The sequence below is a fragment of the Aedes aegypti genome, chromosome 1 (genome assembly GCF_002204515.2).
Source record: "Aedes aegypti strain LVP_AGWG chromosome 1, AaegL5.0 Primary Assembly, whole genome shotgun sequence".
NCBI lineage: Eukaryota > Metazoa > Arthropoda > Insecta > Diptera > Culicidae > Aedes > Aedes aegypti.
The window spans coordinates 285,371,702-285,505,695 of NC_035107.1; the positions used below are offsets into that span (position 1 = coordinate 285,371,702).

At 39.4% G+C, this 133,994-nt stretch overlaps 3 protein-coding genes across 6 annotated transcripts; 1 reads left to right on the forward strand and 2 right to left on the reverse strand.

The window, feature by feature from the left end:
- Positions 1–22,064: 22,064 nt before the first annotated feature.
- On the reverse strand, positions 22,065–76,222 carry LOC5576528 (probable Rho GTPase-activating protein CG5521). Of its 4 annotated transcripts, none has more exons than XR_002498703.1 (9): positions 75,540–76,222; positions 48,982–49,092; positions 44,192–44,209; positions 39,439–40,835; positions 35,305–39,377; positions 35,028–35,245; positions 23,621–24,087; positions 22,380–22,455; positions 22,065–22,223 (listed from the first exon to the last, which is right to left on the reverse strand). XR_002498703.1 is itself a non-coding variant. In XM_021838044.1 (7 exons), exons 1-7 carry the CDS (start codon positions 75,643–75,645, stop codon positions 23,780–23,782), a joined length of 6,231 nt encoding a protein of 2,076 aa, XP_021693736.1. In that variant the 5' UTR covers positions 75,646–76,222; the 3' UTR covers positions 22,489–23,779. The 4 variants fall into 4 exon arrangements, 2 of the variants coding, with proteins under 2 accessions (XP_021693736.1, XP_021693737.1); XR_002498702.1 differs by having other exon boundaries at positions 22,065–22,312; XM_021838044.1 differs by lacking the exons at positions 22,065–22,223; positions 22,380–22,455 and having other exon boundaries at positions 22,489–24,087.
- A 7,574-nt stretch (positions 76,223–83,796) lies between these two features.
- On the forward strand, positions 83,797–101,331 carry LOC5576530 (titin homolog). Its single transcript, XM_001662673.2, has 4 exons — positions 83,797–84,008; positions 84,108–85,081; positions 90,559–92,727; positions 99,676–101,331. Exons 1-4 carry the CDS (start codon positions 83,978–83,980, stop codon positions 101,188–101,190), a joined length of 4,689 nt encoding a protein of 1,562 aa, XP_001662723.2. The 5' UTR covers positions 83,797–83,977; the 3' UTR covers positions 101,191–101,331.
- Positions 101,332–123,538: 22,207 nt separating this feature from the next.
- Positions 123,539–125,815, reverse strand: LOC5576531 (zinc finger protein 62). The gene is made up of 3 exons (XM_001662674.2): positions 125,685–125,815; positions 124,639–125,613; positions 123,539–124,316 (listed from the first exon to the last, which is right to left on the reverse strand). The coding sequence occupies exons 1-3, from the start codon at positions 125,700–125,702 to the stop codon at positions 123,609–123,611; spliced, it is 1,701 nt and encodes a 566-aa protein (XP_001662724.2). The 5' UTR covers positions 125,703–125,815; the 3' UTR covers positions 123,539–123,608.
- Between the last annotated feature and the right edge of the window lie 8,179 nt (positions 125,816–133,994).

Genomic DNA, 133,994 nt, shown 5'->3' on the forward strand with positions numbered 1-133,994 from the left:
GCAACTTCATCTGGCGTCTTGGGGCACACTGGCGACTTGTCGAGTTTGATGCATGGATCCATTGGCGTCGCAACTGCTTTCGCATATGCCATGTTGAATATTCGATGTACGGCTGTTGATCTGGAGAAAGTTTTCCATTTCCGCAGTCTCAGACGAAATTTCGCCTCTCCTAGGTTTTTCATCTTGAATCGGGAATTCAGGTAAGTTTTTTACCTTAACCTCCACGCATATTTCTCAAACGGTCCATAAGGTTACATAAAACGTGAACACCAGGAAATCATCCACATAGATCCTAACAAACACATCTTGCCATTATTTTCGTGGATATGTTGCAAACGGGGATCCACACTGGAACAAATCAGTCCGAACTCTTTCAGAGCTTTGTCCAGCTGAGTGTTCTAATCCCTGCTCGATTGCTTCGGTCCGTATAATGCCTTTTGTGACTTGCATACCTGCCTGAGAACGCCGAAGTGGCCTTCGAGTTGTTCCATGTCTATCTCTTTATCCTTGAATTTTCCTTGCAGAAATGCTGTACCTGCATCAAGCTGCTCGATTTCGAGATCATATTGATCTACCAACGCCATGTGGAAACGGATAGTAGAGTATCGCCCTACCGGGGAATAAACTACATTATAGTTGATGCCGGCTCGTTGAGAATAACCTTTCATAACAATCCGAGCCTTTTACCGCTCGATTCCGAGGCAGGTACCAAGTACCGATTTCTTCCAACGCGCGAAGTTCCTTTTGCATCGCTTCGGTCCAGTAATGATGATCTGCCCGGGGTTCATTGCCTCAGTTTAACTCGTCGGATCTCCTCCGTCGTCATCATGCGCTTCTTCGTTGGTACTATCAAGATCGAACTGTTCGGAAAAATTCTGGACATCAGTTTAACTAAAGCAAACAAAATCAGAATATTTTCCTGGGAATACGCGCTCCTGACCGCTGCGCCTTAACCCTTACTGCTTATCAGTTTGTCTTTTAAGTTGCGGTGGGAGCGCTAGATCAGAACCAAGTTGCCAGGAGAACGATCGGAAATGTTGACCTGATAGGTAACATCTTCGTTGGCTTGATCTGTCGGTACCATCACTTCTAAGTGGACTGTCAGCTCGCAAGTTATAGCCAGTTGTTTCAATCCAAGTGAACAATTCCGTGAATTCAACTAATTCTTGCTTCTTTCGAAACTTTGCTGGGCGTCCTCTATCCACAATGGCTACAAGTCTAGTGATGATCTCGTCGCCAGAATCGGTGGAAATACAAAATTCTTTCGAGTTATCTGCGTACCTGACGAAAATGCCTTCGTTGGACTTCACATCGAATTTTCTATTCTTCTGCTTCGGTACATGGCACATTGCACACGATCCGAATACCTTTAAGTGCTGGGGTTTTTTTTTATTTCCGTACAAAGTGGGCCGAAGGGTCTCAGATTTTCATGAAACTTTTTCCACAGGCAGGGCTCATCAATACATGAATAAAAAAAATTGAGAAAAATCCAGGGTCGCTTATTTTCCCGGAAAACTCAGTTGGATTTTTTGTTTTGTTTTCCTCTGACACTATTTACTTTGAAAATCATAACTCAAGAACGAAGCATCGTAGAAACAAAGTTTTTTTTATAAAAATGAAAGCAGGAATACAAAAAAAAATATTAACTGGAAAAAGTTTTCCACAAAATTTTCCACCGTTGATAAAATTCGTAAAGAAAAGCCGGAAAAACTATGCTCCAACTCATTGAAAATTTTCAAGAAAATATTTTTGAGAAGATAATTTCATAAGCTTCAATCGCTGAAATTTTTGAAATGTATTTTTTTTTTCGTTTTTGAGTTATGGCCAATTTTGTGGAAAATGATCATATAAGCCTTTTCTTTAAAAACCCATATTTCAATCGAAGCATCGGAAAAACAAAGATTTTTTATCAAAGCAATTGCAAATTTTCTAAAACATCTGAAAAAAGATATGGGATTGGTTTTAATGAAGTATAAGTCGGAATGGGTGATATTTTTCATAAAAAATTACACCGCTAAGAAAAACTGAAAAAAACTGTTTCTGCCTCAATTTTTCATTACACTGAAAAGGGATTTTTTCTTTTCCCTGGAACAAATAAGATTATCATTATTTTTATTAATTTTATTTATTCAATTATTCAGTTTATAACTTACATTTTCATCTTAATACTATCTTTTTTTTCAACCGGGTAGATTGTCTTTGGTTGCTAACACCAGAAGATTTTTGTTTCTTTGTATTATTAAGAACAAAGCATGCTGTATTTTCTTGGTTTTCATGTGCATCTGAGAATTCACTAGCAAAAATGCTTCGTTCGTCTTTTGGTATAAATGAATGATATTTTTTTGTTCCGGGAATTGGAACAAGGTTAGAAAATCTTTCCTGAAGAAATTTTTCAGCCTCTGAATAGTCATTTTCAGTTGGATAGATAAATTCCCAATCTTTTTTAAATTGGTCTTTCACCTTTTGGGACACAGCCCAGTCGAAAAATTGTTTGGCGTTATTAATTTCTGCTGACTTTCTAATACTAGCATCTCTAGCCATTCGCTTGTTTTGCCACATTGTTTTTCCGATGCTTCGATTGAAATATGGGTTTTCAAAGAAAAGGCTTATATGGTCATTAGACTGGCCCAGCTTAGTATGGGAGAAAAATAAAGTTGTATGATTCCACGGGGCACTCCCCAGGATTATTTCTTGGGGTTAGAGGAAGCCTTTCTGAAAAATTCAGCTCATTTGGTCGTTCCATGAGCTGGCGCATTTGAATTGAAGTTAATATGGGATTTTCAGCTCAAACATATGAGCAACAGCACATCATCTACTGTTTGGTTCAGGAAAATTGATGATCGCGTTCAATTGGACCCAGAATGTCAGAAATACTACATGGTGTAATATCGAATAATATTGTAGAAGATTGTACCACGATCAAAATTAATAAAGTTGGTGTTTTAACCATCTGAAGTATATCATGCAATACTGCTTGTATTTCTTCAACATAGCTTGAAGGTAGCCATTAAGCGCATCATAGCCACCTATGACGCTGGGTGAGCTGAGGCACATGTCGCATGCATATAAGTGGCTGTACGGGAGTGCTGATCTAAGCCTAACTTTCAACAACTGAAAGAGTAATGAAAATGAGATTAAATCAAGATACAACCTTCTGCAATTATGTTTATTAGGGTATCAACTAGTGTATTTGTCATTCTGGGCTTATTTGAACGCGAACAATTAGTATACGGAACGGAACAGTGACATAGGATCAATTTTCAATATATTTCAGACGAACATCCCATACAAACTTCAAATCGAATGCGCCAGCTGGTGGAGCAACCAATTGAGTTGAAATTTTGAGAGAGCGTTTTTCTTACCCTAAGGCTCATATCTAGGGGGTGCCCCGTTGAGTTTTACAACTTTTTTGTTTTAGGGCCAGTCTAATGGTCATTTTCCACAAAATTGGCCATAACTCAAAAACGAAAAAAAAGTACATTTCAAAAACTTCAGCGATTAAAGCTTATGAAATTACCTTCTCAAAAATATATTTTTGAAAGTTTTCCACTGATTGGAACATAGTTTTTCCGGCTTTTCTTTACGAATTTTCTCAACGGTGGAAAGTTTTGTGGAAAACTGTTTTCAGTTAATTTTTTTTTTATTCCTGAGAAAATTTGCTTTCATTTTCATTCTAAAACTTTAGAGTTATGAATTTTTCAAAGAAAAGGCTCAAAATGGGACATTTGCACATTTTTTACAAAATTGGCCATAACTCAAAAACTAAAAAAAAGTACATTTCAAAAAGTTCAGCGGTTAAAGCTTATGAAATTATCTTCTCAACAATATTTTCTTGAAAATTTTCCACGACAGGGTGTCTACTTGTTTATCGAAATGAAATTCCCTGATATTTCCAGGTTTTTTCCAGGCTTTACAAAAAAAAATCCAGGTTCAAGAAATACTCTAATTTTATATGTCTAAGGGTCGATTTCTTCAACCCCATCTTAGGTTTTAAAATCTAGTTTAATCATTTGGGTAAACGTGGTTTACGGCTTAACAGGTGATCCACTAATTTTCGACGAACGCTAGCTAATCCGAATTGGTACGATAAGCTCAATAATGATTGGAATAAGTTTATGCGCTCGTTTGTCTCATCAAACATCGAAATAAGTAACCTAAGGGTCAAACTATTGAAAAACAATCAGCTAACTATTGAAAAGCAATCAATTTTTTTTTATTGTGATTTTGAATACTTTGCTTATTTGCAACAACTTTTGTTCAAGAATTTTTTTTAGAAAAGCCATTTTGCCACTAAAATTGTCGAACAAAGCTGTGGGAAAGAAAGGGTTAAGCGAAGGTGAAGAAACGGCCTAAAACAAACTAATGACAAATTTTAAAATGTTTTCAATTTAATAGCTATTTATACACTTCTAAAGATTATTTAAAGCATGTTGAAGCTATTCCAATATCTAATATTACAATACGAAGATGCTAACAATACCAAAGCTTATGTTTTATTTAAATGAATTGCATTTGCCAATTATGATGTTTTTTATTTCGTTTGTAAGAGCTTGTGAACTGAACGGAACTCTCAAGTACATCAATGCTTCTTCTTAAAATTATTTTAAGCACATATTATGTACCATTCATTTCCATCGGTCGTTTGGATAGCTAAGACAGCTTCATGGGCGCAAAAGTAAAACTTTATTTGGATTTGTGGCAATATTTTACAATAAACACTAAGTTTATCCATGTGATCATACAGTTCTGACCTGCATAAAAGCTAAATTCTTTAAAATATCTCAATTTGAATCAATCGTGTTAATGGTCTGCTGCATATTTAAGTTCATTATATTTTTTTTAAGATTTTAATTGCAAATTTCTCTGATGATACCTTGAGGAATTACTCCAGAGATTGCTCCTAAGATTTCTTCGGAAATTACTCCATTAATTCTAAAAGATTTCCCAAAGAAATTTTCAGAAGTTTTCTCCAAGGAAATTTGAATGAAATTTTACAGTAAGCTGAGAAATTATTCAGAAAAATTGGTGAAGTATTCCTAAAGCTAAAGCGACCATATATGTCCCGCGAAAGGCGGGACACCCTGTCAGATATCGTTCCCAATTGAATATTATTCGTATTGGATGTGTATTCTACAAACATTTTAGGTCTAAATCATGATCTTATTGCTCAGTTTATTCAAACAATTAGATTTGACGCAGTAATATCATGTTGAAAATTGCGGACGTCTGGTCACCTTACCTAAAGCAAATTTTAGGGTACCTTATGTTACAGTTACTTATGTAATTTCTTAGGTCACCTTTGATGAAACAGGATTTTCAGCAAGACTCACTCTTGAAAAGCTTTCCAAGATTAGGGCTAAATTATTGCTAAGATGATTGAAACATATAAAAAAAAAACATTTCGCAGGATATTGTGAAGGAACTCCTGGAAAAAACAGGACGATATTCCTAAAAGAATGTGTAGGAATCTTATAAAAAATGCTGATGTGGAGCCTTATTGAACTTTTCAATATTCTATGGGGATTTTTTGAGAAATTGATTGGAAAAGGTTTGGATGAACTCCAAATTTCCTTGGACGAAACGCTGGAGACATTCCTAGAATAAATCTAAAGAAACTTAATAATGAAACACAGGTAAAACGAAACGCGAATAACTTTTAAAAATGGCCTATTTTAATATTTTAACAATATTTTTAGCATTAAACTCGATATAATTCGAAAATGGCTGCTTCTAGAAAAATTATTCATATAATCATTATAGCTTAGAATCATTTCAAGATGCTTGCTGTATCATCAGAACGTATTTATTTTGACAAAAAATCAAAATTTAGAAAATCGACCTAAAGTTGTTGCTAGAAAAACTTTTTTATTAAAAATTTCTCCATCATGAAACTTTGTCCTAAACATGGTTTTACTATGAAGATTCTATGGTGAAAATTTAAAAAATATTTAAAATGGGCTTTTCGTGTAATTTAAAATTTAAGTTTTATTTTTGATTTTTCTATGAAAATAAATAAAATATTTTTTCAGTGTATATTTTTTTCTTATAGTCCAAACGGTTCACTACAATTTCTTCATAGAAAATTTTTCTCTAAAATCAACAGTTTCGGAGTTAGAATTTTTCAAATAAGTTGCATGCAAAAATTTATAGGCCATTTTCAAAAGTTACACATGAGTCAAAATGATCAATTTTTCAATTGAAAACACTTATTCTACCATACCAAAAACATGTGCAAAATTTAATCCAAACCGAAGATGGTCGAGTTCTGTGACTGACCGATTTGACATGGAATCCGTCCCCTGAGAAAATTACTAGAGGTAGTAACGTTGAAATGCTCAAGTATTTCCTGAAGCAAATTCTTGAGGAATTCCGGTAAGCATCCTATGAAAAATTGCTGAAAAAATTGGTAGAGCAGTTTCTTGAAGAATTCCTGATAAAATCTCTGGAGCAACCACAATGATAATTCCTGAAACTGTTCTCGAGAAATATGAGAAGAAATTTTGCATTTAAATTATCTGGAAGCAATATAAGGAAAAAAAAAAGACTTTAAAGACTATTTTGATTAAAATAGAGACTTCAGACACCTTCCATCAAAAATAGAGGCTTTTCAGAGACTTGCATGAAAATGGTATCTAAAAAGAAACCTGCTATCAGCCCTAGATATGTTAATCCTTTACTAAATAAATATAGAGACATTAAAAACATCAATCATTTTTTGATAAGCTGATAAAATTTGATACTTGAAAGGATCCTCACTGAACAGCTCATATAGTGTTTTGAGAACGGCGCAGCCGAATTTTTTTTCGAATGAAGAGTGCTTTCTGCTTTCTGGCAAATAATGGTAGCTCTGGGTTATGACGCAAAAATTCTTTGTCGTGAACAGGGACGAAAAAAATCATGCTCACTATACTCAATTTACTGAATTTATGCCACCATCAAAGTAACCGCACCACCACCAATATGATTGTACCAATGAAGATAGCACAAAAGTAGATGGGCAAAACAAACAACGATGCCCGTATGTCGTTGGTGTTTTTGATTGTCAGAAGCAAAAGAGTGTCAGTTTTAGAAAATTGATTATCAATGAGGTTCAAAATAATTAAAAAATATGCTATACGGGTAATGAAGGATCCGATGCACGGAATCGACTATATTGACGCGTCTTTAGTGTGCCTCGTGCAAAAATTACAACTTCCCGAAGCGGAATGTAAAAAAGTCAAGCTGGTTAGAATGAATATCATTTTTTGTCTCCGATTATCAAAAAGCGGTTGAGTAGCAGCAGGTTAAGGGGACACGGGAGACCGTGTTATTTTCCCTATCTTTCGTCTCACTCTAACAATAATCATCAAAACTTTGTGGAAGCAAATTTCGAGTATTAGTGAACCGATGAAGCTGAAAATTTATCGGGTTGTGCACTACATATATAGAATCATAGTGATACATTTTCGCATCGATATATGGAGTGGTTCTTGGGATTTGCTTCTTGAAATGGATAGGGTGATTATGATGACGTCCCGTGCGGCCTTAAAAGGAAACTGACAATCTTGCGCAAGCGCTTTGCCAATCTTTGTTGTGTTGTCAAGGTGAGGATAAAAACAAATAAAAATCAACGAAGATTCTACCCAGCAAGTATCAATGTAGGCGAGGGTAGATTGAGTATTTTCGTCCCTGGTCGTGAACATATTCTATCATGAATTACTACCTCAAAATAATTTCCCTGATTGTTATCGAAATTCCCTAAGAATTCCAGGTTTTTCCAGTGTTGGCAGGGAGCAGAAATGGGGAGCTGGTCACCAGGTTTTCAGCAGCACAAACACTGTTTTGTGTAGTTTGGCGATGCTTTAAACTGCAAATTTTATTTATTAGTTTAGATTACTTTGTCTTGTGTATGCTACTTACACGATCGGTGTTTTAACTACAGAATAACTGTTCTTCTTTGCCTCTAATAATCAATTATAATCGCAATTCAACTGTAATTAATAACGTAATTAGTACTCTAGTGCATGTTGCATGATTAATTATTAAGTACTTTTAATGTAGCTTGTAGGATTTTAACCTCTCTAGCTTTAAGTTTTAGCCTTGTAACTACTTGTGTTCTGTAATAAAAAGTAATTTTAACTGTTTTATAGTTTTAAGTTTTAACATTTCACCTACTGTTTCAAACCACTACTTTTAGTTTTAATTCAAAGAGTTCAGGGAATAACAATCCAACTTTTATAATAATTCTGTTAATATTTCACGGAATGGCAAATTTGCGCACTCATCCACAGTGACTCTGAAATCTATTCATTAGATCTTCTTAGCTAATTGACCGATTGATCTGTCGGAATGACGTTTACTCCGGTGAGGCTAACTCTGCGGAATACATAGCCGTGGAAGTGTTCCCAGCGGCAACATCCTCCCCCCCGTACAACTGGCCACCGGTCCCAGTTTTACCACCATTTTCAATGTTCAATACAGCCAACTTTGCTACCGATCGACGCAGTAATCCCCTCGCGGTTCTTACAACGGCTTGACGGATTCGCCCGTCACTCCCAGAGATGACTTCCGATACTCGTCCCCTTATCCAGTCGTTCCTTCTTCCATCGTTCACAACCAGCACCAAATCTCCAACTTCTACAGGCTTTTCTTCGCGGAACCACTTTGTTCTCTTCGTTAATGTTGGTAACATTTCTCTAATCCATCGTCTCCAGAAACAATCCAGTTGTTGGTTGATCATGTTAAGCGTACTTCTCAGAGCAGCTGCACTATCCGTAGGCTCCGCGACTGGCTGTAGAATTCCCGTTGAGCTTCCCAACAGGAAGTGGTTGGGAGTTAAAGCTTTGCTTTCCGCCGAGTCCAGGGGTAGGTAGGTAAGGGGGCGGCTATTGACGATGCTCTCGGCTTCGGCAACAAACGTTAACAGGGATTCGTCATCCAACTTTCGACCAGAATGATACGCAATATTCATCGCCTGTTTCACCGAGCGTACCATGCGTTCCCAGGCGCCTCCCATGTGTGGGGACGATGGAGGAATGAAAACCCATTTAGTCGTGGTGTTGGTAATTGTTGCCGCTAGGCCCTGTTGGATTTGCTGCATCAATACTCGCTCCGTTCCCTGAAAGTTGGTCCCGTTATCCGAATAAATTTCAGTGGGCGCTCCACGTCGACTCACAAACCGACGAATAGCCTTGATACAGGCATCTGTAGAGAGACTGTTTACCACCTCACAATGTACTGCTCGAATCGTAAGGCAGGTGAAAAGCGCTATCCATCTTTTAGCGCTTCCTCGTCCTATCTTCACCGTCAAAGGGCCAAAGAAGTCCAACCCTACATAGGTGAACGGTCTAGCATACGTCGCCAGACGAGCTGGAGGGAGTGCAGCCATGCGGGGTATACGAGGAGCTGCTCTCCGTATTTTGCATTCTGGGCATCCATTGCTAATCTTCCGAACCAATGTCCGAACCCGAGATACATAATATCGTTGTCTTATTTCGTTGACGACTGTCTCAGCATTGCCATGCTGAAACTGTCGATGATACGAATCCAAAATCAAACTCGTAATTTGGAGATTTTTTGGTAGTATTGCCGGAAACTTTGTATCATTACTCGCATACATTGCAGCGCCAATCCTCCCATCCAGTCGAAGGATTCCAGACTCATCGATGTAGGGCGTCAAGTTGTACAAAGTACTTTTTGTGTCCAATCTGGTCTGCTCGGCTATTGACAAATCACGATTGTGGATAAGGATCGCCATTTCGGATTGAAAAGCTTCTTTCTGAGCCATCTTGATCAAAGTTGTTTCAGCCTGTTGCAGTTCTGCTTGAGTAAGGTAGCCACTAGTTGTTGGTTCACCACCGCGCATTCTTATCAAATTATTCACAAATCTGTGTACATAGGCCATAGCCCTGTGTAGTCGTTCCCACTTGGAAAACCGATTCCAATCGATTACCAGTGGCACATCAATAGTTTCACAATGAACGTTACAAACTCGCAGCTCTTCTACGGTGGACTGTTGTAACAACCTATGTTTTGGCCAACCCGGCTCTGGTTGTTGTAGAAACGCAGGACCCGTAAACCATATTCCTTCAATATCAGCAGTCGGACCATCTCCCCATTTCGTCGCTAGGTCCGCCGGGTTCTGCTTCGAGGGAACCCACTGCCACTCATTCACCTCCGTTACCGACAAGATTTCTCCAACCCTGCAGGCTACATACTGCTTGTACTTGCGAGGATCTGCCTTTAGCCAGGCCAAAACTGTCGACGAGTCGGACCAAAGGTAGCGTTTTACCACGATTACGTTGTGAGACTCAAGAACAAATCGTAGTAGTCTAGATCCAAGCACGGCTGCTTGAAGTTCTAAGCGTGGTATTGACAGTGGTTTAAGCGGGGCAACCTTAGTTTTTCCCGCCACCAAAGCACAGCGTATCACTCCACTTGGGTCAACTATACGGAAATAAGCGACGGCAGCGTATGCACTTTCGCATGCATCCACGAAGACGTGCAATTGTAGTTGCCGGTAGTATTGAACGGTAGCATCCGGGAAATAACATCGTTGAATTTTGACTGTATGTATTTGCTTAAGCAGAGCAGCCCATCTTCGCCAGAACTCCTGGTGCTCTACCTGAATCTCTTCATCCCATTGCGTCCCAACACGCCAAACATCTTGCAGCAAAATCTTGCCATGAACTAGGATGAAGCTTAATATGCCGAGAGGGTCAAAAAAACTCATTAGACAACGCAAGAGCTGTCGCTTCGTTGGGTAACATTCGTTTTCTATTATCTGCTGAACATCTTCTTTAAGTTGCGTAGAAAACCCCAGCTGGTCTTCGTTCGTAAGCCACAGCATACCAAGAACTCGTTCGTATTGAGTGCTTTTGTCCAGAAACAAGTGTTTGTTGATAGCCTTGCTGCTTTCGCCCAAGCTATGGACTACTGCAGAGCTATTAGATTGCCAGTGCCGCAACATAAAACCACCCCTTTCGTGTATTTCCTTAACTTGTTGAGAAACTTCAGTTGCTTCTTCTACGGTTTCAAAACTTGCTAAATAATCATCCACGTAGTGGTTGTCGGTTATTTCTGCAACAGCTTTTGGGTACACGTCGGAGAATTCAGCTGCATTTTGGTTCTTGACATATTGGGCCGACGCTGGCGAACACGTTGACCCAAACGTTGCTACGTCCATTAGAAAAATATCCGGCTCGTTCGATGGATCAGTGCGCCACAGAAAACGCTGGGAATGACGATCTGCTTCCCGAATTCGTATTTGGTGGAACATTTCCTTTATATCAGCTGAGACAGCTATGGCGTACTGTCGAAAACGTACCAAGACAGCAGATAAGGACGTCAATTGATCCGGGCCCTTGAGAAGTAGTGAATTGAGGGATACGCCATCAACCGTAGCAGCTGCATCCCATATAAGACGAATTTTTTCCGGTTTTTTCGAAATCACCACAGCTCCTAATGGTAGATACCAAATTCATTTCATATTGGCAGCTGATAATTCCTCCTCACTGGCCCGATGCGCATATCCCTTTTCTTGATATTCATCTATTTGTCGGACCAGATTCTCCTTTAGGCGAGGATTCCTGTCCATTCGACGCTCTAGGCATTCGAGTCTGCGCAGGGCCATAGCGTAGCTGTCTGGCAACTCGACGTCGTCAAATCTCCACAGCAAAGCAGTCTCGTATCTATTCCCGACTCGCATGGTGGACTGTTGCAATATATGTTGTGCTCTGCGATCATCTGCTGATAGTAGTCCATTCACCGGTTTGGTTCCAACATCCTCCAACGAAAAGTAGTCCTTTACTAAATCATGCAGGTTACGGTCACTAGTACATCCACAGACGTGAAGGTTCAAGGAATTCGCGGGTAGGCTGCTTCTTCCTCCATACACGCTCCAGCCAAGGCGAGTTTTCACCGCTATTGGCTCGTTGATTTTCCCCTCCTTCACACTCAATGGAACGGTGAGATGCAAATTATTGACTCCAATCAGCAAGCGGGGGACGGCGTTTTCATATTCAGCAACCGGCAGACCTTGAAGGTGATGGAACTTGCCTGCCAAGTCCTTGATTCGTAGAGTTTGTCCCGGCAAGGCGAGCTTCTTGACGGTGCGAATATCATCCAGCTTCAGGCGCCGTCGGTCGTCAACACCTGCCACCGTTAATTGTAACTGTTGCGAGTTCATCTCCATACGAGAGACATTGCCCGTCCAGGTCAAGCAGAGGGGCCTCGTTTTGCCACTAACTCCCAGTTCATCAATTAGTCCCTCGTCCATCAGCGTTAGATGTGATCCATCATCAAGGAAGGCGTAAGTTTTCACGTTCTTTTGAGGCCCGTATAGTGTTACAGGCATAATACGAAACAAAAGGGCTTGATTCGGCATTCCGTGCGTGTGGATTCCAGCAGACTCAGCATCTGCTCCTCGTGAGGGTTGATTGCTTCGGTCAGAGTGGAGTAGCGGATGGTGACGGAACGTACATCCGTTAATTCCACATTGATTAGCATATCGACAGCTTCTTCTACCGTGTGCGTATAGACAGCTTCTACAGAGTTCATGGGTCTGTGCGATTTTCCAACGTTCATCGACAGTGAGGTTTTTGAAAGAATCGCAATCACGTACTCGATGCCCTCGGCCATTACATGCATAACACAGTTTTTCGTCACTTTCTGAGAAGTGTGCTTTGATTGAACCTTTGAACTTCATTTTCGCCTTTTCCGACGAGCCGCCTCTATTCATTCCGCCGGTATACAGGGTCACCTTACTAGCTGAGATCACAACGCTGTTCATAAAATCTCCAAAAGTTTTGAGATTTACTAACGGATATCTCTGCATGAAACTAGCCCATTCCATTTTCACATGAGCGGGCAACTTATCCACCAATTCCATTAGTAAATGAGGGTTTGTTAAATGAGCCTGTTGGCCTGCTGCTTCAAGGTGATCACACAAACTCTGAACGGCCATTCCAAACTCGATGAGTGTTTCCAGTTTTTCTGCTCGAGGCGCCGGTGTTGTACGTACCTTTTCTAACAGAACATTTATCAGCAGCTCCGGTCTTCCAAATAAGAGCTGCAACGTGTTCAGCACCTGGGGCACAGATGCGGGTAGTAGTAGTCTACTGCGGACGGCTTCATAGGCTGCACCTCTTAGACACCTTTGCAATCTCGCTAGATTTTCCACGTTTGAATAACCACACGCGGCAGTTGTGTTGGTGAAAGCACTAATAAAGATCGGCCAGTCCGCGGGGTCACCGGTGAAGAGGGGTAGATCGCGAGGCATGATTTGACGTGCGGCTAACTGCGAGGGAGATGGGACATTGTTAGGCACTTCGGGTGCCAAGACAGCGCGAGGGACACTTGACTGCGGATGGTTAGCATTTGTATTGACATTGGCTAAAGGAGCATATTGTTCATCGTTTCCCCCTACTGGGAAAGGTTGGGAAACGTAACGTGAGCTCTGGCCCTCTACTTGGGGCTCAGTGCTAAAGATTCTAGTTGGACTTTCTACATTAGGCGTCAAACTTATTGAGCCTAGCTTTGCAAGCACATCTTGATAATGATCAACTGGCTGAGAAATAACTTGCTTATTATGGTAAGAGTTGGTAGCCAACTTACCTGGTGGCAGTACGGGGGGTACAGAGGGAATTTTGTTACCTTCATTAAACCTTACACTATCAACGATGAGACCTCGAGTTTTCGGATCAGCTTTCGGAATCGCACCAGACGTTGGTTGTTGATTTCTCTCGATCTGCTGCTGGCTAACGTTGGGATTCGGGGACGTCATAGTAGTAATGGGAAAAACCGCCGGTGGTTCATTCCCCGCGATCCGACTAAGCTGACCATTTCCAATCTTCAGAGATGGGTTTTCGTGCACGGTTGCGGTTGTACCGACGGCAACGTCCAACTTTTGGTCGTCCACCCATTGATTCACACGCTGTAATTTGGAGCGTTGGCTCACATGGCTACGATGGCTGCGGTGGCTTCTGTTGTCTCTACTCTCATCTAAGTGTTGCTCCAACAACCGGTACTTCTCCAGAATCGCTTTTCTCTCTTGTTCCAGAGCTCTTTTCTCAGCTTCCCACGCGCGCTGCTGTATCGCGCGTTCTTCCTCTATCTGCTTTAATCGCAGGGCAATTCGGGCCGAGCTGCTGCTGGTTGAAGTATTTACGCTCAACGGTAAACACATTCGACACGTCCATGCTCGATCGGCTATCGATGCGGTCACTCCCGCACAACGCATATGCCACCAGCTGTCGCACTGGTCGCATTGGACTAAGTTGTCATAAGATTTGGGGCGCGAGCAATCAACGCAGCCCCCCTCTTCGTTCTCCTTCGGAGTTCCTGGTGTATTATTCGCACTCATCGCGATCGTTTTAAAGTTGTGTTGGCAGGGAGCAGAAATGGGGAGCTGGTCACCAGGTTTTCAGCAGCACAAACACTGTTTTGTGTAGTTTGGCGATGCTTTAAACTGCAAATTTTATTTATTAGTTTAGATTACTTTGTCTTGTGTATGCTACTTACACGATCGGTGTTTGGAGGGATGGGAGCATTCTGACGGACGAGCGTGAGGTGATCGAAAGGTGGAAGCAGCACTTCGACGAGCACCTGAATGGTGCTGAGAGCACAGGCAATGAAGGACGGGACAACGGAGGAAATGCCTTCGTCAGTACTGCGGAAGATGGAAACCAACCAGCCCCCACTTTGAGGGAGGTTAAGGATGCCATTCACCAGCTCAAGAACAATAAAGCTGCTGGTAAGGATGGTATCGGAGCTGAACTCATAAAGATGGGTCCGGAAAGGCTGGCCATTTGTCTGCACCGGCTGATAGGCACAATCTGGGAAACAGAACAGCTACCGGAGGAGTGGAAGGAAGGGGTAATCTGCCCTATCTACAAGAAAGGCGACAAGTTAGATTGTGAGAACTTTCGAGCGATCACCATTCTAAATGCGGCCTACAAAGTACTATCCCAGATCATCTTCCGTCGTCTGTCACCTGTAGTAAACGAGTTCGTGGGAAGTTATCAAGCCGGCTTCGTTGACGGCCGATCGACAACGGACCAGATCTTTACTGTACGGCAAATCCTCCAAAAATGTCGTGAATACCAGGTCCCAACGCATCACCTTTTCATTGATTTCAAGGCGGCATACGACAGTATCGACCGCGTAGAGCTATGGAAAATCATGGACGAGAACAGCTTTCCCGGGAAGCTCACGAGACTGATAAGAGCAACGATGGAAGGTGTGCAAAATTGTGTGAAGGTTTCAGGCGAACACTCCAGTTCGTTTGGATCCCACCGGGGACTACGACAAGGTGATGGACTTTCGTGCCTGTTGTTCAATATTGCGCTAGAAGGTGTTATGCGGAGAGCCGGGCTTAACAGCCGGGGTACGATTTTTACGAGATCCAGTCAATTTGTTTGCTTCGCGGATGATATGGACATCGTCGGCCGAACATTTGAAAAGGTGGCAGACCTGTACACCCGCCTGAAACGCGAGGCAGCAAAAGTTGGACTGGTGGTGAATGCGGCCAAGACAAAGTACATGCTAGCTGGTGGGGCCGAGCGCGACAGGGCTCGCCTAGGTAGCAGTGTTACGATAGACGGGGATACGTTCGAGGTGGTCGACGAGTTCGTCTACCTTGGATCCTTGCTGACGGCTGACAATAACGTTAGCCGTGAAATACGGAGGCGCATCATCAGTGGAAGTCGGGCCTACTATGGCCTCCAGAAGAAGCTGCGGTCAAAAAAGATTCACGCCCGCACCAAATGTACCATGTACAAAACGCTCATAAGGCCGGTAGTCCTCTACGGGCATGAAACGTGGACGATGCTCGAGGAGGACTTGCAAGCACTTGGAGTTTTCGAACGTCGGGTGCTTAGGACGATCTTCGGCGGTGTGCAGGAGAACGGTGTGTGGCGGCGAAGGATGAACCACGAGCTCGCCCAACTCTACGGCGAACCCAGTATCCAGAAGGCGGCCAAAGCTGGAAGGATACGATGGGCAGGGCATGTTGCAAGAATGCCGGACAGCAACCCTGCAAAGATGGTATTCGCTTCGGATCCGGTTGGTACAAGAAGGCGTGGAGCGCAGCGAGCTAGGTGGGCGGATCAAGTGCGTATCGATTTGGCGAGCGTGGGGCAGAACCGAGGATGGAGAGATGCGGCCACGAACCGAGTATTGTGGCGTGAAATTGTTGATTCAGTGTTATCTGTGTAGATGTTAACTAAATAAATGAATGAACGATCGGTGTTTTAACTACAGAATAACTGTTCTGCTTTGCCTCTAATAATCAATTATAATCGCAATTCAACTGTAATTAATAACGTAATTAGTACTCTAGTGCATGTTGCATGATTAATTATTAAGTACTTTTAATGTAGCTTGTAGGATTTTAACCTCTCTAGCTTTAAGTTTTAGCCTTGTAACTACTTGTGTTCTGTAATAAAAAGTAATTTTAACTGTTTTATAGTTTTAAGTTTTAACATTTCACCTACTGTTTCAAACCACTACTTTTAGTTTTAATTCAAAGAGTTCAGGGAATAACAATCCAACTTTTATAATAATTCTGTTAATATTTCACGGAATGGCAAATCTGCGCACTCATCCACAGTGACTCTGAAATCTATTCATTAGATCTTCTTAGCTAGTTGACAGATTGATCTGTCGGAATGACGTTTACTCCGGTGAGGCTAACTCTGCGGAATACATAGCCGTGGAAGTGTTCCCAGCGGCAACATCCAGGTTAAATAAAATTCCCTGATAATTCCAGGTTTTCCAGGTTTTTCCAGGTAGTAGACACCCTGCACGAGTTGGAGCATAGTTTTTACGGCTTTTCTTTACGAATTTTCTCAACGGTGAAAAATTTTGTGGAAAACTTTTTCCAGTTAATATTTTTTTTATTCCTGAGAAAATTTGCTTTCATTTTCATAAAAAAAAAACTTTGTTTCTATGATGCTTCGTTCTTGAGTTATGATTTTTCAAAGTAAGTAGTGTCAGGGGAAAACAAAAAATTTCCAACTGAGTTTTCCGGGAAAATAGGCGACCTTTAATTTTTCTAATTTTTTTTTTATTTATATATTGATGAGCCCTGCCTGTGGAAAAAGTTTCATGAAAATCTGAGACCCTTCGGCCCAAACCCGTACGGAAATAAAAAAAATCCCCTGCTGTAGATTCGGGTTTCGTTTGGACCATGCTTCTTCTGGTGTAACCATGTCAAATAATCTGGATGCACTGCAATTCACAACATACGTCGCTATGGAAATGGCTTCTGCCCAGAACTTCTTCGGCAATTGAGCGTCGTTCAGCATACATCTTGCCTTCTCCACTAACGTGCGGTTCCTATTTGCTATATCCATCAATTTTCGCGTGTCTTGATTTGTGATTCTAGGGAAGGTGTACCGGTATTCGCCATGTACCAGTTATTCGCCACCCCAGATTTTATACCGTTTTACTTCATATATGGTTGCCAATTGTTTAGTGTTTGCTAAATTGCTTTGAGATGATACGGAAACATTCTTGGAAACCGCAAAATTTTCTCAGAAAATAATAGAAAAAAATCATTTTCCTTAAACTTTTTGCTCCTTTGCACCTATTTTTCGCCACCTGTTCCTGAATTCGCCACCCTCCATAAGAAATCAACGTAAGTGGCGAATTCAGGAACCGAAATTAAAATCGTGGCGAATACTGGTGCAAGTGGTCCAGTATTCGCCACCACCATTTTTAATACAAAAACAAAGTTTCTGATTAGTTTTTATATTTTCCCTGCTGAGCATGGATTGAAAGCTTTCGTTTAATGTCCAGACAGTAACCAAAGGTCTTTTGATTTATAAATAAACAATATTTTTCCTTAGGGTGGCCAAAACTGGTACACTTACCCTACTTGGTATGCACGGCGCCTTCCGGTCTGGAGCTTTTCAACGGCCACTTCACATCTTGAAGTATTTTAGCCTTCACAAGGTCAGCCGTCAGTTCGACGCTCGAAGCTTCCATTCCTATTATCCAGAACCGATTTCCTCCTACCTCAAGCAATCCAAAACGTCGAAGCAGTCCGTTATCCTGGAACGCCTTCTGGAGCTTTTCTCATATGTATTTGTAGTAGGCTTTGGTGTATAGTTCTAGAGCAGTGGTCACCAAACTGCGGCCCGCGGGCATGCGGCCCTCGAGAAGGTTTTGTGCGGCCCGCGAATGGATTTTAAATATTAATGTGATGCGGCCCGTATGTTATATTGTTTTGATATTAATTTTAATAATCCTTTGCTTTTGAAACTTTGTTCTTGAAAAGTCAATCTTCGAAATCACACATTTGATAGTATCTGCGTTCATCCATCTTCATGACATAAAGAGTAACATGAATTTGACTTTTTTTTATCAATTAATTAACAGCTCACAATCATTCAAAAATTCAAAGTTTCTAAAATCCTAAAATTTTCTTGAATTTCTAAAGAAGATCTAGTAAATAGCACCCTGCAAAAAATCTTCAAATCCCCACTATTCTGAACATTCTTTAGTTTAAAAAATTGTGCCATATGTGCTTATTCTGCGAGGCGTGTGAGATGAGACGAGTCGAATGAGGTGACAATTGTTGACATTTGATCAACATAAGTCGTCTCACGTCACTCGAGGTGAGAGCGACTCGTCTCGACTCACACGCCGCGCAGAATTAGCACAATTATCTTAGTCTAGTAGAGATGTCCGCAGAATTATGTTATTCGAAATATTTCAAGATTAAATGCTTTTTGAATGTTTGCAAGTTTTTCGATCTTCCATAAAAAATGGTCAACTTTTATGGGCTGACTGAGTATACTAATGTTGTATATTAATTTTTGTATAGCTTTTTCACACTTAAATAATGGCGCGTACATGGTTGGTTTGAGTTTTCACAGAATTTTCGTGTTCAGGTCAACCCAAACTTTTGCACGATGGCTTGAATGAATGCTCCTTTGATTTTAAATAGTTTTCAGATTTTTAGCTAAAATTTTGTGAGTGCTCTTCAAAAAATATATGATTATGATTTTAATGATACATTGATTCAAAATTTTGGTCAATCCAATGCTGAGAAAATCATCCATGTTTTTGAAATATGTCACAACTTTAAGTAAAAATTTAGTACACAAAATTCAAAATCAATTTTCATGAATTCTGTTACATTACCTAACATAATTAAAATTAAAAACAACTGTTATAATTAATCCTTACAAATCTTGCGGCCCGCGACTCATTTTAAAAGCGGTGAAATGGCCCGTATAGTCGGTTAGGCTAAGGACCACTGTTCTAGAGATAAGTAGGCATTGACTTGGACAGTGACAAATAAGACCATTCTGAAATAAAACGTTGAAAAGATAACATCGCTTTTTATTCTTACAACGTCAGAAGTGGGATCCACCAACGGCTACAGCTGAAAATCTATACAGGAGAATATCGAAACTAGAGATGATGGTGGAGAATGAAAATTTCGCCCGTTTTGAAGTAGCTGGAAGTTCACCTGCGGAATCTATTCTAGGGAATGGAAAATCTGCCAAATTTTCAGAAGCAAGTCAATTCGGACAAGCGGATTTCGATCTGGTGTTTGAAAGCCTCGCCTACGATGAACCAGCTTCTGGAACCAGCTTTGGGAGAAATGCTTTGAGAGATGAAGTTATTATCTACTATGGAGAAGTCTCGGAAGAACATGAGAGTAAAGGAGAAAATCAACTGGATTGTTCCGCAAGATCAAAATCATCTTCTGTGAGAAATCCGGAGAATTTCAGGAATTTATCGGTAAACACAAATTGTAATAGAAAAAAACAATCCGTTGCTGAAGCTGTAGCTGGAAACAAGTCAATTTTAGAATCATCATCAAGAACAAATTTTTCAACTATTTTTTTACAAGCAAATGAAATTTCAACGATGCTACCGACGTTTTCTGGACACGTTCAGGAAGATGTGAATCATTTTTTGAAAATTATATCAAATACGAAAGAAGCACTCAAGCTTGACGATCAAACCATGAAAATTTTACTAATCAAGCAACTGACAGCGAAGGCCAAATATTGGTTACACTCAAATACAGAATCATGTTGAAAAGCTACAATGAAATATTTGAAGGTTTACAAGCTAGATTTGCCATCAACATCAACGTGTTTCAAATGAGAAAACAGCTTGCAAGACGTACTTGGACAGGACATGAACCATTTACCGAATATGATCAGTCGAAACAAATAATAGCTCAAAAACTCAACTTACCGGAAAAAGAATTCGTTCAATATCTTGTGGAAGGAATTGAAAATCAAGTACTTCGTAATCAAGCAAGGATGCAGAACTTTAGTACAGTTAATGAAATTTTACAAGCGTTCCGGTCTGTAAGGATAGGTGAAGAGCCGAGGTGGAGGAATCAGGATGGCCGAGTTGTAGTAGGCTTTGGTGCATAGTTCTAGAGCTAAGTAGGCATTGACTTGGACAGTGACAAATAAGACCATTCTGAAATAAAACGTTGAAAAGATAACATCGCCTTTTATTCTTACAGTATTTCGCCTTTTCAACGATTTTCACCAGGCTTTATATATTCTTCTCTATGCTCAGGCAGATCAGCCAACGCTCGTTCACTCGTCTCCGTATTAACTTCCTGTCCCTTTAATGGCTACACTGCTCGCCAGTATCATTCTTTTATCAGCGTCATTTTCATAGCGAAGACCCATGTTCGAAAGATTCACAGGGTTTTCGTAGGCTTGCACAACACCTCCGGGCCGCCGGGTACCACCACCAGCCGGTGATCCTACGCCACAAAATGATCGCCTCTCGGGATCATTGGCTTCCAAATGAAAAAAAAAATGCACTTCTCGTACTTTTCAAGCTACAGTTGCCTCTCCACATCTCGATATCGAAGGGACCATCGAGATAGGGAGAGATCGAGACAAAGAACAAATTTTTGATGAATACTAGATTAAAAAACACTCCGTTGCCAAGAAAGTAATACACAAACAGACGTCATTTTGCGCTCATAATTTGTTTTGAATCCCAAAACTTTGGTCTAGTAACCTTAGATATTAGTCATATCGACATACGGAGAGAAAACTTAGAACAAACAATCAACAGAAACACATCGAGATATGGAGATATCGAGATAAGGAGGATATCGAGATATGGAGAGTGAAAATATATGCAGACTGAAGGGACTTATGCAATTATCGACATAGGGAGAGATATCGAGATGTAGAACATCGAGATGTGGAGAGTCGACTGTATGACCAACTCTGGGTCCATAACCACTTGTGAATGGAAATAAAACACTTGCGTAGTGGTCAAAGTGTTCAGACAAGGAATGCAAATTTATTGCTTCTATTTATCCACTATTACTAAGGTTCTCCTAGATAGCATGTTACTTGGATCTTCTATAAAAAAGTGAAGGAAATTCCTCTAAGAATCCCTTTTAAAAATTACAGGACAAATTTATGGATGAACTCCTAGGAGGATTGATGAAGGAAACTATAGAGGAATTTCTGGAGTGATCTTTAGAGAAATCCTTGGAAGTATTCCAGAAGAAATCACTGGATAAATCACTTAAAGAAGGAAGCCTTTCCTCGAGAAATTTATGAATAAATGCCGGAAAAACCTGTTCAATAGTAGCATTTTAATCTTAGAAGGTTTGTTACCTCTAGAGTCTGCTGCAATCAGAAAAAGAAAAACAAACTTTAGAGACCATTTTGGTTACAAAAGAGACTTGATTTAGAGACCATCGTTGAAGACTTTTTGAAGACTTGTATAGAAAAAGTGACGTCGTCGACATGAATCGCGACAAACAGCATTTTGCTACCAAATCCGTTATGTAGACCTTAACGACGTCTGTCACATGTTCTCAGAATAGACTGCAATCATGGGACAACGGATTTTTAAAACGCTTGCCTTATCCTGCAGAAAGACGCCGAATCGATCCAAAACTTGTTTTACATTAGACGTTAGTAATGTGTTTGTCACAAAGTACTGGAACTTATCCTTTTTGCTGACTTGTATTTGAGCTGTAGAATTGCATTTTAACTCCATTTTTAGTAGGAGAATATTGGACAGCATTGTTCATCATATCTGGGTAGTCATTTATTCCGTTCTCATTCTTTTGATGCTTCATTACTGTGTCTTCAGTGTTATTCAGATGTTCTTCGTGATGCTACTTCCACCTTTTGATCATCAACTTCCATGTTCCCTGTACTCCATTTTCTCACGTTTAGCTTTGATCAGGTAGCGAAGCGAGCACCGAGGATCTGGATCTTTTAGCACTACGAAAGTATCAAATTATAAAAACGACGTCGGCCACGTCCTTGCCGTCAAGTTGGGAAATGGAAAGAATGGCTTCCGACAGGCTTTTCTATTTTGGAGACATCCTTATATGTGACTAGGTCAACAGGCCGATCATCAGAAAGAGTCCGACTTACCTTCGTCAGTTAGTCACCTTTGCTCCGGACCCAATGGCCTTCCTGTGATACATCACGACGGTCGTTGTCATCGGTTCTGCAAAGAAGCAATAAAGAAAACACCTAGAGCTTCATTCAGCCTGATGATGGGAATCATTTGCCGTAAAGGTTTTATTGAAGTTACGTTTTTTTTTTCTGATTTTGTATTTCCATCACTTTGTGGTGAAATGTTAACAAATTACAAACTGTTGTTGGAATTATCATCGAACGTCATTTTATAACTCTGTAGCAGTAGTAAGTGTAAGGTTATGTTTTAGCTGCTTGATTTTGTATTTGGGTTTTCTCTATCGCAAAAAGTGTAAGAATTTGGTAAAAACGAAAGCCAAAAATACTCTTGTTCAGTTCTATCTTACTTTTTTTCAATCGAGCTCGCGCTTGTTTCAAAGATTCTTATCAAAAATGTCTACGTTTCTCCTTGCTAAATTTCGTTTTCTCATACCTACTAGCAGCGTTATAATAACGGTTGGTATAAATCTTCCAGTCACCACGTTTTCGCTCTCCGTCTACATTTCTCAATTCGAATTAAATAGGGTTTCTGCATTATCTTGTCACTTAAATAGACATATTAATCGTTCTTATCTACGTGTGTTTCGAATTAATTAGAAAGAGATTAACATCAGTTTAGTTGGAGGATTTTTTCACCAATCTCCACGTTTTGTTTGTATTCATAAATAACATTCGGTTTGCGAAAGGACGTATGGAAAAAAAACGAACGGAAAACAGTTGCCTCGAGTAATAAATACAATTCCTTGCTTTGAGGAACAGAAAATGTTTCTTGTAACCACATTAACCTACAATACTTCATTAAAGGGTGGATTTTCTTTTGGAGTGTGCTAGAACTTTTTATTCGCAGAATATTGTGTTTTTCTTCGTTAAAGCTATCAACTAACTTAATGGATGTTATTTGTAACTTGTCAAATAGATTATATAATGGTTTAAATAGAATACAACAAAACTTAAAAGAGTTATAAAATTAAACAAAAAAAAAAACAGGACGACGATAAATCAGTGTCAATAAAGTTACTATAGTTAGGTTTGATTAATAATAAAAGAAAATAAATGGACGCCATCATCTCTCACAATCGTATTTTTGATACTTGATTTTTGATTACTTTACTCTGTAAGTGTATGTGTGTGGATGTGATTTAAAGCTACAACAAGTCCGGAATTCACTTGCCGCAGAAGCAACCGGAAATACCAACCTTTTCCATGGCGCCCCGCACCGGCTGATACTGATGGTGGTGGGGATGGTGCGCCGCCGGCGGATGCGGTTGCCGCTGCTGCAGGTGTTCCGGTGAAGCCGGATCTGTGTGGTACAGGTCTTCCTCGCTGCTGGTACTGGCCAGGAGCTACCACCAGTCTCATTTGAACTTGGTTCGGCCCGGCAGGGTGGGGCTCTCCGGCGGGGTGGCAGCACTCGACGACGGGTAGTGGTGATGGGACAGGGCGGTGGGAAGTCCACCCGCTCCACCGGTGGGTACCGTCGTAATGGCGACCGACGACAGCTTGGGCGGTTGCTTCGCCGTCGAAGTGCTCGGTTTGAACGTGTGGTGCAGTTTACGGAGGGGTCGAGGCGAGGGCTGATCCAGGGAGGATCCGCTTGAGGCCATGACCGTCTGCTGGGTGACCTCCCGGGCGGTTGCTACCATTTCCGGGTGGTGGATCCAGGCTGCGTGAGGGATTGAAGATAAGGTTGGGAATTGATTAGAACAGCTCTACAATGTGGGCCTTCACATGTTATGAGCAGGTATTCGCAGGATATTCGCCAAGAACTTCATGAAATGAAGACCTACAAATCTACAATCTTTACAACTCAGATTTAGATCATTTCACAACACATCATATAACTGAATCTGTTCTCGGAGTATCTTATATACACTCTTAGAAGTAAAAGCATCTTATGAAGTCAGTTAAATACTGAAGTTTCTACTAGTAACAAGGATTCTACGCCAGCGGTGCTCAAACTACGACTCGCAAGTTGCATGTGGCCCACGACAACCATAAATGTGGCCCGTGAAGTCATGTAACTTTTTATGGCGTGGCTAAAAATAATGACATTTTGGGTAGTTTAGAATGTTATGTTTATGTGTGCAAAATTATCGCGATCTGTCAAGCTGTTTTCAAGATGCATTCGAAACAAGAAGAGCTATCATTCTCGTACCAACTAGCAACGCAGCAACAGTGGAAAGTAAAAGCTAAGTCTTGGTTTGCTACCGCGGAAGCGAAATCTGTTGTGAAAAAGTCGAAGTTAAATTTTCAATCTTTTGGATGCCAGTGGTGTTAAGTGTAAATAGCATATAATAAGATCGCGTTTTTTTATTACTCCATTACTTTTAAGTTTCTCCAATTTATTAGCATAAGTGGTGTCGGTTAGGATAATTAGAAATAAGGTGTACATAATTATCAAGAATAAAAACAGTAGTGTAAGTTGTGAATGAATGGTGGTGTGGATAATGGAATAGAAATCGAGAGACTCTCGATTTCCGAAGGTAAGACTATTGAAGAAAGAAAGAAAAGGAAAAGCGACTACAGACAGAAATGGGACGCAAAAAAGAAAATGGTGGAAAATCGACAGGAATTGAAATGATCACAGATGACAACATGACGGGCACCGGAAGTGCAACGCAACAAACACGAACACAGAAACAGACCAAAAACACGACAAAAGATCTTACACAACCACAAACACAACAACCTAAAACGACACACATACAAGCTCAAGACATTCGAGAATCACGTGACACCAGTTCGAAGAGGGAGAGAAATAAAACCGCAAATGACACACTAAATCTAGGTCAATAGTGATTATCACGCCCAATGGTTTGGCTGCCCTGGTGTAGATGTAGTTGTGAACCTTAGAGGAAAACAATATGCACTCTGTCTCGAAAAACACCCAGAATCCGGGTATAAGTTTTTCAAATTAGGTTATATTTCCATATGCATTTTGATGAGTCTGGAAAGCGTGTGCAAGTTTCTTTGAGGAAAACAAAAACAAACTGTGTATGACGAGCGTATGCTAGTCTACGTGTGTTCAAATGTCACTAAGCTCTATGGGAAAAGAATAATGTGCACACAGTTTTCTTTATTGAACGACAAAACAAAGAAGATAAACAGATTACACCCAATGTTGCTCGCTAAGATTCTTCACAATGTCGGGATTAAGCAGTACAAGGAGCTCAAAAGTGCAGGTTTTGGAAGGTTCAGAATTACGTTTAACAAACCTAAGGACGCCGAAGTATTGCTTAATTCGGCATTGTTGAGAGACAATTTCAAAATCAACATCTACATTCCCAACATGCTCAAACAGACAATAGGAGTTGTTCGTAACGTACCACCTACAATATCAGAAGAGGAAATACTTGATAACATTAATGCAGGAAATAAGAGAGTGACCAAGATCGATAGAATAAACAAGATGAAGAAGGTAGAAGGTAATAACGTGCTCGTGCCAACATATTCCATAAAAATTTATGTTGAAGGACAGGTGCTTCCGGAAGAGATTGCGATTTACGGAATGCTTGCTAAGGTTGACTTTTACGTTTTCCCAGTAAAGCTGTGCATCAGATGCTGGAGATTTGGACATAGGATTAGGACATGCAGGAGTTCGAAACCGAGATGTGTTGTATGTGGGTTGGATCACGAAAGTGAAGTTTGCTGGGATGCTCCAACTTGCGTAAATTGTAACGGTAACCATAAAGCTAATGACAGAAATTGTCCAGAAAGAGTAAGACAGGATATGATTCTTCAGGTAATGGCCAGAGAGAAGCTGACGTTTGCTGAGGCAAACATGAAGTTTCCTCGAAACAGATCCGTTCAAGATCGATTGAAACCAGCAATTAATTCAATTCAGGAATTCCCAACATTGCCACCTCGAACCTCAAATCAGGATACGGTACACAAACAACCTCAAAATTTAATTTCAAACGCAAACCCGAATACTAATATTGAAGAAATAGTTAATCGCGTCAAGACAGAACTAATCAACTAAATCTGGACACAATAATGGACAAAATAAAAACTATTCAAGAAACCATTTCTAGCAATAATCAACTAATTAAATCAGGTAAACAATCCAAAGATGCACAAACACTGCTAACAGAAATAATGAATGGAATGAAATCTATTGCAAATCCGGTAATTACAGTAGCACGAGGAACAACACAAGAAAATAATTCAAACCCACAGGCACATCATGGACCAGTACAGAAATCTGAAACTCGTACAACATAACATAACATAACAAGTATAAGACCACTAGAGACTCGTAAAATTTTCGATTGCGCAAGAGGTAAACTACTTTCAAGTTTAATAGACATGACAGTAGAAGCATTAACCTAAGAATGCTAATGTCGCTGCTGTTCGTGTTACCAACATCTAGTTTGCCACGAACTGACAGCCTGAGTACCGGGCATCAAAGTGTCAAATTAATTATAAAAACATAAACAACGACAAGGCATTGAACAAACAATGAAAAACCATAATTAAAGGTAAGAATAATTAAAATCAGTTTTGTGACAACAGCGCTACTAGCGTTCTACTACTAATATTTCTATTGACATGACTAACCTTGTTATTCTAAATGATGAAACACCTACTCTAATAAAATCATCAAACACAACAACCTCGACTGTAGACTTAACCATAGTTACACCAGATATTGAAAGAAAAATAGAATGGAAAGTTATCGATGAAGAAATAGAAAGTAATCATAAAATTATAATATTTGAAATTCAAAATGCAGCAAAACAATACTCTATTAATAAAGAAATTTTAAATAAGAAAAAAGCAATTGAAAACATTAACCAAATAAATCCGGAAGAAATCAATAATCAATATCAACTCATACTAAAAATCAAACAACATATTAACGATGCAAAATTTATTCCTAAAAATAAAAAGCATTTTCCAAAACCATGGTGGAATGATGAAATTGATAGATTATATAAAATTAAAAACAATCACTTGATAGAATACTTCAGAAATCAAACATATGAGAATTTGATGAAATTTAAAAAATCCAAAGCTAAACTTAAACAAACTATACGTAGGGAATCAAGAAAAAATTGGAACAAATTAATAGAAACAATAAACCCGGATATGGATCAAAGAAGCTTATGGAATACAGTCAGAAGAATAAGTGGCGGTTTTCCAAGTAAAAATAACATGCAATTATTAAATGATACAATAATGGCAAATGAATTCATGGAAGAAAATTTTCCAGATGTAGTTACAGAATTAGGTTTCACACCCACAATAACAGACGATAAAATATCTATTACAAGCAATGAAGTAGTACAATTAATTCATTCCAAGAAAGATCACTCCTGTCCAGGAATGGACGAAATTTCATTCATATCCTTAAAAATATCAATCCTGCATTATTAATCAGAATAGTAGAATTACTGAACCTTGTTGTCAACAGCGGGGACATCCCGGACAATTGGAGAGATATAAAAATAGTCTCAATTTTAAAACTATCAAAATATCCAAATAATGTAAGTTCTTACAGACCTCTATCTATGCTTTCTGTAATTCTGAAAATAATTAATTTTATAGTTAAAAAACAATTAAATACTTTTCTGGAATCGAACAATGTCATACCCGCTTATTCTTTTGGTTTTAAAACTAAAACGTCTGCAATTAATTGTGTCAATACACTTATTTCAAATGTCCATAAAGCAAAAAGAGATGGTGAAGTTGTAATTGTCACCTTTTTAGACCTAACAAAAGCCTTTGATAACGTTGATGTTAAAATTTTACTTTCAAGACAATTAGCAATTGAAGTACCAGCACCTATCACTAATTGGATTTATTATTACTTGAAGAGAAGAAATACAAAATTGATTCTTAACGATGGGAATGTTATATCAGCTTCAACGAATAAGGGGCTACCTCAAGGTTACCCCTTATCTCCTATTCTTTTTAATATTCATACCACGGAACTCCATACTTTAGTTAAAGATGATGAAATTTTAATTCAATTTGCTGATGATTTCACCGCGATTGTAATAGCAAAAAATCTACAATTAGCAACTAAAAAGATCTTCCTAGCAGAAATTGTTGAAAAACTTAATAGTCTCGGTATGGTAGTCAATCCAGATAAATGTGCTACACTTGTTTTTACAAATAAGTTTCATCCAAATATACATATTAACATAAATAATAACCCTATCATCATAAATTAAATTATAAAACACATATTAATTCAACAGTAGTTAAAGCTAAAAAGAAAATTAATATTTTAAAAATGATCGGAAAACGTAAAAACGGAGCCCATCCTGAAACTATGTCTAAAGTAGTTAAAGCCATAGTACAGCCACATTTAGATTATGGAATATCAATAATTGCTAAAGCACCAAAAACAATATTTGCCAAACTTGAAACTGTACAACATTTATACATACGAACATGTATGCGTTATTGCGATCGACGCCAAATCACGTAATATTAGCGGAAAGTGTATTGCCTTTAAAGGAAAGAGCAGAATATTTAACATTGAAGGAAATTATTAAAATATTATACTACCAGAATACGCCATTGTCTAAATTTTTACAATTTTTTATTGCATCCGACGAGTTGCCGAATCAATGTTCTTATTTAGAAAAAATTGCTTCGATTAACAACTTTCACTTAATTCAATTAGGGTTTAAAATACCGGTTGAAAACACCATAAAATGAAAAGTATTCACAGAAATAGACAATTTGAGGAAAAAGGAAACATCAACAGCTATACAAAAACAAATGGCAATTGAATTGATTTCACAAAAATACAAAGAAGATTACAAAATTTACACGGATGGTTCGAAAATAGAAGGTAAAACAGGATATGGAATATACGACAGTAAAGAGAAAACTTCGTACAGTGGAAGATTAAAAACGCAATATACAATTATGAACGCAGAAATATTTGCAATTTTGAAAGCGGTAGAATATCTCAAAACTAAAAATATTAAAACGGCAGTAATTTTAACTGACTCTAAAAGTTCAGCACAGCTTATTAATAACAATGCAACAAATGATAACTTTTTGGTAGCAAAATTGAAAAAAGATATACATGAATCACAAATAGAAAGAATAACAATTCAATGGGTACCTTCTCACTCAGGATTAGTAGGAAATGAGAGGGCGGATTTAGCAGCAAAGTTAGGTACAAATAGACAATATGTTGAAAATACACAGTTAACTAAAGATGATTTGATTTTGAACTTGAAAATAGAAACTAAATGTTACTGGAATCAAAGATACAAAACAATATCCGAAGAAAAAGGCATTTACCACTACCAAATTGCACAAGACGTTAACCAAAGACCATGGTTTTCTGAAATAAGACTTCCAACACAGCACACTATTACTATTAATCGACTAAGGACAGGACATTTAGCAACGAAGGATCGACTTAAAAATTGGGGTCTAACTACGAATGATAATTGTGAACACTGCAATGAAAAGGAAGACATCATTCACATATTACACCACTGTCCTAAATTTGATACTATTCGCAATAAATATCCGGTACTAATTAATAGAGAAGATTTGATTATTGTTCTAGCTGGCACAAACATTCATTCATTGGAGAAACTAAAATTAATGTTTGAAGTAGAAACACCGATTCTTGGACAAAACAAAAAATTAACGAAAAATTAATATGATATGACAATTGCACTTTTACCCGGCACTAAAATGAGGGAAAATTATTTTTGACATCGGTCGTTAAGTAACGTTTAAGTGACGATATGTTGTCACAATCACAAGACTTGATTGTTATGGACCAAACAGGTCTGCGCCAAAGCGAGAGAGAAAAAAAAGAAGAGCTATGCCAGCAAATCTTGGACGCGCTGATCGATAATCCTTCTCAGTCGCACAGATGGAAGGCTTGGAATCCACCGTTCCACCGACGTGTCCCGCGTTATGAAAGATGTTCCAGGAGACGAAACCATCGAGCAGCGCGCTGGAAGTGGCCGAAAACCGATAAACGAAATACCCAGAGAAGGCGCGGAAGATAAAGCAGTTACACCCGAGACGAGACCAAAAAGGTCAATTTGTCAAAGTGGTTCGTCCAGCAGACCATGAAGCGGGCTGGAATACGAGTTTTTAAGGTCAGGAAGGTGCCAAACCGGACTGACAAGCAAAACACGCTGGCCAAATTGCGTGCGCGGAAGCTGTACCGTGAGGGGCTGATCAAGCCAAACAGTCTCGTCATGGACGACAAAACATACATCAAGGCGGACACCAAACAAATCCCCGGCCTCGAGTTTTTTGTCGGTACATCCCGCATGGAGATTCTGGAAATGTTTCGGAAGAAAAGATGGACAAATTCGCGAATAAATACCTATTGTGGCAGGCGATCTGCGAGCGCGGACGGTACAGCAGGCCGTTCGATACAACCGGCAGATTTATCGAGAGGAATGCTTGCAGAAGCGCTAGCTGCCTTTCCTCCACTCTCACAGTGATCCCACGCTGTTCTGGCCGGAGCTCGCTTCGTGCCATTACGCCAAGTCTGTAATGGATTAGTACGTTTCGAAGGGCGTTAATGTGGTCCCGAAGGAGGCGAACCCGCCAAATACACCAGAACTTCGCCAGATCAAAAAAAAAAATTGAGCGATAATGAAGAAAAAGTTGAAGCGGAAAAACTTTGCGGAAGCTTTGAAGAAAACTGGGAGAAATTGTGTAAGAAATATAGGGAAAGCCTCGCCCAAAATCTCATGAGCAGAGGGATGAAATTTAATAATTAAATTATGCCAAAACATAGCTAATATATAGTTGTTGAATTCCTAAAAATTAGAGTAGTATCCGATTGAAAATGAATTTTTGGTGATCATTGTTGTGTGTCTAATTTTTTCCGAGTCCAGTCTTTAATTAGGAATTTGCAGGTATCTATCGGAATTGGAAAACTTCTCAACAGGATGAGTAACGATACTGGAATGAACATTTTATTAACATTTTTCCTTCCCGTAGCATAAACGATTGCCAGCGGCACCTGGTAGATATCGGAAGATTCTTATGACTGCTTCTATCTTGGATTGTTGCTATACTGGCTTGTTGCATCTGCCGCGTAGCTGATGTCGGGTTTCGAAACCTGGGATAAGTACATCGAACATCCGATAGCTTCCATGTAGGATACATCCTTCATGTCGTCTTCTTCTTGCTTCATTTTCGGACACATCGACTTGTCCAACCTCAATCCGGATAAAACGGCGTAGCCATGACATAGCAATTCGCCATTTAGAACTTCTCCAGCATCGAATCGATATAATTTTCCCGGTCGAGATACACCCTACCTCCAACTAGATTTCTTCTACTCTACAGGCCCAAGCACTACTTCGCCTCGCCGAGGTCCTTCATACGGAATCGTCCGCACATGAACTTTTTCAAGACCATCTCCAGCTTCTTGTTGTTGCTGAACAGTAAAGAATCGTCCACGTACACAGTCAAGAGCAGCAATTTGCCTCCTCCAATCTTGAAATGAAGGCATCCATCCACTTTCGACCGCTCTAGACGGAATTCTCGGTGGCCGTATCCAGCTGCTGATTGGCACCCGGCTGGATTGCTTCAATCCGTACATGGCCTTCGTCGGTCTACAGACCCTGGTCGGATCAACGGTAAATTCCTTGGGTTGCTCCATGTAAATTTCCTTGTAGAAGGCAGTTACGGCGTCCATCTGATCAATCTCCAAAGGCAAGGCCGCAGTCGCCATCAGGTACCGAATCACCACTGATGCGTAAACGTCCTCGAAATCGATGCCCGATCTCTGAACAATCCCTTCACAACCAAGCGGCCCTTCTACCGCTCGATCTGCCCATCGACACCTCGTTTGGTGGTAAATACCCACTTATTCTGGATGGCTTTCCGGTGCTTCGGTAGCTCTTGAAGCTCCCATGATCCGTTGATCTCGTGGGCTTCGGCCGCTACACTTAAACTCATGCTTTGGATTACCTGGGCCTACAGATTTCGGTGGGAACGCATTTTCGTCACGACGACGACCATGTCTGCGTTTACGAGCTGGTCGAATGAACTACTCACAGATCCATCTGCCATCGTGTTTGCTCTTCCCGAAGCCGATTCCTCGGTTATTACCTCCGACTTGACCGGATTGCGATCAACTCTGGAAATTCAATCTCGACAAATTCGACTGGATCCGGCTGGGCACCGAATTCATTGACAGAGATGAGGTCACGGCTAATGATAATCTTGTCATTCTTCGGACTGTACACCCGGATTGTAGCCCTTCGTATCTTCAGCGTATCCCATGAAAACGCTCTTGATCGACTGCGAAGTCAAACTTCCGTCGCTCCAGTTTTGATTGGTGTACCATTGCCGTTGCTCCGAGTATCTTCGAATATCACAAATTACGTAACGCTCTATGGGGAGGGGGGGAGTAGGCTCAAGCGTTACGGCTCATCTTCTTCTTCTTCTTTCTGGCGTTACGTCCTCACTGGGACAGAGCCTGCTTCTCAGCTTAGTGTTCTTATGCGCACTTCCACAGTTATTAACTGAGAGCTTACTATGCCAATGACCATTTTTGCATGCGTATATCGTGTGGCAGGTACGAAGATACTCTAAGCCCTGGGAAGTCGACAAAATTTCCAACCCGAAAAGATCCTCGACCAGTGGGATTCGATCCCACAACCCTCAGCTTGGTCTTGCTGAATAGCTGCGCGTTTACCGCTACGGCTATCTGGGCTCCCAAAAATTTAAAACTTTTCATACAAAAAGCGTTACGGAGGGGGGGGGGAGGGGGTCAAAAATTTCCAATTTTAGCGTTACGTAATAAATGGACGCCGCCTTTTCGGCTAGTCCCAAGCCTGTTATGCGTCCGCAGCGTCCATCACCAGGCTGTAGTTGATCTTCTCGACACTGAGACTGATGGTGGACCACGCTCTCGGCTTATGTCTTCATCGACGATCTCATTTTCGCGAGGCTCTACCACGCTCCATGTGGCTTCTCGGATAAGGGTAGTTTTCATTGAGAATGTCCACGTCACGTAGTTTTCTCTACTCTTTAGCTTCTCCACCGTCAAGGCAAGACTGCTTCCAGCGGTCCGCACGACTCGTCGATCTAAAGGCGCTTCGCTTGATCCCGATCTTGTTCCGCTTCCAGCTTCTACGGGTCGGAAATTCACTATTACGGAAAGAGCGTCGCTACTTCTTTTAAAGAAAACCTGCTATGTCCCGTTTATTTAGGCTCATAACCTTACTTATATATACTTGATGGGCTACAATCCGCTACGTTGAATCTACGCCGAATGGATAATTCTCCTCCACTGGACTCGGTCCTGAAGCAGTTCCAGTCGCATAATGCATAATGCGACCGCGTGATGATGGTACCGCTTCTTTGCACGCCGGCTCTCCTAATAGCTTCTTTGAAGGCAATGTTGAACAAAAGATTCGAAAGCGCAAATTGCAAAACGCACACTTGATTTCGATCCATCTAACGTTGAACGAATCAGCCTAATCCGTTTCGTCGGACAACCATGTTCTATCATTATGTGCCATATCTCATTTCTCTTCACTGAATCGTACACCGCCTCGAAATCAATAAACACATGGTGAGTCTGCAAGTTGAATTCGCGGAAGCTATCCGTTGTTCATCGGCCCTTACGAAAACCATCTTGGTAGTCACTGACGAAGGACTCCTCTAGCGGCCTTAATTTGTTGAACAGAATACGTGACATTATTTTGCACGCCGAATTGAGAATCGTTATTCCTCGGTAAATGGCGCACTCCAGTCTGTGTCCCAGGGCAAATGAGGCCCTCCAGCCAGCTAGCAGACAGTTCTTTTTCCTCCCATGTCCTCAATAGAATACGGTGCCGTATTTCGTACAGCTGCTCACTACCGTGCTTAAAAATTTGGGTCAGAAGCTCGTTAGCCATATCAGGAGCAGCCGTACTGTTCTTAAACTCTACGATTGCCTTTTAAAACTCATCTTGCGTCGGGGGCTCCACAGCTTGTTCATCGTCGCTAACGAATAATCTGTTTTCAGACGCGCTAATGTTATCTCTGTTCAGCAAATTCTTCAAAGTGCTCTTTCCACCTGGTAGCCACTATAGACTCCCTCAGATTGTTGAGGTTGATAGGTTGAGTAACGATAGTAAAATGAAAATTTTATTAAATGTACAAATATTATGACATACTATACTTGGTTATTTCTATAATGGATTACTTCGATTCCAACAGTATCAACAAAATCTAACTGAAAATTCCTCAACGTAAATGTAATCTCGCAATAATCTTTGAAAATACCTAATTTGAGAAAAATTTACAGGAAACCTACAATTTCACTGGAATAAATCTCGTACTTTTCAGAAGTCCACAAAATCCGACACAGATTACAAAAAAACATCTGCTGGAAATTATCGCAATTCTCATAGAAATTCCCAAATTCCGTAAGAATTCCATTGAAAATGCTCAAATCACAATACGGCAAAATGTTCATGAAGCTGTTAGGAATCGCACTAGCAATTCTCAATTCCATTGTTACAACAATTGTATGATATTTATGCGATCCACAGCCCAGATGGATGACCTTAATTATTCCCGCATGAGCACCACTGATCTACGCAATCTTCAAGGTTGTTCCCAGTTCCCAGTCCTCACCACCTCAATACTCACTTTTCGACGACGTCCGGCTGTGGTGATCGATCAGTGCCGCCGCCAGTGGAGCATTCAACGCCGCCGATCCTCCAGCGCCACCCAACGCCATACCGCCGCCGGTAACCGTGCCCTGTGGAGGTATCGGACTGAATATCCGCGCCGTAAAGTCCTCGAATGTGTTGTTCTCCTTGTGGCGCATCGCCACCGTGTCCAGCGAACGATTCCGTTCCTCATAACTGAAATAAGACGAATTACCTTAGTAATGATTCAACAACTTGAACTTCATGAAACTTACTACTGCTGGTACAGCGACAGGGAAGTCCTCTTGGCGCGACTCGCGTTGATCGCCGATGCCCGAACCAAACTGGCCAAACAGGAGCCACCCACCACGACCTCGTCGGACAGCGGACCGAACCACGGAACGTCCGGCTTCTTGTTGACCGTCACCCTGAACAGGCCGCTCTTCAGCGGATAGATCACGATCAGCACGTCGCAGAACTCCGTCGGCAGAATATCCCTTCGGTAGTCCCGGTTGTGTTCACTCCACACGATGTGCACCTCATCGTTGCCCAGGTGCCGAGTCTTGTTCAGAATCGCTTCCGGAGTGTCCGTGGGCATTCGAGTCGACACATGGTAGATCACCTCCAGGAAGGGCGTCGCATAGTACGGTGCCGTTTGGCCGCATCCCTGTCGGGGAAGTCCTCCCAAGAACCCATTGTGAGACTCCAACTCAACCTCCCATCCCAGCGCAGACACGAACATCTCGTAAGTGCTACTTCCACAGGAATTGCGCAGAATACTGTTCTTGTCTTCCTGCCCGTTGGCCACATAGATCACAGCCATTTTGTGCGTTTCGCGGCACTTCTGATTGTCCAGATTGCGCAGTTCCCGAAGCAGCTTGTCCGTTCGCTGCAGCAGATGGGTCCGCTTGCGACGTTCCCAGCCGGCAAGTCCGAGCTGACTGAACAGGATTCGTCCGAATTGGAATGGTTTCGTATCGAGGTTGCTACTACTCGTCGTTGTCCGATCGCTTCCGGTCTGTGAAGTGTTGAACCGGCTTGCTGCCAGTGTTCCGCTGGATCCGATCGCAGTTGGAGCGGCGCTGTCATCGATAAAGGAAGTGTAGCCAACGGATCCGCCAAAGCTGTACGCCGGAGATTCCCCGAGAAGGCCGACGGCAGCGTTCTGCCGGGCGATGTACTCGGTTTCGATCGCTCGCTGGTTCAGGATGATGGAAATGGTTTGACCTTCTAGGGGTGGTCCCAGAGGTGACGGGCCAGCCGTATTCAAGGGAGAACCATTCGCATCCAGACACTCGGGACTGGTATACCCGATGTACTGCAGCAGATCGTCTAGTTGGTCCAGATCAGGTGCCAAGTCCTTGGCAACTGGTAACTGATGGACGGGTCGATGTCGAAGCGTGTGCCGAAGAGGAGCCATTGGAAGTCCTACGGTAGAAGTCATGGGATCGATAGATGCGGCAACACCCGGGAACATTCGCGATGACCCATGGCCGCCTCGTAGTTGGAATGTAGAATTGTGTTTTTCAACAGATGGCGAATTGTCTTTCATAAGTCGGCTGTTGTCTTCGCCGGCAGGACTTGGTTCTTTGTACAGTATCGATGCATCCCAACAAGCTTTACCATTCAAGTCCCGGAGCAGCAACCGGACTTGCCTGTTGGCCGTGATCAATCCGGCAGTCGCTCCTCCTCCAGGTAACTTCAACGCCGGTAACTCAATGAAGCTGGCCACCAGTTCAGAGCTCAGCATCAACAGCTGCAAATTCGGCGAAGCCAGCACCTGGTTCGCCCCCAAATCCATAGAGTCCCTATTGCTCAGTACGGAGTTCTCCCGCTGTAGCGTAGTTGTGCTTCCACTTGTCAGATCATCCTGCTCGTCAACAAGCGAACTCAGTCTCGTTGCCCCGATTCCCATCGGGAAGTGGCCCAAGTTGGTGATTAAATGCATTGCCACAGTTTTGGCACAGAGGCGTATCGCCGACTGGCAGCTGGCGACGGACTCGGACGTTTGGTATGAGGGTTCCATCGAGGAACTCTGTTCCCGCACGTCGTCTACAGTGATCGTCATATCGAAGTCTTCGTCCGTTGTGAACAGCTTGATCCGTTCGCCGTTGTGGATGCCCATGGCGATCTTGTACAGCACTTTGAACACCACCTGAATCAGAGGTTCGTCCGATTCGGGAGCCTTCGGTCGCTGCAGGGTTTGCACGGAGAACGACATACAGAATTCGCCGAGCGTTAGGAGCAGGGACGTCAATACGGTTTTGTCGGACTCCTTGGGATGCGGAACGTTCTGGATTTCAAGGGACAGGCAGAGGGTGTCGATGATGAGCTGCGGTAGACGATCTATCCGTTCGATTCGGCGGCCTTGTTCGGCGCAGAGCTTCAGCGTTTCGGATGCAAGTCGTGCGATGGTGCGGTGTTTGAACTGTAGCGCTTGGAGGATCACCTGGAAGGCCTCTCGTATACGGGGGTTTACGGCAACGTCTTCGCGGGATTGGTTTGGAGAGCTGGAGTGGTGTTGTGGGAATCGCTGTTTGAAGGAGGACTCGGCGGTGGATGTTTGAGCGTTGGACTGATTGGACGGATTTGTAAGGTTTTGGAGGATCCACTGACCGAGAGATGCAATGGCGATGGAGCGTGCTTTGGCTGTAGGTTCCCGACGAGCACAACGCAGAACTATGTTAAGTACGTGCTCTTGGAGATCGGGACATTCCATGAGGTCGATGTTAGGCTCGGAAGGTTGTAGGACAGGGCCTGGAAGGGATGTTTTGGGGAAACACAGGAGGGAACCGAGAAGACCAGCCACTTGTGCCCTAGGAGCATGGGAACCCGTTTCGGAAGATGTGAGGACAATTGTAGATGCGTGTACTAGATCTAGGAGAAGAAGGGTATGCCCGGGAAGAAGTAGGCTAAGAAATCTGGGCCCACCAAGGTACCGTAACGCAGTGTAGGCCATTGCACGGTCCTCTCCGGAGAGGGCTTGATGGAGGGCATGGTAGAACAATGGGAACTGGTTGTTGCCCAAGCACGCTCCACTTTTGACGATTGTACATAACAGCTGCATAGCGTACAGCTTTCCATGACTGTACTGCCCATCTAGGGTGAGTGCTCCGTAGCACCAGGGAGCTACCAAGGCGACCGGCGGAACCAGATTCTGCGGGACAGGAATCGGTTGACCGTCGAGAGATATGCCTTGATTCATCCGAATCTTGATCAAACTCTCTGTCATGTTTACAAGGTACTGAAACACCTGGGCGTGGAGCTTTGGGTTCAGAATTTTGTTGACGTCACCCAAAGCTCCCAGCATTCTCCGCCACATCACCGCTGCTACATCTGGAAGCCAACCCCGAGCTGTCCCTCCCGCCAGAATAGACCTCCTGTCAGCCGAGACGGCACTATTCTCATCTTGTGTGTCGATGCTGGAGTTATCTGCCGTCAGTACGTCGATCTGCATCGGAGAATCCTTGATCGAACCACTTTCAATTCCACTGGATGCCGTCGGAGATGGACTTCGGGATCCACAGCGGTAGCTGTCCGTATCGTTGCCTACATTTCCCCGGTTCTTGTTCGCCATAGGCCGAATCGAATCCAGAGACAGAGCTCTCCGCAGCGTCGGAACGCCCATTACCAGTGATTCGTCACACTGCGAAAACCTGGAGATGTCCAGGTTTTCATTGCTGATACTTAGACCGCCCCCTGCGTGCGACAGCATGCGGTTCAAGGAGTGTTCAACATTCATCGGAAGCGCCGCCACGTGCTGTTGTGAATTCTGCCCCTGATGCTTGTTGCGAATTCTCCGCCGAGCTCTCGACTTCCTGAAGGGTGCCAAACTACCTTCGCTGTAACTTCGGTTCAGCGAAGGCGTCCCTGGAATCGACCTCACCGAATGGCCCTGTCCGGGAACTCGACCATCATCACCGGACACCTCTTCAGCGGACGTTTTCCCATTGTTGATACACTGAGCGATGATGTTGTCCGGCTTGTCATTCTGACTCACCGTGGAGCTCTGGGTCCAGTTGGAAGGCGTTCCACGCTTTCGCTTACCCTTCTGCTCGGCAAGGCGATCCAGCGGCAGATCCGACAGGTTTATGTTGTACACCTGGCGAGCCAGAACCCGCGTCAGCGTCTGCATGGTTTTGTCCCACTCGACGATCAGCTCCTCCCGGTGGGTTAGCGATGACAACACCTTGAGGAACTTGTCCCACAGACCCGGATTTACGACGACGTTGGTGTGAGCCCGGATCCAAGTCACGATCAGAGTTTGGAAGATGGGTTGCGCTAGGCGACCGCCTAGGTTGTTCTTTTTGGCGTTTGGTGGGGAGTTCTGCAGGATCACGGAAGTAACCTAAAATGAAAAGAAGGGGAGATGAGGAACCTACAATTGACGAAGTCAAGATCAGTCTCACCTGTAGCAAAACGAGCAGCAGCTGTTCCCAAGTCCTGGCCTCCATGCGAGTCTTCATGACCATCGTCCGGTAGATGTTCAGCACCCGTTTGCAGATGTCGGTCTGTTCGTCCAGCGGCGTTGCGAAACCATCGCTGTTGGTCTTGGACTGGAAGTGGATGTTCAAGTGGGCAGTGTTGATCATGAACACGTTCACCGCATTGGTCACGAAAACCTGCAAGACGTTCTGCAGACCGGCCCGAATGATGACGTTTTCTTTGGAGATTGCCCCCAGATAGGAGTCCGTTCGAAGTCGTTGGTTGGTTGGTCTGGCGCCGGGTTGTTGAACGTCTACTGAACTACCGGAGAGTGACGCTTCGCTGGTGTCTGGCTCCAAGAGGAACGGTGGCGGAGGAATCGTACTCATCCAATCCCGGTAGACGGAGATCGCGATCCGCATGGCTTCGATCTGACTCTTGGAGGTGAAGGACATCAGGAAAGCTTGCCGATAGATCTCGTGAACGAAGTTGATGGTTTCCCGACTGGAGTAGAGCACGTCTCGAACCAGCTGGGTTTGTGTGTAACCCATGTGGCGCAGATTGGACAAGAGTGATGCACTCTCTCCAACGACCTCCTCGTCGATCTGGAGGTTGTCCAGCTTGGAGCTAACGTGTCGTTCGTGGGTGTATTTAGCGATCCAGATCACCAACACTACAATGCAGGAGCTCATCACCTCTTCACGCTTGGAGATGTTTCGCATGGCAGGCAGGTCCAGCTTGGGTTCGTAGATGGAGGTGGAGTAGTCAAAGCTGGGGCAGAATACGGGAAGGTATTGTTCCCGAAACTTCGTCAACAAAAAGTTTAGGGTTCGGATGTGTTTCTGGGGATTGTTGTCCCGCCATTTGAGACAACCACTGGACTGGACCATGCAGTCCAGAAGGATTTCTAGGCCATCCCTCGGGTCGGGTGCCGCCGTCCGTTCGCTGGAGCTGGGAGGGATCAAAGGTTGAATCTCCGGTGACTTTACCGGATGTGCACCGGTATCGTGGAATACCGATCCGCCAAGTTCGCCCTTCATGTTCGGATGGTTCAGAATGTCCGTGGTGGCGATGTACTCCGAATCGGACGACAGAGGGCCCGTTTTGCCCTTTTGCGGCACGGTCAGCCCGGGGACCAACTCTGTGAACATGCCATCAACAAAGGGCGGTGCATTGTCCCCGAGAGCTTGGTACCATAGCAGGAAATACCGGACACCTTCCCGTCGCAGTTTGACGCTGTTTCCATAATGGAGCAGTTTTGCCAGAATACGACCTAACGAGTGCACCTGCCAACGCCGGGCGATCAATTCCGGCAACAGGGTCAGGATCTTGCTCAACAACCACAAGGAACCGTCCAGTTCTTCCCGGTGGGTTTTGTGAACTGTGTGTTTAAGGGGTGAGAGAAAGAGATAGACATTTGCATGAGATGTTGTTGGCGATGGGATTTCGGATTGCTGCAGGCAGCGAAACGCACAACGAACATTCGATTAGTTATTCAAAGCAAACGGTTAGATTTTCATGCAGGATTAAATCCTATTAGATGAGTAAGCTATTTCATAAAAAAAACTATATGTAAAACTGTATGTATTTTATAATATCAATAATCCAAGACATTCTTCAGATTCATAGAATATTGTTAGAATTTTCCGGTTCTTTTCAATTCCGCTAGAGATTACCCCAACAATTTGTGTAGGGATTCCTCTAAAGATTACTTCAAAAGTTTTCCAATGGGTTGAAAGTGAGTCAAGAGGAAGATGAAGTGTGATGAGAACCGGTCGAGAATGAGTCGAAAACGAGTCGAATGTGAATTGAGTTAACAAAGTATGAAGAGTGGGTCAATAATATATCAAGATTGAGCCAATAGTTAGCCAATAGTGAGTCGCTTAGGAATGAGGAGAATCTAGATAACAATAAGTTGACAGATGAAAACGAGTAAAGATTGATATGAAAGTGCAACAAGAGCAAATCGGATGTGAGTTGAAAATGATTTTCGAGAGAGTTTAGAATGAATCACGATTGAGTGAAAAGTGATTACAAATTGAGTCGATTGAAAGTCACAATTCAGTCTACAATGAGACACGAGAGTCGAAGATTAGTCAAGATATTTTGGGTATTGAGCCAAGAGCTTGTTTTTAAAGTAACAAGAATGAGCTGAAAGTAAGATGTGCATAGGTCGAGAGTGCGTTAATAAGGCTGATATGGTTTCAGATTAAATTGAGAGTATATCGAGCCAAGTTATAAGCGTCGAAAGACCGAATGAAATGAAAGGCGTGAGAAAACTCATGAGCCAATTTTACAGATGAGTCCAAAATTAAATGAGAAGGAGAGATTGAGTTGAGAGTGAAATGAAAGCGAGTCGAAAATTAAATAAAACTGTATTGGAAATTAGCTAATGGCGAGTTGAGTCAAGCCGAGAATAAGTTGAGAAATAGTGTAAAATGAGTTAAAAGTATATCGAAGTCGAAAATGATTCAGTGATAATTCTGAGTGGTGAGTTAGTTCGAAAATAAGCTGCGAGTGTAGGGATCGTTTACAGGACGTGCTCCAGCATGAAGCATCCAGTACTTTCAGAGATTCCACTAGGAATTTCACAGAAGATTTTCCCACGAATTTTTAAAGATTCCGCCCTTAAGAGCTCCTTTAGGTATTCTTTCTGGAATTTTCTGAGGATTCTACTTATGATTGAACTCCGAACTCCAGAGGCTTCAATGAATATGAAAGAATATCATGCGACTTCCTGGAAGATGTTTCAGGAAAAGCCCCAGATCGAATTTTTTATTAGGGAATTATTAGGGAATTTTCTGAAAATATAAAAAGAAAGTATTGCTCAACAATACAGAGTGAAGTTGAAGTTGATACGACGTATATTGTGGCCACTGCCAAAGTGAATCAAGAAAAAAATCCAGCTGCCTATGTAAGGATCTCACTGTAGTTTTAAATAAATCATCTTCTATGACGATTATATTCCTTCAAAGTCCTTCCTCCTGAAAGCTCAGAAATTTATTCAGAACACCACCATTGAACAGTCTCCTGTAATTCCTACAAGGTTTTCAAGGATTTGCCTAAAAGCTTATTACGATTGTTTTCATCGCCATAAATGGTAATTGTTGAATGTGTGTTTATTAAATATATGTCCGTAAAATGCATAAAGCTCTAGCTGAAAATAAACCAGAACCTTACAAATGTACAGGTAATTGATTCTCGGAAATCACAAGATTGATGGTCAAGGCCAATTAGCCTGAAAATATGCAATCAATTTAAGCCCTAAATAATTTGTGTCAACATATGTTTCCGGCCTCAAACATCATATTGATGATTAAAAGGGGTCGATTCAGTAAAAAGTGCCCTGTAGGAGTTGCAATTCTAAGCCAAAATTCAGTTAATGAATACAGAAATTGTGCCACTGTCAACTACAAGTTGTAGTTGTAGTACAACACATTGCTTAGTAAAATACAAATATTTACCGCAATGACTTGAGGGAACAAACAATTTCATTCGAATTTTGTCATTTCGTAGGGCGCAAAAAGTGACGTTCCCCACACAAATATTGAGAAGAACGTTACAAATGTGAGTATGTGTTTTGTGAATTGTGTGCTTGTGTATTTGTTTTTAAATTTATTACTAATTAATTGCGACAGGCTTCCAGGATTCTTCAAGAAGTTTCTTCAAAGAATTACTCCATAACATTTTCCATCTATTCCTTGAGCGTTTCTCACAAAAGTTCTTCCAATGATTCCTTCAGGACTTTCTCTGGGATTTTCCTTTCTCTTTCGTTTTTTTTCAGGAAATTAATCAAAGCTTCCTACAGGAATTTCTTTGAGTACATAACCTGCAGTCCTTTGCGAATTCCATCATATATTCTTCGAGTAAATTCAATACTTTTTCCAACACTTTCTTCTTTAAAAAGTTACAGGAATTTGTCACAGATTCCATAAATATTTATGGACAACTTTTACTAATTCCTCCTATGATTGTTCCAGAAACTCTGTCAGAAAATTCTACATAAATTCCCTACGAAATCCTACAGGATCTTCTTCTTCTTCTTGGCATTACGTCCCCACTAGGACAGAATATGTTTCTCAGATTAGTGGCTTTGCTTTGAAGCCGCGGACTCTAACCAATAGACTAAGGAAGGCCCTAGTGTGGTATACTGTGTAGTATATATGAGATGAAGGGAGATGGGTTATGAGAAGGGTCTGCGTGTACTGTTGGAATTTAAATTCGAAATTTGTAACCTTCTGAGTTATTGGGACACCAAGTAGCTCGGTAGCTTAGTTGATAAATTACTCGTCTAGCATACAAGAGTTGTGAGTTTGAATCCCACCTGAGCAAATGGATTTTTTTTTTCATTATTTCACTTTTTTCCATTATATTACCATTTTTGGAACCGTGAATCACGATCCCTAATAGACTAGGAAAATTCGACGTCTTTCTCTGAATAGAGAAAGCAACATTAGCAAATGTGAAACAGAATGGTAAAATTTGGGGCGTATGAGACAATTTGAAAAGATAGCTAACCAAAAGCATCAAGTGAAGTAAGGAGCAGTGCGTGAATTGTATGATACAAAAACAGGTGCCAATGACGAATACGCGAATTATGAGACGGAGTGATGAGTTTCAATGCACATAAATGGTAAGTAATATTTACAAAATGAAAATAAACATTTGACACCCAAGCGTGATTTCAAACACTAGAAACAGCATCCCTCGCAACAGAAACAGCCTCAGCACACTTACCAATGTGGAACGATAGTTCTAGTGACGAGTTATATTCGAACCGAAAGGTGTGAATCAAATTTTGCACCACACATCCATTCCATTCCATTCAATTCCATTCCGTCACCGAAGTTAATACACACGTTTAAGGAAGCGTAGCCCAGCAATTTGTGCGAGTAGGAGAAAAAACAGAGAAAGAGAAACACGCACCACATAGAGGCATGTTCTTTATTACTACTATCGACTGATCGAAACCCCGTCACCTGAAGCCGATGTGGGAAGTGTATTTAGAGGGAATACAGTCAACTCTCTATAACTCGATGTTGAACGGAGCATATAGAACACAAAATCAGTGCAACCATGATTCAAGGGACCATCGAAGTAGCCATGAAAACCAACTTTTACTATGGCTCTATAACCACGGTGCTCCCTAGATCGTTATTACTAGAAAAAAAAATCCATCATATCTCGAAAACTTATTCATACAGACTCAAGTAAAAAAAGTATACAAACTTACTTTATCGATCCTACGTGTTAAGCAGGCGGAATTCTACACGTACCGCTCTGTACCAACTCAACTTTTCACTTTTAGAACGTTTAATTTCCGGATTTACAAAACGACGAAAGTAACATTTTCAACTTTCGCAACCTAACCACTACTTTCGCCGCCCCGCTGTATGGAGAGACAAAGTGACTTAACCACGAATCAAAACAAAACACTACTTGAGCCGATTTTACACTGGTAGAAAAACGTCGAAAGTAACTGAATGAAACGGCTTATCATTTTCTTATAATTATTTTTGTGGGAAATAATAGAAACTACCTAGTTTTTGAACGTGAGCTGAGTGTATGCAAAATTTGAGCGAAGTACACGGCAAAAAAATGTTAAAAAGATGATTCATTTTAAAACAGTTTTAGAAGATAGATTGTGATTTTTCCTAATTAATTTTCTCAAAACCGTTTAAAAGTTACTTACGTCGATTTGAAAAAGTAATCGAGATATCATCATCAGCAGCAGCAGATTTCTTTATCTTAACTACATAATATGAATTCACTCTAACCTCTTTTTTTATGACTGTTCGTTTTACGACGGCTCTTTTTACTACCACTTTTTTACGACCAAAATTCAGATTAACTACCGTTTTTTATGAATGATCAAAAATGAAATGCGGAATTCTACCAACAGGCGGCGCTAGTGAGCATCGTAATTTTGTTTTTCAAATATCTCAGGATCCTGGCTTAGAAAGATGACATCTTCTGCAAATATGTTCAGTAGCTCAAAAGCTATCATCATAAAAGCCATAAGATTAGAAATTTTGCCGCTAGGTGGCTCTAGTGAGCATGAAGCTTTTGTTTTGCGGTTATATCAGGATCCTGACCACTCAGGAAGATGGCGTCTTCGGCAAAGTTGTTCAGTAGTCCAAGCACTATTACTATTTGGAGTGAATTCATGGCTCAAATAATGATAGTCCTTGAGCTAGTTTGAGCCATCTTTCCAAGGGAGTCAGGATCCCAAGATAGCCGCAAAACAAAAGTTGAATGCTCACTAGCGCCGCCTACTGGCAAAATTTCGAATCGCATGGCTATTCTAATGATAGCGCTTGAGCTACTGAACAACTTTGCCGAAGACGTCATCTTTCTAAGTGGTCAGGATCCTGAGATAATCACAAGACAAAAATTTCATGCTCACTAGCGCCGCCTAGTGGCAAAATTTCGAATCTATTGACTAGACTAATGATAGTCCTTGAGCTACTGAACAACTTCGCCGAAGACACCAAGATCTTGAGATATTCGCTAAACAAAAGTTATTTTTTTTTGAACAGTGTTGCCAGCCACGTGTATATTTGTGTTTAAGTCGACTGTATGGATGCAACACTTCTTTCAACTTTGGTGAGCATTCGGTATCATTAACTTTAAAATTTATTGATACCTGCGTTTGACACCCCCATAAAATTGGCTCTTTTGATAACAATCGAGCAGTGTTGCCATCTATTATCAGAATATTAAATTTTAAATGGCAATTTTGGAAAGTTCTCAATTAATGCTTCAACTTTGTCGAATATCTCAGTAGGATCAGTATTTCAACATCTAGATAACCCTGATTTTAAACGACCCCCCGATAACGGTCGTAAAAAAAGGTTGGGGTGTATGTACAAAGTTTTTCATGTAATAAAATAACTAGAGGGTAATTTTGCGTATTTTTTACAGGAATCAGGAGAAAAAAAAAGTGATCAGATCAGACATTTCTCTGAGAATATTTTGAAAACTTTTTTTGAAAATTTCTCGTGACATAACGAAAAATAATTTCTTCGTGTTAGATGGATGGCTAGATATCCCTCTAATACATAACCCCGCCTTTAGACGGGGTACACTTTGGAATTTTGTGTATTTGTTCGTAGCTCGGAAATCAAAATTATTTTATTTTTGGCATTAACCTTGACTCATAACACGCATATAAGAAAAGTTTATGACTTTTGAAACTTTTTTGTATTTTTGAAAATTGTTTGAAAAATTGTATGCTTGTAAAATTTTAATTGTATACAAATGTCCATTTTACGTGTAATATAAAAAATCGTACCTTTTATAGTTTTGTACGATCAACCTACCACAGAAGAAGAGCTTGGTGGTATAAAAATAATTTTAAACCTGTTTTTCCGTCAACTACACGGAAAAAAAATCCAGATAAAAATTCTGGGACTTTCTTAATAAATTGCTAAGCTAACTGAAAAAAAAAACATTCGAAACTCTGAATAATGTCCTACAATACTTTTTGAAGCAACAATCACCGAAGAAATTGATGTATGAATGATTTGACTGTAACAATTGTTGAAATATTGACTAGTGTGCAACCTTGAATGGAGATGTGGAAATTTTATTTTAAAAAATGATAGCAATAATATTTTGATAAAATGCCGAGAGAAATTTCTGGAGAAACTTGATGAGGAATACCAGGATGAATTTGTTGAAAATTGTTTGGAAAAGTTTATAAAATAGATTTCATCGAACATTGTCGAAAGAAGTTTTTGGAGCAATTAATACGATTCACAGTAATCGTAAATAAGTTTTCAAAATAACCCTTATAAAAATGCCTGGAATAAAAGAAAAAATATGCGTAGTAGTACGATTTTTTTCATAATTCTGGAATAAACCATTGTGGAAAAACTCCTCTAGAATCCGTGGAAATTCTCCTAGAAGTAACAACTGGAAAACCAGTGAAAGAACCAGTAAAACAACATGTAGAGGAAATCCTGGGATAATTGCTATGATTTTTTAAAAAAGAATCTCTGTGAAAATTACTGGAGGTAATAGCGTTTCAGCGCTCTAGAATTTTCTGGATCAAATTCTGAAGAAAATCCTCTAAGCATCAATTGAAAAATCTATGCGGGTTATCTTGAAAGAAATTCTGTTGAAATCTTTGGAAGATCTCTTAGAGTCACAACCGGATAACTCGGTTGAAAAGTAAGTGAAAAAATATCTGGAGGAAGTCCTAGGATGATAGTCTTTGGAAAATTGTTCAAATCTCTGAGAATAAATACCGGAGGTAGTAACGTTGAAGTGCTCAAGGATTTCCTGAAGCAATTCTGGAGAAATTCATGTAAGCATTCTTTGAAAAATTGCTGAAAGAATTGGTGGTCGAATTTATTGAAGGATTTCCTGGAATAATTCTGGAGAAATTTCTGTAGGCATCCTTGGAAAAATTGCTGAAATAATTGGTAGATGAATTCATTAAAGAACTCCTATATTAGTTCGTGATAGTATTCCAAATGAAACCTCTGGAGAAACAGCTAGGATAATTCCTGAAGCTGTTTTCGAGAAATGTGGGAAGGCATTTTGCAGCATAATTATCCGCAATTAAGATAAAGAAGAAAGATACTTTAGAGACCATTTCGATTAAAATAGAGACTTACATTAAAATGATCTCAAAAAAGAAACCTGCCACCAGCCCTAGATATGTCCGTTCATCCTTTACTGATTAAATATAGAGATATTAAAAACATCAATCATATTTGTGTAAGTCGAACAGCTCAAATAGCGGCACAGCGATTTTTTTCCGATTGAATAGTTTTGTGGCAAATAATGGTAGCTCTGGGTTTTGACGCAAAAATCCTTTGTCGTGAACATATTATATCATTATTTACTCCCTCAAAATAATTTCCCTGATTGTGATCAAAATTGCCTGAGAATTCCAGGGTTTTGCCAGGTTGAATAAAATTCCCTGATACTTCCAGGTTTCCCAGGTAGTAGACACCCTGAATTTATTAACGAAGTTTGTGACAGATTGAATGTTTTCAGTTAACGTATTAACGAACACTGATTACTCAATTATGGGTGACTTAGTCATGACTCCTAGTCACTCTATTCTGCATGCAATTCAAATGTCCCATAATAGTGGGTGACCCGTAATAGTATGACCACTGTACTGTTTTGTTCTTTGAATTTGTGGGCTTCTACCATCAAAAAGGCGTAAATTTAAAATGGGCCTTACCTTTTTTTAAATTTTGCCCAAACATGCAGTTAACCTGATAGCAATTGACTGGTAAATACAGATTTGACGTAGATTTTCTATGATTATAAAGGGCTGTGGAGCACCGTGATAACTCAATTTCGAACTACTATCAAAGTTTTTAAGAAAATAATATAAAGCTATGGAGAATTGACTGTATGAACTGAGAAGTCGTCGAACATCGACAGCGAGTGGGTTAAACATCGAGTGGGCGCTTGCTTTTTAGACGACACGTATTTGGATTTGGACTTGACATTGAAAGCAGGCCGGATTTCTATATGGATGGTATGATGGTTTAATCGCTTACCTCGCTGCCGAAGATTGGCCTCGGCCTGGACGAACGTGTCGTAAAGGATATAATAGACATGGCTGTAGTTCGCTTCGAACAGATTCTTCGCCTCTTCGCTGTCGACGTGCTCTGAAATGAAGAGAAAAAGATACGTTGAATTAGACCTATAGTAATTATAATTTCAAACGAGAGTTGATTTCCAATTTCTAATTGTTGTATTCAAACCCTGCTTACCACGTTTATCAATCGATACTTCACTCAAGCTGCTCAAATATTAGCCTTTCAGCTAATTCATATCGCCCTCGCGTACAACCAAACACTTTCTGGATGTTTGTTTAACTTTGCTATCTATCGTCAATCAATTAAACTACAACGGTGAAAACGCTTTTATAAATCGAGGGGACCTGTGCGACAAAATTTCGTTCCATTTCGATTGAGAAGGTAGGTACTTGCAGTGAATTTTAAATGCCTTCAACAGGTATGAAGCATCATCTCAACCTAGATACGTACACAACACACACACCTTGTCGCTTCAGTTCCTCATATGCTTTTTGCATTGCTAGACGCATTACGCACGACGATGTGAGGAAGGTAGGCCAAGTACCTTTTTCCCCCACGAAGCTTTGATAGCGCCACGATCCATTATTACCGTTTAAAACGCTTGCTCGCGGTTTCATGGATTTGTTTGAACATCGCGATGGGTAGCGTCGAAGCCGGATCCAAATAACTGTAAAACATATGGTTCTCACTGTAATAAGGGTTCTGTTGCTGTAATAGGCCTACATCTTGTTCTCCTTCTTCTTCTTTCTGGCGTTACGTCCCAACTGGGACAGAGTCTGCTTCTCATCTTATGAGCACTTCCACAGTTATTAACTGAAAGCTTTCTTTGCCAATTGACTATTTTTGCATGTGTATATCGTGTAGCAGGTACGAAGATACTCTATGCCCAGAGTAGCCGAGGAAATTTCCTTTACTAAAAGATCCTCGGCCGGCGGGATTCGAAGCCACAACTCTCAGCTTGGTCTTGCTGAATAGTTGTGCGTTTACCGCTACGACTATCTGGGCCCCTAGGCCTACATATAAGGCCAATTATAGCGTGCACACAATTCTACATGTGCCGACTGTATCGAAAGGTTGTACATTACACCAAAAACGAATTCGTTAGGCTAGTAGGGTCAGTTCATGTATACCAGTAGATTAGCTCGAAACGTCTACCTGATGTATGTCTGTATGTCTGTGCTTATGTTAACAAAATGAAGACTGCATTCATGGAATCTGAGTTTGGAAAGACAGTGAGAAGCAAGGATTGACTCCCATCAATAGCGTCTAGCGATTAGTTGAGCAGATCAGCGAGTTGATCCTGTGTGCTCCCCAGTTCTATACACTACCCGTCATAAATACGGACTCACTAAAATAAGTATTGCAACACTCAGCTGAATATTGAATCACCCGCAAAAAGTTTAGCATCACCTCAAAACAGGTAAATTTACATTGCTATATCTCGACATCCTTACGACTTGTAAAGGAGCGATCTTCAGCAAAGTTGTTCAGGGGATCAAGGAGATCCGGAAAACAAATAGTTTGGTTCACGATTTTGCCGCTAGGTAACGCTAGTGAGCATGTAAAATTGAGCATTTCAAACTAGTTCTAGTTTGTGATTCACAAGAGATAGAAAGTTCGGGTCTTCGGCAAGTAAAGAACAGAAAGAAAGTAAAGGACATCCGAATAGCAAATTGTTTAATTCCTAATTTTGTCACTAGGTTGCACTAGTACGCATATTTAATTAAATATATGAAACAAATTCTATCTTTTGAGCCAGATGAGATAGAAAGTTTGAGTCTCGGAAAAGTTGTTCGGAAAGTCAAGGGTATCCAGGAAACAGTTTACTCTGGAGGGATGACTGTAAATAAACATTATGAATTTCATAAGATATAATCTCCAGAATGCTGTTCAGAAAGCCTTTGGCATTTGGAAGTTGAAGTGATTGGGGACGGAATCATATCAAATTAAAGTGATTCAGGTCTGATCAATTGTATATTCAAGTGTATCATATCTGATTCATATTCTAGTGATTCTGGTATGACTTACTCCATGTGCGAGTGACTCAGTCAGGACTCATATTCATCATATTCAAATTATTCAAGTCAGAATCTTTTCATATACAAGTGGTTCAAGTTTGATTGACTTCATATCCAAGTGATTGATGTCTGATTTTCTTTATATTCATGTCTTTCGGGTTTGATTCACTCTATATTCAAGTAGTTCAGATTTGATTTTTATGGGGTAAAAAAATCATATCGAATTCACTCCATGTTCAAGTGACTCAGGATTGATTCATTTTATATTCCAAAGATTCAAGTTTTATTCTCTCAATACCCGCAAGTGTTTCACGTCAGATTCACTTTATTATTAAGTGATTCAGAATTGATTCATTTCATATTCATGTGATTCAGTTCGCTCCATATCCTAGTGATTCTTATCTGAATCACTCATATTCGACTGTTTCAGGTTTGATTCACTTAATGTTCAAATAATTTCAAGTGATTCATGCTTGATTCACTTCATTTTCAAATGTTTCAAGTTCGATTCACTTTATGTACAAGTGATTCAGGTCTGATTGATTTCATATTCAAGAGATTTAGGATTTATTTCCAGTGATTTATGTTTGATTCGCTTCATATCCAAGTGGTTCATGTCGGATTCGCTCCATATTCAAGTGATTCAAGTTTGATTCACTTAATATTCAAGTGATGCAGGTCTGAATCACGCCACATTCACCTGTTTTAAGTACGAATTACTTGATATTCAAGTGGTTCAGGTTTGATACATCTAGAATTTTCCACTTTTTCGGGTATGACTTCATGTTCAAGCAGGTTAGGGCTGATTCACTTCATTTTCAAGTGATTCATGCTTGAATCACTTTATGTGCGTGTTTCAGGTTTGATTAGTTCAATATCCAAGTGATTGATGTTTGATTTTTGAAGTAAATTTAAGGCATTCAGGTCTGATTTACTTTATATTCAAGTATTTCAGATTTGATTAGCTCCATATCCAAGAGTCTCATGTCCAATTCACTTAATATTCAAGTGCTTCAGGTGAGAATCACTTCATCTGATTCACTTCATAGTCAAGTGTTTAAGGTAATATTCACTTCATATACAAGTAATTCAGGACCGATTAGCTTATTGTTCAATTTATTCAGATATGATTCGTTTTATATCCAAATGATTCATGTCATGTGACACTTCATTTTTGAAGAATGCAGTATTGATTAATTTTATATTCAAATGATTCAGCTCCGATTCACTTCATTTTCAAATATTTCAGTTTTGATAAGCTCATATTCAAGTGATTCACATCTATCAATTCATTCATATTCAAGGGTTTTTGATCTAGTTTACTTCATATTCAAATGTTTCAGAGATAATTAGTTCCATATCGATTCATATGATATCAAAATTCATCTTCATATTCAAGTGAATCGTGTCTGAGGTACTTCATATTCAATTGATTCAGGTGTCACACACCCAGACTACAGTTATTCCGGTTTGTTTCGTCTCGTTATTCAATTATTAATGTTTATTTTAATTCACGTCTCAGTACTTCAGAGCTCATTTACTCATTTTAAAGTGGTTCATGTCTGATTCACTTCATATTCAAGTGTTTCAGGTTTGCTTCACTTAAGATTCAAGTGATTCAGGTCTGATTCACTTAATGTTGAACTAGTTGAAATGCTCACTAGCCACCTAGCGGCAAAATTGCGAATCAAACTGTTTGTCTTCCGGATGTCCTTGACCTTCTGAATAACTTTGCCGAAGACCCGAACTTTCTATCTCTTGTGGATCACAAACTAGAACTAGTTTGAAATGCTCAATTTTACATGCTCACTAGCGCTACCTAGCGGCAAAATCGTGAACCAAACTATTTGCTTTCCGGATGTCCTTGATCCCTTGAACAACAACGCTTCCTTACAAGTCGTAAGGATCTCGAGATATAGCAATGTAAATTTACCTGTTTTTAAGTTATGCTAAACTTTTCAGGGTGGTTCAATATTCAGCTGAGTGTTGCAATACTTATTTTAGTGAGTCTGTATTTCGTCCCATTGATGCTACAACTAGATAACTCGAAATTTGAAATTTTTGACTTCAATATGCCAAAACATTTTTCTTAATTAGATCTGTAAAATACCTACAGCTCATAAGCGTGTGATTCAAAATACACAAATTAAAGTTTATTTTTGAACCATATCCTCTGCGATTAACCGTCACCTTGTAAAAAGGTCTTATTTTCAAAGTTGCACATCCCAAAATTTTGATTTTCGAGTTATCTAGTTGTAGCATTAAGGGGACGATTTATGACGGGTAGTGTATATTGCAGGACGACAAGGTTTTCGAACTTACATAAAAATAAATAATGAAATTTTTGTTTTCATGTTAGTTATTGAAATTGTTGTGTCTGTTCTTCTAAATTTGCGCTCCATGAGTGTGAAATCGTAAATAAAAATGCGGGATATCGTCGCATTTTTTTTTTTCATATTATGCCAAATAATTGCGGTGAAGACAACATATCGATTCGACGTAATCCCGCTCTTTTATTCGAAATCAGGCACATCAAACCCTACATGCAATGTGCGCAATGCAAAATTTATGAGTGAATTAGTTAATGCACAACATTTGTATCATATTGAGCATGAAACCATCAAGACTACGTAAGCCATTCACTATTAAGTATGTTACGGCAAACTCTCTTTCAAGCCCTTAGCGTATAAGCACGTAAATAAAGCCTATAATGCCATATGTAGCCTATATGTATCCATTTCTGGGATTTCCTTTTGTGATTAAATCAATATAAAAGCACTAGCTTGTTTTAGCTTTTGTGATTAATTATGTAGGTATGGAAACCATTCATAATTTGAAAACGTTATGCTCTCTATATCTATCAATATTTATCGCAATAAATGATTTATTCAATTCGTTGCTCCTTTCAAGCTTTTTCTTTTCGTTATCCTTAGAACTATTTTTCTTGTAAAATACAGCAAATGAAAGGTTTCCTAAATTAACAGAATTACAAGCCATTATTTCAGTAAAGAAATCGTCAAAATAGTTCAAACGATATTCTGAATAAAGCGGTTTCACAGAAAATGACGACTTTTTTTCCCAAATTTCATTTTTATATTTTTTGATATTTGGATGAAATTTTGCACATGCTTTCTTTATGCCCAAAAATGCCTTTTTGCATCATCGGTTCGCCATTTTGACTCTAGCCTTACTTTTGAGAAAGGCCTAAGAAAAAAATCCTTAATAATTTTCAAAAATATATAACTTAGAAACGGTTTGTCCGATCAGTTTGGTGTCTTCCGCAAACACGGTGCTCCCCTGACCGTTATTATCAGAAAAAATCTCCATATAAGTGCAATGTGTCATTGAAAACATTTGAATATGTTCAAAGATATAAGAATGTCTAATTAATCTATTGGAAATTAGTGTTGTTAATGGTTACGCTTCCAAAAGGACGTAACTCCAAATTTCGTCTATCTTCTCGTTCACAATTCTTCCCAGAAGTTACAAATAACTATATAAACCAACTTTGATTCATAATATAATATTATATCTATTCTGATAATCACGGCCAATGATAACTCGTTTAAATATCTCAGATTTCCTTTGAATTAGTGGACTTACACATTCAAAAGGGCGTAACTTCAAAACGGGCCCTACCATTTTTTTTTTTTAATTTTTCCCAGACATGCAGCTAAGCTATAGAAATCGACTGGTGAGCAGTTGAGCAAGGATTTGATGGAGATTTAAATCTGATAATAACGGTCAGAGGAGCACCGTGGCAAAGTTTTAGGTTATTGTTGGGACTATCTGGAAAAATATACACTGTAAAAATATATGTTGTAATTTCTTATATTTCTGGCCACTTTCTTCAAATGGGCGCAATTGACATTCTGGTAAAACCGAGAAATCGACCATTGAAAATTCTCAACCTAAAATCTATTAGCTATTTCCTATGAACATATTTTTTGACCTGTATTTCTATCTAACACATTCCATATGAGTTACTTCACAATTTCACCAAATCCTATAATTTCTATTCAAATTCTACATCTTTTATTTAACAAAAACATCGCTGCGTCCTTTTTGGAACATCGCATTGATTACGCCCTTTATGATTACCGCCTTTTGACAAACCATGATTCCTATTAAGCCCGCTAGTCGATTCCAATTGGAATATCAGCTGTCAATGTCGCCCCTTTGTTTTGCCTTCATGCTATCAACAATGTTAAGTGCGCCCTTCTGCGCAAAGTTAGTTTTTCGCGTTTTTGGTGGTTATTAGCCTAGGAAAAGTTCCGAAAAAGAAATCCGTGCTCATTTCCTGCGAAGGTCAAACCGTGGAGCAATTAAGGAGAAGGAAAAAAACGTCTGCACCTCCAAGAGCAACGATTGAACGTCTGTATCTTGGTGGTACACTAGAAAAGTCCGCTCTGATAGTTCTGCTGCTGTTGAGGATAAGCTTTGGGTTCCGGCTGATGACCAAGAGAATAGCATTCCAGACTCCTACATTATATAGTAGGTTGGATGATATAGGTATGTTGTTATATGAAAACCAAAATGCAGTGCAGTGTCCGTAAAACCCTCCCAATCACTCCCACACCATCCAGCACATTCTTATCGAACAGTCGATTATTGATGTCGATGCACCAAAATTTTGGTATTGATAATCATTCCTCATTTATCGGATAAATCCGTATTCTTGCTGTGTGGCATTCTGGGACGATTGATCAATACATAATTACTATGTTACGTACGGTGAGGTGTGGGAGGTAATAACAAGTGCAGCACAGACGTACCTCATGATGTTATTCACAAAAACGAAATTATGGGGGGGGGGGGAGTTACCAATCCAATTGAAACAGTGGTCTTTACTATCATTAATACAGTTTATGGATCAATTATTGAATATGTTTGGTGCAAATAGACACACAAAAAGCCAAGTGCCCAAAAATGAACTGGTTTCCCAGATTAGCCCTTTTGCTGCTGTTGGTTTGGTATGCAAAACAAAGGGCGAAACATCACTCTAAGACATTTTCACTCAAAGTTCAATTGCGCCCATCTGTTTTTTATGTTTTATTAATGAAACATTATATAGATTTGAAATTGCGTGGTATTTTCAAAAACTACGTAACAAGCAGATTGCATTTCTGCTGCTAACTCATTTTGTTTATTTTTGTCAGTTACGCCCCTTTGAAAAAAGCGCACAGATTTCAAAAATAAAGCTTAAAAATCAATTTTCTCAAAAATCGTATTTTTGTTTTTTTTTTTATATGTTAAAGTAGACAAAAAATTAAGTCTTTTGCACATTGGGTCATGATGGAGAAATCATGGACAAAAAAGTTATGATTTTTAAAAAAGGGGAATTTTTGAAAATGGTCATAATAAACTTTTTAAATGTTTTTCAATCCGATTTTATGAAAGTACGCAAAATTTACAACAAAAAAGGTATACGAGAAGATCAGGCTAACTTTTACCGTTTTAAAGATACAGCGATTTTAATACAAAAATAAGATATAATTTTCAATTTTCGGTCATTTTCGAATGTTTTTCGAAGCTCATAAGCCTAAAAATGTGTTCATTGTCTGAAAGAGCAGATAATTTTTGACTAAAATGTTTGAAAAAATATGGATTTGGTAAATTTTCATGGTATGCGGCGAAATAAAAAATGTGCCCTGTAAAAATGTTTTTTTTTACGAAACACAACTTTAACATTTAACATTGTGATATTTTGATATGTAACACTGCGGAACACGTTTTTGTCTCCAGCACCAAAATACCGCTATTCACTTAATTAAGGGTTGCTGAATCCATTGCCGTTTTCAGAAATATCATAGCACGTCTAGTTTGTGAGATATCGACTGTTGAAAATGCAAAAAATGACTATTTCAGCCAACTTGCATGCAAGTTTACCAGCTTGTAAGGTAATATATTGGCTTAATTTGCCACAGAATTCAAACTTTATGTGTATAACAATACTTATCATTGAAGTTTGTAATACTTTCGATATGGAAAAGTTATTTTTTGGTGGTTTAGAGAATTGTTGTATTTTGCCATATAGAAGAAACGAAGAATTTTGTATGGAGACTGCAAGCATGTTGAAAATATCGGTTTAATCGAAATTTAATCGCGCAATTTCAATAAAATTATGTCTGAAATGAATGTTCAAGTTCTATTTTGCATGTTTGGTGGATTAGATTACAAAAAAGTTTGATAAATTGTACTTTAAATTTTATGTAAACATCAATAAAACCAGTGTTTTATACAACTTTGGCGACCTGTAGCTAAAAATTGTGACGTGCTGGAACATTTCTGAGAATGGCATCAGATTCAGCAACCCCAAATCTACTAGAGACACATAATTTGATCCTTGAGACACGCAAAAATGTCATTTTTGTTACGCTGTGTAATTATCAAGAAAATATGGAACAAAATGTTAAAAGTTAAAAAATAACAAATAACGAATATAAAGCAATCATTACGTGAAATGCATTTATATCGATTTAAGATAATGAAATATTTCCATTCGAAAACAAAAGCTTTATGAGTAGAGGAGTAACGTGCCCAGTTGTCTCACACAAATATACCCGATGTTTTCTTAAAGTGGAATAAAAAGAGCTGATGCAGCAAAGACACAAGCAAGTGATAATCAAGGAAGTTATAATCAAGTGAAATTTATTTTACGTCCGATGGAGCTGCATCACAATATAAAAATAGAAAGAACTTTTCTAGTCTTTGCCAATTTAAGAAAAACTATGATATAGATGTTGAAAGGAATTTTTTCGCAACATCGCATGGCAAAGGGCCCTGCGATGCTTTAGGGGGAACATTAAAACGCATGGCTACAAGGACTAGTCTAGCTAAAGAACGTGAACATCCCATCAAAAATGCCAAGGAATTATTTGATTGGGCTCAAAAGCGAAAGGAGGAGCAAGTAACACAAATTTTCTTTTCTTATGCAACTACAACACAGTATGAACATATCAAGGAGCAGCTTAATGAACAATATTCGAAAGCAATAACATAAAAATACCATTCATTTATTTCAGTTTCCGTAGATAAAATAGAAGTTAGGCAATTTTCAAACTGTAATGATAGTAAAAAAAATTGTAAACATTATGAAAAAGTAAGAAATCTGTATCAAAATAGGACGTTCCATCATTGTATAAGAATATGAAATAAAATGCTTTCAGAAAAAAAAATTCTTTATTTTATCAACTCGAAAAACATCCGAAAACAATCAAAAGTTGTGAATTTTCAGTAAATTTTAATTTTAAAATCGCTGTATCTCGGAAACGGTAGCAATTAGCAAAATGTTCTCTTTTACCTTTTTTGTTGCAAATTTTGCGTACTTTCATAAAATTGGGTCGAAAAGTATTCAAAAAGTTTATTTAGACCATATTGAAAAATCAACCTTTTTTTAAAAAAATCATAATTTTTTGTCCATGATTTCTCCATCTTGACCCACTGTGCAAAAGACACCATTCTTTGTCTACTTTAAAATATATAAAAAACATAAAAAAAACGATTTTTCAGAAAATGGATTAAGCTTTATTATCGAAATAATAAAAAAAATTATAACATTTTTTTACAGTGTATATTTTTTCCAGATAGTTCCAACAATAACCTAAAGCTTTGCGGAAGACACCAAACCGATCAGACAAATAGTTTCTGAGTTTTATTTTTTTGAAAATTGTTAAGGCTTTTTTTCTTGGGCCCTTCTCAAAAGTAACGCTAGGGTAAAAATGGCGACCCGGCGATGCAAATAGGCATTTTTGGGTATAAAGAAAGCATATGCCAAATTTCAGCCAAATAAAAAAATACAAAAGTAAACCAACATTCGAATTCAAATGGAACCGCTCAATAACAATGGCAATGCTCATGGAACACTAAGCTGAGATACAGTCTCTATCCCAGTTGGAACGTACAAAATGCGGCATACTAACATGGACTGGTCATATTGTATAAATGTACGACGAAAATTATGTTCAATTTGAAGCATCTGATAATTCAATCGTGTTGAAGATATGTCAAATTGGTCTGTAAGCCATTGACAATACGTGTGTTCCAGCACACCGTGAAAAAGGTTCAGCAAAATGTGAATGTGAATCTTTTTTTTAAGATTTTTCTGGATATCTCATTTTTAGATTCTTCTGGATCAAAGTATCCTTCAAGGTTTCATTCGGAAATCCCTCGGAAATTCTTCCAGATATTTTTCTGAAATTATCATAACAATCACTTTGATTTTTTTTATAGAAATCCTTCTGTAATACTTCGGTGAATATAATCGGTACTCTTCTGGAGATCCCCCTCAAATTCTCCCGGAAATCTCTCTGAAACTATAATGTTTAAAAATGTACTATTAATTCTTTGAGATTCTTTCGGAAATCCTTTTGACAATTCATATGGAATACTTTCGGAAATCCTGTTGAAATTCTTCAAAATCGGTCTGAAGTTTTTCCAAAAATCCCCTTAGAATTGTTTAGAAATCGTTTTGTTACTCTTCCAAAAAGCCCATTTAAATTATCCCAGAAATTGTGCTGGAATCATTCCAGACATCCGTTTGCTATTGCTTAAAATATTCGTCTAGAGTTTTTTTTTCGGAAATCTCTCTGGAATTCTTGAAACAATCCTTCTGGGATTCATTTGAAAATTCATCGGTGAGTTTTCCGGATTTCTGTTTTGCTTACGGGAATGTTTTAGGAAATCTTCCAGAAAGCCCTCTGGGGTTCTTAAGGAAATTCCTCATATATTCTCCTGTATATCCTGATATTCTCTCAGATTTTTTTCTATGACTCTTTTAAAAATTGCTGTGGAATATTATCGGATATTAATTTTGAAATTCACCGGAAATTGTTCTGGATATCTCTCCTGAATTCTTCCGATATATCCTCATCCTTTTGAACTTATTTCGACAATCTTTCAGCAATTCTCCCGGATATCTTCGATTTTTGGAATATTCCCAGCTAGTTTTACCGGAAAACACCAGAATTTTAGAGAAGTCAGATAATCCCAAAAAAAAATTGAAAGAGTCCCAGAAGGGGTTTAAAGCATTTCGGAAAGATTTTTTACAGAATCCTAGAAACATTTTCAGCAAAGCTATTTCTTGAGGGAAATCCGCTAGAATCCTATGAAAATTTTCGGACGGATCCTTAAATTATATCCGGAAAATGACAGAGCAATTTTCGGAAGAATACCCGAGGCTTCCCTTGAAGAATCCTAGAAAAATTTTCGGAAGCTTTGAATGATATCCGGCAGAATCTTCGATTGTTGTAGAATTCCGAGAGACATCTCGAAGAATTCCAGCAGGATTTTCGGAAGAACTCCAGAGAAAAAAATACTTAAAGGATAATAAATCTTCCATCTGTTTAGTGAAATACCTATTAGTAGATGAAAAACCGAATTACCATACCATTCAATTCCACTAGAGTTTAAATTACACCTACACATTCTCACAGACATGCAAAACGCATTTTAACTTTTTTTTTTTATTAAAATCAGATAAGCCGTTTCGAACATTTTTTTTTCAGTTCAGTCGAATTTCATTCGTTGCAATATCTTTAGGTGGGCTTCGTTTAAATCGGGCTCCCGTTAGGTGAGCAACCCAACTAACAATTCAGAGCCACAAACAAGCATGCATGTTCAATTATTGTTCAATAATGGTAATGGCAGCTGAATAAAAAATTTGCTCTATAAAGAGCTGAGAAAGTGCTTTTTTAACACAAACTAAGATCAATGTTCAACGTTATGCATTAGAATGAACAAAAGTTGAATCGCCACTTATTAAACGTTTCCAAAGATTCTCATTCGACTAGTTAAGATTGTTCTACAAATGAGCTGAACAAGACATGTTTCTCCCAATTAAAAAACCAATATTCCACTAAACAAATGTATATGTATAAAAGGATATTCAGAAGACGAACTAACGTTTTACTTGCGTCACACTTCAGCTATTCCCACATGTTTAACATAAACATGAATAAGAGCTGAATAAGTATCTTATAAAATCCTAATTCAGCTTCAGTATATTATAAGAACAGTTGATCCAATAGAGGCCAAAATGACGATTTACAAACACATTGTTCAGCAATAAATAAGCCTTGTAAAAGCGATCACACTATAGCTAAATTTTATAAAATGGACAAAATATCCGAAATTCGTGTTGATTTCCGAATGCATTTCATAGCTCATAAATTATGCTTTCTTAAAACTTTTGAAATAGCTGTTCAGAAAATAAACATGGTCAGTCTCCAGAAATACAGAATTATTGTAAAAAAACAAAAATAAACATTTAAGCTAAGTATTCCGAGTAGGAGCAAAGTACTGACAAACAAAGCGTGATATTGACTTGATTGACATAAGAGATAAAATATCTGAAGACAATATCAAAATTTTGTTCCTGGAACTTCTAAACCTATGAAAAATTTGATGTACGCTCACAGCTATTGGTAAAATATTGCCGAATCTAAATATCACATGCCAATTTTGTTCTAGTAGTTTATTTTAGGTATCATTTCCAGATATTTTAAATCATATATCTATCAAGTTAACATCACTTTTAGCTATCCATATTATATTTTCTATTGCTCAGCTTTTTTCGCCTGCTCGGGATGTTTTTCCGTACAAGAAAAATGGAAATTTCTTTGACAGAATTGATTAAATAAATTTCTATAGCCAGCTACCTTTGAAATGACATTTCTTCACAACTGAATAAATACTGCGCTCTAAGAAAAATGATTTACTTGGCCATTTCCGAAAATAAAAATCGCATCAAGATATTCGCATATTTTTCTATTCAGGTGTGTTCTGAGGACTAACCCTTCAAATGATTCAAATATATTCATATAGAGAACTTTTACTTCAATTCATATGTAATAGGTTTATGAAAAATACAAATAAAAAAATAATCAAATTATAATTTATAAAATTATTTGAGTTAATTAATCAGTTTTAAACAAACTAAAACTTATTATGAAATTAGATTAATCATTTCAAACTGTTTTTACTTTGTGTAAATAAAAATTATTTTGACCAACATCGACATAAATTTTCTCACTGTGCGCTAAAAATAGCCAACTGAACTCAGCTTGGATCAGCACTAAACAGCAGCTGAATAATATGCTTGTTCAGTTGTAGATTAGCGTACCATGTGTTGATTAGACGTTGTCGAATAGAAGCTCGAACATGGTCAATATTCAGCTATGATAAGTTTATATTTTGCACTGGAGAGTATAATCATCAATTCTAGGATGGCGCAGATGGCTAGGCATACCGCTGACGATTGGAAGGTCTCGAGTTTGAATCCAGTATACAGGCGATTTTTAAATAAGATTGTTATACTATCATAATAATAGTGCACTCTACATTTATAAAGTGCCTAGAAAAATATTTTTTTGTTTTTATTAGTCTTTAATTATTTTTAGACCAGCCGTATAAAAGCTAAACTAAATGCTTGTAAAACGCTTTTAAAGCTGAAAAATAAAGTTGGTATTCAACGACATGCTTTAAAGTTTCTCCAAATTTGTGTGAACAATGCTTTAACAAAGGTTGGCCATGGAAATTATTAAAATGTTATAAAACATGATGCTGGATAAAACTGCCATAATGGTGTTTGTTAAATGAGTGAATGTTAGTTGGGAATAGCCCACTTAAAACGAAGACAAACGTCATTTTTTGACATAAAGCTCAATTTGTCGATGTTGGCAGCCCTGAATTTCTATTGTATTTGATATTTTGACAGCTGAAAACTCAGCCTGATTAGTGAAAGTCTTTCACTAGCTGGTAGTCTTGCTATCAAGTAGGTTATTGAAGAATGGCATGAAATCACCCATACAAAATGATAGATTTTTTTCCCCGTTTTTTTCCACTCTGCCGGAGACTCACGAACGCGTCGCAACCTTTAGCGAAGATATTAGTGAAAGTGTTGTGTATCTGTTGACCCGTTTTTACGCAATTTTTTTATTTATATAGATTATGCAAATCAAATTAACAAATTACCAAAGGGTCTAACTGGAACTATGTTTAAGCAAAGGACCAGACTGGAGTGACCTAACTGAAAACATGTTCAATCAAAGTATCAAACTGAAAGGGCCTACCTGGTTTGAAGACTCTAAAAGGGCCAATCTGCCGATCACATTTGAATTCAACCATCTTCACGAGTTGTAGTGATATTTGAGATTTAAGACGTTATGGGTCACTTAGGAGACTATAATTCTCGTTTACTTTTTCAAATCGAAGTAAGTAACTTTCATATGGTTTGGAGAAAGTTAATTAAGATGAATCACAACCTGCCTTCAAAAACTGTATTAAAATGAATCAACTATTCAACATTTTTTCACTGTGTACATCGTTTTCATTTTGTATGCAATCAGCTCGCGTTAAAAAAACTAGATATTTTCTATTATTTCCCACAAAATGATAAGCCGTTTCATTCAGTTACTTACGACGTTTTTGAACCAGTGTAAAATCGACTCAAGTAGTGTTTTGTTTTGATTTGTGGTATGTCCAGGGCTGGTAGCAAGAATTGGTACCGAAAAAAGTTATTTTAGTGACCAAATTTGAGAAATAAGTGACTAAAAAGTGACTTTCTATTCTCGAAAAAGTGACTAAAAGTGACTTGAAAAGCAACCCGTGATTTCAATTTTATTTCAATTCTAGTATACTGTTTTACGATCAATATCAATCATGATAGGGAATATTCCAAATGATCTTCTGCAGGTAGTAGGTCTAGTTGAGTACTATATTTTGACATTTTTATTGTGCTTCCAAATTTACAAGATATCGCCTAGAATTTTTTTTAAACAGGGTAGTTTATATTTACGTAAATAATCCTTTTTAGTAGATTTTCAATATTTTCAAAATGTTGTGTCTTTTATATTACCAAAGTATTTTATATTGTAAATTTTAATAAGAATTTGGAACTTTTGTAAAATTAAAATTTTTGTCATTTCACATTTCCATTTAAACTCCAGCTCTTCTACCTAATAAGGTCAATATTTTTATGCATTAATCGATATTTCAAATAAAAAATGATGACAGAAGATCAAATTTGATTGGAATACTGCTTAAATCGCGTCCTTTAAGGTGATTATAAAAAGAAGCCAAACTTTGAATTTTCAAGTGCACAAGACGAGAGTATCTGACAACAGTTCACGTTGAAAATCAATCAAATTGGTTGCTTGCTGGTGGTGACCAATGGGATAGATTTTCAACGCGGAGCGCTGTTCGGTTCTTAAGTCTTGTGCTCTTGAAAATTTGAAGTAAGGCTTCGTTCTATAATCACCTTAAACGCCGACTAAGGAAGAAATTTGCCATTAGTAAGTTTAATGGAAGATATTCACATTCTAAGACTTCCTCGTAAAATTACGACAAGTAAATTTTCGTTTTGCCGTAAATTATATACCTTCATGTATTCAATCTGTTTTTTTTAAGAAAAACCACGAACGAAAAAATAATAAAATTAAAAACAATCATATTTTTATGAGAAATTTTGAAAAATTTACGAGGAATTTCTAAAAAAAATCCTAGTGTAATTTCTAATGAAACTTGTGTGAGTTATAATGATGAATACCTACAAGGATAACTGAAAGATCTCTCGAATTCTTGATGAATATATTTCTTGATAAATTGCTATGATAATAATAGCATATTATTTCATCAATGGTCGGAGCAATAACTGTAATAATTGCTGTAGTATTAACTAGTGTGGAACCTTGATGAAATTTTAAAGAATCTATGCAGGTCTTGTATTTGAAAAAATATCAGTGAAGTGTTTGAGCCGCAGTAATAATATTTTGAAGAAATGCTGGACAAATTTCTAGAGGAATCTAATGAGGAATCCCAGACGCAATTCATCGAGCAATTCTTGGAAAAGATTTTATCCAATAATACCTTAAGTAAGTTTTGAGAAATTCCGAAGAGTAATTATATATGAAGTTTTGAGAGAATTCTTATAAAAAGGCCTGGAATAAATGAAAAATGCGTAGGAATTATTGTAGGGTTTCTTGTAAAAATGTCGATTTTTTCGAAAACTCTACAATAAACCTTTGGGTAAAAACTTCTGTAGGGCATGCGGGAAGAATCCTAGAAGTAGCGATTGAAGAAATCTGTGAAAGAATCAGTGATCTGGAGGAAATACTGAGATTTTTTCTTCAGAGTAATCTCTGTGAAAATTACTACAGGTAGTAGCGTGGGAATGCTCTAAAATTTTTAGTATAAAATTGAGAATAAATTCCTCTGAGCTTCTATTGAAAAATTGCTGGTGGCATTCCTGGTGGAATTCTTGAAAGTATTCCAGAAGGAATCTCTGGATAAATAGTTACGTAATAGTCTCTGAAGGTTTCTCTGGAGCGAGCCTCTAGAATGTTGCACCAGAATTCATTGCAAGCAGATTAACCATCTATTTCCGACGACTTTAATCGACAGTTTCTTTATGAAAAAGCTTTTTTATAAAAGGTAATTCAAAAAACAATATTTCAAGGGGTCTACTTTTTTTAAAATCAGTTTAAAATTTGTTGGTTGTTTTACAATAGTAAACTGATTGCTTACCAATAGTTTTACTATTCAAAAAGTTAGTTGACTTTTGGATTAATTTGATAAGTATAGAATCATAATCTACTGTTAACTCTCCCTTACTCAATATTCCGTATCTCGATATCGAGTTAGAGAACCACAGTAAAAGTTGGTTTTCATGGCTACTGCGATGGTCCCTCGGATCGCATTTGCACTGGTTTTGTGTTCCATAATTCGATACCTCCCTTACTCGATGGCCCCTTCAATATCGAGTTATGGAGAGTTGACTGTAGACTGTTCGGTTTGCCTCAAGTTCGTCAAAAATAATTGAGCTCTGGAACTACCATGGGAAAGAAAGGGTTATGGCAAAAAAGTGACTTTAGATACCATATTGATTATAATGTCTTTAGAAGACGGGGTTGGTAGTCTAATGGCTATCGCTTCTGCTTCTCAAGCAGGAGGTCGTGGGTTCAATCCCAGGCCCGTCCCTTTCTCATCTTTGTAACGTTCTACCTAATAGCTATCTTTCTCTATCTCTCTGCGCCGTTATGACGCAAACATTATCGGTTCTATCTATCGCTAGAACTGAATAAATCGACTTAACCGCTTACCACAGTGGTATCCATACGGTCGAATACCCCCATCCATCACTAACAAAACACTCCTACTTCCAAGGTAGCTGTGGGAAATGCAGGAGATTCTCCGGTTTTCTAGTAACAACGACTATCTAATTAACATTCCTTCCTATCCCCGATGGGCATAAGGACGTGGCCGGCGCCGTTATCAATCTAGAAATATGAAGGATAGTGTAATTGCACATTGAAGATGGTAAAAAGCTAAAAAACCCAAGCTCCCATCTGAGTGGTTCTCTGTGCAAATACCACTATCCTGATTGATCACGGAGTAGCAACTACGAAGTGTATGTTCCATCAGTTGATCGTTGATTGATCGTTGATTGATTATAATGTCTTTAGAGACCTTAACTAAAAATAAACACTTTTTAGAGATATGCATTGGAATACTATCCAAGCAATTAAAAAAGATCTGCTTACCTGAGAATATACTATTTTTACTAGCTTTCATCGTTTCCTACAAATATGATTTATTTCATATGCTCATGAAAGATACCCAACTAGAACTGGGAATCGTATTTGCCTTTCCAATTTTAGCAATTCTAATTCGGCACCTTGCTAACTTAAAACTTAGCCTAAATTAAGAAGGCCGATTCAAAATTTTCTCCCGAAAAATTAGCTCAAAATAGTTGAGAAAAGTGACTTCTTGACGAAAAAAGTGACTTTAGTTGAAATGGCTTCAAAAAAGAGACTTTAAAGTGACTGGCCACAAAAAAGTGACCAAGTCACTAAAAAGTGACTCGCTACCAGCCTTGCAATGATTTATTTTTATTGGCAAATTTGCAATTTTTGATTATAAATGTTTATTTTTGAGCATCCCTATCCACTTTCATTTTTTCTCAAAGCCTTTTATGGTTACTGAATTTTGGCAACAATAAAAATTTAATTTTTTACGGTACTTTTGAAAATATTTAATTTTTAATTATTTTCTGGAACATACAGTTAACTCTCCCTACTCGATATTGAAGGGACCATCGAGTTAGGGAGGAATCGAGATACAGAACACATATTTTTTAAATTTTAAACATTTAATTATTTTGACAAAACACATTCAAAATAGTAATTTAAATGTCAAATATGATACAATTTTTCCACATTTACCTATGTGAAACTTTTTTACCGGTCGGCAAAAATTAAAAATTTTATCACCCAGAAATAGGCAGTAAACCTCAATTTTACTATCAATTTAGTCATAATATTCAAATTATTTGTTTTTTTTTAACATTTGGAGGACATTTGGAACTTTTCATGAAAATATTGAGTTAGAGAGGTAAATTCACTTGGGAAACTGGAACAGATAGCATCGAGTTAGGGAACATCGAGTTAGAGAGGTATCGACTTACAGAGGTATCAAAGCATGCTAAATTGAAGGGACCGCGCATTCCATCGAGTTAGGGGAAATATCGAGATACAGAATATCGAGTAAGGGAGAGATGACTGTATTTTGTTTTCCGTGTAATTAACGTTAACAGGTTAAAAATTATTTCAATACTACCAGAATCTCCTTCTGTGATAGATTGTATAACAAATATAAAAGGTGCGATTTTTTTGTATTACACGTTAAATGAACGCCAGGCATTTGTAAGTTATAAAAACAACCTTTTTTTTTTAATTAAAAAATAAACAAAAATGTTTTAAAAATCATAAAAAAAAATTCTCACATGCGTATTATAAGCCAAGGTTTATGACAAAAATAAAATCATTTTGATTTCCGAAAAAATACACAAAATTTCAAAGTGTACCCTAAAGGCGGGGTTGGGTATTAGAGGGTTAAATATTACGACTTCGAGTTTGCAATCGAGAATTCGAGACAAGTGGTTGTTGGGTTTCCGGGGTACCTCGAAGGTCCTCTGAACCGCAGATGCAATGATTTGGTGTTTCATAATTCGATGGTCTCTTCAGTATCCAGTTATGGAGAGTTTGCTGTATTTTTTCGATGAAATTTTTAGTAAAGTTCTTATGTTTATGGGTATGACACGCTTATGGTATACGTACAATGCGATACAATTGATTTGAAATGAGTTCCATACTGATTCTTAATTGTTTTAACTCAAGACAGCCTTAGAATATACAGTTAACTCTCCCTTACTCGATATTGGAGGGACCATCGAGTTAGGGAGGTAACGAGATACAGAACACATATTTTTCAAATATTAAACTTTTCTCTATTTTGACTAAATACATTCAAAATAATAATTTCAACGTGAAAATAATACATTTTTACCCCATTTACCAGTGTGACACTTTTTTACCGGTCTGCAAAAATTAAAAATTTTGTCACCCAGAAATGGGCAGTAAACCTATATTTTATTATCAATTTAATCATAATATTCAAATTTATGAAATTTATTAACATTTGCAGGACATTTGCAAATTTTCATGAAAATATCGAGTTAGAGAGGTAAACTCACTTGGGAAACGGAAACAGATAGCATCGAGTTAGGGAACATCGAGTTAGAGGGGTATCGACTTACAGAGGTATCAAAGCATGCTAGATTGAAGGGACTGCGCATTCCATCGAGTTAGGGGAAATATCGAGATACAGAATATCGAGTAAGGGAGAGATGACTGTATATCAGGCATTCATTGGAGTTTATCGATTTGAGCTCTTCTTCTATTGCATTACTTTTATGGACTTTTGAGGACAAACTATTGCACTGCACACTGGTGTAAGTAACACTTCAAACAATTATTGAACGTCCAAGATGGAAATGTATCGAGAAGAAAAGTCAGCGTAGATGATAACCAGACTCCCAAAACTTTCAATTATGTAGAAGACCCAAAATAAATTCCGAGTGTATAATTTCCAAATCTACCATCTGTTTTTTTTTTTTGTTTTAAAGGTTTCGTACGACTCAGTGAAAATAAATTTGCTGTGGCAGCTTATGTCCAAACCGAACATGGTTTCCCGACGAAACTAATAACTTTCGCGAGGAGACCCGATTCTTGCAGTGCCTGAACGTTTCGTGATAGAAAGGTGGAACAGCATTTTCGCGGACACTTGAATGGCGCTGAGACCACATTTATCAAGCCGGTTTTGTAGATAGTGACTCGACAACGGATCATAAAATAACTTTTCTGGGAAGCTTTTCAATCAGCTCAAACAGTCAATCAACCAAAAGCTGATCTTGTCCATTAACCTGCATATGAAAAATCAGAAAGCTTACAATAAAATGGACCACTTTCTGGCCCATAAACAAAGAGTCAAATATGGAAGAGAGCGTACTGCAGATATCAAATAAATCATCTAAGGTTCTAAGGCAGCTACTACTCTCAGAGTGTCTGCATGTGGTCAGATCCATCTTATAATCACCATATCGATCACAATTTCAATAATAAAACAGATTGAATTCGTATTTCGACGTATACAATAGCGCGATTTGCATATATCCCCGCAAGCGAACATTTCCGAAACCAGTTCAATAGCCCATGATGCATGAAATAATACAAGAAACACCGTTAAAAACAAAGCTGCGTCATGATGCTGATGCTGAGCTATGCTTCGGTATGCTGTGCATTGTGCAACCATACTGTTGTTTACGTTTTTTCCTCTCTGCTTCTCGAAAACGGAAAGAAGTACGCAAACTCCATAACCCATGATGGCCAGCCTACACCAACACTTCAATCATCATCATCATCATCTCGCGACCCCCAGCGAGTGCAAATCCAAATTCCAGTATTTTGATCTCGCATGCTTTTTGTGGGTTTAGCGTATCAAGAATTTCATCTCTCGCTGATGCATCACGGTTTGATGGAGCAAAATGTATAATCGACATAACATCCTTCGAAATGCTTGGGACGGTTCCAACCGAAGTCACGATTCCTGGAAATGGTTCTGTAGAGAATTCCTCATGAAGTTTGAGATCCATGAATTCCTCCAAAAATTACAACAGCAACTCCAAAAAAGAACACATTAGAATTCTAGAGAAGATTACATCTAAACTCTGAAGAAATTTACATTTACAGTTTGCAAACAAACCTTCCTCATTCTTTTGAGAATTGCATTCAAATTCTTTCGAGGATTCCATCCTCATTTTGTACTATCAACGCTGGTGGCGACTGGGCATCCAAAACTTGGAACTCTGGCGACCACATTCCTAAAAAAGACCAAACAGGCAGCCATTTTCACATTTGTAAATCGTGTGGCAGGTACCAAAATGCTGCCTTGAGGAACACCAGCTCTTACAGGAAGTCTTTCAGATCTGAAGTTCTGATAACTAACCTGAAGTGTACGATTTGACAGATAACTTTGAATTATTCTAACAATGTATGTTAGAAAATTAAAGTTTTTTAATTTCACGATCAAGCCTTCATGCCAAACACTGTCAAGTGATTTTTCTATGTCTAGAAGAGCAAGACCAGTAGAGTAGCCTTCAGTTTTGTTGGAACGGATCAAATTTGGCGGAATCCGAACTGTTCATTGGCAAAAATTGAATTTTCGTTGATGTGGGCCATCATTCTGTTCAGAATGACCTTTTCAAAAAGTTTACTTATGGAGGAAAGCAAACTGATTGGACGATAGCTAGAAGCTTCTGCAGGATTTTCGTCTTGTTTTAAAACTGGAACAACCTTAGCATTTTTCCATTTGTCAGGAAAGTATGCTAATTGAAAACTTTTGTTAAATATATCAACTAAGAGTGATAAGCCACTTTCTGGAAGTATCTTGACCCTCCCCCAAATGATGGACCTCATTTTTGGATGACCCCTTAGAATACCTAATTATTCTTTTTTAAAATTAGATTTTTTAATGGTTTCACTTCCAAAAGGGCGTATTTTCATTTTTTTTTATCTTTTCATTCAAAACTCCACTCAGAAGTTACAAATAACTATGAAAAACAACTTTTATTCAAGTTTTAAATAGTATCTTCTGATAACCACGGCCAACGAAAACCCATTGAAATATCTCAAATTTTCTTTGAATTTAAGAACGTATACAGTTGCAAGAGCAGGGGCCTTCCTTAGCCGAGTGATTAGAGTCCGCGGCTACGAAGCAAAGCTATGATGAAGGTGTCTGGGTTCGATTCCCGGTCGGTCCAGGATCTTTTTTCGTAATGAAAATTTTCTTGACTTCCCTGGGCAATGAGTATCATCGTACAAAGAATCCACACGAGATACGAATGCGAAAATGGCAACTTTGGCAAAGAAAGCTCTCAGTTAATAACTGTGGAAGTGCTTATAAGAACACTAAGCTGAGAAGCTCTATCCCAGTGAGGACGTTTGCCACGAAGAAGAAGACAGGATTTTTTAAAAAAGTGCCTCACGGATTCATTTTTCAGAAAAAAAAAAAAAAATTCTTGGCGTTTCCCTGGAGATTTCTAGAAAAAAAAAACTTTCAAGAGAGAAAAGCTCAAAGTATTACAGCAGTAATTTCTGCAGAAACATTAGAAGAAATCTCTGGACCAATTGCTGAAGGTATTTTTAGAGAAATCTCTAGTTGAAATCTTATATGAATTCTCAACGACAGTTTCATAGAAAATCCCTAGAAATTATTGACATTTCTGGTGAAGTCGTTGATTGAATTTTAGAACATGTTTTTACCGGAAACCTTGCAGTATGTCCCAGGAAAATCAATGGGTTAATAAGTGAAAAAAAAAACTTAGAGAAGTAGGGACTTTTTGGAGGAGTTCTGAAGATTATTTAGATAAATTCCATTTTTGTGGTTTTCCTTGGGAAAATCCAGGTCAAATTCTTGAGGTCAACCAAGATATTCCAAATAGGTACAGTGGGATTCCGTTTTTGGCATGCTCCGATTTTGGCACCCCCCGATTTTGGCACCCCCCGATTTTGGCAACAAAATGGATCCGTTTTTGGCAACATTTTTCAATACCATTAAAATTTGTATTTTTTTGTAAATATTATCGTGTCTGTTGCTTTAGTCACTTGAAAAGCATGTCAGCTCCACACCGATTACATTCCAGATCTCCATTTTCGTCGATATTTCTCCAAATCTCACCAACTACTAAGGACTCGCGTTCGCGCTTATTTACTTCAGAATGGTCATTGGTCATACATAGGCAACGTTTCATGACACCAATAATCTCCACCATTATCTCAGCTTAAGACCAACCTCTTTTCATAGGCATTCATTTTAAGTGACCAGCCCACTTGAGTCTGCCAGTAGGTGATACAATAAAAAAAAGACTGTTCTTCAGATTTGGAACAGCTTGTTCGAACAAAGCACCAGCACTGACATAAGAGCAACGAAAAATCTATGACTCACACAAAGTTACAATCATAAATTTTGTCTCGCTGTCTTTATTATTATGGATTTACATACATTGCGTATGTTAAAACACACTGCAATAATAGATACAAATATGTACAGCAAAATGTCGTGTATCATAACTTTTTTTAAATTTTATTAAATAACATGACAAATGTGAATACAGTCCAAACTACAATTTATTTTCAATAATACCATTGAAGCGTGCGATAAATACGACTGAGAGTGTTATTACTTTTTGTCTGTGGTATTGGTGTGTATATTGGTCTTTCTGCGTCAACTATTTAAAGCTACGTTCTCTCTTTTCTATAGACTCTATAAGGCGTTAGATTTGTTAAGAGACTATCCAGAATTCTGTACAAGATTGTTAATCAAGGATACGGGTCTCAACATCATCAAAATGTTCCTTACGAGCTGAGTCTATGAGTTTCCTAACTGTACCCTGGAGAATCCTTAAGGGATTCTTCGTTCTTGTGGGACTTTTCAGAAATTTTAACGAATTTATGAGGATATCTGCAGATTCCAAGTGGACACTGAGAGCTTCTTGAGGGATCTTTAGAGTGTATAACTGGTTATGGAGGATTATGTCCAAAATCTGGTGATTCCTTATAAACTCTAGGGCGTCCTGTAAATTTTAAGCGAGATTATGTGAATTTCTAGTAGTGTTTTTAATATTTTCGGCGAAAGCTTGAGGATTTTGAAAAGGTTCCCAGAGGAATTTGAGGTGTGCTAGTGGTAGCCTAATAATAATAAACTTTTAAATTTTTTCATCGGAGACTTGAGAATTTTCGGCAACATCGCAGCGGAATTCTAAGATGTTAACTCATAGAAAAATCCTTAGCAAGATCCTGAGAACGCTCTGCGAGATCCTACGGATGTTTGGCAAGATGCTTCAGAGCTCAAGCGTTTTTTCTGTAGATTTCTTATGAGAACCTGAAGATTCCTATAAGGTTCTTGAGGTTTCATAACAGGATCCTGTAAATTTCAGTTGATTTCATAAGGCAGGTGTAAAACATATATCTAGCTGAATTCAAAATTATTTCAAGTAAAAATAAAGGTGAAGATGAAGCCAAAGCTGAAAACTTAATCGATTGATCACTAGCTGGTGGTAAGCATTCGATTAGGTTTTCAGCCCAAACGGATGTTTGCTTCTCCAGATCCATGCTCTTGAAAATTTGAACTTTGGCTTCGATTCATCTTCACCTTAAATTCTACACAATTACAAGACATTTATGCATCTTCTCATGTGTTTGTTTGCTCTTTTGATACTGTCAACCATTCATTATAAAATGCTTCACTTTATTAAAAACATAAATTGAAGGAGCAATTCTAAACTCACTGAATTTTTCAAATTTTACGTTAAAGTCTAAAAGTTTAACTGATTTTAAATGTTCATTTAATTAGGAAAAAAAGGTCATGCCGTTTTGCAATACCCAGCGCTTTTGATTCGCAAACACGTCTTTAAAAGAAAACATTTTTTTTTCGTTTTCTCTCATAGTGTTAAGAAAATGTCCAGTTTTTCAATAAAAGTCACTTATGCGATTATTGGTTTTACAAGGCCCTCTTATACAAAAATTATGCATAAAGCTTCTAAAAAAATTGAAGACGTTGAGGCGTAAAAACGTGACCAGAAAATCGTTTACCAGATTTAATATTACGGAGTTATAGATTCAAAGCATAGTATAACCCTCCGGGAAAATGCTTCGAAGTGAAAATTTTCGAAGTTTCAACGCCTTATGATTCCATAAAAATGATGTACTAACATTGTAATGATGCTTTCAAAACCAATATTTGAAAAATAAAATTTGAAATATGGGTTCCGATTTAGGCACGGTTCCGTTTTTGGCAACTGAAAATTTCAACTTTGTTGCCAAAAACGGAATCCCACTGTATTAGATATTGCAATGTCTGCTAAGAAGAATCAAACTCCTATTTTCTGGCTCCTATTGGGGTTCGTTTTGTTATCTTGGTTTCTGTTGGGTCTCTTTGCGGCCTTTTCTGATTTCTTTTAGGTCTCTTTTTTCATACAAGAGGTCTCTAACTTCCTATTTTCAAAGCACTCAGCTACTACCAGTCCTGTAAAAAGGGGCTAAGACGTTCCATGTGGTACCGACTGGCATGAAAATGAGGGGGTAAGGAGCAAAAGGGTGTCAGTGAAAATACCTAGTTTTAAGAAAATCAACTTTGAAAGCCCAAAAACAAGCCAGTCTTCTGAAAATTATGTTATTTCTTCTGTTGAGCGGAAAAGTCACCTGAAAATATCATTAGAACGCTTGGAAACAGTAGAATTTCCTCAACTATAAACGGACACATCCCTTTGCGTTTGATCCCCTTAAATATACTAACTTTAAATTTCCAACATAAAATTCAATAGGGTTAAAACTTTTCTTAGCTTCATTGTGCACAAAATATTTGCCGACGTTTGTCCTACCCATGGTTTCGAACGTGGACGCGCCTCTGGCCAGCCTGATTTGTTAAATTCAGAAACTCTCCACTAGAACTTCAGCCTTTCAAATCATGAACAGGATTCTTTTCAAATCTTGACCAGGATTCTTTTTGAATCCTGAAGAGGATTTTTTTACGTATTTGAAAAAGGATTTCTTTCGGATCCTAAAAGGAGGACTTCTTTCGAATTCTTAAGCTAGATTCCTTTTAAATTCTGAAGAGGATTCTATTCAAATCTCGAAGGGGATTTGTTTAGAGTTCCTAAAAGGTTTCGAATGCTAGAGCGAATTCCTCTCGAATCCTTAAGAAGTTTTACTCAGAATCCTGCAGAGGATTCCATTCAAATCCCGAAATAGTCCTACAGATAATTCCTTGTTACTTCAGTCAGATCCAAATCAGAGCATCCAGAGGCCCCCACAGAGCAACTGGTTTGTGGTCAATACTCTGGCAGCCCTGTCCGACTGTTTGACAATTCGCACAGCCTTGTAGGTATTAGTGAGCATTTGGCCCCAAACAGTCCCCACAACACATTAGAAAATCATCGTCATCATCATCGGAACTTGTGTTGATGGATTACGGTGAAAGGGTTGAGGGGACGAACGAATCGTCGACAATATGTAAATTTGTGTCCACATTTGCCAAATACGCTTCTCCCCGCACCCTCCCGAAATGTGGACATTTCGCGTTTTCTCTAATAGAAGAAGGACTTACCGAGTATCGTTTTCAGGTGGCGCAACCTGGCCGTGGAATCTTTCTTGCTGTCCTGGATTTTGGCCGTCGACTTCTTCAGATCGATGTTGGACTTTTTGGTAAACATTTTGCACTGTTTTTCTTTACTCTCTCCCCCTCAATCTTCCGCTGGGGCTTCCGTCCGGATCAGTTTCCGAAGAAGCTTCCCACACTGTTGGCCGGAATTCCGAAAATCGACCTAAAACTGGAAGGGCTTCCCTACATCTTCGAGGAACACTAAACCCAAAGAGAGCTCTCTTGCGCAAAACTCCACTCTGGAAGCGGGGCTAAGGAGGGCGCGGAGGCAAACAAGTCGACGTTTCACACCAAAAATATTACGGGATTTTCACTCTTTGGCTGCTCCCCACACCTTAAAAAAAAGAGTCGGACACGCACTTTTCTTCGGGCGATTTTTCCGTCCAAATCGCGTCCACCTAGCTCCGGAAGGTGGATTTTCGGGACATTTCGATCGCTCCGCACACGGAATCGCACGAATTCACCAGTAAAGAGCACCTAAAACACCATTTCCAGCAGGAAAAAGTTTCACTTTGCCGTTTTTCTCCTCTCTGCACTTTTGGCTGATGACGAACGCGAAGACCGTTTTCTTGGTGGTCGTGGCTACGATTGCGACTGGCTGCTCGATCGCGAAAAAACTGACTGACTTTTCCACGGGTTCGCCTTTGGTCGCTCTTTCGCTTTGCGCTGACAGCGGTCCGTCAGGTGGAAAAAAACGGTGCCGGTTTCGGATGGTCGAATCGGAATTGGTCGAAAAGCTTTGGCCATCAGTTAAAAGGGTTAAAAGACTTGACAGGTGAAAATCGAGGGGAACGACATTGAGCTCTCGCCGAGCAGTGCCCCGAACACGTGCGCAAATTTGCTGGTTGAAAATACTGCCATTTGATTTTGCTGGGAACAGCTAATCTTTGTTTATATTTTCAACCATCAATCTTTAAGTAGTGTTGGTGACATGTAACGTGTAGGTACACGAGCGTAGAAACCACTATTAGGATTCATTTAAATATAACGTAACGCCAGGCTTGATAATTCTCCTCAACATCATCAGAGTTCGGTGCAGGGATTGAATCCTGAGAAAATTGAGAGAATCTCTCACGTATCGCTCTCTGTAACTATCATAACATGCTGCACATTATGAGAGACTGTTTATCGTATACTGCTACAAGTTTGATCAGATTGGGGGGATAGTAGTGTATGATAAAACCCCTCTAAACATGCTCCAAGCCTGGGGGACACTGTTGTTATTGGAAGTTCGTGGATTGTTTATTGTGCCAGTAAAGAAAAACACCTATCCCCAACGGTAAACAAGCGAGAAAAATGGATTTTATCATCGCTCTCTCGTTGGGGCTCTCGCTCGCTGCTTCCATTTATCAGACTTGTTACACCTTGCGATACAATGACGATCGTGGACCGCAACAGATGGGATGTTTTTCTTTGCTTGCTTTGATCGTGCTTCATTCTCAAATGAGAGCGAATTCTGCAACGCTTGGTTCGGTGACATACTCTAGAGCAGCGTGCTGCCTTTGCCTCTTTGCGAGGGAGCGAAAAAATGCTAAGCAGAGAGGCAACGAAAAATGAGCGAGGAAGATGCAGCACAAAAAAAAACGAGTAAAATTCCATCAAATAAGGGTGCTCTCACAACTCCCCGAGGACTGTCTGTTCGGGCGGCAGACTCGAGAGTTCGTTTGAAGTGTGAGTGATGGTGAGCATCGCAACGAGAGAGAGAGAGTGGCTGAAAAAATCCTCGCATTTTTCTGCACTCTCACTCGAATCGCTTGAGGATCTTTTGAGAGTTTATTTTTTTCTCCTCAGAAAAACGGCAAAATCGCCTCCTCTTAGCATCGCAGAGGAGTTTCTATCAAGCCTGCGTAACGCAAAATTTGTCAATTTTGGATCCCCTCCCACCCCCATGTAACAGCTTTTGTATGGAAAATTTTAAATTTTTGTATGGACCGTAACACTCTGTAAGACCCCCTCCCTCCCCCTGTTGCGTTACGTACACTGAGAACAGCGTAGCAGTTGAAATTACTATATTAGAGGGTTAAATCTAATACACAACGCCACTTGACTTGTGCAGACTAAATTTGCATTTATTTCACATATATTATGTATCCGGTAGAAATCAAGACCAACATTTATTTATTTATTATTGTTTTCTCGGGCCCCGTGCGTCGCAGCTAATATGTGAATAGTGCGCTGTGTTCATAAAAATCGTAAGAATGCAGCGCCACACTAAAAAACTGTTTTCAAAATCGCGCGAGTTGAGTCGCGTCGCGAGTCTCACTGGCGCGATCCGGTTTGGTGGCGGTGCGACAATATTGTGCATTCAATTTTACCATGGCACCATTTCGACAGTAAAAATTACTATATCACGGTTAAAAACTTGCAGCAGGCCAGAATCGAACCGAGGATCTTGCGATTGTCAAGCGCGAACGTTTACCGCTCGGCTATCGATGCGGTTGGATTAAGTGGGAACAAAACGCAAATAAAAAGCGTTTTTGATAGCTCAATCGTGATTGGAATAGTAAATTTAAAAGCTTGTTCATGGTTCCCATTACATCAATGCTTGTTTCAGTGTAGTATTTGAACGATCTCTTAATCAATTCTAGCGCAACATTTGAAAAGGGCCTAACTGCAAAATGTAAACAAACTTGATTATTCATTATTCGTATCATTTTTTACGTAAATTACTCCTACATACTCTTACGGGCATGCAAAATGCATTATTAATGGTAATTTTATTCAAATTTAAAAGGGCCTATCTGAAAATGATAAAACTAAGAGGGCCTAAATGGTCATAAAAGGGCTTAACTGAAAATTTCCATCAAAATCAGATTGGCCCTTCCGTGCATTTTTAATTTTTCTTCATATTTTTCAATATTTAGCCCTTGTATAGTGATCAGCATAACGTAAAAATTGAGAAATGCTCGATTGAAGATTCTGTAACATATTGATTGTTACTATTTTAAACTCATTGCTATCTAATAGTTTTAAACTTTTGTTCAACACTTATAGTCTATTACTGGGCCACGTAACGTTTTAAATCTAACATAACATAAAAACTAGTAAAAAATGTTGAATTCAAACATCATCGGCAGATAGGCCCTTTTACGAGTCTTCAAACCAGTTAGGCCCTTTCAATTAGGCCCTTTAATTGAACATGGTTTCAGTTAGGCCCTTTTATTCAACATAGTTCCAGTTAGGCCCTTTTGGAATTTGTTAATTTTATTGATTATTGAATAGATTTTCAAAGTTTTAGAACAAAATCAATCGATTATGTGAGAAAATCAACATTGAATATTGAAAATTCTTTATTGAAGATTCAATACTATATTGATTATTCATATTTCAAACCCTTTCTCCTATTTACTAGTTTTATACTTGTGTTCGACACTCATAATAGTCTACTAGGTGGCCCATAACGTTTTAAATCCTAAATAACAAAACAACTCGTGAAAATGGTTGAATTCAAACATCATCGGCAGATAGGCCCTTTTACGAGTCTGCAAACCAGTTAGGCCCTTTCAGTTAGGCCCTTTGATTGAACATGGTTTCAGTTAGGCCCCTCCAGTTAGGCCTTTTTATTAAACTTAGTTCCAGTTAGGCCCTTTTGTAATTTGTTAATTTTATTGATTATTGAAGTGATTTTCAAAGTTTTAGATCAAAATCAATCGATTAGGCACAGACAAACAGACGTCACACTCTCATCATTGCCCATCGACCACCTTTTTAACGATCGATTCAAAAATATGGTACGTGGCCAATTCGCCACCCGCAGCGCTCGCATCGTTTTTGTTCGTGTTTGACGATTACACACTACCGCCATCTGTTGGCCTGTCGGCCAAACACACAGATTTTAGCATTGGGCGCACATGTTCTCGTGACTATGATTTTGATCGAAATTTGTTCTAAGTGTTACGTCTGTTTGTCTGTGGATTAGGTATGTGAGAAAATCAACATTGATTAATAAAAATTCTTTATTGAAGATTCAGTACTATATTGATTCCTATTTCAAGCCCATTCTCTTTTTTACTAGTTTTATCATAATCTTAATGCGAAGTTAGTTGAAAAACTGATTTTTTATCCTGAAAAAAAAATCAATTACATTAAAAATTTTGAATAATTTTTATTTGTTGCCTCTAGTTGTGGATCGAGTTCCAAAAGTCGCGATTTTCACAAAAACAAATTCGTTTGTTTTTGTAACAGCCCTGCAAGAATTCTTCTTATACTTCTTCTTAGCATTACGTCCTCACTGGGACAGAGCCTGCTTCTAAGCTTTGTGTTCAATGAGTACTTCCAAGTTATAAACTGAGAGCTTTCTTTGACAAGTTGCCATTTTCGCATTCATATATCGTGTGACAAGTACGAAGGTACTCTATATTCAGGAAAGTAAAGGAAATTTCCATTACGAAAAAAACCTGGACCGACCGGGAATGGAACTCAGATACCTTCAGAATGGCTTTGCTTTGTAGCCGCGGACTTAAACTGCTCGGCTAAGGAAGGCCCTCAAGTATAAAACAAGTAAAAAAGTGAATGGGTTTGAAATAGATATAATCAATAAGGTACTGAACCTTCAATCGAGAATATCCAACATTTAGCTATTACATTGTTTTTCTCTCGCTTTATTTTATTTAAAAACTATGAAAATCACTTCAATAAGCAATAAAATCAACAAATTCCAAAAGGGCCTAACTGGAACTATGTTTAATAAGAGGGCCTAACTGGAGGGGCCTAACTGAAACCATGTTTAATCGAAGGGCCTAACTGAAAGGGCCTAACTGGTTTGAAGATTCATTGAAGGGCCTAACTGCTGATGATATTTGAATGCAACCATTTTCACGAGTCGTTATGCTATTTGAGATTACTAACGTTCTGGGCCACGTAATAAACCATAATGAGTGTCTAACACAAGTATAAAACTAGTAAAAAAAAAGTGAATGGGTTTGAAAAATCAATAATCAATATGTTGCTGATTTTGTATAGAATAGTTTCCAATATTTAGCTTGTATGATATTGTGTTGTTTTCTCACATAATCATTAAATGTTGTCGAAGAATTATGCAAATCACTTCAATAATCAATAAAATTAGCAAATTCAAAAAGGGCCTAACTGGTTTAAAAATTCGTTAAAGGGCCTATCTGCGGATGATGTTTGAATTGAACTATTTTTACAAGTTGTTGTGCTATTTCAAATTCAAATCGTTGTGAGCCACGTAATAGACCATTATAAGTGTCGAACACAAGGGGTTATCCGAAAATGACGTCTATCAATTGGGGCCTTCTCCAATGGGGGGATGTACGAAAATGTGACAGTGCATGGATTGGGTATTAGAAAAAGCGTGACAGAGGTGGTAGAAGGGTTCTAGAAATCCCGAAAAACGATGGACGTCATTTTTGGATCTTCCCCAAGTATGAAACTAGTAAAAATCGAATGGGTTTGAAATAGGAATAATCAATATGGTACTGAATCTTCAACCGAAAATTTCCAATATTTAGCTATTATATAGTGTTTTTTCACATAATCGCTAAATTTTGTTCAAGATTTATGCAAACCAATTCAAAAATCAATAAAATTAGCAAATTATTAAAGGGCCTAACTGAAACCATGTTCAATCAAAGGGCCTAACTGAAAGGGCCTAACTGGTTTGAAGATTCATAATAGGGCCTATCTGCCGATGATGTTTGAATTCAACAATTTTTACGAGTTGTTGTGTTATTTGAGATTAGAAACATAATGGGCCACGCAACAGACTTTAATGGGTGTCGAACACAGGTATCAAACTAGTAAAAATGCGAATGGATTTAAAATAGGAATTATAAATATGGTACGGAATCTTCAATTGGGTCCTAAAATTTTTAATGAAATCTTGTTTTTATTTAACAACACGAAAAAGCATGTAACTGTAACTACTTTAGCAATTTTTCCCGCTCAAATAATGGCTATATCATGTTGAAACTTTAATTTAAAAAGTTGGTCCATAAATGAACCTTGACACTTAAGATCATGTTTGACGTTCGCTTAGTCGACAAAAACACCACAGGGGTTTTAGTTCGACCACTGGGGTTGTTCCTATCTGACATTTCGTAAGGGACACGGAAAACAAAATACACCCAAAATTTGAGTTCAAGCCAAAGGATGTGACAAAATCTAAAAAATATGTTTTTGGGCTTAAACCAACGGAAAACATTATAAAATTGAGTAAACATGTGTTTTTGGCCTAAACTTAAGCGTTTGGCACTAAAATTGGGACAGGGCTTTAGGACCCTATTGAGAATTTCTCAATGTTTACGTTTTGCAGATAGGCCCTTTTCAAATGTTACGCTAGAATTTCGTTTTAATTTTCGTGCGATTCGACCCTACTTTTGGGAAGTACGGACCTGAAACGTAAATCACTCAAGTAAAATTTCTTCTTTTTACCAAAGTAATTTTGACAGCTGATTCAGTTTGAGCGAAATGTCACTTTTACTTGCGGAATAATTGAGCGCCACATTTTTCCGTTCGGAAAAGTGACAGCTCCCTTTGATTTGTATGGCAGGCGTTACCGACGTTATGAAATCAGCTCTACTTCTCAGCTGCGTACAGCTAAAGTAATTTCGGTAGCGGAATCATTCCTTGACCGTTTCTTGTCCTATCCTTTTGCACAGTACTTATGATCAGCGTACCGGCCATTTTCATTTGAGTTTCCATTTTATCCTTTTCAAGGTTTTTAAAAGCTTTTACTGATTTTGTTAATTACAGTCGCCTCTCCACATCTCGATACCGGGTACCCCCGTTGGTTTGACCCAGGGGGGGTATACGCAACGAGATGCGCCTACCGTTCATGTTTTGTGGGTGTATTCGTTTGGCTCACAACGCTGCTAGGCAACCCGCTGTTTGAGTGTTGAAATGCATCAGCATTTGCTGCCTGGCATGGCCCGCGTTCGACCTGTGCTGTTTGGGGTCGGCCCGCGTGAGAGATGATGCTGTTTGGGACGGCCCGCCCGAAAGATGATCGTTAGGCGAGCTTTGTTTGTAGTTGACAGCCGTACACCCACCCTGGTTTGACCACATTTAATCTGAACACTTTTTAATCTGTACCCCGCTAATTTGCACATCGTTCAGATTAAAAATGGTTTAAACACAGACAAACAGACGTCACACTCTCATCATTGTCCATCGACCACCGTTAAAAAGGTCGATTCAAAAAAAATATTGTATTTTTTGGTAAAATCCAGAATGCGATCGCAGTTCTGTTTACACAGTCAATTCAGATTACCGACCCCAGTAAAATTTTACTGGGTTTTGGAACTACGGTTTTTTTCGGTAATTTTTACGATTACCGAAAAAACCCAGTAAATCAAAATATGTTTTGATTGATGGAAATTACTGACTTAGTCAGTAAAATTGTAAAGCGTTTTTACTGGCTTTCCAGTTTCCCATGCTCCGATTTGCTTTTCCGGATACTGTTTTTTTCAGAAATCAATACAAATTAACACCCAATCGACATGAACATGGACATCGACATGCATTTTTCGTACGAATAAACATCTACGGTATGCTCATATCTCAGTGGAAGTAATCGAAAAATGTGTGACAAAATCATTATTTGGATGGTTTGCATACAAGAGGCAAACTCAATGATGCAGATGACTTCACCTCTTGTATGGAAACCATCCGAATTTACCAACGTAAGCAGTCCTGAGCCTTTTTGGTTGCTTAAAATGGTTGAGTTTCTCACTAAATTTCGATTACTTACCACGAGAAGGGCAAAATAGGTGCAGGAAAAGCTTGGTTGCCAAAGCCGTGACTCCCGGCGCCGGACGATTTTACAGCAGGAGATTCTCATTTGACACTTTCCCGCATGCGCATCAGTTTGTTTTGATTTGATTTTGACGACAAGTCAGTAAAAAACATCAACTACTGAATAGTCGGTAATTGTTTTTACTGACTTTTCGGCCTGTTCGGTAATGTTGCAAAATTGGGTCTGACAGCTACCGTAGTTCAGTAAAAAGTAAAATTTATTACTGAACCTCAGAAGTTTTCAATTAAAAAGCTGAAAGTTCGGTATTTTTTATGATTTACAATTCGTACCCAGTATAAAAAATTACCGAATAAGCAAATCGTGATTGAGTGTGTATATCTCAAACTATTCCTCTGATACGAAGAATGAAACGCTTTGTAACTCATTTTCAAAAAAATCTCGTTCGGTGCCCTCACGCACACCAGCACGCACATCACGCAACTGACAGAAGTTTCAGTCAGATTTCGAACGACCGGCCGAGCGCATTGTTTTGCGTGCTTGTTTTGTGCCAAGAAAAACGTGTTTCATCCCGGGAGAGGACGAATTTCTCCGGGTAGTTTTCGGTTAATTTCGCAATCGGGTTGCGTGAAATTTGTTATAAAGTGTCTGAAATTCCCAGTTCACAATGAGTAAAGAGGAGGAAGTCCCCGCTAGAGGTAAGAAAGTGGCGCAAAAGAAGAACATGCGGGGGGCAATTTTCGGCTCAGTCAGTAGTGACGCAATGGCGGTTTAAATTCATGTTGTTTTATTTGTAGTGACCCGTGGAGCCCTCCGGCGGATGTCGGTGGAACAGGAACCGACTCCTTCGGCACCCGGAACGCCGAAAAAGACAACAGTTACTGGAGGCGGTGCCACAGCCGCAAAGAAACTAGCCGTGCTCGATGCCATTCAGGAAGGAAGCAGCAATGGACCATCCGATGCCGAGCTGGAGGAAGATTCCGGTGGTCGTGGGGCGAAGGGCAAGAAGGACACATCACTGGTAGGGAATCGCTCCGTTCACAAGGTGAAGGAGCAGGACAAGAAGGGACCCCCAAATCGTCAACTGGTGTCCTCGTTGACCGAGGAGAACGTAAGTCTTCTGGACAGTTTTGGCCTTGAGGTCCGCAGAACTCCGCGGAGGCGTCCGTCGCAGGATCTGACCCTCACGCCGCAGACACTTCCCAAGCGAGTAACCCGCCGGAACAGTGTCACCTCGGACGATGGCAATTTGGCGGCGGCCACTCCAAAGGCCTCCAGAACCCGCCACAGTATTGCGGCTCCGCCCATAATCGTGGAGGACGACGAGAAGGAAGAGCATCCTCCGAATGCCACGGAAACGGCAGAGGCGGACCTGTCCGATCTGGATATCCGGAAGCTAAGGAATAGATCGATTTCCAATTCTCCCATTCCGAGGGCTTCGCCTTCCGGGAAGAATGCCTCTATGACGTCCGGGACGAGCCCGGTCAAAGCCGGAAACGAAACAGCGAGTCCCCAGAAGACGGAACTGCAGGAGAGCGAATCCTTTGTCGATGTGGTGTCGATCACTCCGGTGAAGAGCGGACAGAATCAGGAAGAGGACAAGCAGGAGCAGGAGAAACCATTGAAGAAGGATGTGCACTTTGACGAGGGGACGCCGGATCAGCTGAACAAGAGCAAGTACCCGAAGACGCCGGTTGCCGCCTCCGGGGAGAAGCGGCGCAAGCTGAGCGAGAAGTTGGCAGTTGAAGACGACGATGAATCGGTTTCGACGGTGAGTACATTAAATTCGGAGCGTATATTGAAGAAATGGGATTATTTCCCTTTATTCTGGGAATTACTAACTAATTATATTAGGCAATTCAGTATATAGTTTAACAATTCTGTTGGAGAATTACTTAATGGATCCTTTGCAGGCTTCCTTTTTGGATGAATCCATGCAAAAATTAGTTATTTAGTTCTCATATATCTGGGATAATCAGTTATAAAACCTAGAGACTATTACGCGACTATTTCACAGACTTCAGACATTACTTCTAAGATTCTTAGAGAAAATGCTTCAGGAATTCTTATATTCCTCCCGAAGTTGCTTTAGTGATTTCTCCTCCAAGTCTTCTAGAAATTCTACCAACGATGCGGCAAGGGATGCTTAAAGGAATTTCTTCCGAATTTGCTCCAGGAAATCTTTGAGCACTCCAACGTCCAGACTTCTCTATCTTTGCTACAACGCTAATTTCTACAATCTCAGAGACTATCCCAGGGTTTGCTCCAGATATTTTTTGACTTATCTCCCCAGTATGTAAACTAGAAGATCCTCCAAATATCCCAACAAGAATTTTTCCAAGATAATCCACAAAGGTGTCAAGAACGAAAAACCAATCGTAGTAGTAGGACTACAAATCTGCAGAACCAGACATACATTCGTGCTGAAAATTCAACTCACTCGTCATCATCAACGAGTGACCAGTGAGTTCAATTTTCAGCACAAACGGTTGTCTGATTCTCTAGATTTGTGTTCATGAAAATCCGCGGTTTGGCTTCGATGTATCTTCAGCTTAAGAATTTTTCTGATTTCTAAAAATTCCTTGAGGGTTTATTCGAAGAAATACTCTTCCAGAAATTCTTCAATGAATTCGACCTGAGATTGCTCCAAAAATGTCTTCAACATTTCATCTGAGAATTCCTCCTGCAGTTAGTTTAAGCTAATTCTTGAATAATTTCTCTAAGTCAAATTTTTATGATTTCTTTAAACGATCATTTAAGGTTGCAACTAGCTTATAGGACAGTAATTCCTCTGATCATTCCTCCGCAAATCTCTTCCGGGATGCCGTCTGATAATTTTCGATGAATTTATGCAGGATATTTATAGAGATTCGACTCTTTTTTTTAATTTTCTTAGCAATATGTCTACAAAATCCTTCAAGGTTCCCTCAAGAACCCATCAGTTTTTTTCTGAGAATCTGGTGGGAGTTCGAGGGTTGCTTTAGAACTTAATCAAGTATACTTAAAGGTGTTCTTCTGTAATACCTTTTATGAGATAGGTTTTTTTTTTTAAATGATCCGATAATTTCTAAAAAAACGTTCAAAACGACAGCAAACATCTTTAAAGTAGATTGGAATAACTTCAGCAATCTTAAATCTGCAGTAGAAGGAATTGTTTTAGGTATTTAGTTCTCTAAGAGTTCCAATGTCGATTTTTCCTGTTATTCTTTCTCCCATTTTCATGTGAATTCCTTCAATTCATACTCTGTTTATACCAGGAATTTCATCGAAAATTCCTACAGGAATAATTCCAGGAAATCTATCAAGTACTCATCCAGAAAATCTACAAGCCTTCTGAGGGAATCTTTTTAGTAATTTTTGAAAATATCCTTATAGATTCCTGAACGACAATCTTAGAGGAAATCCTAAGAAGTTCTGGAGAAGGTACTGGCACTGCTTGAATTCTTGAAGATGTCCTAAACGGATTTTTTACGAAATTGAAGGAAGAATTGTAGAATAAATTCCTTGAGCAGTTATGACTTTCTTGAGAAATTCGGGGAAGAATCTGCAGGAATTCACAAATACATAGTTTAATCTCTGTAGCAATTTCTTGGGTTATCCATAGAAAAAAAAATCAGACCGAATTTTTAAAGGTATTTTTAACAGAATTCCATGAAATCATGAAAAACTTCATACAGTAATATTTGTCGTAGTTCGCTAAAAAACAACTTAGAAATATCCTTCGAGAAATGTCTGGCCGGATTCTCTGAAAAATCCTCTCATCCTAACTCTTATCTCCTGATTTCCATTTAGATTTTTTTTTTGTTTTCTTGGCTTGTTTGGTTTCGTTCATGAATATGAGGATTCTAAAATTGCTTTTGTTAACACTCAGTCGCTACCAGCTGTGGAATACAGTTGAACAATCCTGTTTTAGATTTTCTAGATGAATTCTTTCCCTTTTGAATAAATCCATTCAGGATTTGATCACCCTTGGATCTTTGGGATAATCAGTGAACAATCCTTGCAGAAATTCCTGGAAATATATGTTTTGGTTTCTTGGGGAAATCTCCAAAAGAATCCCTGAGGTAAAGCCTAAACAAATTGTTGGTAAAATCCACGAATAATCCCTGAAGAACGGACATGACAAAATTTCTGGAAAAATTACTAGAGACATCTGAAGTATTCGCTAGAGGGAGCCCTGGAGTAGAACTTGAATAAATTCCTGGAGGAATCCTTAGAAAAGAATCCTACAGAAATCTCGGAAATCATACTTGCAACACGCAGACAAAATTCTGTAAAAAATTAGGTATTCCTAGAAATCTATTGGAACTTTTCCAGCTCTTCCAGAAAATATCTAGAATTTGTTTAACACTTCCGTCGTCGCGCTGTTGTATTTTGTACAACACTGTTGAAAAAACCTTGCTTTTCGTGCACAATAGCAGCGAAGTGGTTCTGACGGTGACAAACCGCGTGACGACTGGAAGGTTAACTCTCATCCACGAATTACTACTGTAGTTCTTCAAAAAAAATTTCGAGTAATTTTTCCATGGAAATTTGCAATGAATTCTTTAAAAATAATCGTTTGAGGTTTTACACTAGCAAATACTACAGCAATTATTACGAGCATTTCTATACAAGTTTCTTCAGGAATTCTGTTCAATGTTTTTCAAGGAATGTCGCCATCCAGGAATCCAATTGTCCCAGTGTTTTCCATTTCCTCATTGCAGAGAATCTTGGTGCAAAATTCTAGCGGCTCCAGAGGTATATCCACGAATTCTTACATGATCATTCCACCGGACATTCAAAAATTCTTCCAGTGTCTATCTCCGGAAATTTCTCCTGATAAGCTTTCAGGGACTGCTCCAGTCCTCCGAAGAATCCTCTCTCAATTCTACCACGAACCCGTCCAGAAATGTTTACAACGTCAAGCATCAAGGGATGCTTAGAAGAGTTTCTACATAATTTTCATTACGAAATGCGTTAGCATCTCAACGTTTCTACCGTCAGTCATTTCTACAGGGAACATCTGGAATCTCATCCAGAGATTTTTACGGCAATTCTTCCTTAGAATCATCCAGCTGTTATTCTACGAGATCTTTTAAAGATTTCCATAGAAGTGCTTCCTAGAAAATCCCTACAACATTTCCTCTAGGGAGAGTCCTTTCCATAAGCATTCATTCAAGAATTCATCCACGGTTTCTACCAAAAATTGATTTAAAAATTCCCCCGTGAAATTACTATATAAATTTATGCAGCAGTTTGTTTCTTACAAAGATTTCTCAATTTTCTTAATTATCCACGGAGTTTATTTTAATGTGCAATGATTCCAGTAATTATTTAAATTATTCCCACCAAATATTTTTTCCAGTCAGATACTTTTTAGGAATTCCTTCAGAAAACGTTGCAGGATGTTTCTTTGAAAACCCTTGAACGCAAATTTCAGAGGAAGTCTTATCAAATTCTTGGAGGGAATTAGCGAAAATCCTAAGGAAATCAAACTTTGGAGGGATTTCTGAAGAAATTCCTAGTAAAATCTGTAGTTATTTCTGGAGGTATCCCGAGAAAAATCCTGTTTGAATTCTGGAAGATACCAAGAAGAAAAACATGAATTGTAAAAGAATTTAAACTTCACAAGAAATCTTCTAAGTAACCTAAATATAACCTTTAACAAATACCTACACAAATATCTAAAGCCGGATGCTATTCTTGGCACTTTGTGACAATTAGAAAACCATGCCAATATGAAACATGGAAATGCCCAAGTACTTCTTTACCCTACAATAATACTAGGCTTAATGTCACGAGAAAATCACGAAAAAAAAACGGTCTGTCTGGTCGGATTCTTTGAGATATCCTTATAAAAAAGGTTCAAACAGATACATTTTTTTCTTTTGCTTTCTTTATTATTGTGTGGTCTCTTTTTATTCTGCATTACTAGACATGTTGTCTCTAAAATCACAATCTTTAAATACTTTGAGCCAAGCCTGAAATATCTTATGGAATTTCTTGAGAAACCCATACAGGAATCATTTGAGGAATGATCGTAGACAACCTTGAAGGATTTCAAGAAGAAATCCTAGGAGAAACTGGATAATTTTGTGTGGAAATTTCTGGATGAATTCTGGGAGAGATTCCTTATGAAACATATGGAGAACTACACAGAGCATTCATGTAGAATCCCTAAATGCAATTCATGAGAAGTAATTCTTTGAGGTATCCACAAAAGAATGCCTGGATTGATTCTCAAAAGAATTCTGGACAGCATTCCGTAAAAAATATTGGAGAGAACCTTCAAAAAATCCTCGCACGAATTTGCAAAGAAATTATTAGAAGAATTGCTCGACCCTTTATGGTAATGGTAGCTCCTAAAAATGTGGAAATTCCCAAGCGATTACCTCTTGCAAATCCTGGAGAAATCCCTAGACGAATACTTCTTGAAAGAATTCTCAAAACATTTTTTGTAGTTATTCCACTGGAAATTTCTAGAAGAATCATCGAACAAACTTTTACGAGAATCCCTTTTGCGAGTGCTACAGAAATCCCAGGCGGAATTCATTGAAAATTCCTCGGATAACAGGCAAACCTGGAAGACTCCTTACTGAAATTCTTAATATTGGACAGCTGATCTTGAAGGACACAATTGGACAAAAGTCGTGTAAGGATATTTGAAGGATAATCTGGAGTATTCCTTGAAAGTAAATCCGAAAGAATTCCTGTAGGAAAAAATCCTAGTAATGCATTTTGATGAAATCTCTACAGATAATTCGAGAAAAATTCCGTGACTACTTAGCGCGAAATGGTACACCGCGAAGTGGATTACCGCGAAATGTTATACAATCTCATGTGTTACATTTAAATAATAAGATTTCTGGAGAAACTAGTGCCCACATTTCTGAATAAATTTTTGATATAATTGTGGAAGCAATCTGAAAACTTTTTTGAGTGAACTCTTGGAGGAAAATTCTTGAATGAATCCCAGGAACATTTAATGATTAATATCCTAATTGACTTTCAAGAAATTAGTTTTTAGAATTGCAGACATAGGCATATATCGAAAATTCTGAAGGAGTGCAGTATACGTTCTACTTCTTCTTCTTCTTGACATTATGTACCCACTGGGACAAAGCGAGTTCAAGAAGCATTTTAAGAGGTCTTATTGAGTCGCAACAATATCTCCGCATTTCCATATTTATTCTTATACTTTCGAATAGCCTCACTTTTTTTTTCAATTCATCACTATTTTTCATATCGTTCCCAATCTCATTTCAGACCTCCGATGTCATCATCGTTGATGAAACCATCAAGGAATCGCCGAAAGAGGCCAACCAGCCGCCAGCAACGCCCAAGACCCCCACGAAGGCAAGCGAATCGCCCAAAAAAGTTCAGAAAATAACCGTAGTCGATGAAACAATCAAGGAGTCCCCCGTCAAAGCTACTCCGGTTAAAGCGTCGCCGAAAACTCCCTCCAAAGCAAGTGGAACGCCCAAAAAAGCCAGCGAAACGCCCAAAAAAGCCGCGGACGAACCCTCGGAAGAAGTGGAAGAATCCCTGAACGAATCCATCGACGCCTCGATAGCGGGCATCGTCGATCAGGTCCGCGAGGACATGAACCGGACGGATCTGTCGATGTCGATCCTGGGAACGCCGAAGCCCACCAAGGGCAAGTCCCACTTCTCCCATCTGCGCGAGGGTTCCTCGTCGACACCGATCGCTGCCAAACAGGCACCTCTGGACGAGATTCCGGAGGAGGAACAGAAGGATGGGGAGGAGGTGACACCACCGGCTTCGAAATCGTGGAGCCAAGCCGTGAAGGGATCCGGCAAGGGCAAGGGCATCGATGTGTTCAGCGTGAGGAAGCAGGAAGAGGAAGAGAAGCGGGAGGAAGAGGTGAAGACGCTGAACGAGTCGCTGAAGAGGAAGTCGTTGGAGAAGAAGCTGTCTTTGAGGGTGAACGAGGAGGATGAAGAGGAGGACGAGGAAGATGAAATCGACGCTTCGCAGAAGAGGAGCAGCTTTGTGGACGACGAAGCAATGGAGGTGGATGAGTATGAGTCGGGCGACTCAATGGACAGTGAAACTCGAGCGGAGATTGAGAATAATAAGGCCGATGAGTTCGGAGAGAGCATCGGTAGCCAGGATACGGACGAGGAGGATGAGGAAGATGAGGATGACGATTCGTTCATCGCGTCGGATGGCGAAGAGGTGGGCGAACTGCTGGATGGCACCGGTGACGATCTGCACTCGGAAGAGGAAGCTGACCGATCGAGCAAGAAGAAGGAGAAAAAGCGAAAGCGCATCGTGCAACAGTTGGATTCTAGTGAGGATGAGAAGGAAACGTCCAAGGCGGAGAAATCGACGGCGAATGAGAGAAATGTGTCGTTAGCTAAATCTCCTAAGAAGGGCGATACTTCCAAGCGCTCGGACGTTTCGAAGACTGATTCAGTTAATGAGAGTAAAGTCTCGGTAACTAAATCGCCGAAAAAGGGTGATACCTCCAAACTTTTGGGCGTTTCGAAGATTGATTCGCCCAAGAAGACTCCGGCGAAAACCGTTGATGTGAAATCGCCGAAAAAGACCCCTGCTATGAAGTCTTTGGATAAGGAAGAAGTCCAGGAGACATCAACTGAGGATTTGAATGCCTCTACAACAGTTGAAGAAACAACAACAGCATCTCCGAAGAAGAATACATCGCTTCAGCAAGGTCCAGAATCGCCCGCAAAGGTCACCTCTTCAAGCGACGTCGTCGAATCACCCAAGTCACCGAAGAAGACTCCCGCAAAAGCATCGCCCCAGGCCGAAACAAAGGAAGCCAAGAGCGCCGAAAAGCGTCGCTCGTCAAATGCTATGGAAGACACGTCGGACACGGTCAAGTCGCGCAAGTCACTCCCAACACCGGCCCTCATTTCGGCCGATTTCTACTCTTCGTCGGCGAAGAAAGCCAAGCGCAACACAATGGACGTTACGACGAATGGCAACGGCGAGCAGATGGCGACAGAGGAACAATCGAAGCCATCGACCAAGGAAGAGTTGGGCAACTTGGTAACGAATCCAGCGGCGTTGGCTCTTGCCAAGAAGAACAAGCGACTCTCGCAGGGACTGTCCCCCGCAAGCAAGCAGGACAAACGGGCTTCCCTGCCGGGTAAGTTGCCACTCGAGAAGGAGCTGGACACTCCGCTGAAGAAGAAGAAGTCAGGCAAAAGCAAGGAAAATTCAGGAGAGGAGACGAACGAAGATTCAGTCGAGCCGATGGAGGTGGATGAGGAAGAGATGGAACCGGAGGAGACGCAGCCATCGCCCAAGAAGCCGATAGTCCAGAAGAAGAAACCGAAGGATTTGAGTGAGTTCGACACGGAAGCCATTCTGTCGCGGTGCAACGAGATCGTACGGGTGGATAGAGAGAAGCGCAAGGAGAGTGCCACGCTGAGACAGAAGAAGAAGGTGAGTGAGTAGTTTGTAGTCCGACAGAGCTGGTAAACCAGTAAGTTTTTAGCGATTTCATCACTTTGTCAAGGCTGGTTGCAGGTCTCTTTTTAGAAACTCGGTCTCTATTCTAATGCAAGTCTGAAAAGTATTTATTTTTAATGGAACTTTCCTTAAAGTATCTTTTTTTAACATAAATGGTTCCTATAGGAATATATTTTTTCCTTCGTTTGAAAGAATACTGGTGCACTATTATAGAGGTTTCAGAGACTCTTAGGCGACTATTCCTTAGGTTCTTCAGCAATTTCGTTACGGATTTCTCGGCGAAATACTTCAGAAATTCTTCAAGTGATTTCTCTAGAGGTTGCTTCTAGAATACTTTGAACTCCTTCAGGGATCTCTCAAGCAATACTTCTAAAAATTTCTCCACCGATTCCACCAGAATTTTCTTCAGGAAAGTCTTTAACACTCTTGTTACTACCTCTAGCAGGGATGGTAGCGGGTATCAATTTAGAAACTGTCTCTAAAAAATCTCTATAACGGAAGGTCTCTAAAGCAGGCCTGCCCAACCTTTTTGGCTCTTTTTCGACATAAATTGTTGGTGCGTTCGCAAGAATAGACCGATATGAACAAAATTAGTCTCAAATAAAAGCTTGGTAGTAGGGGTGATCGGGGCAATATGGGCCGCCTAAGGAAAACATCATGGAATGCTTAGAAAAACAGCAAAAAATATGGTTTAAATGCAAGTGACTTGTACTATAAAATGTTATCTTCCATGTTACGTCGATAAATAAAGTTAACATCAACTTGCAAATTATTTCAGGAACTTTTTGAAAAACCATGTTTTTCTACGTGGTCACCAACCATATGGGGCATTATGAGCCACCCTACGGGGCAGTATGAGCCACCTCATTCAATCGAATGATTTTTATTTAAAACAGTATAGAGAAGAGTTAGTGGTGAAGAGTACATCATTGGAAAGGAAATTGTATTAGCTTTGCTTGAAATTATTGATTCTAGCGGCTTATTTTTTAAAGATACATAATACATAGTAAACAGACCATGTTGTACTAGTACTAAATTGCGCTACTTGGTTCAACGTATTTTCTAGCAAAGTGTTCCACTTGTAATGGTGCATAAAGATGACTATGCAGTAAAAAAATAATCTGGTATATTTAGGCAATGCATTTTTATGCTCAAAACATCGTTTGTTTTGCTTAAATCTAGGTGGCTCATTTTGCCCCGCCCCTTCATCTTGAAAATAATATATTGTTTTTCAATAATTTTGTTTACGAACAAATCTAATTTCGCTCACGAACTGTTCATTATGATCAGAAGTTTCAATGGATTGGTAAAATTTACCAGAATTATAAATATAATTGTCTTATAGACTTAATTAAAAATTGCCAAAATTATAAGCTTTTCATGACGAAGGACAAATTTGTACATTTTGGTAAATATCTTGAGTGTTTAAACGAATATTCTTACGGTTTTTATTGTGGTGGCTATTTGAGGCATCCTTTAGCAGATCGTAACGACACTAGACATTAAAACACTGTTTTTGAGGTCAAAACCGGGGTGGCTCATATTGCCCCGTATGTTCATATTGCGCCCATTGCCCCTATATCTGTCTAATCCATGCTGAAAATTTTAAATTTATTTCATACTCTTCGCTAGCCATGCAAGCAAAAGTAAAAATCAGTCCGGCCCGCGGGCCGGATCATTTTTGGACTGAATTGCATCGGTAGCAAAGAGGTTGATATAAATTACAATTTTTCAGCATGGATTAGACAAATAGATTACCAAGCTTTCATTTGAGACTAATTTTGTTCATATTGGTCTATTCTTGCGAACGCAGCAACCATTTATGTCGAAAAAGAGACAAAAAGGTTGGGCAGGCCTGCTCTAAAGTCTTTACTTCAACCGAAATGATCCTAACGTCACTTTTCCTTATTCTGCTTGCAGTAAATCTTGCTGCCAAAATCTAGAGGTTCCAGAGAAACTTTAAAAGACAGTATGAGATTATTTCACAGATTCAGCAGGAATTTTCCTCAGATTTCTTGAGGAAGCATCGGGAATTCTTCAAACATTTCGTATTGCATAATTTGAAGGACTCCTCCAGAGATCGCTTCAAAAATTTATCTCATGATTCCTCCATCAAGTCTCTCATAAATTCTTCCAACGATTATTGCAATACGAACACTTTATGTATCGTTTTAGCATCACTCCACATCAAGGCGTCGATAGGCGCGTAGTGTACTCTCGGGCCTATCGATAGCAAGGTTCTTGGTTCGATTCCAGGTTGCCGCGTAAACGTTTTTGGTTTTCAAATTTATGAATTTCAACCCGATTTCTTGTGGCGAATTTTCATAAGGGGTTTCTATGTTTATCGATAGTCCATTTGCCTGAGTGTAGAATATCTTCTTCCAAATATTCCTACAAAAATTGTCCCAGGGGAAATGCACAAAGTTTTGATCCGGGGTTGCAGAACGTCGTTTAGGAAGAACTCCTCCATGGATTAACCCAGAAAGTGTTCCATCAATTCCCCCAGAGGTTGTTTTTTTTTTTATTCACGAAATCTATTAGGAACTCTTTCACGAAGTCCTTGATGATTTTGTTCATAAATTTTCTTCAGAGGCTAACATTTCGTCCAGGCATTACTCCTACAGTTTTTTTTTCCAATGTTTTTCCAAAACGTGGGTAACTTCTCAAGTTAATACTCCATGGATTTCTCAAAAATTTTTTTAGGGTTTCCTGTGGGCTTCCCCGACCAACCAGTCTTCATAATTCTTCATAGATCTTTGACCAACGATGGCGATCCTTAACGGTTCAAAACGAATCTATATCGATCGCTATCGAAAATCACTGACTGGTAGGCCGGGTCGTGGCCTTGCGGTTAGTGTTACCAAGCATTTAACCGCATCGTGCCAAGGAGTGTGGGTTCGATTCCCGCTTCAGTCCGGAAAAACTTTTTGTCAGGAACGTATTTCGACTGTGCCACTGGGCGTTGCATGCTAGTCCGTTGTCAGGTGTGGTGCTTCCGTCAAAGGACAATCGTTCACTGGAAGCATTGACGTGTCGGTGTCTGTACACCTTCTATTTATAAATTTTTCTAACGATTTCCCCCAGATTTTTCAAGGATCCTATTAGAGAATCTTACTGGATAAGACTTGCTCAAAGGTCTAGAAGCTTTTTCAAAGATACTTGCAGGTGTTCTTTCCTGCAAGAGTTTATCATTCATTTCATCAGGAGTTTCGTCAGTGATAACTATAATAGGACTTTCTTTAGAAACACCCTTGAAATTTCTGGAAGAATTTATTGAGACACCCTTCAAGGAATCTCTGGAGTAATTCTGATTCAAATTTTAAAGAAATCTGAACAAAGTTTGTAGAAGCAATCCCCGGGAAAATCTTAGGAGTAGATTTCTGAGATATCCTTAGACAAGTTTCTCGCTAAATTCTTGAAGAATAAGAAAATTTAAGGGAGGACTGAGAACTTCCTTGAAATATCTGGGAGAATCTAAAAGCACTTCTCGTCTACGACTTCATTCAATGTGTTGAATGGCAGGTAATGCTTAATACAAAAATTGCTGGCACAAAATTTATTGAATTTTTTGCTAAAATTATCGAAATTGTTAAAAAAAAATTGTTGTCAATCAAAAATGAATTGATTAGTTATTGTTGCCCTATTGATCCAACAAGTAGGCTCTTTGAATAAACAAATAAGCTCTTAAAATCATTCCAATAACAAGTTTACAATATTGAACATTGGTTGAATTCGTCGAAAAGTGACGGTGCTCTACAGATACCATTAGCATTCACTCGTTAAAATCAAACTGCTTTTAAAGTTTCGATGATGACGATGATTACGATGACGGATCCTTGAACGTTAAAGGGTTGAAGAAATTCCTGGATTCCGAATCTCTAGAGGAATATCTGTAGTAATTTCTAAAAGTATCATTGTTAAAAAAACTTGTACAATTCGTGAAAGTGTTCTGTATCGAAGTATTGGAAAAACTCAGGAGTACTTTCTGGACGTATCCTTAGAGAAATGGTTGAATTCATAGAGAAAAAGACAGTCTTGGAAGAAAACCTAAGTTGCATTCCAGGAGTGCTGATGACTTCCTTCACAAATATCCCGAATAATCTTTAATGGAATTCCTGGATCCCTAATCTCTTGAGGAATCTCTGTAGTAATTTTTAGAAGTTCCCTTCAAAAAACCTGGTTGCTTGATTTCTTAAAAATATTCTGAACCAACATCTTGGTAAAAATCTCACAAGTAATTTTTGAAGATATTCTTAGATAAATTCTTGGTTGATTTCTTGAAGAAGAAGAAAATGTTGGAAAAGAAGCCTAGGTAAAATTTCGAGAGGTCTGAGGACTTCCTCGAGAAATATTTTGAAGAATCTTTAAAAGAATTCCTGGATTCTGAACCTTTGGATGAATCTCTGTAGTAATTTCTAAACGTATCCAAGGAAAAATCCTGGTTGAATTCTTAATAGTGTTCTGAACCAAAATCTTGGAAAAAATCTCAGAGGTACTTTTTAAATATATCCTTTGAAAAATTACTGGTTGAATTCATGAAGAAGAGGCCAATCTTGAAAGTTGCATTCTAGGAGGGCTGATGACTTCCTTGAGAAATGTATGGAAGAATATTCGAAGGAATTCTTGGATTCTAAATTTTTGGAGGAATCTCTGGTGTCTTTGGAAAAAATCCTGGTTGAATTCTTAAAAGCGTTCCGAAACGAAATCTTGAAAAAAAAATCGCAGGAGTGATTTCTAAAGATATACTCAAATAAATTACTAATTGAATTCCTGAAGAAGGAGAAAATCTTGGAAGAAACCCTAGGTTGACTTCCGGCAGGGCTGAGGTCCTTCTGGATAAATGAAGTCTCTGTATTAATTTTAAAGGTACAGGTATGTTCCGTTTTTATCAACACAATTGGCAATTTTCAGTTGACAAAAACGGAACCGTGACAAAAACGGAATAATTTTCTTAGACAAAATATTTAACGAATTTGAAAATTAAATTGCAGTTTCGTCAGTATAATACACATTTTCATCATATAAATGCACAGTATTGATGTTTAGGAGCTTTGAGGAGCATTCAGATTGTTCATTCGTATAGGTTCGTAATGAAAGTTGATTGTAAGCTCCAATCAATCAAAATGATTCTGTGACAAATCATTAATTGTTTTAATTTTCTTGGTTAGAATTTCTTCTTCATTTTCTTCTCTTTATCTTAATCCTTCTTCTTTCTTATGACATTACACCCCAACTGAGAAAGAGCCTTCTTCTCAGCTTAGTGGTCTTATAAACACTTCCGTTGTTATCAACTGAGTGCATTTTTGCCAAGTAAATTTTTTTGCATCTTTGCCACACCCGATTGGCGATTAAATGTGGGTTTCTGTTGTGAAAGTTTTGCAAACTCAAATTAATATTTACGGTTTCCCGTGCTTTTAAAACTAATCAGTGAATTGATTGTGGGGATTTTCCTTTTAAACATATCACTACCATCTTCGATTGGGATTGCACCAAATGTCATTCTAGAACAGTGCCACCTTCGCTTTTTAGCTTTGCGTTAGATCACGAACAGGCTGGCAACTAAAATTCTAAATTTTTGTTAAGTAACACTAATATTAAAAAAGTTCATCAAAATCATAAAAGTGTATGTGGGAACGTCCAGTATCAAAAGTTTCTCGAATTGTCGAATCTTCTATCTTCCTCGATGCAAACTTATATTATGGAGTTTGCTCCCCTACCTCTTGGGCCAGGACCTAATCAATGGCCGTTTGCTATAATTTGTATAATGCTATCGAGTTTGAGAGATAAAAGATAATATTCCCTATTCTTGCTTACGTTCGAATGAGCTTTGGATCGAAAACCGTTATGTATTCCTGTTTACACAGATGATGGATTCGAACGAATAGGATTCGTTCGAAAGTTGGATCCACCGTAAACAAAAATGAGGACGAATGTCCAAAATATTATGGGGTCGACATTCTTACCGTTGCTCAAATATTCTTGAGTTCATTCCTAGGTACATCCCATATAACAAAGAACTTAACAAATATGTCTATCACATTCGATGATGTCATGTGATATAAGAAAAAGGAGAGGTCTCTGCAACGCCCTTAAGTACGTCACATATTCCAGTTGTTGCTAGGACGTGGCCAGAGCAACTCTCGACTGTTTAAGCAAACTAGGGTTTGTCCAACAGTCAATGATATGTTTGAAAACTCTAAATGATTAGCGGCTAGGAAGGTGTCAAACCTTATTGAATCGTATATGACTTGGCACCTACCATGTATCGTAGGTGCTCAACACTAACATAATGTCAAAAATTCAACCCTGAGGCTATTGAAATATATTTAAATTGCATCGGAATAATTTTTAAGTTTATAATCTAAGCTTTTTAAAAAAAAAATTGTTTGTTGATAAAAACGGAATAATTTGTTGACGAAATCGGAACGTGACAAAATCGGAGCGTGACAAAATCGGAACGTGATAAAAACGGAACATACCTGTAGTAATTTCTAAAGGTGAAAAAAAACTGTGGTCGAATTCTGAACCAAAATCTTGGAAAAAATCTATACGAAGTTCGTGAATGAGTCACGCGACTAACTCCTGGTTTAAAGTAATACCCTAGGCAAACTTTTATCAAATATTCGAATTGAATGACGAAATGAATTTCTGCAGAAAATCTTATATGAAAAATATATAGAGTAATACTTTGCGTAATGTCTCGAGAAATACCCAAAGAATTCTTAGAAGTAATTCTTGAGAAATGTCTGGTCATAATCTCCGAGAAATCATTATTATATTTTATCAGTATTTCGTGGTCCCTGTTTAGTCTCTTTTTTAAGTGATAAGGTCTCTAAAGTTGCTATATTTAGACATTTGATCGCTACCAGTCCTAGAAGAAGGACTCCATACAGTTTTTAATCGCTGATTTCCCAATTTCAGGACGAGAAACGCCGCCAGCGGGAGCAGGAGAAACAAGAAGAAGGTGCCGAGGGAGAAGCAGACGAATCCACGGAACAACAGAAGAAGAAGAAAAAGAAGAAGAAGAAACAGGTGAACTATCTGCTGGAGGAGCTGGGCGAAACCAAGGAGGATCAGCTGGCTCGGGCGCTGCAGCGCAAGATGGCCCAACTGGAGGCAAAGAGGGAGCGCAAGAAAGCGAAGAAGGCTGCCAAACTGCGCGAGCAGCTGAACAAGGAGAATCAACAGGAGGACGGCAAACCAATCGAAGGAATCGCTGCCAAGTTGGAGAAGAAGGCGAAGAAAGCCAAGAAGGCGGAGAAGGAGAAAGAAGCGAAACTTGTCGTCTTGAAGCAACCGGTACCGGTGGTGAAACGAGCTATTTCCGCGTTTGCCATGTACAGCGAGCAGATCGACGAACTGAAGAAGGCCAAAGCGGAGAAGAAGAAGCCAAAGAGCAAACAGCTCAAGGAGAAGAATCAACAGCCGGCGGCTCCGACAGCCGTAGAAGAAGTTCAAGCAGCACTTCAGGTTAAACAGAAGAAGGACAAAAAGCACAAACACGTGGAAGTTTCTTCGCTGGAAGTGATGTCATCACCGGAAGAACATTCCAAACTGGACAAGAAAAGGGATGTCTCCGACACGGTTGTGGAAGAACCTGTCAAGGAACTTGTCTCCGTGAAACATAAGAAGAAAGACAAATCAGATGACGCAGCTCCCAAAAAGAAGGAACTCGAAAAGGTCAACACTGCCCCCCTCAAATCGGTACTGTCCCTCGACGATGAGCTGGCCCAGTTTAAGAAATCCCTATCCGAACCGATCGCCAAAGTTGTCAAGAAGCAAAAACTATCTCACACAGAATCGAGCATTGCCACTGTCACGGCCCCACGAGAAGTCACTCCACCACGCAAGACCACCACCGGTAAGTTGAAGGCCCTCTCCCGGTTGGAGGCGGGCTTCCACGAGGAACCCGTAACGCCGGATCACAAACTGCTCAAACGGAACCACGGCTTCAAGGAGGAACCCGTCACGCCCAAGACGATCGGATTCAAGGTTTCCAGTGTGCTGCCTGCCGGACAGGAAGCCCTCAAACAGGAAGCCATCGTTGCCAAGAAGAAGAAAACCTACCACAACACGAACCGCATTCGGCCGGAGGATGTGAAGGAACCTGCGAAGGGACTGCCCCTGCCCATCTGGACGCGATCCGGAACGTTCGAAGTGGAGGAACTGTCGGAAGGAAAGTCGAAGAAATCCTCTAAGGGGTCGAGCGATTACGTGCCACTGAGCGTCAACGGAGGCGCTCACAGTAGTGCGACGGAGTTCCTGGTGAAACCACTCGGCGGTAAGAGCGCCAAGAGGGAGGACAAAACGAGCGGAGGCGTATCGAAGGTGCACCGGATCGATACGGCCACCGTGGACGACTCGGTGATCAACTTCAAGAAACAGGCCATTTTCGGTAAGAATGCACATCTGAGGGAGAAGAAGTCGAAACATTGAGGCCGGGGCGGCGCGTTTCAGTTCTATCTTTCGCTTTCTTTTCTTACTACTGAATGTTTTGTATCGTTTGTATCGTTAAGCCTTTGAAAATGAATATCTTTTAGTTCGTTTTTAAGGAATACATAGTTGTTCATACTTCAACGGGGTTCCTGGTGGTAATGATTAGCTTCGAAATGTCCTGGGAAGGTATTAATTCTCAACGGTGCAAGTGAACAATCTTCATAAACAGAGGGCATCTTGGCGTAGTTGGCTTCACGTTCGCTTTATATGGAGATGATCATTAGTTCGATTTCCAATTTTTCAACAAAATACTTTTCGCAGGGTTGATAGCAGGTCTCATTTTAGAGACGATCACTATTTTGAAGCAAGTTCCATAAAGTCTCAATTTTAATAGAAAGTAGTGCACCGGAAGGTGACCAATCTGATCAGAAGTCATTGATATATGTTTAAATGAATTTGTTCTGCAAAACCATGAGGTAAGTTGTGTAGCGATGAAGGTCTCAGAATCATTCCAAAAATGTCCACCTTCTTGAGCGCACCAGATTCCCGGAATATGCCAGGAAGTGGTCAATGTGGCTAGGATGTCATTGATGTGCAATGAACTTGTTTTGCAAAACCTCGAAGTTTGCTGTGTCGCAAAGGTTTCAGAAGCATTCCATAAGTTGTCGTCACGTTCATGGCTCCCTGAATATGCCTGAAGGAGGCCAACGTGAGCAAATGCCACTGATATGTGTTTCAATGAATTTGTTTTGCAAATCCAAGAAGTTTGACGTATCACAAACCATTTGTCACAATTCTTTGGGAAGTGGCCATACTTCAGGACTTGATTCCAATCGGCTTATGAGTTACTCATGAAAAACTATAATTTTTGTTATTATGTATACGAATGAATGTGACAGTGCTTCGTGAAGCCCAAGCAGGACAGTTCGGTTTAGCGTCGTCCGATAGATTTTGCTCACGGTTTCGCGCGTGTTTTCGTCGAAAAATGTTCTGTCCATTTTAATTGAGCTTGAGCTTGAGCTTGAGCTTGATTGGCCACCCGTGGATGCTACTCCAGTATCGCCAGATCAGCTGCACTTACACAAGGAACCAACCGAATGACTGCTTGGGACTAACAGGCATCCTCAGTGTATAAGTGCTGGTGATCTTCTATTTTTAGGCAACAATGGCACCTGCCACGTCAGAATGCAGACCAATGTGGGGAAGGGGGAGGAATTTGATGATGCATTATACTGGCTCCCACGTAGACCGTATATACCACTGCATCTAAGCCAGTACATGCGGGAGTGTATGGATTGGGGGAAAGGCATGGCAGAGAGGTTTGCTTTTGTGGTTAGCAGACTGCCTATATATCAGGCTTACGCCTGGAAGAATGCACGTGGAAGAATGGAAGCGTTAGGGAAACGGTTTCTTGTCCGTCTCGGGTTCTAGCGATTGCTATGAACGAATAGTTTGAATGTGATAGATTTAGAATGGAAGATAGAAGCAAGTGAGAGATATACAACTACAAAGTACGAGGAAAGAGACGGGCCTGGGATTGAACCCATGACCTTCTGCTTAGGAAGCAGAAGCGGTAGCCATCAAACCACCAACCCCGTCATTCGAAAAATGTTCTGTCCATTTTAATATACAGTTATATAAGAATACAATTTTACATTCAGAAATGGAATAGTGAAAAGTGAAAAATGAAAAAGTGATTTGTTTGATTTGTGTCCTCAGTACTGTGGGTTTTTGGCTGCCCCAAGTTCACCGAACATCCGGAAGTGACAGGCAGCACATGAATTTAGAGAATCAATCCGGTGAGTTTGTTCCAGTATGATACTTTTTCTTTTGTGAGCCTTCTGGGTCGTTTTTACCCGCGTTGTGGAACTTCTGGTCGTTTCTTGAACGGAGTTTGATAATTATGTTCAGATTGCGCATTCTGTCCGGGCGGGTGTTACGCAACTAACAATCGGTTGTGGATGCTTTTTAACCGTTCGATGTCCCTGGAGGGATCGATTCTGCTTTTCGTAGAATTTTGAGCAGAAAAACTGACTGTGTTATCCTAGGCCCTAGGGTGTTTAGTTCTGTTATGATCGGTGGGAATGAAAAGACTCGGAGTAACTGCTAATTACGTCTATTCTTGTCAAAAGCTAATACAGGACAACTGAAACATTTTTCTCCTCCTAGCGACGCCGTCTTCCAAGGCTTGCTTGGTTGCAAATCGGTGCCAGCAAAAGTCGTTATTCAGTAAGCGATACGACTGCCTGCAGCTCATCAAGAGTGAAGCCGATGATTTCGTCACGTACGCTGGGGTCGTCAACCGGCAGTGCGAGGAGTTTGAACTACAGAAGCTTTCCTTCAATCAATTCAAAAGCCTTGTGTTCATTTGCGGATTGAAGTCAGCGAAGGACTCTGATGTCAGGACTCGACTTTTGTCAAAACTCGAGTCTGATGCAGCCGACACCAACATTGAAGGCCTAGTGACCGAATGCCAGCGTCTATCAAACTTGAAACATGATACGGCGTTGGTCGAGAAGAAGCATTCACCTTCAGCAGTTCAAGCGGTCCGACAATCGAAGACAAAGTCAAGCAGCCACTCAAAATCGTCAACAGCAGACAGTAAAGCTCCACCATCTCCATGCTGGCAGTGTGGATCCATGCATTTTGTGAAAGATTGCCTGTTCTCTCAACACACCTGCAAGCAATGTGGAAAAATGGGCCATAAGGAAGGATACTGCAGCTGTTCGTCGAAGTCTTCTGCACCAACGTCCGCAAGCGACAAGAAGGTCAGCAAGAAAGGCAAGAAAACTCAAATGAAAACTATTCAAACCGTTAAGCATATCCAGAGCCGAAGGAGGTACGTAACCGTCACATTCAACGGAACTCAAGCAAGGTTGCAGCTAGACTGCGGCTCCGACATCACGGTGGTCTCACAAGAAACCTGGGAGAAGATTGGTCATCCGACGTCAAACCGACTCAAATGGAGGCAACAACTGCATCCGGAGAATCCCTGGAGTTGGTGGGTGAGTTCACTGCAATAGTCACAATCAGCAACGTCACTCGGGAAAATCGCTGCTACATCACTTCGGTCAAGGATCTCAATGTGATTGGCCTAGACTGGATGGACGCTTTCGATCTGTGGTCGAAACCGCTTGCTGCACATTGCAAAAAAATGAAACTTTCAAACCTACCTCGTGATGAACAGTATTTCCCAGCTCGATATCCTGAAGTCTTCCAGGAAGGATTAGGTCTCTGCACCAAAACTCAAATTAGTCTGAATTTGAAGCCAGATGCGCAGCCAGTTTACCGGCCCAGGCGGCCAGTTCCATTCCATGCCACTGAAAAGGTCGAAGAGGAATTGGACCGACTTCAACGTTTGGACATCATAACACCCACCGATTTTTCGGACTGGGCAGCTCCGATAGTTGTCGTCAAGAAGCCAGGCGGAAAGGTCCGCATTTGCGCCGACTACTCCACCGGACTCAATGCAGCTCTAGAAGCGAACCAGTACTTGCTACCAACGCCAGATGAAATCTTCGCCAAGCTCGCCGGCAAACGCGTGTTCAGCATCATTGATCTTTCCGACGCGTACCTTCAAGTAGAAGTGGACGATGAAGCGAAAAAGATGCTGACAATCAACACTCATCGTGGCTTGTTCCGATTCAACCGTTTGGCACCAGGAGTGAAATCAGCACCAGGCGCATTCCAGCAGCTAATGGCGAAGATGACAGCAGGCCTGGAGGGAATCGACGTTTTCCTTGATGACATCATCGTTCACAACGAGAACGAAGAGAAACATTTTGCAGCTCTCAACGCACTCTTCAAGCGACTACGTGAGTATGGTTTTCGTTTACGCTTAGAAAAATGCCGATTCAACCAGAAGGAGATCAAGTGCCTCGGACACATTGTTGACGCAAATGGAATCCGACCCGATCCAGCGAAGGTTTCAACGATAGTCCAGATGCCAGCTCCGACGGACGTTGCAACCCTGCGATCGTTTCTGGGCGCCGTAAACTTCTACGGGAAATTTGTACGAGAGATGCACCAACTACGCCATCCTCTGGACAACTTATTGAAGAAGGACGTCAAATTCATCTGGAGCCAGGAATGTCAACATGCGTTTTCGGATATCAAGTGTGTTCTGCAATCGAATCTGCTCCTCACCCATTACAATCCGGAGCACGAAATCATTGTAGCTGGTGACGCATCCAAGACGGGTATTGGAGCCGTTATAATGCATCGCTTACCCAACGGAAGCATCAAAGCGGTTTCTCATGCAGCCAAATCGCTCAATCAAGCCGAACAAAATTACAGCCAGATTGAGAAGGAGGCCCTTGCGCTAGTATTTGCCTGTAAAAAATTCCATCGTATGCTCTGGGGTAGACGATTCACGCTTCAAACTGACCATCAACCGCTCCTGAAAGTATTCGGATCGAAGAAAGGGATTCCGGTACACACCGCAAACCGTCTTCAGCGATGGGCGCTCACACTCTTGGGATACGATTTTGCGATCGAGTACGTTTCAACACAGAATTTTGGGTACGCAGATGTCTTGTCGCGTCTCATCAACAACCACGAGAAGCCAGATGAGGAAGCAGTAATCGCAATGGTTCGAGTCGAAGATGATGTCAGTTCCAGTTTGCAAGATACTCTACAAAACCTCCCTGTCACTTCCAAGATGGTTCAAGACGCTACAGCTAAAGATCCACTACTGCAGAAGGTGTCATCCTACATCAAGAATGGGTGGCCAGCGCGAGCTGAAGCTGTTCCAGACGAGGTAAAACCTTATTTTGGTCATCGAGAGTCCTATTCATTGATCGGAGGCTGCGTGATGATGGTGGATCGAGTCGTTATTCCCAAGTGCTTACAAAAACGTATCTTGAAGAGAATTCACGATGGTCATCCCGGAATCGAACGCTCGAAGGCGAGTGCTCGAGGAATTGTTTTCTGGCCACGAATCGACAACGATATTGCTGACTACGTCCGCCGATGCTCAAGCTGCGCCAGTGCTGCCAAGTCCCCTCCACAAGCCAACCCACAACCGTGGCCGGATGCGGATGGTCCATGGCAACGGCTACATTTGGATTTCGCTGGTCCATTGGATGGATTCTACTATCTGGTCGTTGTGGACTCAAGTACGAAATGGCCAAAAATTCTGCAGACGCGATCTCCGACAAGCTCAACTACAATCTTTTTCCTCCGCGAATGTTTCGCCGATTCGGCATACCAACGGTAATCGTGACAGATAACGGAAGTCAATTCGTCAGTGCCGAGTTCCGGAAATTCTGCGAGGAGTTAGGAATCGTTCATTTCCGCACCAGGCCGTTTCACCCGCAATCAAATGGCCAAGCGGAACGATTTGTTGACACTCTCAAGCGCTCTTTGAAGAAAATCATTGGGGGAGGAGAGACTTCAACAGCAACAGCACTCCAAACGTTCCTGCACATCTACAGATCCACACCATCCGCTGTTCTGGGAGGAGAATCACCGGACAAGAAGATGCTCGGACGTTCCATGAGGACCACATTGGACCTTCTACGTCCCACGTACCAGCCCGTCAGAGAAACCCCGAAACCCAACCGAAAGTTTGAAGCTGGAACCGCAGTCTACGCCAAAGTACATTCTTCCAACGAAGTCTGGAAGTGGATGCCAGGTGTTGTCATCGAAAGAATTGGCAATGTCAACTACAACATCCTCCTTGATCACCAAATTGGCCGACGAAAGGTGCTACGATCCCACATTGACCAGTTGAAGATCCGTTGCGGCGAGGACATTGAAACAAAGCGACCAGTTCCATTGAACATTCTAATCCAGGATTTCGGTCTTCACCAACAAGCAGAACCCGAACAGCAATCCCAGTCGTACATTGGTAATGATGCGACCATCGTTCCCGTTCAACAACCTCATGCTTCCGGCGATCAAAGAGGCCACGTTACCGAACAACATTTAGAATCCGTGGTGAATGATTCGCTACCAGCTGAGGATCCAAGTGAGGATGAAGAATTTGATGAAACGCTCCTGGAAGATTTGCAGCGAGAACCACCGTCGTATTCAACACCTTTGCAGCAGCAACTGCTAACTCAACGCCCTCAGCGATCCGTGCGTCCACCGAAGAAGTTTGATGAGTACATCCGGTACTAACCAAAAGGGGGAGATGCTACCAAGGCACCGATTTGCAACCAAGCAAGCCTTGGAAGACGGCGTCGTTAGGAGGAGAAAAATGTTTCAGTTGTCCTGTATTAGCTTTTGACTTCTCCACAACTTGATCGAAGGTAAAATCGCGTGGGTGACTTGGCAGGAGATAATTCAAAAACTTCTCGTGAACTGGAACGCTAAGGCTGCGCAGCAATAGCCGCACTTTCGCCGGGTCGTCCAGGTTTCTGCCGTCCTGCCTGAAGAGATCTTCGTATTTTGAAAACCAGCGGTCGAATGTTAGTCCGTTTTCCGGGTCGAAATGAAATTCTTTGGGGCCTATTTTATAAGTTGAGTCGATCAAAATGACTCGACCGGAGTCACTGTCGACCGAAAAATTTGCTCGACTCAGCTCTGTCACTCGAGTTTTTCGACAGTTGTCACTCTATGTGACTGGATTACTATGGCAGTCGACGGGTGACATCTGAAATATGCATGCTTGCTTTGATCGACAATGAAAACAGACGAGTCACATGAATCTGCTCGATTTACAAAATAGGCCCCTTTGATTGCGGATGACAGGGTTTCAATGATGTGCTGTTCCAAGAGGGCCATCAGACGGGTGTTCTGGATTCCCATCTGACGCATCACTTCCGACAACGAACCTGTTGGCACGACATCTCCTCCTCCGCCAGAATTTCCATCTTGAGTACCGTCCGGATTTTCGCTTCGAGACATCGATTTTCGCTTGCAAAATCTTCAGGACTTCAAAACTCGTCGCCAAAAATTGTTATGATCGGTGGGAATGAAAAGACTCGGAGTAACTGCTAATTACGTCTATTCTTGTCAAAAGCTAATACAGGACAACTGAAACATTTTTCTCCTCCTAGCGACGCCGTCTTCCAAGGCTTGCTTGGTTGCAAATCGGTGCCTTGGTAGCAAGTTCTAACGCGCTTCCTTTCGTTTTTCGATTATCTAAAAATACAGTACCGTCAAACGGGGTGACTTGCAACACTTTTCAACTTCAATCAACCAAAACCATGATCTAAACGTAATCTAAAAATCTAAATTCCTTGTAAAACTTTGAATGGCCGACTCGCCTACAGAATGAGATGATAGAAAATTGAATCGAATTATTTTGTCATATCAAAAGTCATCAAAAAGGTGAATTTTTTTGAATGTCCTTGTGCGGGGTGACTTGCAACACTCAATGCTAATTTAGTTTTTTTCCAAAAAAATGTTGATATTTTTATAAGTCACACTTGTTAAGTATTGTTATTCATGTATTTAAAGCATTCGAACCAGTACAAGAGCATTTAGAATACATTTTTGTAAGAAAATAATTGAGCTATTTTTGTATGGAAAAAAAAGCGTTAAATCATCAAGGTCCAATATCTTAACTGAACAATATTTTTAACGAGTGTTTGTAGTTGATTGATGAGTTATTACTCTTTTGATTATAAAGTAGATCTAACACAAAAGTTTTTAACTTTTATAAAACTCTAAATTGCTTAGAAATAAAGTGTTGCAAGTCACCCCGCATAGGTACATGTATATAAAAAATATTGTTATTAAAAAGTTGTTGCTACAATTTCGTAAAATAAAGTTCGTCATATTATCACTTATTAGTTATAGAAACAAGATGTAGAGTATTACTTTTGTACATTAAATCTAGCTCATGTTTTCAGGTCACGATTTTGAACTTCCATCAAGTATCAGTTTTCAAGACATTTAAAAGAATTATGTTTATTGTATGAAAATATTTATAATAACAGCTTTAATCGTGGCCCCTACTTGAATTGTGAGTCACACGTATTGAAGCACCGATTTAAAATGAATTTTCTATTGAAAATTATGTTTTATGGTGAAATTTAGTTGTAAATTACAATGTGTTGCAAGTCACCCCGTTTGACGGTACCACTTTTTTTTTACGCGTATCGTTATTTTATACAATCCGATGACCCTGGAGGACCTGGAACCTCCAACTCCGTAGCACTTATGAGGATGTCGCTGAGTCGGTGGCCTCTCATTAAGTAAGTGCTACATCAACATTTCCTTCCCCTATCCCAAGTTACGGTAAAGATGGGCGTGGCCGGGAATAGTGATATTCATGCTTTTAGTATTCTTGTTTATGATTTGAACAAGGTATACTCCCCTGCCTTGTTACTGAAAGTAGTCAGGATGAGATTATTAAAAAGAAACATGAAGCTTCACTTGGGATGAAAATGTAAGAAAAATATGTTTTATTATTGTGTATTTCTTTCACTGCGAAAGTGTGGATAAAAGTGCGGGATTGCATTGAATCCTGTTGGTGTCTTCAGAGCACTTAACGCTTTGATTTACGAATAATAAGTCCCCCGAAGACACCTACCCGATTTGAAGCAATTGCGCGCTTTTATTAGCGTTTCCGCACTTGTAAAAACATCTGCGATAGTCCAGTGGTGAAATAAATGCGCAATATAATCTTTGCAAATTTTACATCATTTAGGCGACAGTAAGGCAGAATATCAGACAGAATTTGATTCGGCAATTGTCATATAAGTCGAGTCGATCAAAATGACTCGACTGGAGTCACTGTCGACCAAAAATTTCGCTCGACTCGGCTCTATCACTCGAGTTTATAGACAGTTGTCACTCTATGTGACTGGTTTACTATGGTAGTCGACGGGTGATATCTGAATTATGCATGCTTACTTTAATCGACAATGACTGCAGGCGAGTCACATGAATCCACTCGATTTACAAAATAGACCCCTTAGATCTAAAACAAAAATTGGGATATTAGAGCGTTAAGCAGATTGAAATTTTCTTAATTAATTTATGAGAACAAGCCATTCAAAGCTATCAACTCTTGTCCCGAACCGGATCTACCCCGTTCAGCATAATGTCACATGACATAATGCCGTTCGGCATACAGTCTTTTGACATAATACCATTTGACATAACAGTCGTTTGGCATAATAGCCGTTCGGTATAATTACGAACAAACGTTGAATTTGATCAAATTCCTTCCATTTAGCAAAAGGGTGCTGATAATCTGCTCGCGATCGTACATTTCTTTTTGCAATTTCTCATCGTAATAGGCTGTTTTTCATCACGCCAATCTGTCATTCAAGGGCTATAATGCAACTGAATTCAGTTGTGTAATACGCCACTGTTTTGTGTTGGGTAACGGATCATAACAAAACAATTTTCAGAAATTGTGAAATAATGGTGAATGCATACCGATGTTATTCCTTATACTCTCAAGTGGTCTTCTACGAAATTGCAAAAAATGTTGTACGCACCTCGTTGCAGAACTCGAATTTTACAGCACTCGTCGTAACTATCCAACTCGGCAAGCCTCTACAACTTAAAATCAAGATGGCGTCGAAATCCAAGAGGGTCGCCAGATTTTTTCACTACCTAAAATAAATATTTGTATTGTTCACTCGACTCGAAGAAAACATTTATGTTTGAAAACTTGTTTCTTTGTAGTACAACAAATAATGTTTGCATTAATTGCACTCGTCATATACGTCAAAATCGTAAAAAATGCTCACCTAGTTTTTTAGCCTATCTTACTAAGTTTTTTCTCAGCTTTCGTATGGTGATCTCAGAACGAGCGGTGCGCTAATAGTGAAAAAAAAAACGGTTTTCTAACTTTGGAATACTGTATTAATGAAACTACAAAAAATCTTGCTCCAGTATTCCAGGAATATTTTAATATAAGTTCTTACTATGAAGGGGGTCTGTAGCCTTGAGGTTACGCTTTCGCTTCATAAGCGGAAGGTCATGCGTTCGATTCCCAGCCCCTCCACAAAAAACCCGTCCAGCCACCAGAAGACGCCTTACGGAGGACCGTGCTTTGGGGAGCACATCCATCCTCCGTCAGTATCAGATAGATGGTGACTGAGACAAACTGACCCTCTTCGCAGGCAGCTAGCCTCACTAACAGCAGAGCTCTCTCCTACCTGCTCGGTGTGAGAGTAAAAGAGTAGGAGAGAGTGTAGATGCAAATATAGATAAGTGAAAAATAGATCTGTATCGGTTAAGAAGCAGATCAACTGATTCCGGCACAGTAGTGGCCACAAGCACAGAGTGCCTTAAAAAAAAAAAAACTTTTCAAACATAAAAAAAAGTTCTTACTATGGAATGATGTACACTAAGAACCTCTCAGAACAATTCATTTTCGATTATTGGCCAACTAATCGCTCATAGTAGTGCAGAGGCTCCAGAGAAACCATGAGAGACTGTTATGCGATTATCCTAAAGGATCTTCAGGAACTTCTGCTCCTATTTCTCAAGGAAAAGCTGAAATGCATCCAGTGCATTCCCCCGGGATTTATTCTACCATATTTTTAGAGACTTCCTGGCATCCTTTCCGAAATTCCCCTAGGAATTCTCAACCAATTCTCCCAAAAGTTCGTCCAGAAACTCTTCCTGAGATTTTTCAAGAGCTTAGAAGATGTTTTTTTTTTCAAAGTGGCTCCAAGGAACTATTCCAAGATTTCTTCCAGACATCCTTGCACTAGTTCTTTCACCGATTTTTCCAGCAAATACTCCAGTAGATCTTCCAAAGAATCGTTCAGGAGTTCTTCTAACAAAATCCTTAAAGGTTCTCGATTACTTTTCATTCCTACATAAATTTCTTCGGGTTTCCGTCCGATGTTTTTCAAGGTTGCAAGTTTTTTTTTCTCGGAAAGTCCTACTACATGTTATCCTACAATTCCATTGATTCTGCTTCCAATCTTAGAAATTTCTCTAGAAAATCATCCAAGAGTTCCTCATGAGTTCAGGAGTTCTTTCTAGTTTCACAAAAAATATTAAAGGATTTTCTTAAGAATATCTCATTCAGATTTTTTTTCTGGAATTCTTCTTATAATTGAACATTATATCCCTGGATGCATTCCTGAAAAAAATCTTTGAGAACTTCCTTAGATAATTTCTCGAATCATTTTTGGAGGATTTTATGGAGCAATGTCTGCAGTAATTCCTAAAGAAATCCTAACAGAAATTCCTGAATGATAATTTGAAAGAAAACCTAAGCAATCAGTAAAGCCATCGCTAATGAAATTACTGCTTGAGATCATGCTGAGAAATTTAAGACTGAATCTTTGGAGGAATACCCGGTGGTATTCCTTGTGACACCTCTTTACAGGGTGGCCACCGAACCGGGAAAAACGGGAAAAGCGGGAAAAAGACGGGAATTTGAATCCATCGGGAAAAACCGGGAATTTGAGATGGTCACCGGGAAAATAATTTTGAACGGACATCTTCAAGCCCTAAATCTACAAACCACCAAAAATAAGTTGTTGAAAGTATGATATTTCCATTAAGCATCTGTAACTTTGGACAAATTACATTTAAATATTAATGATTCAACTACTTGTAGAAATAGTTTACTTTGTTGTTGAAGTTTATTCTTAGAAATGTTTCAAATTAGTTGGTAATGTTTCGAAATATTTTACGATTTTTTTCTCTTACTGTTTCTGTTTTTTCTCTTACTGCTTTCTGTTCTCTGGCTTATCTGACTCGAAGTTTTGAATCAGAGTTTTAAAATTTATTGCAAAAGTTTTAAGCACACAAACATATTGGATTCATAATACCGTACACCCCCGTTAATTTGAACGATACCTCATGCAAACCATCGGGGTTCATTTTTAATTTGAACATCTAGTCACCCTAGAAACGTGTTTCTGGTCACCTCTTTCACTGTTTTGTTTTGATTCTGCGTTCCGTTCTACAGCGTTCCATTCCACTTTACTTCGTTCCATGAGCTAAATGACGTTTGAACCATTTTTAATCTGAACGATTTGCAAATTAGCGGGGTACAAATTAAACAGTGTTCAGATTAAATGTGGTCAAACCAACGGGGGTACCCGGTATTCTTTAGTTACTGAATAATACATCGAAAAATCTGAATATTTTTGACAACAATGCTTTATTTACAAGAGCTTCTAATGTATCAATCATTATCTAATCGGCTAAAAATTAAATAATTAAGGTAAGACACATGCTTCAACATGTGAAGCTTTGTTTCATCATTAGCTTAAACTTATTTACCTAAGTGAACACTTCATTTTTATGAAAAAAAACCTGACTTAATCCACCGATGGTGAGACTGAACCCTTCTTACATTTCCATACAGGTATGAGATAATTATTATTCATCATTCATTTGGAACCTTGTACCAGTACAGTGGGGATTCGCTCGTTGGGGTTCCGCTACATGGAATGACTCGATGGTTGGATGTTCGCTGGTTGGAAAATATTCCAACTAAAAGCACTCAAATGTCAACAGAAAATGTCAAACTGACTTTGACGTCTGAGTTTCGTCGCTTTGAAGTCTCCATATATAGAACAAATGCGTATGTATATGTGCGTTTTGTGGCGATTTGCTGTCCAGATGCGTTCGTGTGGAGCATTTCCACCAGCTGTCAGTCTTTCCTACTAACGGGTCGGATTCGCTAGATGGAAGGCAGTCGTGTTCCAACCAGCGAATCCCCGGTGTATAACTAAACTTTAGGATGTTGTGACTACACTGAAACAAGCGTTGCAGTAATGAGAACCATGAACATGTTTTTAAATTTACTATTCCAACCACGATTGAGCTATCATGAACGCTTTTTATTTGCGTTTTGTTCCCTCTCAATCCAACCGCGTCGATAGCCGAGCGGCTAGCGTTCGCGCTTGATAATCGCCAGATCCTCGGTTCGATTCTAGTCTGCTGCAAGTTTTTAACCATGATATAGTAATTTTTACTATACAAATGGTGCCATGGTAAAATTGAACGCACAAAATATTCTAAATAAATGCGAATTTAGTCTGCACAAATCAAGTGGCGTTGTGTATTTAATTTAACCCTCTGATATAGTATTTTCAACCGCAACGCTGTTCTCAGTGTATGTTCTATCTGCCCTAATAGTTTAATGGTTTGCGAAAAAGTCCAGGAAACTGCACGTCAAAAGGCGGATATCGAACTTTATTAGTTTTCATACGCTTATTATCATAGTTTAAGAGGGTCTACAAACCCATGTTGCCATCCTGTAAAATAATATCGAGAAATGAAAAATTGATGTCCTAAAATGATTTTGCCAGTGATTTTTTTAAGATTAATGTGCAGGTTTAAATTAAAAAAAGGGGAATTTTAGAGATTTTTGAAAATAATGATTTTTATCTCTGTAATTTATAATTCGATTGCAATATGGTTGTGAATGATATCCGAGCTTTCAATCGACGAAAAAAGAGCTTAAATTGGATTAAAAATAGCTGAGAAATTGATCAAAATGTAAAAAAATGAATATTTCAGAGAATTTTTTTTTCCCAGTACTTTAGAAAATTCTTCCAATGATATCTCTGAAACTAGTAATCCGATTTCAATAAAAATTTTAAGGCTTATGATTGAATGTCAGAGCTTTCATTAGCCGATAAAAGAACTTAAATCGGTTCAAAAATGGCTGAGATATCGATCAAAATGCAGACAGTTGAAAATATTAGAATATGCTTTTTCTAGTACTTCACGATACTGTTTGAATCATAACTCTGTAACGAAATGTCCGATCGCAATGAAATTCAATAGCGTTCTATGGGAATGTTGTAGCTTTCTTTTAGAGCTAAAAGTGTTTAAATCGGTTGACAAACGGCTGAGATAATTGAGTGACATTTTTTGTAACACACACACACATACACACACACATACGCACACACATACACACACACATACACAGTTGAACCGTACGTTTAGGCTGATGGCGATGCGTGTAGCGAGTGCGTATCGAACGATATCATCGCACGCCGTGCACGTAATAGCCGGAATGATTCCTATCTGCCTTCTACTGGAGGAGGATAGCGAGTGCTACAGGGATCGAGCCACAGGGAGAGGCCGGAACAGAGCGAGAGCCAACACGCTTAGTAAATGGCAGCAGCAATGGAGCAACGCAGAGAAGGGCAGGTGGACTTACCGACTGATTCCAAACGTGTCGATATGGACCACTAGAGCGCACGGCGAGATTAATTTTCAACTGACGCAATTCCTGTCTGGTCATGGCTGCTTTAAGCAGTACTTGCACAGGTTCGGCCACGCAAGGTCACCGTTGTGCCCTGAATGCCGAGACATAGAAGAAACACCAGAGCACGTAGTCTTTACTTGCCCACGGTTTGCACAGCAGCGAAGCGAAATGACTGCCATCGTCGGAGACGACGTGAACGTGGAAAATATCGTCCTAAAGATGTGTAGTAATGAAGATAAGTGGAACGCGGTGAACCGATCTGTTGTTCAGATTATGTCAACACTACAGCGGACATGGCGAGAGGAGCAGCGTCAGATGACGTAGGCAGCCCTGCCGAACGAAGAAGGGCGCCGGACTGTTTTCGACACTCTAAAAGAGCGGACGAAGGGAAAGTGATACTGCTCGGTTCCGGGAGATATTCCTCTGCCGGGGAACTCTCCGCCGGAGTAGGCTAGATCCACCGCCGGGGACTAGCTGAGTAGACGCGACGTAGCACCGGTCCCGGGTCGTAGGAGCACCAGTGAACCGGAAGTTAGCCTCCACCGGAATCGCTGGACTGACTCCGGCACCCTACCGGTCGGCCCGTAAAAAATTGAAGAGCAGCAGTAGCAGCAGCAGAAGAAGAATCGGTCTCGGAAGAACTTCCATCGCCGGGGAATTCTTCGTCGGTGTAGGCTAGGTTCACCGCCGGGGACTAGTTGAGTAGACGTGTCATAGCGACGGTTGAGGGTCGTCGGGGCACCAGTGAACCGGAAGCTAGGCTCCACCGGAATCGCTGGACTGACTTCGGCACCCCTCCGGTCGGCTCGTATCGTAGAAGTAGAAGAATCGGTGTCGGGAGAAATTCCACCGCCGGGGAACTCTCCGTCGGTGTAGATTAGGTCCACCGTCGGGGACTGGTCGAGTAGAATACGTCGGAACGCTGGTATTGAATAGTCGGGGCGCCTACGAACCGGAAGTTATGCTCAACCGGAATCGTTGGACCGACCTCGGCATCTTACCAGCTGAACTATGGAAAGGAGATGGTCGCCGTAACCGTACGAGTGCGGGCTTTGTATGAGCTCAGAGTGGTGCACAAACTGGAGCCGAAGGGCTCAGAATGTTGCATGTAGGTACTAACAAATTGACGGATCGCCAAAGGGCGAAAATAGGTATTAACAAATTACTAACGAGTGGAGCCGAAGGGCTCAGCATGAGGCACGTCGTTGAACGGTTTTAAAACTGCTAACAGGAGCCGAAGGGCTCAGGAGCCAAAGGGCTCAGGAGCCGAAGGGCTCAGGAGCCGAAGGGCTCAGGAGCCGAAGGGCTCAGCATGTAGAATAACAAATTGAAGTGGTGCGCTCAGCACGTTGTCCTCCCCTTCGAAGTAATACCGGAAGGTAGTTCCGGAGGGTGATGGTGATGGTACTAAACCTAGGAGAGTGTTTTTAGTGGGGAAGGCACTAAGTGGATCCCACACCGCGCCAAAAATTACACTGGCATGAGCATGAACATATACAGGCCAGTCTATGAAGATTTTTAAACTCCTAGTTGCATGAAAAAAAAAAAAAAAAAAAACACACATACACACACATACGCACACACATACACACACACACATACACACACACGGACATGTGCTCAGTTCGTCGAGCTCTATCGATTGGTATATGAGACTTGGCCCTCCGGGCCTCGGATCAAAAGTCGGTTTTTCAAGCGATCTTTATACCCTTCTTATGGTTGTAAGAAGGGTAAAAATCGAAAGATTAGGAATTGAAATAGTTTTAAATAGGCTGGTAATAAAATGTACAAAAGAGGCATATCTATATAAACTAAATCGGAATGGTGTTTGTATGCCACGAGTTGGCTTGAGAACGTGACGATCGATGTGAACAATGCTTTCACTTTTTTTCATCAAGGACTCCAACGTGTGTTTCACACTTAAATTATTTCACCGACCTCAGTAAAATTTTTCGCCGAGAACCCAACAGCTGAGAGCTCGGTAAATTTTAACGCCGAATCTCGGTACTTATTTTACCGAGATTTCGGCAATTCGATTTTTTTGCCGAGATCTCGGCGAACGTTACCGAGATTCGGTAAACGTTTACCGAGATCTCGGTAAAATTTTTACCGAGAATCGTCAAATTATTACCGAGATATCAGCTGTTGGGTTCTCGGCGAAACCGTTTAAGTGTGTTGAAGAATAATATTTTTATAAATCCCTGGCCTCGATCACAGGGTTTGACGGTGCCAAAGTAGAAGGTGCACCATAATAATACCCGTCTGTGAAACATATCACCTTCCCAATACTTTGGCACACCTCCAACGGTTCATGATTTATCATGAAACGGCTGCATTCAGGCGGAGGATCTGTTAATATGTTTCGGCATATTATCAGGTCCTCTTCGAACCGAGGGACCGCCAGGGCTCATTAGTTACTTATAAACCAGTGCTGGTTGTTGATGTTTCAGTTCGTTTACACGAGCTGTAGCATCCTTTGTACTAATCAGCAATGGTGGTTAAGTTTCGAAGCCAACGTGTGATCAATCGTTTTATAATGCAACATAAGAATGGGTGTTTGGTGGAACTGTGCGTTGCACTCGTCGTTATTAAATTTAGTGATTGTGAAGGTGCTAATAGTGATTTTATAATAAAATCTATGGTGATGAAAATTTGAAAATGAAAGTGGAAGTGGTTCTGGTAGTTTTGTTAAAAATATAATAATAATGATGTGAACTCTACTAATTTAACAATGGCCATAATACATTGTGCATTTGTGCAATCATTTCTCTGAATATAAACTTTATTGCCTAGCTCTTCAAACGTGCATGATAAAAGTGTTAATAATGACAGCGAGTGCAGAAGAATGGATCGAAGTGATTTTTTTACGGTAAATTTCTTGATCATAGTGCTAAATCGTAGTTTGAATAGTAATGACTCTACAGCAACCATATAATGATACATTTAAATTGAATATCTTTTAATTACTTAGTAATGGTAACAGATGGTAAATGGTAATAACAATGAATTTATATGAAAATGGTGTGATGTGAAAAGTGATATAATGGAAAGTATATCAGAAGTGTATTACGAAAGTTGATGAGTGATAATCGGTGATATATGTGATAGTGTCGAAAATAAAAGTGACGATAGTGAGTGATGAAATGAAATGGGGAATGAGGACCTTTTAATAAAACTATTTCGTTCTTCACTTTAACCACTCTAGTAGCATTTCAGGCCTTATCATAGTTTGATAGTAGTCTGAACTAGTAGACTGCAAAACTACGGCAAGGGCTGATTGCTGCTAGTGTACACAGTGACCATTTGAGCAACATTGCTTAGGAACGTCTGTGTGATGAACGCAATAGAGGCTTATAAAAGCAAATGCTGGGAAAAAGCTTAGGGCAGATTAAGAGTGCCAGTACTACCCCTATCGCTACCGATAAAAAAAAAAGAAAAAAAATATTTTTATAAATCCTCTGAGAATGTTGAAAAAACGGGAAATGCAAATTGGACATAAACTTCGGGATTTTTGTCAAAACCACTACGACCTACTCTTCCCATAAAGGAACTGTCCCATATGAAATTAGTATGCATTGAGAAAACAACGCTCAAAGTTTTAAGTTTGCCATCTCATACAAATCTTTATAATTTTCTAGATATTTTCTGGATGACATTTTCATTCAACACCAATACACAGATTACTCATTTTGCTTCTATTGATCAACAAAAAATATATTTTAGACATAAATCCAAATTCGCAGTGATTTTGGGCTTGAAAGTTCATATAGCGATTGTTATGCCTTTATTTTTCAATATGGGACTACACCAACTTCATATTTTTCCACTACATTTTCAAACAAAATGTGTTAAGTTGTATATGTTTAGTATAGTATATAGTATAACATGAATGTTGCGATGTAAAAAGGTGTTGGTTCGAAAATCAATATGGGACAGTTATGCTTTTATGGGCAGTACTGGTCATTATAACGTTTGCCAGGACAGCTGACAGTTGATAAATATGGACTTGGTAGCTTTTAAATAAACCCATGTCAAAATGAATCAAAAGTACCAAGAGCAGAAACCGTCCTATTCGCACAATTGGAGGGATTAAAAACTCAGTTTTGAGAAAATCGACTTATTTTTTTTTCCATACTAATTTTACGGGAGCCAAAAAAAAAACCAATCTTTTACGAATAATATAGTTTTTTTTTTATTGGATGAAAAAATCAGTTAATTTTTTAGTATATTCAATTAAAAACCGGCCAAAGGGTCACCCTTTTGCGTTTGGGCCCCTCAATTAAAAACCGGGAAAATTAGGAAAATTATACCAGGAAAACCGGGAAAAAAGCGGGAATTTCAAAATTGATATTTGGGGGCCACCCTGTCTTTAGTAATTCGTGAGGTTCTTCTTCTTCTTTCTGGCGTTACGTCCCCACTGGGACAGAGCCTGCTTCTCAGATTAGTGTTCTTATGAGCACTTCCACAGTTATTAACTGAGAGCTTTCTTTGCCGATTGACCAATTTTAGGGTTACCAGACGTACTCTTTTAAGAGTACATGTACTCTTTTTAGCCTTGAAAATTTGTGAACTGTTCTTTTTTGCTAAACAGGCTCATGTGTACTCTTTTTTAGATGCTACCGAGAAGCATTACTAATAAAATTATTTGTTAAATAAACCAGATTAATATTCTTTTCTTTCTTCTGCCGATTTTCGGCAAGTACTAGTTGAATCGAATAAGTGCTATAAGTAGATGCTAATTTATCTAACTTAAAATTTACATAAATGAACTGATGGTAAAATTGATGATTTTCAGCTAAAAATTGTAAGTGATTTTGAATAATTTCGCAAAAACTTATGTTCAAGTACTTTTATTGGAAACGTCGCTTTGCCAACCCAGTTATTGAACAAAGATGTGTGAATGCAATGTAAAATATATGGCATCCAGAGTTGTGAAATGCTATTAATATCACATGACTTTGACAATTGAATATTGCTAATATCATCCTTCCCCGCGACAAAAGACACCGGCATTTTTTTTCCCATTGCGAGGGTGTTATAAGCATTTGAAATTTTAAAACAATTTGATATTTAACAGCATCACATGTATGCTTTCCTTTACTATTGTGTTTGAACACAGTTTTGCTAAATACTGAAAATAGATTTTATGAGCAAACTTTATTTTACAACAAGAAGTCGAATTTTTTTGTAATGTACATTAATATACAAAATATGGAATAAATTATTTTTTTTTCCCATAGCAAATGTCCAGTTAAGAAACAAGCATATAACAGAATTGGAGAATGAAACCATGTTTAAATTTCAAGAAATCTATAACTCAAAGTTGAAATTATTGTCTCCCTAAAAAGAACTGCGATGAAACTGTAGGAAAAGTGGCTGTGATGTCGAATCTGATAATTGTTTGCATAATGTAGGCGAGAAAAAGTCGTAATTAGTAAACGTGTTATTATTTTTTAAAATCTAACTTTTAGATGCTAATAAGATTAATGCGACAAACGACTTCAGATGAAATATCTCGGGATTCATAGATGGCCGACTTGTTTTTCTAGTCACGTATTCAAAAGTACAAATCTGAAGAAACAGTAGACCAACGTTTCTGGATTCTAGGTTGTTTCACCTTAAGAATAAGAAAACAAAACCTAGTCAGGACAAGAAAATTAAACCAATCGCATTAGTAAAAAGCACATTTTCAATTTCCCAGGATAGGCTAGGTGTACTCTTAAGTACTCTTTCACAAAATTGAAAAAATGTACTCTTTCCGATGAAAACATATATGGTAACCCTAACCATTTTTGCATGTGTATATCGTGCGGCAGGTACGAAGATACTCTATGCCCTGGTAATCGAGAAAATTTCCTTTACGAAAAGATCCTCGACCAGCGGGGTTCGAACCCACGACTTTCAACATGGTCTTGCTGAATAGCTGCGCGTTTACCGCTACGGCTATCTGGGCCGTGAGGTTATCGTCTTCAAAAGAATCAATAAATGAACTCCTAGAGTATTACTTTAAGATAACTTTGTAGGCAAATCTATATAAATAAAAATGGAAAGGTGTTTGTATGTCACGAAATGGCTTACGAACGGGTCCACGGATTTGAATGATTCTTCCTACGATTTGTTCGTCAGGGGTTCCGACGTGTTTGTGTGTATAAAAATTCCAGAATATTCGCCAGGAATGTTGTAAAAAAAAGTGAACGGAAATGCCGTTTTGTATGGGACGATCCATAGCGTTTTCCAACAGCCTACTTGATGGCAAGACGAAGTTTGCCGGGACCACTAGTAAATTATATAATTAGTTTTCAATTCAATTACATGCTAGTCAATTGCAATTGCATGCTAGTCCGTTGTCTAGTGTGGTGCTTCCTTCAAAGGGCAAATCGCCCACTGGAAGCATTAACGTGTCGGTGTCTTAAAAAAAACTCGTGAAAGGGTCTTGGAGGCCATTTGTAGTCAGGCATGTGATGAATAAATTTTGAGCGTAGCATGGTCACTAGACTGGCCCTTAAACAAAAAAGTTGTAAAACTCAACGGGGCACCCCCTAGATATGAGCCTTAGGGTAAGAAAAACGCTTTCTCAAAATTTCAACTCAATTGATTGCTCCACCAGCTGGCGCAATCGTTATGAAGTTTGTATGGGATATTCGTCTCAAATATATTGAAAATTGACCCTATGTCACTGTTTCGTTCCGTATACTGATTGTTCGCGTTCAAATAAGCCCAGAATGACAAATACACTAGTTGATACCCTAATGAACATAATTGCAGAAGGTTGTATCTGGATTTAATCTCATTTTCATTACTCTTTCAGTTGTTGAAAGTTAGGCTTAGATCAGCACTCCCGTACAGTCACTTATATGCATGCGACATGTACCTCAGCTCGCCCACGGTCATAGGTGGCTATGATGCGCTTAGTGGCTACCTCCAAGCTATGTTGAAGAAATACAAGCAGTGTTGCATGATATACTTCATATAGTTAAAACACCAACTTTACTAATTTTGATCATGGTACAATCTACTACAATATTCTTCGCTATTACATCAAGTAGTGTTTTTGACATTCTGGGTCCAATTGAACGCGATCATCAATTTTCCTGAACCAAACAGTACATGATGTGCTGTTGCTCATATGTTTAAGCTAAAAATCCCATATTAACTTCATTTCAAATGCGCCAGCTCATGGAACGACCAAATGAGCTGAATTTTTCAGAAAGGCTTCGTCTAACCCCAAGAAATAATCCTGGGGGGTGCCCCGTGGAATCATACAACTTTATTTTTCTCCCATACTGAGCTGGGCCAGTCTAATGGTCACTCACATCAATAGACGATACTCGATGATTGTAGTCTAAATTGCAAATTTTGTAAAGAGCATTTCATTATTAGAAGGTTTTTTTTTAATTTCATTTAATTTGAAAAATATGTTTGTTTATTGTAAATTTATAGTGCTTTAGATTGGGGAATGTGTAGTAAGCACTGTGGGTGATAATTTTTGTAATCATATAATACTCATTTGAATAATTGTTTTAAGAATGGAAAATCAAAGATTTGGCAACCCATTTTAAGGACTAAAAATGCAGTTGTTCCTTTTTCTACATTCATTTGTTTTTAAGATTTAAATTAAAAACCATTTGGAAAGGTTGTTTTTTTTTTCGTTTCAGAGAGCGAGTAACGGCGCTTAAGCCGAGGCTATCGAGCCAGGACATACGGGAGAAATACCTGTGTCCCATCCCAGGAAGTGGACCATGCACAGTGATGGAGTGTGCATTAGAAATTTTCAGACTCGCCACTCCCAACGTTCTTACCTATTCCTCTAAATGGAACGGTCGGTACGGTTGTCCCCGTTTCTTCCTTTGCAAAATTTCAATATTTCGTCTATCATGTTATTCATACGTGAATAATCTGATCGTCGTATTTTTTGGAATTATCTTCAAAACCCAAGTCTGCACAGTGGGCCTGGCCATTTTAATATTTGTATCATATTATCGATATGCTGCAAATATTCGTGCCTATTCTGCGCGGCGTGTGAGGTGACACGAGTCGAATGAGGTGACAATTGTCGACTCGCTTCCATTTGATTAGCATTAGTCGTCTCACGTCACTCGCGGTGAGAGCGAGTCGTCTCGACTCACACGCCGCGCAGAATAAGCACGATTAATGTTGACATGAAAATACTGGAAAAAATTTCAGTATTTCCAGGATGCTTTTCAATATTGGCTGTGTAAGCACTTAGAATAGAATAGAACTCAATTGTGTGGTAAAATTAGATCGCCTGTTTATTTTATATCACATTTTTTATTCGACATTACTAACTATCCCCTTAACATTCCATAAAAGTATAGAAATCGTCATCGGCCGTCGGATGGCTCCCGTCCAAATGATCCGCCGGGAAGCAATCGGTCGTAAAATCCCGCGATGCTTCGTCAAGCAGGTGTTCGGCTCCGAAGGGATGCTCAGTCACCACCGGTTGAACGGCGGCCACCGATGGCGTCAGTTCTGGTTGCTGGTGGGGTGGAATGTGCGCTAGCATGACGGACAGATCGTCGTGTTGGCCTTCTTTAAGGAGGGTATCTGCTTCCACTGCCGGATCCGGCAGTGGTGGTAGCGACGAAAGTAGTGGTTCCACCGGAGGAATAAGCGATTCCGGGAGCACCTCATCTAGTGGAGGGTGATGCAGAGGGAGTGGTTGATGTTCGACTACGTGGATCGGTTCCGGAGTGTCTTCCTCCGGTAGCGGAGGATGTGCTTTGGCGTAGTGCTTCTTCAGGTCCCACGTGAAGCGGAACTTACTGGAACACAATTTGCACCCGTGCGGATATTCTGCGGTGTGGACCATCATGTGCGATCGCAGCTGGTAGGGATGGGCGAACAGCATCGGGCACATGGTGCAGGGGTGCTTCCGGAAGTTTTGATCGTGCGACCGAGTGTGTTTGTACAGAATGGCCTTGGTGAAGAACGCCTTACCGCAGATGTCGCAGCTATAGCGTCGGACGTTCGCATGGCAATTGAGGTGATCCTTGAGGCGGTACTGAAATGGAAAGGTTCAGTTTAAAATTAAGCTTCTGTCTGTGCGAACACATGTTACGTTGTCTGTGCTTTGGAAGTATATAGGCCCTAAATTCAAATCGCGATAACTAAGATACCGTTTGAAACGTTTGCGACTACTTTTCGATGCACTTAGGTATTATATTATTTTAGAAATTGATTTAAATCTTCGAAAAAATCAAATAAATGCTCAGCTTTGTCTACGCCCATGATTACAGCCTTCCAAAGTACTCTGGGGTCATATTGATACCAGAACACAGACAAAGGTTGAAGGAAATCTTTGTGAATCTAGACCCGCCGCTCACCAGCTTATGGAACTTCTTGTTGCAAATCTGGCACTCGAGTCGCTTCTCCTGCCGGTGGAAAATCAGATGCGACCGCAGAGTGCTCGTGCTGCTGAACGACTTCCCGCAAACGTGACAAATGGCCAGCTTAGCCGGTGGACTGCCCGCCGCTGTTTTGGTCGGTTTCTGCTCCTGTTCCGCGCCACTTTTGGTATGCTTGTGCACGTGGACTCTGAGGCCCATCAACGTTGGCAACGATTGTCCGCAGATATCACAAGTGAACGGTCCCCTCCGTTTGGAGTTTTCGTTTCCGACCATCTCGCAGGTCTGCCGATGCTTCTTCAGCTTAGTACAGCTTTCGAACGTTTGCTCGCAGTCCAGACAAACCCACTGGAGCTTCCCGTTGACAACTCGCCGCCGAGAATCGTTCGTAGAGGAGGATGCCTTCGAATTCTTGGGTTGAGTACCTCGGTGAACTCGTTTCGACTCCTTCGCGGGTTTTTCCTCTTCGAAATGGTCCTCCGAGGATTCATCGTCGTCATCCTGGTCAATCTTGGAATCATCCGCTTCGGCGAAATGGTCATCTACCGCCGGGTGACCCGGCGGACTGAACCCCCCGTAGTGTTCCTCCGACTTGATGAAGTCCAAGTTCAAGAAGTCCGGAATCACGCTCCGTTCGGCCAGCAGCGAGCTGATCTTTTTCTGGCCGTCCTCGCACCGGCAGCGGAACTCGCGGATCCGCCCCAAGAACTCGGCACAGGATGAGCAGATTTTGGTGCACCCGGCGCTGGCATCGATTCCGCTGATGGCCAGCTCGTTGATCAGGTCCAGATGCAGCTCGGACAGGTCCAGGAGCAGGGGTTCCTCCCGGGCGCACAGCCGACAGAGGTGCAACAGGAGCGATTCCTTGCCACTTTCGCGCTTCTGGATCAGCTCGTCGACGGCGGATTCGATAATGTTCGTGATTAGGGTGTTGTACTCGGTGATGTTCATAGGCTGTGTGAAGTTTCAGGAAAATGAGTATGGGAAGCTACAGGTCTTAATACCTAGTGTTTTATTACAATTACCTGATTAAGATTATCCATTTTAGTAGCTTTTAATTATGAAATGTTGAAAACATGTATACAACTCTTTTGAGATCAATACTATTTTGTTTACGAATGAAGGAAGTGAGAGAGACTAATTTAATTTGATACATGTTGGATAGATGTCTCTGTAAAGAAACATCAAGTTTTCACTAACATGTGTTAGTGAACAATCACATTGCAAGAGTAGCGAAATTTTATTGAAATAGGGGATAGTAGTCTATGATGAGATCGCATTGAGCTAAGACTGTTTATGGAATACACGCATCATTGAAGAAGCTCGCTTGTTGTACAATGCACGAGCGAGGTTGCACTGGCGATGGATGAAAACTTATTTTGAATGGAAAATTATTTTGAAGCAGTATGTAATACATGGTAGAATAGGATATGTCGTTCTTGTGACACCAAATCTCCTCAATCAATTTTCCGGCTGTGCCGCTATCAAACCGATAGTTGACATGATCAGTCCTTTTAACTATTTTTATTTATTCAGTATAAAACTTGTTTAGACAAAACAAAGGGGATTGCTAAGTTGGTAAAGTTCCAGTTAGGTGTAGTTCATGAGTTGAAAACATTTTAATTTTTGTTTACAAAACTATCTTTTCGCCTGCAAAATAATTGACTTTATATAAAAACCGAAAAAAATAAAACAGGCACGAAACATAGTACAGGTAAGCAAATAATTGTTTGAGTCTTTTTCACTATTTTAATGCAAGTCACTATTTTTTGGTTATTAACACCTGTTCTCCCATCCCCCCTCAGAGAGTCGGAAGTGGAACTTTGACCATGCATATCTTTCTAGTTTTCGAAGCGATTTTAAAAGAATTTTCACAAATGGAACCGGATACCATTCAAGATTTTTGATTGCACACAAAATTTCTTTAACCCAAAACATTTTGAAAACCCTATGTTTTGACCCGTTTGCCAGTAACTTTAAATTCAAAGCGATGACACATACATTTTTCGACATAAAATTGATTGTGAAAGTCAAGTGAACATGTTTTAGTAAAAAAAATTCCGATAACACTCAACCACATTCCGATAACAGAAAACCACACAAAAAACGTATTTCTTGAGCTTTTTGTCAGTAAATCAAAATTTAAGGCTATGACATGTACTCGAATGTTGCTTAGGGATGGTACACAAATTATATCACGCTATGTTTTGACTTTTTGACCCCCCCCCCCCTTTTGTCACGTTTTTTGTATGAATCCTTGGAAAATTTTGTAAGGCTTGTCACGATTGGCTTGACCCCCTCTCCCCCTTGAAGCGTGACGTAATTTGTGCATGACCCCTTACAACGAGATAGTGGTCTGAGTCGATATTAGAACCCCTGAAAGTTCGAACATCGATGACATCGGAAAAATCGATTGGATAGCGCGCCATTTGGGAGTCGGCAAAGAAGGTGCTACTGATGGCCATCCCCCTGGTAGCAGCAAAATTCACTAAAAGTATGCCGTTGTCATTGGTAACGGAATGAGGGCTCTCTGCACCAATGATAGGGCGGAAGAAGCCTTCTCTTCCGACCTGCGCATTAGCGTCGCCGATGACAATTTTCAGGTCGTGTTATGGGCATTCTCCATAGGTCTTGTCGAGACATTCGTAAAACGCATCCTTCATGTCATCGGGTTTGTCGGTGCATAGACGTTGATCAGGCTGTACTTGAAGAACGTGCCCCGAAATCTCAATACCGTCAAACGGGGCTTCTTTTGACATTATTTCCACATTCTTCAACTTTGAGGATTTGTAACGCTTAGAATTATGGATAGATTTTGATGATTCTTCCATATATTTAAGTTGTATATGTAAGCAACAAATGTGCAAAATATGAGGCAAATCCATCAAGGAATAACAAAAATGCTTGAATAACGAAAAAACGTGTCCTTCAAGACAAAAAAGGGGCTACTTTAGACATTTACCCAATTTGATAATGAAATGGTTTTTCTTTATAAATTTCAAACTGATTTCAAAGATTTTCGTCCATTGTGATGTTATTGAAGGTTTTCCAACGAAACATAATTTAAAATAATTGCAAAGCAAAGCTCGAAACAATTACACATATATAAAAATTTAATTTTCCAACATACATTGTTAGAATAATTCAAAGTTATCTGTCAAATCGTACACTTCAGGTTAATTATCAAAACTCCAGATCTGAAAGACTTCCTGTAAGAGCTGGTGTTCCCCAAGGCAGCATTTTGGGACCAATATTATACAATATTTTCACATCTGACTTACCTGAGTTACCACAGGGATGTCAAAAATCTTTGTTTGCGGATGACACAGGCCTCTCCGCCAAAGGACGAAGCCTGCGTGTCATCTGTAGTCGATTGCAAAAAAGTTTGGATATTTTTTCTTCATACTTGCAAAAATGGAAGATTTCTCCTAATGCTTCCAAAACTCAACTAATAATATTCCCACATAAACCAAAAGCTCTTTATTTGAAACCTTCAAGTAGACATGTTGTCACGATGAGAGGGGTTCCAATAAATTGGTCAGATGAAGTTAAGTATCTAGGGCTCATGCTAGATAAAAATTTAGCTTTCAAAAATCACATTGAGGGCATTCAAGCCAAATGTAACAAATATGTAAAATGTCTCTATCCCCTTATTAATAGAAAATCAAAACTTTGTCTTAAGAACAAGCTTTTGATATTCAAACAAATTTTCAGGCCAGCCATGTTGTATGCTGGACCAATATGGACTAGCTGCTGTAATACCAGAAAGAAAGCTCTGCAGAGAAATCAAAATAAAATTTTGAAAATGATTCTGAGGCTTCCTCCCTGGTATAGTACCGATGAGTTACATAGAATATCCAATGTTGAAACATTGGAACAAATGTCAAATAAAATCATTAATAATTTCAGGCAAAAATCGTTACAATCTTCTATTGCCACGATCAATGCGTTATATGTTTAGGTTAAGTTAGGTTAAGTATATTAAAAACTTTTTTTTTTCTCTTATAAGCAGGTGAAATCAACTCACCTGTAAAAAAACTGAACTGCTACGGCAAATGAAATGTAATATGTTGTTAACAAAATGTTAAGTAAATCTTAAATTTGTTTTACCAAATTAGGATGATAGTGTTGTCTAATAACACAGAACACCTAGATATAAGAAATGAATGTAATGTTTGGAATGATACTAATAAAGAAATTAAAAAAAAAAAAAAATTACACATATATAACAAATTTCAGCGAAACCTGCTATTCATTATTGTCCGTTTGTTATATGAGACTTAAACTTCCAACTACGTTTTAAATGGAACTATCAGTTACGAATGCTTGATTTTTAAGTTTACATAAACGAACGATGTAACTACCAGGTACTGCGATAATTGATGAGTTATGTACAAAAACTGTCTTCTTTTATTCTTACTGTTATATGAACGATATACAGAGAGATCACATTAATATCTGTACTTTAAAAGTAATTTTCATTATAAACGCAATTAATCTATGAAGTAAAGATCGTAAAGAAGTAAAAGTTTGCTTTTTTAATATGCTTTTAGTTTCTTAGAAGTTCAGAGCTGGCTTAAAAGTAGTTTATTTTAGCCATTGAAGAATGCAATTGTTTTGTACTGCAAATTCTTTCGAAATACGACGTAAAAAAATGTTTTAGAGATAATGTTACACTGAATTGAATTTTATTGTAGAAACTACTGAATCCATGGTAAAATTAAGAACTGCACCAACGATTTTCAACCGACTACATTAATCTGTTAACTCTACCATAACATAGTCAACAAGAAAATATATTCTGTTTATTTAACCAGAGTTGTAGTATTTATGACTAGAAATATTCTAGATTTGACAAGTTTGGCATTGTACTTTTCACCATACTGCGATCTACGGTGGGTGTCACGGATTGAAATACAATGCTTTGTAGTCGAGGCTACTATGGACATAGTCACATTTACTACACTGCTCAGTGATTTTTACCAGATTATAGTAAACTTAACAGAATTTTGTAGTCGGTTGAAAATCGTTGGTGCTGTTCTTAATTCTGCTATGGATTCGGTAGATTATACAACAAAATTTGTTCGCGTGTATGATCTTGTCATTGGTACGTATTGAAATATGTGTATTCTATGTATATTCACGTTTCCATATATTTTTTTAAAATTTTTAATGTTGTAAAATATACAAACCAAAACATTTTAATAAAATAAAAGTCGTAAAAATAAGACCTTTGATCAATTATTTTAATAAAACAACAATTTTAAGCAAAACAAACCACAAGATTTTTATGAAACATGACGATTTGATAGTTTTGTGATGCTCCCAATAACTTTCCACGACATGGAAAAAATTCATACAATGTTTGTATAGCCAATGTTTTATACCTTGTGAATATTTATTCGGACTTTTTTTGAATGTTTTCTTGTTTATCCTGTTATTGTTGATGTTGTTCCAAAAACAAGTCATGCCTAGTGGTAGAGCATACATTGGTTAATGAAAGTGCTGAAGACACAAAATTGCTCAGATTAATATTTACGGTGCAAATAAATACAAAAGATGAGTATCCAAAGTAGCCTCCGGAATCAAAAGTAGCCCCGTTCGACGGTACTTAGATCTGCTCGTTGATCGGCTTACATTTAATAACGCGCTTCATCTGCTTCCCGATCATTATGAAGCCGCTGTGATAGATGTTATATTTGAATGCAGTGTTAGCGACGGGGTCCACCACTCTGAGTTCTCCAATGCCAGATCTTAGCCACCGCACTTCCTGAATAGCAGCCACGCATACGCCAAATTTTTCTTATTCACGAGCCAAAGGCTCACTCGTACTCGTCCTGGTTCATTTAAGGTCCTGACGTTCCAGGTACCGAGTTTTCAATCATGGTCCTGTCAGATCGGTTGCCGAAAATAACGTTCATTTCTTCTTTCTTCATTTTGCGTGGTGGGTAATGGATTCGGTATGCTACCTTACCGGGGTCGCGCTACCTGCATCACGTCAATGGGGCTGCCATTTTAGGTGTAGCTAACGTGACACAACATTTCATACTCAGCCGCTGGATGCCAGAACAGACGCTGTTGGAGCCGCACATTCTGATATCACTCTAGCTCAGTGATTCCCAAAGTGGGCGAATTCGCCCCCCGGGGGGCGATTTTCAATTCCAAGGGGGCGAAAATTTGTAAATCTGAATTTGGGGGGCGAAAAAGCTAGAAAAGGGGCGAAAGTTCTAGAATGGGAGCATTAAAAAAAACATTTGGAGTATTGTTAAAAACATTGTTCTAAGGCTCAACAATCGATCATTTGTCGAAAAGCATTTTTCCCCCCAATGGATCAATAAAAAAAGAACATTTGTTTATCATAATTGGTAATAGAAATGGACGAAGAATACGACCAAAACTGTAGAATTTTAATTCTTTCTGGAGAAAATTGTTGTTTTAAATTTGTCAAATGACCGATTCTAAATAGAAACTTAATTGAAGAATATGTCTACTCTGAGACATCTGAAGAATTTCGATACTTCCGTTTATTTAAATCCAACTTATTTATCTTTATGAGTACGTAGGTTCCTCTGAACATGCTCGTTTTTAATTTATGATAACCACAACTTGAGAATTATTAAAATAAATGGTTTGTGTTATGGATTCCATCCACTCGTATAGATCTGAATGATTCTATGATTAGATTATATTGAAAGTATTTTAGAATAATGAGACATGTGAAAACTTAAGGTATTTTTTTTAAATTTATATAAATATCGAAAAAAAAGTTCCATGCCTTTTTTGTAGGGAATGGTTATAATAAGGCTGCAAATTAATTTATTGGTGGCATCTACTTTTTCATGGATTTGTTTAACGGCACTCATTTTGATATCTTGGTTACACGCATTTTAATCAATATGTATAGTACAATTAATTTTAAAAACAAATTCAAGAGCATTTGACAGACAGAATCCAAGTTTTAATGATAAAACCACTGAATGTCAAAGGCATAATAACAAACCTGAAGATATGACTTAGGGACGTCGAATTACAAGCATAAGATCTGATGAAAACTGAGTTGTATAGAATTCAAGAAAAAAAACCCTTCTCAATGTTGTATTGCAGTGATTTCCATATTTTTTTTTCAAAATTGAATGATTTTTTTATATTAATTTGGCATTGGCCCATTTTTAGAATAGTCATATTTCCAAAATAACATAAATTACCCAAAATTTTTAAAACTTTCAACAGTTTTAGAAACATATAAATAAATCAAAATTTATCAAAAAAATAAAGAACCATAAAAAACTGATCAGTTGATCATTTTTATAAATTTTGGTTATCTAAATTCATAGTAATATCTCGGTTAGATTTGTTGATACCAGAAATCGATGCATGTGACAGTTGCATGCAATTTTTATCGATATACGAGTCGTGGACATTTTTTGGCATATATGAATGCTTCAAAATCACAAATAATTGGCAATTTTATCACAATTAAAATGCAATACCTTTTTAATTTGATTAATTTTCTGTACGTAATGTTCGAATCAGGGGGCGATTCCAAAGAAACATTGGTCTCAAGGGGGCGAAACTCTAAAAAGTTTGGGAAACACTGCTCTAGCTGATTTCAGAAGGACAGCAGTGCTCAGGCTGCACTACCAGCTAAGTACACAACCCTTAGCTGGCGGTCTGACCCGTGGAAACGTTGAGTAGGAACTTGTGATGACCAGAGCTATATTGGTCGCTCCTTCCTGATTGACGACTCACCGTTTTGCAGCCCTCAGGGCTGGTAGTCTCTGTTTTAATTACAAGTCTATTGTCAATGGAAGGTCTCTAAAACTCTTTTTTAGGAAAATTGATCTCTAAACGAATAATTGGAATAATTCGACAACTGCGCGTTATAAAATTTGGGATTAGGAATAATAATCAGCACAAGAGCGAGTTTTGTACATGTAAATGTAAAAAACCCGAATAAAGCCGGTAGGGTAAAAGCACCGGTTTTGGCCAACCTAAGAGAAAATGTCAATAAAAAAAAAGGGAAGCCCTATTTATACTACAAATATGTCAAATGCAAGCTTTCAATCCATATTATTATTGAATAATATCAAAACTGAGCTAAAACCATTTTTTCGCTTTGAAAATCCCGTTGGTCAATATAGGCCAACGGAACCAGTTTCGGCCATAGATTTAACTTCGGTTCATAAATTGGCCAATTGCATTGATTTCTCATGAGAGTGGTCAAATTAGGAGTGCCCTGGCCAAATTAGGTGTATGGGAGTTAAAATTATAAGGAAAATAAATTGTTTTTCTTATGTTTTGAATCAATTTGGACGAGTAAATGAATGTAGCTCTATAATATGAGTGTGATCTACTGAACCCAAGAGGTTTCATGTTGATTGGATATGTAAAACGGTGTATAATCCACCATGGCTATAACTGGCGTATGTCCAAAACCGGTGCTTCTACCCTAAACGCATTAAACCAGAATGTAGATAGCAAAGAATTTTAGAGTTGAATTGAAACCATACAGGAGTAGAGTATAGAAAGAGTACAGAGTAATACAGAGTGCAGAGAAAGTAATTCAGAGATCAAAGAAAACTAGAAAACAGAAGAAAGAGAGCAGAAAATTTCAAAAGAATGGCGTGGGTTGAAAAAGTTCGAGAACAGAATTCGCTCTAAAGAAGGTACGGTGCTGCCATCCGGAAAAAGTTTACTCTATGCGTGAAGCGTCGAAAATTTAACCCGGCAAGGTATAGGAAGTGAAATTTCAAATGCTTATATAAAATTAATTACAATAGCTATTTAAATTCTTTTCAGTACATGTTGATAGACTATTGATGGGCTACATTATAGACACATTATTTTGATTTTTATATTTTTTCTTCAATATTATGCGGATTCTATAGCTTATCATAAATCTAACCCCGTACACTTAACAGAATTGGGTTTATTCTACGACTGGCGTGAAGTGACAAATGTCGGTCTCGTATAGCGAGGTGACAATTCTCGACTCGAGTAAAGTGACTCGCCGTGTAAATCAAATGGAGAGTCACTTCACTCGAGTCGACAATTGTCACCTCGCTATACGACACCGACAATTGTCACCTCACGCCAGTCGTAGAATAAACCCGAATGTAATTAAATTTAGTTTTGAATTTTTTAGAAGCATTTGAAAATTGACTTCCTATGCTTTGCCATGTAAAAAAATCGGAGCTTCACGCATAGGGTCAACTGTGGTAATTGCCTCCGTCATCGCGAATAAGCTAGAATGCAAAGAAAGTGGAAGAGTAGAGAAAGCCTGAAACAGGAAACAGCCGCACAATGAAGAAAGCCCGAGAAGTTAGTAGAAAGCG

Excerpts from the sequence above, each read along its gene's own strand:
- LOC5576528 (XM_021838044.1), bottom strand. The coding sequence starts at position 75,645 with ATGTTTACCAAAAAGTCCAACATCGATCTGAAGAAGTCGACGGCCAAA. Across the intron at positions 49,093-75,539 it reads CCACCTGAAAACGATACTCG|AGCACGTCGACAGCGAAGAG; the intron begins GTAAGTCCTTCT and ends TCTTCATTTCAG. Across the intron at positions 39,378-39,438 it reads TGCTGCTCGTTTTGCTACAG|GTTACTTCCGTGATCCTGCA; the intron begins GTGAGACTGATC and ends TTTTCATTTTAG.
- LOC5576530 (XM_001662673.2), top strand. The coding sequence starts at position 83,978 with ATGAGTAAAGAGGAGGAAGTCCCCGCTAGAG. Across the intron at positions 84,009-84,107 it reads GGAGGAAGTCCCCGCTAGAG|TGACCCGTGGAGCCCTCCGG; the intron begins GTAAGAAAGTGG and ends TTTTATTTGTAG. Across the intron at positions 92,728-99,675 it reads CGCTGAGACAGAAGAAGAAG|GACGAGAAACGCCGCCAGCG; the intron begins GTGAGTGAGTAG and ends TCCCAATTTCAG.
- LOC5576531 (XM_001662674.2), bottom strand. Across the intron at positions 124,317-124,638 it reads ACAAGAAGTTCCATAAGCTG|TACCGCCTCAAGGATCACCT; the intron begins GTGAGCGGCGGG and ends TTTCCATTTCAG.